At 45.5% G+C, this 117,030-nt stretch overlaps 1 protein-coding gene across 2 annotated transcripts; it reads right to left on the bottom strand.

Moving 5' to 3' along the window:
• Positions 1-8,927: 8,927 nt before the first annotated feature.
• LOC130030128 (ubiquinol-cytochrome-c reductase complex assembly factor 1) lies at positions 8,928-110,615 on the bottom strand. 2 transcript variants are annotated; one of them, XM_056121325.1, is made up of 10 exons: positions 110,462-110,615; positions 101,173-101,277; positions 89,454-89,549; positions 87,518-87,625; positions 77,758-77,830; positions 70,924-70,981; positions 54,217-54,325; positions 17,511-17,588; positions 13,530-13,643; positions 8,928-10,344 (listed from the first exon to the last, which is right to left on the bottom strand). In XM_056121325.1, the coding sequence occupies exons 1-10, from the start codon at positions 110,483-110,485 to the stop codon at positions 10,210-10,212; spliced, it is 900 nt and encodes a 299-aa protein (XP_055977300.1). In that variant the 5' UTR covers positions 110,486-110,615; the 3' UTR covers positions 8,928-10,209. The 2 variants fall into 2 exon arrangements, with proteins under 2 accessions (XP_055977300.1, XP_055977301.1); XM_056121326.1 differs by lacking the exon at positions 89,454-89,549.
• Between the last annotated feature and the right edge of the window lie 6,415 nt (positions 110,616-117,030).

Below are 117,030 nucleotides of genomic sequence, written 5' to 3'. Positions count from 1 at the left end.
TCTGTGCTCTAGCCCTTGGAGCAAGGCCTTCCTGGGCCCCTCTCAGTGATGTGAACATCCACATCTAGGCCCAGAGCTGCAGCTTAAAGGGTGGGATGACACCCTTTGTGTGCAGGAGGCCTGGCTGGGTTTGATCTCGGCAACTCATAGTCCTCCAAGCACCATCAGAGTGACCCCCAAGAGCAGAGCCAGAAGTAGCTCCAAGCATCACTGGGTGCCCACCCTCTGGCTACCCCACTCACCACCCACCACCCACACTCAAAACTGAAATACCAGTGTTTCCCAAAGTGGTGATATTACCCCTGCCCCTGTCCCCACTGTACTGATTGGGGGCTGACACAAACCTTGGATGCAACTGGGGGGCCACTTGTTGGCTTAGAGAAGATGGAGAGCCCTGACCAATCTGCTTCCCCTGAGAAGGGGGTGGTAGGTCAAACAAGTTTGGGGTCCTCTGAACTGTCTCTTCATAAACAGCTCCCCTTCCTTCACTGTCCCCAGCACTGGTAGCCTCCATTCCGCCTTCTGAGGGTCTAATCACTCCTCCTGCAGGTAGAATCTCTGTACAGGTCCGTGACAGCTGATTCCACTTAGTACATTGTCCTTGAGACCCATTCTAGTAACCTGTGACCAAACTTTGTACAAGAGTTTCATTTTTTAATGTTACTTTACGTTTGGGTCTCCCAAGCAGCACCACACCCTCAGGTCCTCTCACTGAACCACTGGCAGGATAGGACGGGATGGCCAAGCGCCCCTTGGGAGACCTGTATGCAATATAGCATACCTGGCATATAAAATAGTGGCATTTTTTTCCATGCTCACATTTGCATCATAATTCTGTGTACCTTCATTTAACTTTTGGTTTGGGGTCAACACCATGCTTGGGGAATCCTCCTGGTGGTTCTCAGGAGACCACTTGGGCCAGGGCTGGAGTCTGGGGCTCCTATCTGCAAGACCTGTGCTCTAGTCCGGTAAGGGAGCTCTCAGCCCCCCAGACTCCACTTTCACCATTTTTATTTTGGGAGTCACATCTAGCAATGCTCAGAGATTATTCCAGGCTCTGCACTTAGTAATCACTCCTGGTGGTGCTTGGAGGATCATATGGGATGTCAGGGATTGAACTCACATCAGCTACATGCAAGGCAAATGCCCTACTTGCTGTACTATTGCTCCTGCCCCCAGACTCCACTTCTAAAGTAAAAAGAAAAAAAGGAACTGCTTAATATTAGTCATTTTACATCTCATCTCTGTGTACTCAGCATTACAGTACCCGCGCATGTCTGCTAGGGGTCGACTTGGCTCGATCCACATGTATCCGTCTGCTTTGCATCTGCATGTTTGTCCTCCTATGTGGGTGTCTGGGTGCAGATGTACTTGTGTGCATTTTGGGGGCCTGGGCATCAGTGACTGTCCTTTGACCCTAACTCTGGATTGTGGTCTGCCTGTGCGGATCAGTGGCTGGGAAGCCTGATTTAAAGGGAAACAGGCTTGGGGGAGGATCCGTGACATCTGAATAAAAGCATGTAAAGCAAATCCGGTCCCTGAAGGCGTGGAACTGGCTGTGCCTCTGTGGGCCAGGCAGGCAAAGGGCAAGTGGGGTGTGCTGGCCTTGGGGCGCACTGGGGCTGGGGGCACAGGAGGCGGGAGTCAGAGAGATTGCTCACCCAGACCCTGGGCACAGAGGCTGGGCACCGCCCCTTTAATGACTGTTATTAAGAGCAAGAACTACATTTTCCTGACCAGGTGTGTCGGGCGCCTGGCTGGCATCATTCTGCCATCTGGGGGCTACTTAGCTTTGCCTGTTGTCTACCATGGCAGCGGCACCTGGGCAGGTGGCTGTGTGAAGGTAGCAAGAGCGGTTCCAGGCTGATCCACACGGTCCCACCCTTTCATGCCCTTCTAGGTGGGGAGGAAGCCCCAGCAATGGTGTCCAGAGGAAGGAGGAGCCAAAGCACCCAGAATCGCTGCGATGGCCGTATTGCTTGTTCCTGGGCTCTCTGCGGGCCTCAAGGAGGTCACACTGCTCTGGCCAACTGCCAGCGAAGCCGCGCGGCACCACTGAGTCACAGGGGCTCGGCTATAAATGGGAGCGACACCACCTTTACTAGGTGGCGGAAGAAATGGCACCACTGCCACATCCTTACCGGTTGCAGAGCTTTTCCGGCCAGGAAGGCTGCTGGGCTTCCATGAGGGCAGGGAGGGGGATCCTCATGGTCAGCTCCGGCCTCCAGAACCAAGAGGGCATGCAACATATGTACCAACATCCCCCCCCCCGACACATGGACCCACACATCACACACAGACACACACACATATGGACAAACACGTGCACATAGTTCTACACATGCACAGACCCACAGTGCACATAGAACACATACATGCATGCACATAGAACCACACACGCACAGACCCACCCACATACATATACCCCGTGCCCACAGCCCTGCACATGCACATAGACAACCCCCCAGACCTTTATGTACATATAGGCCCACATTGCATACAAAGGCCTCCACAACCACAGATCCACACACGAGCACAGGCCCCCTCCCCACAAACCTATATGCACAAAATAGACCCACATGCACATATAACCCTCCCACAGATCTGCACATATGCACAAACCCTCCCAACAGTCCTACATGCACATATGGATCCACGTGCACACGTAGACACATGCTCATAGATTCACATATGTGCACAGACCCCTCCACAGACCTATATGCACACTTAGACCCACACGCACACATAGACCCGCACAAACACAGATTGGCACACGTGCAGGACCCACACAGATTTACATGCACACAAAGACCCACATGCACACAGATACAAATGCAGACATAGAGTCTCACACACATGCACAGCCCCCGCCCATGTATACATACACACATACCCACAATGTATATAGACCCGTATGCACACACATGCACACACATGTTCCTATACCCGCCTAAGGGCCCACGGGGAATGTGGATTTGTGCAGAAGGGCAGCTCTGTACACCCTGGTGTTGGGGCCTCCCCTGCCCCCATGGCCTTGTCCCATCCCCTCTGCTCCCCCACGTGGTGCAGGAAAGCTTGCTGCGTGCCTCTGTCCTCTCTGCTGTTAGAGGAAGGCAGCATTGGTCCCAGTTTCCCCAAGTGGCCAATAGCGCCCCTCACATAGTGTGTGGGGGTGCTAGAACCACAGGGGTCAATAGTAGTCATGTGTGTAATTGGGGCCCTGAGTTCTCTCAAAGGAAGCAGGTTTTGGGGCCAGAGAGGCAGTTCAACAGGCTAGGCACATGCCCTACATGCGAGAGACCATGGTCTGATCCCTGGCACCACATGGTCTCCTGAGCACCTCCCCACCAAGAAAAGATGGGTGGATTTCCAGGGGAGCACTGAGTGATCCTCTTTTCTAAAAAGGGGTGAGGGGTAGTAGGCCCCCAAAAGTTGGGAACCTCTGTGCTACATGCTAAGTTTTTAGAGAAGGTTCTGGAAGGGTGTGGGTGGGCATGTTTAGTTGGCAGGGGTGGGATCCACTTGACCAGAGAGAAAAAGCACCATCCTCCAGTCAGCTTTGTTGGCAATACTGGTGTGACCACTGTTTGATGGGTCTGTCCCCTTATTCTTTTGCTCCAAACCTGGGGGAGGAGGTATCCAGTGGTCCCAGTGCCTCTTCCATCATGGATCCAGCCAGCTCTCCCCCCCACCCGCCACATCCTGATCCTTACAGTCACTCTCATATTTAATGCCTACTTGGGACAACAGTGTGGCCTCAGACATGAGTAAGACCCAGTCTTTGCCCTGGAGGACCCATTTAGTGGGAAAGGCAGACTCAAAATAATTATAAGCCACGGCTGAAGTCTTGGGGTTCAGAACCCTTCTGGAACCCTAGAGAAACCGTGTCCCCACTCTCCAACCCCAAGCAGAGCCCAGTCCAATGGCTGGTAGCTCTTCCCTGAATTTTGGGAGGGGAAGATGCTGTTTCTGGTCCAGTTCCCAGGGTCTGGTTCCTGCTGGAAAGCCTTAAAGAAGTCCCCTGACAATCCCTCCTCTCCATCGTAGTCATGTGACTGAGGTGGCATGTGTGAGGGGCTGTCACACCCATACCCTGTAGTGCTCCCAGCGCTCACACCAGGATGAGTGCTCACACAATCAGCTGTGGTGCTCACTGAGGTTTGCACTCCTTTTATTTATTCAGTTTTTTTGGTTCACCAACCCAGCAATGCTCAGGCATTACTCCTGGCTCTGTACTCAGGAATCACTCCTGGCAGGGGGTACATACTGGCTCTGCTCAGGACTTATTCCTGCCTCTGCACTCAGGGATCCGGGAACCATATGGGGTGTCAGGGATCAAGCCCAGGTCACTGTGTGCAAGGCAAGCACCTTCCCTGCTGGGCTCAGTTGGCGCCACCATGCTACTGTACGGGTGCTCAAACCCCTGCTCGCTGGACCTCCACTCTGGCCCGTGGCTCTCCCACGTCTCCTTAGCTGTGGTGCTTGTCGGGGATCACACCCTTCTGCTGTGCTCTCACACAGTTGGCCACTGTGCAGCCCCAAGTCACTGGGTTACTGGGGAGCACAGACAACAGAGCTTCCAGGATCGCTTTAGGGACCTGGGGGACACTGGAGGGCTTGAACTTGTGACTATTCAGTGACAAGCAGGTGTGCTAAGTCCCTGTGCTTCTCTTGACCCCTTGTCTGAATCGAGCGAGTCTCACAGGCCCTTCTGTGAGTGCAGGGTAGGGCTAAATGGCTTCAAGTTGTTTTTCATGCTCACCCTTGAATTCAATCACTTTTTTGGTTTTGTTTTGGGGCCATACCCAACAGTGCTCAGGGCCTTCTCCTGGCTCTGAGCTCCGGGACCACTCCTGGAGGGCTTGGAGACCACAGAAGGAACTGCAGATTGAACCCGGGTTGGCGCACGCCCTCCCCGCTTTACTGTCACTCCGGTCCATTATGGCTTTTGAGACAACAGGTCAGTGCCTGGAGATTCCCTTCTTGACAGGCTCTTTTCCGCTCCTTAGACCTGGGTTTGGGGGGCTTAGCACTACAGGAAGGATTGAGGAAGTGCCCCTGAGAATTTGTGATGGGTGGTAAGCACCAGAGCAGGGAGAGTGGGCAGGATGGAGGCCGGGACCCGAGGCCTGCCCTGGTGGAGGCGGGTCACAGTAGCTGACAAACCCCAGATTCCCTGGGTGCTGAGACCAGCATAAGCTCAGCTTTCTTCTTCTCAGCTCTTGCCTTGGATATCCCTTGTCCCCTAATTTCCAATCTCAGGAAAAGGCCCTCTCTTCCCTGGTTCTCAAGACCAGGCTTTTCAATTTGCAGAGGGACCGAGTAATTCCTAACCCTAACAGTTTCTACCCCAGGGGCCGGAGGGATAGTACAGCGGGTTGGGCACTTGCTAGCATGCGGCTGACTGGGATTCGATCCCTGGCATCCCATACGGTTCCCTGAGCCCCGCCAGGAGTAATTCCTGAGTGCAGAGCCAGGAGTAACCTAAACATAGTTGGGTGCAGCCCCCAAAAAACAACCCCCCCAAAAAGGAATAAGAAAATGAAAGAAAAAGAAATGTACATCCTTGGTTTTGCACTTCCCCAAAAGTCTCAATTGTTCTCCCTTCCTGCCCCCTGACCTCAAACCTGGAGAGTTCCAACCTCCCCAAGGTCGATGCACTGTCTAAGTCTGTCTCTTCCTCCTGGTGGCTAGCGTTCTCTTGTCAAAGACAATGCAGCTGGGCTAGGGCACCCCATCCCTGTCCCCCTGCATCTTCCCAGCCTTTCTCTCCTAGGTGGGCTGCTGGGCCGGAAGGGCATTTCCTGGGCAGCCTCACACTCCAACTTTTCTTTCCACCCACCTAGAGCTGGCCACATGTTCAGGCCTGACAACCTTCGAGGCTCTTCAGCTTTCTAACCTTTAGGTAAGCCTGTGTCTGAGGTGTCTGAGCGATTCCATCCCTAGCAACGTTTAAAAATGAAAGAGAGAGCAGAGGTTCAGGTGCCTGCCTTGCATGCAGCCAGTGTGGGTCTCTCTCCAGCACGAATGTTCCCCTGAGCACTGCTGAATGCCTGACCCCACCCCAGCACTGGTGGGTATGGCCTACCATCCAACTCCCAACAAATGTATCTGGGCCCATGAAACTGGAAGACTTTTTTGGTGTCCTTTAACTTGTGTTGATAGTTAGGAATAGAACTCCAGCTACACACATGGTCCTTCTGCCAGAGACCCTTCCCTCGTCCCTTCTTTTATGTTTCAAGGCATCTCATTCTCCACCTAGAACTTTTCCACCCCTAGAATTAAAGGCACTGGGCTTGCACCAGAGCGATACAGTGGGGAAGGTGTTTGCCTTGGACATGGCTGACCCTGATTCTATCCCTGGCACCCTGTAGGTCTCCTGAGCACCAGTGGGAGTGATCCCTGAGCTCAATGCCAGGAGTAAGCCCTGAGCACTGCTGGGTATGCCCCTCACCCCCTCCAAAATAAAGTTACCTGAGCTGGGGTCTCAGAACCACCTGTCTGTATGTAGCGTTAACACCGGGCTTCCCGCAGCTGTGGATGTCCAATGAACTTAGTAATACCTCCCTCCTGGGACTGCCCCTAGGATGGGAGGAGATGGTGGAAATGCCAATGAGTGCCTGGCACGAGGCAGGGCTGGCAATGTGAGCCTGTGATAGGGTCCTTGCACTGAATCTGTGAAGCCCTGGCACCGTACAGGACCCCTGCACCGCTGGGAGTGATCGCCAAGGCCCAAGCCAGGCGTAGCTACTAAAGACTGCCAGGGTCACCCAAGCAACCCCACCCACCTCCGAACTGCCAAAGTGTGGCCTGGGCTTTATCCAATTTGAGGTAGCACCTAACAATTTATTTAAAACTTCTTAGGCAAAACTGAAATCTGACGGATATTGTCCACCAAAATGGTGCTTCTCATTTATAATTTCTATAATACTTCTCCAATATGGAAAGCACTTGTTTCTTGTGATGCATGTACTTCCCTGTGTTGACAAGAGGAACCATGTAACATTGTCTTCCCTGCTTCTACCTTTGGAAGCCCGAAAGTTTTTATATTCAACTGCAAACCTTGTCACTGACCTGCAGGAGGCATCATGGGACAGGAAGAGAGCAGGGGCCCTTGGGCCAGGGTGTTCTTGGCCCTTCTGACTCTAGATAACTCTCCAAGTGGGTCCTCATGCACTCTCTGGAGAAATTTAAGTGCGAGGAGGGTGGCAGGGAGAGAGCACAGGGGTTGGGGCTCATGTCTGACACGCCACCCGGGATTGGTCCCTGGCACCACAGTTCCCTGAGCATCACTGGGTATGCCCTTAGCACTGCCTCTATAGGCCTGAGCAATGAACCACTGGGTGGTTTGGTAGAGTGTCACCAGGAGTGGCTCCTGGACCCTCCGAGGACTGCTAGAGAGACCCCCAAATATATCTAATCGCTACAGAACTGCTGTGAGTTGATGATTTAGAACAAAGGGGTCACAGAGAGTGCTCGGTGGACACGTATGCTGGAAGCCAGGTCTGATCCTGGTCCTACACAGCACTGGGGGCAACCTCTGAGCGCCTAGTTGGGAGTAGGACCTGGCCTCAGGAACCATTGGGTGTGCCCAACCTCCCCCAAAATCCCAGTAAGTCAAATAAAAATTGGTTATTAGCAGTCTAGGGTTTTTTCTTTGGCTTTTTGGGTCACACCTGGTGATGCATAGGAGTTACTCCTGGCTCATTCACTCAGGAATTACTCCTGGCGGTGCTCAGGGGACCACAAGGGATGCTGGGAATTGAACCAGGGTCGGCCACGTGCAAGGCAAATGCCCTACCCGCTGTGCTATTGAGCCAGCCCCACAGTCTAGTCTTTTGAACGTGGTTATTTCCCTTTTTTTCCCTCCCCAACCTGTAGCTTATCTTTGTTTTGGGGCCATACCTGATGCAAGGGGCTAACTCCTGGCTCTGACCTCAGGATCACTCATGGTGGGGCTTGGGGGACCCTATGGGATGCTGGGATCGAAGCCCTGGGTTGGCCACGTGCAATGCCCTACCTACTGTGTTTTAATCATTCTGCAATTTTACTGTGACTCTGTAATTGGCTGTGATCCTCTCTGTAATAGAGTATAGATAAGTATTAAACTATTCCTCCTCATGTGGGCCTTCCCTCCTTTCCTTCCTGTAGAGCTGCCTCCCAGGAGCCAGGCCTCTGCAGGGGGAAGCAAACAAAAGGTGACTGACCCCATGCCCACTGCGCAGAAGCCCCAGTGCCAGGAGCGTGCTGAGTATGTGAGAGCCATGCACCTGGACAGGACAGGGCCTATGGCAGCAGAAGGGTGGGGATCTGTGCACATATGGGGTCTCTCTAGTCGAAGAGGGACAAAACACAGCGCACTCTGCAGGTGCCCCCACATAGTTCACCGTGCTCTGAGAAGTGGGTACTCACGCCGGCAGGCTGGGCCCAGAGGCAGGAGCCGTTGTGGCCTCTGCAGTGTCTGGGTTTAGCCTGATGGTGAGGGAGAGTGGTCAGGGAAGGACCTCCATGGCGAGGAAGCGGAAGCTGCCTGACAGCACAGATTGCGCCTTGGAAACAAGGCTAGGTATTAGGGGAAGCGGGTTCGAAGAGGACTTGTCTTCTGGACACACAGGACGTGGCTCTGTAGCCAGAGGGATTTATTTAGGGCCCGAGAGACACAGCCCAACGGGGATGTTGAGAAGGGGCATCAAGCTCTAGACCAGGGCTGGACCAGGGCTGGCATCTAAGATTCTGTCCCTGTCAGAGCCTGTGATTGGAAAGCAAGCCCAGTAGCTGATCTGGGGCTCTGGGCTGGGAGCTGGGGCAGGGTTGCGGCCCCGGGCAGTAAATGGGTTAAGGCTCAAATAACTTTTATATATGAATTAATGTGTAGAGTTGGGAGCCAAAATCTGTTCCATTAATTTTTCCATCCATTCCAGGAGCAGTTAGGTACACACAGTAAAGTTTATTTTGGTGCATGGTATACTTCACTCCATTAAAAATAAATTAATCAGCAAATTCCTGCCTGGCTCAGCTCTGGTTTATGTAAATAGTGCCCAGCTGTAATGAGTTACAAGGTGTTATTATCTCACACACACAGAGGAGGCTTCACTCTTGGGCTCTGCTCGCAACAAAAGCATCTTAAAGAAACGCAGAGAAGGCGGTTTGATTTGTAATGTTTTCACAGAAGTGGGATATACCTCACCCATATAGAGTTTCTTTATATGAGTCATTTTATAGCAAGTTAAATGAAGGAAGTTTTTTTGGGGGGGCAGTGTGGTTCCCCACCTCTTTTCTTCAATTTAACGTCGCCCCCACCCCCACCCCAGAGATGGCCCGTGCCGGTGCTCACGGGAGGAGGGGCAGCGCGCCAGTGCTCAGCAGAAGCTGGGCAGGCTCAGAAAGTCAGTGGGCCTGGGGCGTGCGGGACAACTAAACCAGGGAGAACATTCCCCCCCCCCCCCTAAATCTCACCTAAGGGGGAGCTGAGGAACAGAAGACAGCGTGTTCCTGCCCTAACTCAGCGGGCGAGATGACAAAGGGGCCTTTGTTCCTGCGGCCCCTCCCCACCTTCTGGTCTCGGAGGACAGGGCCTGGGCCAGATCAGTGCTGTCTCCACAGACAGGCCACGAGCAGCAGAGACCCTCCGACCCTCTCCCGCTCCTTGGCTCTGAGCCTCAGCAGATGCCAACGGCTACCTCCTCGAAGCTTCTAGAAGCCCCTGGAATGAAAAGGAGCCATGCAGAGTTCAGTCTCCGTTTCTTTTAATGGCCACGTCAGCCCCACAGCTCAGGGCCGGGAGACAGAGCACGGTCTCCTGTCTTGCTCAGCAGCATCACAAACTGCTTCCGAGCTGCAGGGCTGGGGGGTGGGGTGCTGGAGGGAGGCTGCCCCTTCTGCCCCACCCCTTCTCAGGCCCTTGGGGAAAGCTGTTGATTGCACGGTTGCGGAAGGGGACATGGGGCGGTCTGTGTGAGGGAGCTCCTGCTCGGGGATTCTTGAGGGAGAACGCCCCGGAAGAGCTAAGAGGCTCCCAGCACTGAACCCTGAAAGATCAGACCCTTGGACATACTAAGAGGAAAATCAACACAAATGGGGCCAGGTATTTGCCAGAAGCTGTTCAGAGGTCAGTTCAGACCACTTTCTGCAGGATCCTGAGCCAAACAGTCACTGCTTCCGCGGTGGTTCTTCAGAGCTAGCTGGCCGGCTACTTGGAGGGACCAGCCATCAGAGACCCTCGTCGTTGTAAGTTGGGCAGCAGGGCTTCAGGACGCTCTGAGGATTCTTCTCCACTAGAGGGCGCCATCTCACTTCCCCTGTCAGAAGCAGGTCCTCTCCGTCCATGGAGTCCAGGTACTGTATCTGCAAGAAGAAAAGCGCCCGGCAGCGCAGCTGTGACTCGGGTCAAGGAATCCACCTTTGAGAGGACACAAAGAAGCTTTGGACCATCCCAGCTGCCTGCCAGCAGGAGTCTCTGCTCTCCCAGGTTACTTCAGATCAGGAGGTTGAGAGGAGTTGTCATGAAGCTCACTGGAAGACTGGGAATTTCCCATCATGCCTCTGAATGTGCCTAGACACAGACAGACAGACAGACAGACACACACACGCATGCACATGCACACGCATACACACTCTCTCACTCCTTCCCCTCACATCTTCCTGAGAAAGCTCCTGAGCTCAAGAGACTGTGAGTCCTGTCCCACCTGACCCCGTCCAGTGCCGTTGGGGGGGAGGGGGGAATGCTTCTCACAGTGGTGCTGCCACGGTGAAGCAGTTCCCTCTGCCACTGAAGGCCCTTCTCTGAGAGGAGCAACAGTGAGTGCTCCCCAAGGGACTCTGGGAACAATGGAAGGGGCAGGGCACCACCTAAGGGCCTCCCCTGTCCTCCAGCAGCCCTGAGCACATGGTTCATGGTTGCTGACCGATGTGTGTGCCCGGCCTTGGCCCCTCCCGGATGGCCATTACGGTGGCCTCCTCCCAAGTGATCTCCTTTCTGCTTCCCCCCTCCCGCCCCCCATCAGCCTTGTTTCCGCCCGGAACTGGAGGGACCAAGTGCTAAATCCTCTGTCGCCCCACCCGACACAAGCATGGCTCCTTCTGGGCATCCTCCCTTTGTGCCTCCAGACTGTTCACACTGCACCCCCGGGCTCTGGCTCCAGTGAGCCTGGCCTAACGACCCTCCCTGGCCCAGGCTGGATTCCACTCCCCAGCGCACCCAGGATCGGAGAGAGGGCGTCTGTAACAGAGAGCAGCCGTGCGGTGGGGAGGGTGGCTGGCAATTCTGCGGGGGCAGGTGGTCTAAGGAGTGGTTAAGCGTCAGGAGATACACTGGGGTCGCCAGGGGGATTCCCCAGGGTGGTGGGCACTACCCCATGCACCTGCAAGTAGCACCGGAAAAGCAGAATAAGGAGCACTTAAGTGAACGGGGAACAACTGCACCTGAGGAGCCATTTTGGGGGTGAGAGAAGATGAGAATCCACAGGGCCATCGGCCTCTTCCAAGAGTTCTTTCTCTCCCATTGTTCCGACTGGGGCCGCAGACTCTGAACTCAGCCTGTATGTATTCCCACAGCCTGCACGGAGACCTCTCGAGCATGGTCGACATGCCCCTAAGCCCGCACCTCTTCAATGTCTTGCACTGGTCCCTAATGCTGCCGCCTGCCATCTCCTGGGCTCAAGTCAGACTCCAGTCTCTCCTTTCTTCAGACTCCCCAGTGCTGTTTCCCGGTATCACCTCACACACGGACTATTCCAGAGTTCGCCTTGTCCCCAATTGGCTTCTTGAGGACAGAACTGGGTCTTATTCATCTCTGCTTTCTCAACAGAGCACCTGCCCAAAGGCCTGCTGACAGAACTGGGTCCCCACCAAAGCTCCCAACTTCCCAGAGCACCCCATCGCCATTTTCCCATTGCCTGCCTCTCCCTGCGTCTAAGCGGGCTTCCTACGGGGGCACCGGTGTAGCAGCCCTTTCCTTCCCGAGAGAGGTGCCAGCTGTGCCCTGTGGAGGTCCCTGGCATAAGCCCACCATGGCAAATGGAAACACTGGGTTGTTTCCCAGAGACAGGGCATTCGCTGTGCCAAGTGCCACTCCGGTCTGAGGGTGAGACCAGTCAACAGTGAGTCTCAGAATTCCATGGGTGGGGCCCTGGCCACAATGCCCTCTAAGCAGCCCTGGCACAGCTGAAGAGTGGTCAAACAGCAGCTCTGGCTTCCAGCGTTCTCTCCCCACTGCCCGCCAGTACACGCGCCGGTCCTATCGCTCCCGTCCTTTCCTCAAAAGCTGGGACTTGGCTTTCCCTCTCCCAGCTGGTAGTGGCTTGAAGGTCATGGTTACAGGTGACAGGAGTGACTGGGCAGTGAGGCCCCCTCGGCACCAGGGGCCAGGCCCATGAAGCAAAGGTGTGACTCATAGGACAGCCTGATCTGATGAGCTGGCGGGGGCAGCTGAGGCCGCTAGTGACTTCATGAATCACCCAGCTTGGAACTCGCGGCCAGCTCTGCAGCCCTGCTCCCCGCGAGACCCTCTTCCTTGTCACGCCGCCCTCTCGGCTTCTCATTGGCGTTTCCCTCAGATACAGGGGCAGGGTTCAGAGGCAGCAGAGCGGTCTGGATTGTCCATGGCACTGAGTTTAACTCTGGAGTTTTCTTCTAGAATCTTTGGCATCAGGGAAACACCAGGAAGGAGCCTGAGGGGTGAAGACTGCCCAGTTGGAGGGGGGAACAGGCCCGCGTGACTGGAAGGGATGCATGGAGAGGCTGCAGAAGGGTCAGGGCATGCTGCCTAGGCTGCAGAATGGCTCCAAGTTGAGCAGGAAACAGGTATCGTGCAGCTTATAGTGGGTGCAGAAGGGGGCTGCGGTGGGTAGTGACACTGTTCCCCAAGCTCATACCTTACAGGGTTAGGTGTGTTTAGGATCAAGTACAGCGCTTGGCACATGCAGTGAAAGGTTTTGAAAGCTTGAGACAACTCAGTGCCTTTTCTCCTCCGGTCCCAGGCCGACTCCGCTGCTGACCTGATCTGATATCCCACTCCTGGGGTCCCGGACCTCAGGCCTCCACAGACCTCGGGAAGAACATCCTGTCTTTCTTCCTTTCTTTTTTCTTTTTCGTGGGCTGGAGCGATGGCACAGCAGTAGGGCGTTTGCCTTGCGCATAGCCAGCCCAGCCAAGCCGGGTTCGATTCCTCCGCTCCTCTAAGAGAGCCCGGCAAGCTACTGAGAGTATCCCGCCCGCACGGCAAAGCCTGGCAAGGTACCCATGACATATTCAATATGCCAAACACAGTAACAACCAGTCTCAAAATGGAGACGTTACTGGGCCCGCTCGAGCAAATCGATGAACGGGAGGACAGTGCAATGCTACAGTGGGCGGGGTGGGGGGAAGGCACACGTGGCCGTGCTCAAGGCTTACTCCTGGCTCTGCTCTTAGGGATCACTGCTGGTGGTGCTCAGGGGAATACAGGGGGTGCCAGGGATTGACCCGGGTTGAACGCTCTGACCCGGCACCCCCTTTCTGTTAGGCCTTGGGGGCGGGGGAGGGCAGCTCACCTGCTTCCTCACATACTCCACCAACAATTCCAGCTGGCGGGGGTCGTCACATTTCTGGTTGAAGAAGGTTCTCCAGAGTGCAGCAGCCAGCCCGTGATCGTCCGAGAGAATCCCCTGGAACAGAGCACGAGACCTTCGGTCTTTGAGGGAGTCGCAGAGCCCTGACACGAGCTGGGGCATGGCGAACGCGCCTGCAACCACACAATCAGCTCAGGAGACCCTTCCTCAGGCCAAGGAGGTGGCAAAGGACCGAACTCATGCACTGCAGCAGGAGCCCGGGCTTTGCTCCCTGGCACCTCACGGCATGGCCAGGAAGGCCCCCTCAGCACTGAGCTGGAAACAGGCAGCCCCTAAGCACCACCAGGTGTGGCCCCAAACCAAAAACAATGAGAAGAAAAAGAGGAACCTTACAGAGAGTGAGAAATGGAGCGACCAATGCAGCCTGCTGCTGGAAGGGGTCTTTTGAGAGCAACTGGTTTATTATTTTTATTTATCTATTTTCTTTTTAATGATATGTAAGTTGTTTAATTTTCTTCTTTTTTTATTACGCTATTTTTTTTTTAATTAGTCGAACACCATGAGATACAGTTGTAGACTTAGTGCTTGGGTTTCAGTTATACAATGATCGAGTACCCATCCCTCCACCAGTGCCCATTCTCCACCACCACTGATCCCAGTAGCCCTCCCATCCCCACACCCCATCCCCCCCACCCCACGCCGCCTCTGTGGCAGGGCATTCCCTTTTGCTCACTCCTTCCTTTAGGGGAGAGCACCTGGTTTAACCCCAGCATTTCATCCAAAGCAAGAGCCTGGGGCCCAGAGGGGCTGGGCTGATGCAGCATCTGATCACCCTCCCCAGCTCCATCCCGTACCCGGCCGGCCCCCCAGTTTTGAACACATTTCCCAGGCACAGAAGCGGGGGTGGCCGACCATGACTCCTGGACCAAGGATACTTGGCCTCACTGTCACATGTGGGCTGGCCGGACCACAGCAGGATGTCCCGAGCCTGCCTGTGCACGCACAGTCGTCCCTCTCAGCACTGAGGAGGGCTCTGCTGGGCAGCTAAGCTCCCACAGAGGCTAACTGGTGCCTGGGCTAGGGAGCTGGGGCCACTTTCCGGCTAGCAACTCTAAGGGGTGGGGGTGGAGGGGCCTCACTTCCTGGGTGAGGATGAGTGAATGGGAACCCGAGAAGCTTCTGTATTCAGGAGCCAGAGTTGGGAGCTTAGAGTAAATGGCCCGACTATGTCCTCGCATTGCCACTGCTAACTCAGGGACAGAGGTGGTCCCCTCAGCCTGCCTCTTAACCTTCTCCCATGGGGAAAACGCTGTCAGTCAGAGATGAGGAGTTTGCTCTGGAAGGCACCTGTGACTAGGGGTGAAACAAGAACGGAGTCAGAGTTCCCAAGGCCTATTGGATGTGAGGGCGATTTGGCAGTAAGACCTGTCATCCCACTGAGAACTAGTGTTGACTGGGCTGATCTGGCTGGGGGGGGGGGTCCCCATTCCTCCCTCATTGCTCCATGTGTCTTAGTGGGCAGGGGAGGGAGGGGGGAAGGGATTCTCTTCCTCTCTCACCATTTTGTCTGTCCCTCTGGATACAGCACACTTGGGTGAAGAGGACAGCCCTGCCAGAGATCTTTCTCCGGCCGGGGCTATATAAATAGCCGCACTGCCTGTTAGACGCCCCCTCCCCCTCCACCCACACTCAAGCTCACAAAGGGCAGCTCAGCATCTCGCGGCTGGGCACCGTCTTTGGAAAGGCCCAGTTTCTTAGGAGAAGAAGCGAGAATACTGCTCTCTGTCCTGCAGGGTTGTGAGAATGAAGAGACAAGAGCATGAAAGCCCCTGTGAGTGGTAAATCATCACACAAAGGCCCAGGATCACTTCTCGGCCGTGATGCTATGGGCTGGCCTGTGGGCATTGCAGTCCATGAGGTCTTGGCCTCAGGCCTCCTGCCAGGAAGAGCCATGTCCGGGATAGGGTGCTGACAGTGTGACGGAAAAACATTTCACCTGTTCCAAATGCTACCCGCTAACCCCCTTACAACTCCACAGCTACGAGCGCATCCTGGCACAATGGCTGAGTCAGGAAAACCAGTTTCTTCCGGCACATGGCACAGAAAACCAAGGACAAGCTCGGGCACATCACCATTCTCCCAGCTCTTTGCTAACACAACAGCCTGCCTGGGAAGTGCCCTGGGCGCACACCCCAGTGCTGCTGGCAGCCACCCACATGGGCTACCCGGGAAGAAAAGGGAGTGGGAGGCAGGGGCACGCGGAAAGGGAGCTCCGGCAGCGGGTGAGGGGCTGGGGCAGGGCAACTCCATAAACTGCAGGGCCGATGCTGGCTGTGATGAGTGTGAAAACCTGCCTCGGCTCCAGCCTCTCCGCGGCCTCCCACAGCGGGTGCCCCAGGACTGCAGGTGCCAAGAGAAGAGAGATCACCCGCCTCATCTGAAAGATAAGGACGCTGAGCTCAGAGGTTATCTCACTAATTGGTAGTGGGACTGGGACCAGAATGCACCGGGGAGGCCAGGGGATGGTACCCCACCGACCACAGCGAGGCCTCATGCATGCAGAGCAGGGGAACAAGAAGAAACGGTAACTGAATCAGTGCGCCCTATTCTAGCTGCAAGAAGGGATGGTGACTGAATCAGCACGCCCCATTCCAGCTGCCTTCTACTCAACTGTCAGCAAGTCAAGAAAAAACCAAAAACAAGAGACTAGTCCAAAAGAGCAAAAACCTTCAAAGGAAGAAAGCCCAGAAAGGGAACAAAGGTGCCCGAGACCGAAATCTCAGGCCGCATAAACATTTCCCCAGTCTCTGAAGGGCTGTGTTTGTTTCCGCTCATTATACGAAAAACAAACAAACAAAGCCAACACTCCCCCCCACTCCCCCCAACACCAGCAAGCTTCCTGCAGGAAGTTGTGACATCTGGTGTAAAGTGACTGAGAGGAAGCCAAAGGGGCTGCGGTCTGGCCCGCCCTCGAGGGATCCTGTCTAGGTTGGACTCAGACGGGGCACCATGAGGTTTGCGTGCTGAACCCAGGGTGGTGTGGCCACGCAATCTGAGCTCAGAGGAGCCGGGCCAGCCAGAGCCAGTGCAGACACAGTGGCATGAGGAGACAGTGGGTGTGCTTGGTGCACAGCAACGCCCCTCTCTCAAGTCTCAGCATCTGCAACCCCTTCCTGTCTGGAAGTGTCGCTCTATCGAGAGATCCGTCTGCTCCCTTGTACACGGTCTGTCTCCAGGAGAGGGTGAGAGCCGGGGGAAGCAACAGACCACATGGGTTTCACCCAACAATGTACTTCCTGTGTAGAGCACATGGTAGGCTCTGAATAATCATCAGTTAAGGGTTCTTTGGTGGTGGGAAGGTGCAGTGATCTTGTACATCAAAACCATCCACTGGGCCAGAGCTCATAGCTCATGGGCTCCTTGGGGACAGTTTCATGAATTTTGAAAGTGACTACCTATTGTGCCCAGGGGATGTGGGCACGGGCCTGGGTGTCCTCTTCCTCCACAGCATGACCAGGCCCTGGCACCACTGCTGGGTGCAGCCCCTGTCCCAGCAAAGTGAGTATGTCTTATTTTACAATTAAGCATCCAAAGTGTGATTTTTCGGGAAGACCATGCTGTTGACACATGTGCTGTGTGTCTCTCTGGGGCACCTGAGGTGAGACAGTGACTGATCTGCCTTTGTCCCTCCAGCCAGCACCCCACAGGCACTCAATAAACGCAAGTTAATTGTATGATTTAACCGTATTACTTACACACTGCTCTCTTCCCCAAGCAATCGGCAAACTGCTGGGCACGCTTGCCGGAGTTGCCAAGGCAATAAAGACGAGGAAATAAACACTCAGCCCCAGTGGCAGGAGCGCGTAGCCCCCACGGCTCCCCCTGAGGCTCTCATGGAAAACCTTTATTATTTGGGGGGGGGGGGGCACTATTCCACCTAAGGCTTGATAAAAGTGCTCTTACCTCATCATATCCCAAGATTGCTGCATAGAAGTTATTTGTCATAAGGATCATGTTCTTCTTCAGGACATAGGAATTAACCTAGACAAACAAAATGGTAGAAACAAAAGTATGAAAGAAAGAAAGAAAAAAAAAACCAAGTTTTGATTTTTGGGTCTGACCCACTGTATTAATCTTATAATGGTACCCAAGAGAGGGTGCCAGGGGATCAAACCACCAGGCCACCCCCACACTTCCCTGATCTGTCAGAACTCCCCACAACCTGAGAGCTGCTTTGAGGTGTTGATCTCAAAGACCATGAAGCAGTTAATTCCATTTAAGGAAATGACTTTGTGTTAGATCCAATGAACACAAAATAGAAGATGCACAATCTAGTATGGGCAAAGAGCCGCGTAAAGCTCATTATGCCGCAGGGTGCTGCCTTGGTGTTCTTCTACAATGGTGAGCAAAGCTGGTGAAGTGGAGGCCCAGGGGGTCATCCCAGGCACCGCAGGAGAAAAACCAAGCGAACAAAACAAAACCAAAACACCTTCAAAGTGTTAAGTAACAAAGGAAACTTAGAAGATGGATGGTACCTGTTTGGGAAGGTGGGGAAGCATTCTCAGAGGAGTGAGACAGGAAGGAGAAGTGCAGAGAGGGCATTAGGCAGGGCAAGGGGGGAAATGTCAGAACAATGCGAAGACACGCTGGGGCTGGGAGCAGGGCAGAACGGCCCCCAGGACCGTGGAAAGAGTCTGTCCCGGGGAGGGCACTGGGGAGCCTTGGAGGGGAGAGCAGACTGGGCCGGACTGCCCCAAAAGGGCATTTTAAAATGTAATTCCAGTAGAACCTCTCTCAGGGAAAGGTCAGGAGGACCTTCAACATGACAAATCTTCAGTAAAACAAAATTTTGGTCGCCAGAAATATAACCTCCAGGAATCTGATTGAGGGCAGGGGCCATAGTTTATTTCCTTCTGAAACTCCAACAGAAAGTCTGGAGGCTTATAATGTGTATTAGGTAGTAGTGGCTTTAATATTTATTTACTTTGCTTTTTGGGTCACACTGACAATGCTCTGGGGTTACTCCAGGCTCTCCACTCAGGACTTACTCCTGGTGGTGCTCGGGGGACCATATGGGATGATGGGGATTGAACCCAGGTCGGCCGCATGCAAGGCAAACACCCTACCCACAATATTATTGCTCTAGCCCTGGCTTTAATATTTAAATACAGGTTTGAGTACAACCAAAAGTCATTTGAAACTTTCAATGGAGGGTAAGATTTGTGCCTGTCCTGCTCAGTCACCACCATGCCCACTGTTATGGCCACCTTTGACCGAGTACCTGTTATGGGTCAGGTACTAGACATCACCCACACCCTGCTGAGAGGGGTTGATGTGAGCTGGTCATGGCTGAGCAGACACAGAAAACAGAGAAGAGCTAATTCCCTCTCTGATGCATAGATAGGCCTACTAGTCAGACGTGTTCTTACCTGCTCCAGGGCTCTCCCTTCAATCTAACTGTTCTCTAAATTGCACTGTTCTCCCATTGTTCATTGATTTGCTCGAGCAGGCACCAGTAACGTTTCTATTGTGAGACTTGTTGTTACTATTTTTGGCATATCGAATACAACACGGGGAGCTTGCTAGGCTCTGCCGTGCGGGCAGGATACTCTCGGTAGCTTGCCGGGCTCTCCGAGAGGAATGGAGGAATCGAAGCTGGGTTGGCCACATATAAGGCAAATGCCCTACCTGCTGTGCCATCGCTCTTTAACCAAGAAAAATCAGAACCATAAACATTCAATGTCGGGTGTCAAAGGCAGTAACCTGCCGGGCAGACAGGGCATCTTGTTTTATTTCAGGCCACATCTGGCAGTGCTCTGAGCTTCCTCCTGGTGATGCTCACAGGACCAGGTAGTGTGTGGATGCTGGGGATCAAACCTAGGCCTCCAGCATGCAAAGCACCCTTGATCCACATCCCCTGTCCAGGCAGAGCGAGTTTCTGTGTTGCGGCAAACCAGTAAGCTTTAAAGCTGGAAGGCTTCTCAGAGATCACCTGCCTCAATCCCTTGAGAAAATAGGAAATTGAGTTTCTGAAAAGGACTTGTCCAAGATCATACATGCAGTTAGTGCTAGAGGCTGGAAACAAGCTGATTTCTGAAAGAAGAATGTTAGTGCTCCACCACGAGTTGGGCATTTCCAGAGATCACTGACAAATTAACTGACAAATCTCTGTTTATGCTTTCCAGCATGTCTTTTTATGCACAAACATACTTTCTCCTCTTAGGGTGCACCTACATACTGGCTTGCAATTGCCCAGAAAGAATGCAGAGCAGGTGTTGAATTTCTTTCTCCTCCTCCCCTCCCTCCCTCCTTCCTTCCCTTCCTCTTTCCTTCCTTCCTTCCTTTCTTCCATTCTTCCTTCCTTCATCACTCAGGTCTGTGCTCAGGGCTGACTCCTGGCTCTGCACTCAGGGATCACTGCGGCTGGGCCCAAGGGACCATATGGGATACTGGGGATCAAAATCTGGGTCAGCTGCCTGCAAGGCAAGGGCTCTACCCACTAGACTATCACTCCGACCCCTAGAACCTGTTAGCCAGGCTGCTTCTACTTGAGTCACAAGTTAGTCTAACTCGAGTGACCCACATGCTGCTTTTTCCCTCACCTCTGGTGGAGAGAGGGCAAAGTGCCACAGCGAGGAATGGCTTTCAGATATCATCACCCAGGCTGGATTAGATCATGCAAAGGGCCCTTCCTGGAACAGGGTGGACGCTCAATCAGTGAAGACACATGATCCTCAGGCAACAGGTGAGGGTAACTGAGAACAGCTTCCCAAACTACTGGACTCATCCCACTCGGCCCTTCTAGGCAGTCCAGAAGTCAGAGGGAGCTGGATATGCCCTGTGGTGAGCCTCTGGTGGGATGTCATTGCCTCACTTGAGCTTTCGTTTGCTGGTTTGCAGATTCTGTGTCTCCAGTGCCTGATCATTCCCTAGGGCACGCACCCTGCCCATGAGTACACAAATGGACAAACCAGATGAGAAACCCGTCCCAGGGAGCACTGGGCTAGTCCCTTATTAAACTCTTCTCCTCTCCATAATGCTTTGCTTCTTACAAAGACCCAAACACACCAGCACCACCTCGGAAAGGTTCCTTTATATCAGTTACTCATATTTTCCCATTTATTTCAGCTATTAAAATTCATGCAGATATTTTATAAGCCATCAGGATTTGGTGACTGGTATTACTGAATGTTTAATAATAAACTAAACAGAAGAAATCAGAGGGTTAAATGATGACTGCAATTCCTGTAATGACTTAATTAAATTTTTATTGAGTACATAAACTATGATGTCATTTCTAGCCAACCATATACCTGCTTTCCCAGCATGCCACAGGGTGGGAGCACGGGGAAGGAGGCGAGGCTAAATGAACAGCGAGTTTCAGCTCAAGTGGGGAGGGGAGCAAGGCTCATGGAACACACTCAATAAATTATCCCTTCATTTTTAAACAAAGTGCATGAGTTATAATATATTTGCCATGCACTTTTTATGACATAATAAAAATGTTACCTTAAGGGTTACTTAACACATGCTACAAATGTTATAGCAGAGGCAGGCACAAGGGGCAAAGAAAACAAACACGAGCAGGCCAGGGACGGGTCTTGGAGTTTATGTCCCCGGGGAACAGCGTAGTATATTAAAAAAGAGAACCCAAGAAACAGTGTGGGGGACAAGAGTTCAGGGTTACTAATAAGCAGATTAATGAATGAGACAACCAACAGGGAACACCAAGTGATAATGAATCTTGCAGGGCACATGTGTAATTAATGTATTCTGGAGGAGGAACATTCGCTTTAAAAGGATGCCCGTTCATATGAGGCCGATTCGCAGCCTTCTTTCCCTTTTTCACTGGGGTTGCTCTTAAAGACTCCTCTCTGGATGCCTAATATAGGAACCAGATTGTGAGGATGGAGGGACCAGCAGGCAATCAAGTTGCCCTTCTGAGCATGTCAAAGTTCTTTGTGACTAGTTCTTGGTAATTTTTCCTGCCTCACCTTCTTCCCACTCCCTTACTTTGATCTATTCTTCAGCCAGAGGAAACTATGTTCGGATTTCATCAACATGTCAAGTTCTGTTGAAGTTCTTGAGCACACTACCACTGGAAATTCTCCTCCCTTCTTTATCCACTAGCAGGCCGACCCCTTATCTTTACAGATGAGATCGTCTAGAAAGCCTCCTCTCTCCCCCGTCTACAGGTGCCACCGTGGTGCCTTGGGTCCAGGAGCGATCTCATCATTCACGGCTGACCACAGGCCAACAACTATGCTGAGAACTTTACACGTATAAGCTCACTTCATTTTTCTCAAAGACTTAAAGAAGGGTATCGGTCCTCCCCCCAGTTCAGTCAAAGAAACTGAATGTCTGGGGAGGTGAGGGCAGGAACAGTTGTACAATACAGAGCAGTGTGACTGGTGCTTATGTATACTGGAGCAAAGGCCACAGGTAATACGACTGTCCCTTCATGTTCCTCCACGTCAGGTATTTGTAGAGACAGGGCTGAGAAGTGCTAACATGGTGCTGAGGAAATATCACCGAGAGCTGCCCAATTCCGAGGGTAGCTAGAGATGGGTTGCCAGATGAGTCAAGAGTGGCTTTTATGGTGGCTTATATATCAGACAACCCTGGTACAACTAAGCCCCACTCAGGGGGAACACTGGGGGAAGGGGGCAACTCTGGTACTGAAGGGAGAACGGAAAAGGCTGGACATTTTGAGAACTGAAGCATTAATGAATATATCAAATTCATCACAAGGCTGCAATGCAGTACAAAAGATTACAGGTCACATTTAATTGCCTTTCAAGTAGTCAGTAATGTCACTAGCTAGATGTTTGCAGTATTAACACCAAGGGTGACAGTTACTGTGCTGGAACAGGCTCATGAGCACTGATCCCTGTCAGCCTATTTAATGTTAGAAATGTGCTCACTGCTCACTGTGGAATATTATGAGATATACTGAAACGGGGGGCAGGGGAAGAAGAGGGAGGGAGGGAGGAAGGGGGGACGGGGGGGGAGAGAGAGAGAGAGAGAGAGAGAGCAAATGCACTTTTGCTTTGTTTTTTGTTGTGTTGTTTTGGGGACCACACTCGGCCCTGATGGTGTTCAGGGAATGATATGGGATGCTGGGGATCAACCTTGGGTTGGCTGTGTGCAAGGTAAGTGCCCTACCTGTTGTACTATCGCTCCAGCCTCAAGACTATGCCTCAAGACTATGTAAAGATCTCTGGATCTTTTAGCAAGGGTCACAAAATATAACACAAAAATCTTTCTAACCATACATGTCTGTGTGGTAAAACACATGCATGTATATGAGAGAGGTTCAGAGAAAACTGTGTAATGACAAGAACAGAGAAAAGCAAAATAAATAAAACAAACAGAAAGCTGGGCAGTTTCGAGGCCAGAGATATAGCACAATAGGTAGGATGCTTGTCTTATATGAGGCTTGACCACTTGATCACTTGACATCCATTACTCATCAATTTGCTTGAGTGGGCACCAGTAACATCTCCATTCGTCCGTGTCACATGCTAGTGTAGCCCAATGGCGTATGCTTGTTCTAGGAACATGAAGGGCCTCAAACCAATCATTCAGGGTCTTAACAAAGAAGTCTGACCATCTCATAGGTGGGTGGCCAGGAGATCTTTTGACGTCTCATGTAATCCAGCAGTCGTCTCTAAATTTCATTACGTGTCCAGCCCATCTGATTTTTGATGCCTTGGCAAACGAGACAGCGTCCCTGATTTTTGATCGTCGACAGAGGTCGGAACTCCGGATTCTTTCTCTCATTTGAATGAAGTGTGATACTCCATGCATATCTCTTTCGATTGCTCTTTGAAGAACTGAAGAGTGTTCTCATCCTGTTTTTGTAAGGCCCAGGTATCTGAGGCATAAGTTAATGCAGGATCTACAGTGAAATCAAAGAGATGTGCCCGGAGTCGGAGGTTCTTCGTCCTCTTAGCTATTTCTTCGACACTCTTTAAGGCGTTCTAAGCTGCTCTCTTCCTCCTGTGCAACTCAGGTGCCAAGTCATTTGTCATGTTAACTTCTCGACCTAGGTACACTTAACTGTTGCATTCGGAGATGTTCGTTCCATTTAGAGTGAATGGAACATTAGGACCGAGATCGTTTCTCATAAATAATGTCTTCGTGAGATTCAGCTGTAGTCCGACCTTTCCACACTCATGGTCGAAGTCGGCCAGCATTTGTGCCGCTTGGCTACTATTTTGTGTTATGAGAACAATGTCATCAGCAAAGTGGAGGTGGCGTAGTTGCCGACCATCTATCTTCACTCCCATTCCTTCCCATTCTAGTCGTCGCATGATGTTCTCAAGGGTGGCATTAAAGAGTTTCAGTGAAATGGTATTACCCTGCCGAACCCCTTTCTTGATATGGATGATCACTTCCTTGTAGAATGGTGAGATCCTAGTAGTGAATCCGCAATACAGCTCATGGAGAATCCTGATGTATTGCGTTTGAATGACCTTTTTGGCTAGGGCTTTCACGACCACTTCAGTTTCAACAGAATCAAAGGACTTGTTTAAATCAATGAACATTAGACAGAGCGGCATCTTGAACTCCCCAGAAACCTCAATGAGCTTGGTTATCATGTGGATATGGTCGATTGTGTTGAATCCTTTTTGGAAACCTGTCTTGCTCGCATGGTTGTCCTTCATCTAGTGTTCTGACAATCCTATTCAGGATGACTTGAGTGAACAGCTTGCAGACAACAGACAACAGGCAGATCGGCTGATAGTTGCCGATGTCGTGGATGTCTCCCTTCTTGTACAGTAGTACAGTCTTGCTGGTTTTCTATTGGGATGGAACCTTGAGTTCAGACAGCGTGTGAAGAGGTGAGCCAGTGTATTGATGAGTACTGATGGCAGGTTCTTCAGGTGTTCGGGTCTGACCTTGTCTGGGTCAGGTGCTGTTTGCTTCTTTACCGACAAAATGGCGTGTCGGATTTCGGAAGGGGGAATGTTGGGAACAACATATCCATCCTACGGAATTTGGTATGTGGGCAGGTGGAGGTGGCTATTGAAGAGAAGTCTGAGTAGAAGTCATGGATGATATTAATCTTCTCCATCGCTGTTCTGGAAGATGTGATAGATCCATCAGGACATTGGAGGGCAGTCATCTTGGTCTTGTAGTTGGCAAAGGACAGGCGGGCACTGCAAATGCTTTTCCCGGCTTCTGCTGCATCTGTCAGCACTGCTGCTCTTCTCTCTTTGAGGTTTTCCTTTATTGCTTCTCTGCACTGCTTTGCAAGCTCAGACGTTCGCTTGCGGTTGCCTGAGGCTTGCACCAAGCCATGTTGGCCAATGAGCTCAAGAGTTTTTGAAGACAGGTGTCTTTTTGTGGCTATCTCTCTCTCTCTCAGCATTCCTCGCACAATCATGGAGGTGCTGAACCAGTTGATCATACTCCTCGTCAATGTTGTCAACGACAGCATCTTCCCATGTTGCTGCAATAGTGCCAAAGAGCTCCCAGTTGGTGGTCGTTCTGGGAGTTCTCTTCTTAAACTTTGCAGCCTTTCTCCCTGCTCTGTGAAGTAGAATTTTGCATGAAGGAGATGATGGTCCGATCCCGTTTGGAATTTTGGGACAACGGGGACATCGATCAGGCAAAACTGTCGATTGAATATGATGTGGTCAATTTCATTGTGGAACTGTCCACTGGGAGACTCCCATGTCCAACGTTTAGATTCGGCCTTCTGGAACTGTGAGTTACCATCGATGGTCTTGGTCAACATGATGAACTTAGACAGTCTCTCACCCTGTTCGTTCCATTCTAGGCCATGGGTCCCAATGTAGAGTTTTTTGGCTGATCTTCTCGGTCCGATCTTGGCATTAAAATCACCGACAATGATCTTGTAGAAGGTGTGGTCTTCTTTATAGAACTTCTCCAGCTCCATGTAGAACTTCTCAATTTCTCCATCATAATTGGATGTTGGTGCATAGACAACGAAGATGGAAACTGCCGGCAGACAATCTATTCAAGTGTAATCATCTGATTCGGGTTGTTAGGCATTCGAATGAATCAATGCTCATGGCCAAGTGCGTGTTGATAAGGACACCAACATCACCAATGCCTCTTTTGTCACTTGTTACGATGAACAGTTCTTCTCCAGTGTCGAAAACAGTGTGATGTGATTGATGCCTTCTCATCTCGGTCAGATCCATGATGTTGTACTTGATCTTTCACACTTGTACCATCAGGTCCTTGATGGATGCATCCGATGCCAGCGTACGTGCATTGAAAGTACAGTCAATTTTGTTCTTCTTCATTCTGGCAGTCTAGTTCGGCCTTGAGATTTTATCCACTTCTCCTTCCTCATCCTTCTTTTTTTTTCCCCCTTCCTCATCCTTCTTAACGCTGCCATATTGGTGACTCTTTCAGGGTTGGAGAATGAGACCCATTATATTTACTGGTTTAGGCTCTGCTGTGCGGGAGGGATATTCTCGGTGGCTTGCCACACTCTCCGAGAGGGATAAAGGCTTTTAGGGCGGCCTCTAATTGCCATTGCAGGTGTTCCCACCATTCAAACCATATTTGAACCATATCAAATATGAGGCTAATAAGCGTTTAATCCCCAGCATCTCATATGGTCCCCTGAGTGATTCCTGAGTGTAGAATCAGGAATAATTTCTGAATATTGCCGGGTGTGCCCCCAAAACTCGGTTGGTTGGTTCTCCCGTTGTTCATCGATTTGCTCGAGCAGGCCCAGTAACGTCTTCATCGTGAGACTTGTTGTTACTGTGTTTGGCACAGTTGGGAAGTTTCTTTTTCCTTTTAAAGAAATGATGTGGACACTTGAGTAGAGCAAGTTCAGCTGTAATGAAAGGCTGACCTAGGGAAAGCATGCGATAATCCCTACATCTCATTTTAGTAAATCACCTCACACTTCCAATGCACGTGAGATGTTTGCTATGCTGAAATGTCTAAATAAATAAATAAATAACTCCAAGCCTAACACCTTATTTATTCTGAAAAATCCCATTTTGCTACTTGGGATCTTCCTTTTCAAAATGTGCATGGCCTGAAGTGTCCAGAAAAGCAGAAAAGACAAGTGTTCCTGTCTGGCAGCAGGACAGCAGAAGCAGCAGCCTTGCTTTCTCATGGTCAAGTCCAGGAGCCTGACTCCTCTGGTTTGGAGAACAGTAAAGCAAGAAACAACTATCCTGGAAAACTACAATCATTTACCCACTTGATAAGGCATAGGGAATGCATCAGTCTGTCTGAAAATCACCTTGGAAAGAAGCCGATAAGATGCTGTAAGGTCACGAGAGGACCTAACTCCCATGGCAACTTAATGTTTCTTCTCTGTTAGCACATACTGATAAAAGGAACATAATAATAACTACAATATACTCTCATTTCTGATTTAAGCATATGTATTTTCCTTTTTTGGTTGGGAGAGTGGTTGGGTCACACCTTGTGGTATTCAGGAGATACTCCTTGCTCTGTGCTTAGGAATATCTTCTGGTGGTACTTGGGACCGTATGGTGCTGGCGAACAAACCAGGGTCAGTTTCATGCAAGGCAAGTACCTTCACCACTGTATTATCTCTCCGCATTTCTGAAACTTTTTTTCACCGTATCACACCTCACAAGTCTCATGCTTAGTCCAGTTAGATCAATATTGGTTTGAAAAAGATGCTATTTTAACAACGGCACTGATGGGACAAAATCCTAAAGGAAACAATAACCAGGGTCTATACTTAAAATGTCTATTAATGATCATAACAGTAGTGTTGGCCGTAACGGTGACCACACACACATTACGTCTGATTTGACAGCACTACCATGTGTATCATTTTATTTCAGTGTGAAAACCACAACCTTACCCTACAGGCTTTCACAGCATAACTGCTCCTATTGTCATAATTTTATAAACAAGAAAATAGAAGCACAAATTAAGGGACTGGCTCCAAGGTCACACTCAGCTTGTAAGTGACAGTACTAGGAATTATTTATTTTGGCTGGAGCAATAGCACAGCAGGTAGGGCGTTTGCCTTGCATGCAGCCGACCTGGCCGACCTGGTCGACCTGGGTTCGAATCCTCCACCCCTCTCGGAGAGCCCAGCAAGCTACCGAGAGTATCTCGCCCACACAGCAAAGCCTGGCAAGCTACCCATGATGTATTCGATATACCAAACACAGTAACAACAAGTCTCACAATGGAGATGTTACTGGGCCCACTCAAGCAAATTGATGAACAACAGGAGGACAGTGACAGTGACAATGACCTCAGGGGATACACCTGCTGCAGTGCTCAGGGGGCATCTTTATATCAGGTCTTTCTGATGCTGATAAGTCAGATTTAAAAAATCATCATACATGCAGAAAGTTATAACTGCTAATTTCTGAAACTGGCAAATAAAAGTAAACTGGAAATGATTCTCTCTGTCTCTCTCTGTCTCTGTCTCTCTCTGTCTCTCTCTGTCTCTCTCTCTCTCTCTTTCTCTCTAATCTCTAATGAAAATACAAAGTGGCCAACTGAGTTTCTATCTCACTGGCCACTCTAAGATGGTAACAGCCATTCAACTTTCTTAAGTAAACAGGTTAGCACTAACCTAAGTGCCAGTGCACATAAATTTTTGCCAGACTATGTCTTATTTGTTGTTAAGACACAAAAACTGGAAGGTGAAAACAGTTAATTTTTGGTTTGGGGCACTGATCAAACCCAAGCCTCCAGCATGCAAAAGCATGCAGAGCCCTTTGAGCTATCTTTCCAGCCTAAAAACAGTTTATTAGCATTCACTAACAGCCAATAATCAAGGTAGAACCAATCAGTAAGACAACCACCTGAAGTGAAAGCAAAGAATAATTCCATTCACACCGATTAGTATGGAGTATGGCTACATTTTAAAAAAGAGCAAAATAGCCCAGCGGTGGAGAGGTTGTAGAAACATTAGAACACTTATGCATTACTGATAGGAATGTAAAATGGTACAGCCACCATGGAAATAGTTTGGAGATTTCTCAAAAGGCTAAACATAGAACAGCCTGTGACCCGGTAAATACACTCCTAAGTATATATCCTCAAAAACTGAAGCTGGACTGGAACAAATTGTTTGTATACCAATGTGGTGTATGATGATACTCTTCACACTAGCCAAAAGATGGTGATAATCTATATGATGAATAAATAATGTGTGTACATAATATACAAAAGAATGTTCAGTCACAAAAGGAATAATTTTTTTTTTTTTGGCTTTTTGGGTCACACCGGCAATGCTCAGGAGATACTCCTAGCTCTGCACTCTGAAATTACTGCTAGTGGTGCTTAGGGGGTCATAATGGATGCCAGGGACCAAAACTGGGTCAGCCGTACGCAAGGCAAATGCCCTTTTCGCTGTACTATTGCTCTTTCTTCCCTCTGCAGTACTGCTCTGGAATGAAATTTTTATGCTACAATAATGCTGAACCTGGAAAGTAATTATTCCTAATGATAAATATTGTATGTTTCACTCCTCTGAGATACCTTGGATGTGGTGGTGATGCTTTTTGGTTTGGGGCCAAACCTAGTGGTATTCCGGAGCAATTCTTGGCTCAGTGTTCAGGGGTTACTCCAGGTACCTTGGAAAAGCAAATTCACAGAGGCAGAGAATAGAAGACAAGCTACTGGGGTCTGGAGAGAGAGGAAGTTGGGGAGTTGTTATGTAATTTATTGAGGATGACGAAAAACTGTTGATGAGTACAGGTAAGTGGTGGTGGACTGAATAATCACTGTAACTGTCCTCCCGTTGTTCATCAATTTGCTCGAGCGGGCCCAGTAACGTCTCCATTGGAGACTTTGTTGTTACTGTGTTCAGCATATCAAATACATCACGGGGAGCTTTCCAGGCTCTGCCCTGTGGGTGAGATACTCTCGGTAGCTTGCCGGGCTCTCCGAGAGGGACGGGGGAATCGAACTCGGGTCGGCCATGTTGGCTGCGTGCAAGGCAAACGCCCTACCGCGGTGCTATTGCTCCTGTGATAATATTTATTTTGTTTGTTTTTGTTTCTGGGCCACACCTAGCAGAGCTCAGGGATCATTCTTGGTAGGGTTCAGAAGACCATGGTGGAGTGCCTGGGACTGAACCCAGATTAGCTGCATGCAAGGCAAGTGCCCTACTCACCGAGTGTTATCTCTCTGGCCCTTGTGAATGTATTTAATACCATTTAATTGTACTTAATATTATGTAATGTCTATTTTGCTACAATAAAAGAAAAGATAATTGCCATTACAAATGGTTCTTCTCGGACAGGTATTTCAATCTGTGACTCAACCAAGTGCATATATTTAAAGCCTCACATATGATACTTATCCCATTCTGAATAGTAGCATCATAATAAAATAATTTATGTCCTCACTAAATCAAAAGCTATCTACGTACAGAATTCTATATTATACATGTTCAAAAAGCATATGTTGAGTGCCTAATGTATTCCTAGCCTTGCTGTACATACCAAAAGATTAAATAAAAGTTCATAATCTTGTGTAAAAGATACAGCCCCTACAAATAATTATAATGCTGATGTAAATACCATGTAAATGGCCTCACAACTAATCTCAGAAGAGATGCCAAGCCAATGAAACTCACAAGTACACTGGTCTTGGAACTGAAAACCGTGGGGCCTCCTCAGGAGCGGAGCTGCAGGCCAAGAATCAAGAATCATCCCAATTCCATAGATCCTGGGGCACCTAGAACATGACACCTCCAAATTCTATAATACCAACAGCTCAGCAGGAGCACAACAAATTAGATGGGAAAGTAGCATAGAAGCCCACTAAGTTCAGTAAGTGAAAACTATAACACAGAAGGCTCCACCTAAGTAACAAACAGCTCAGTACGTCCTCAGACAATGAGTTAAATCAGGCCAAAATTATTTAGTGCCTGCAAAGGGGCAGGATTGTGTGTGTTGGGTGGGAGGGGGGCGGGGAGGGATCTGAGGACAATGGTGGAAGGAAGGTCACAATGATGGTGGGATTGGTGCTGGAATATTAAATGCCTGAAACAGCTGTGTTATGAACAACTTTGTAAACCACAATGTTTAAATAAAGTTAAAAATAATCATTGCAGGGGCTGGAGTACAGCAGGTAGGGCATTTGCCTTGCAAGCAGCCAACCCAGGTTCGATCCCTGCATCCCATATGGTCCCTCAAGCACTGCCAGGAATAGTTCCTAAGTGCAGAGCCAGGAGTAGCCCCTGAGCATTGCTGGGTGTAACCCAAAGGAAAAAATAAAAGCATTATAATGCGGAGCACACTATGTAAGAGTGGCAGTGATAAGACTGGGGGCTTCAAAGCATCAGAAATAAGATGACACTATGCTCAGTATTACAGGGTAGCAGAGACAAGGACTTTTCAAACAGAAAGTATGATAAATATGAAGCTAAAGAGTGTCTAGTCTAAAAAATACATAACATATAACCTAGAGCTCATGATGGGAAGAGCAGAGCTGAAGGCTGTGTTCACCAGTAATGGGCTCCCAACATGGTGTGAAGGAGAGTCAAGAAAGGATCTAACCTCGAGTCACACAGACAGATACATTTTCAAATCACCCTGGAAGTAAAGACCAGGGCCAGAGCAATAGTACAGTGGGTTGGGCACTTGCCATGAGCAAAGCCAACCCTGGATTCTATGCCTAGCACCACAAATGGTCCCCCGAGCCCTGCCAGGTTCCTGAGCACAGAGTCAGGAGTAAGCCCTGAGCACCGCCATGTGTGTGACCCCCCGCCCCCCAAAACAAACAGAATGAATTAAAGACCACATTGTTGCAGGGAGAGAGAGAGGCAAGAACACCAGACCCTGCTGATGTGAGAGCTGGTGAGAGGCCGAGTTTGTGTTAAAGGACAAAAGGAAAACAGACGAAAGGATGTTTCCAAGTGAGATGCTGACAGCGGTATCAAGAGGACTGGACCAGCAAATGGAGGCGGAGGAGGGTGACTTGCATATCAGACATCCCTGAGGCCAGCTGAGGAACACAACAGTGACATGTAATCGTAATCTGATGACTTTCTGACCCTGGCAGCACCAAGCATAGACAACCAGCCTTGTAGGATTTCAGCAATCACTGTGCCCTCAATGTCTCCTATGTGGTGGTAATGGAAAATCTTACTTGGACAAGATGTAATATGAGCAAGATGTGTATTTAGCTTGAGCCCGGCAGGCGTCTAGTGGAGCAAGAGGACAGCACACTGGGCCCAGGGGCCTTACGCCCCTTTCCTAGTCATTTAGTCACTCTGTCAGTGGAGGGAATGCCCTCTGGGACTCTGCATACTACCTGCAGCCTGGAGTTCTGATTCCTGAGAGCAAGGAGATGCTAACATCACCATGGGTACCCAGACACTTGCCAGTCCAAATTATACCCCATTATACCCAGTGATGAAGACAGCAAAGCTACAGGCAAAATTATACCTTTTAAATAATTTTACATTAAGTTTGGGCTCTCCAAGCTGGGAAGAGTAGAAAATGGCACGATATTTTATTCCATCAATACCAGACATTTTAAATGTACACCTGGGATAAATGCCAAACCAATGGAAATGGATGATTAAGGAGTTAGTAAATTCTGTGCTAACTGAGCCTGGGCAATCACTTGTCCTGGGTGCGCATCCAAAATCTAGCACCTGACCCACCTTGTGATTTCAGCAGTCCTGCCTCTCCTTCAATACCAGACAGCAAAAGAGGTGAGCCATGCGAATGAACTGAATCACATATGCCAACTGGACCTCCACTGAGAAAAGGAGAAACCAAAGTCTGTGCACAACACAGTTATAAGGCAGACACTTCAACTGCCCTCCTCCGGTCAGAGGATACTGCCTCTAACTCCTCTTTCCTCATTGCTTACCATTCAGAACCACACAATTCCCTGGATATGGCCCCTGTTGATCATCTAGGAGAGTATTTCCTACTATAGAGATGGCTCACAACAAAGTCTCAGAAAAGTCAGGTGACTTGTTCAATTGTCACTCAGTCCTTAGATGGTCAAAATCTGACTCCTATTCCAATATATTATTTTCAATAGTTAAAAAATTTTTTTCAAATTGACTCATGGTGAAATATACAGTTACAAAGTTGTTCAAGATTGAGTTTCAGTCATACAACGTTCCAACACTGGTCCCTTCACCAGTGTACATCTCCCACCACCGATGTCCTCAGTTTCCCTCCTGCAAGCCTCCCAAAACAACAAAAAAAACCCAAAATACTTTGAAGAATTGCCTTTTTCCTTTATGCATTATTCTCCAAAATTAAAATCAGTACTAAAGTTAGTACTTGCAAATATCCATCGATATACCTACCTTCCAGGTACTGTTTATTCAGAGTCTTAGATTTAAACCCTCGAGATCCTAGGAGGTCAGATGAGTACTGTAGCTATTTAATTTTCAGGGAGGAAACTGAGGCACAGAGATTAAGGACTGTGCTCATGTCACCAGGCCAAGATGATAACAAAGCCCAAATAGTTGGCTTTCGCGCCCAAGTAATCAAAGGCTCTGTCTGTGAGACTGGAAAGAAAGGGGGCTATCTACCCAGCCCCCTCCTCCAACTGAGAAGAGGGCCTGGCAGTCTCTGTGCCCGAAATGGGCACTTCGAGTCTCCTTCCTGTCCTGCCACCATGGGGGCAGGGTTGCCCAGAGCCAGTTTCTCTAGCAAGTTTACAGCCACAAAGAAAACCCAGATGAACTCCTATCTTTGGGGCTTATCTATTTAGTTTGGAACTTAACCTAGAAAAGACAACCTCATGAATCTGCTTGGCAAAAGCTAGACGCTAAATCCTATCAAATCACTCCTCTCTAGCACACTCTCTCCAGCAACAGCAGCCAGGGATTAGCACACTGTGAGGGACAAAAACGTTCTGTGAATATATAAATGAATCCTTGACAGAGCCACACAAATTAATAATGCTGCTGGAAGTAGAGGGCGAAAAAAATCAATGATGCCTTCATCCTTCAAATATTTAGTGTGAAGCATGCACCAAGCCCTGCTCCAGGAGCTAAGGCTACATACATCACTGAACAACAGACAGTTCCTGGATGGCTATTTACATTCTAGGACAGAGTGAAGGGAATACCAGGCGCAAAATCAAATCTATAGAATGTTAAGTGGCAACTTAGTGTTGTGGCTCTAATCCCACCACCAGATCCCGAAGCGGAGCCCAACAGCGCTGCAGGTAGATGGAGAGGTTGGGAGTCTGCAGTGGCTCCAAGCTGGCCAGCCTTCAGCTGAGGGTAGAAGTGCTCAGGGCCAGAGGTAGGGCCATTTCTAGAGGCGTCACTATAAATCCCTGGAAGTCAGGACCATGTTTGGGTACACCGTAGTCCCCACAAAGTGCCTGGCACATGGCAAGCACCAAAGCAAACATTTTATGCCCGTGTGGAGTGTCTGGGTCAGTGTGCAAGGCAGACTGGAGGCCTGGTGCCTCCATATACATTGCTCTGTTCTGCGTCACGCACTGTCAGCTGAGAGTGGGTTGTGGGAGAGCTGAGAAAAGCCATCAAGAAAATATTACTCCAAATATACCTTGCCCATATATCCAGAACATATGCCCCCATACTTAAGGCCAACTTTTTTTTGGGGGGGATGAGGTGGGGTTGGGCCACACCCAGCGGTGCTCAACGGGCTATTCCTGGCTCTTGGCTTGGGGGACTGTGCAGCCCTAGAGATCAAAGCAGGGGCAGAGCAGAAGCAGTCGCAAGCAAAGTGTCTTACCTCTTAGACTATCTCTTGCTCCATGTCAATTTTTGGTAAAGCAAGAAGTTTTTATTGAAACTTATTTAGAAAGATGCGAGAGAAAGAAAGAGCAAGTATGTGTTCGAGAGAGAACACAGGCTTCTCTAGAGTGAAAATAGGCAAGCAAAGAAATATAAAGACAAGCAAGCAAGATACACAGTCAAGTGGGAAGCCGGGCCTGAAGAGCAGGGCAACCCACGCCAAGTTTCTAAAGAGTTCTCTTTACTTCACTGTCGCCTTCTTTTTTGGAATCTCTTGCAATGCAACAAAACTGCTTGAGAGAGCGAATCAAGAAGCATTTCCTTTGTACGAGTAATGTTCCGTGTTCTGTGCTTAGGCCCTGAGGAGCTTATTCATGGGTACCCTTGACCATGGCACTTTAAAAATTTACAATGATAGGGTCAAGGAGAAGGTGCAAAGGCGAGGAGCACCTGCTTTGTTTGTAGGAATCCTGGATTTGCTCCCTGGCAATGTATAGTCCCCTGAATACCTCTGGCTATGACACCCCTTCAAAATAAATTCTTAATAATACAGGCAGTACAAGACACAAATGTAAATCTGTAGGTTAGGGAAGCTGAAAGGAAGTCAGTAGAATATGGATAGAGATAGGAAGAAAAGTTGCGCAGGCAGAAAAGATAATAAAATGATACTGAAAGATCAAGGATGTAGTTTAAGTGTAAATCACATGCTGTGCATGTATGAGACATCCTAGCTTCGATCTCTAGCACAACAGCCCTCACCCACCTCTATTAGGTGAGGCCCTGTAACAAGTCTCTCTCTCTCTCTCTCTCTCTCTCTCACACACACACACACACACACACACACACACACACACACACGCGCGCGCGCGCGCGCGCACGCACACACAGAGTGGAGGAGCTGGGGACCTAGCTCAAAGGGCAAGCACATATTTTACATGCAGGAGCTCTGAGTTTGATTCCTAGCACCACATGCGCCAACACTCCTCCCCCAACCCCCCCCCCACCCAGTGCCACTGGAAGTGACTCCCATACTTTACTGGGTGTGGACCCAAATCAACAAAACAAACTGATGGTGAATCAGTATCCCTGAGGTCAGGTTAAAAGGAATGATAAACGCGAGGTGCTCCCAGGCACCAGGAAGCTGTTGTGGATTTCTATAATGAGTATTTGCCATACACGGTTTAGAAAGATAAGCCAGACTGTAGGAAAGAAAACTTACAGGATAAATTTGAGGTGAAAGGTTGAAAAGTAGGAGAACCAAGAAGCAACTGGGAGTGAATTCTGGAGAGAGATTGGAGCTGAGCATCAGTATGACAACTTAGAAATGGCCCTTGAAAATCATCTCAGGGTAGGTAAGATAGAGAAGGGGCCAGTATGACAATAATAGCTGGAAATTATCAAGCTGAACAAGTACTGAGTGTTAAAAAAAAACCTTTCAGGATCTGTATTGCAAACCACAATGCCCAAAAGGGGACGGGGGGGGTGGGGGGGTGGAGAGAGAGAAACTGGGGACACTGGTGGAGGGATAGAACACTGTATGACTGAAACCTAATCATGAAACAGCTTTGTAAGGGTCTATCTCACAGGGATTCAATACAAATTTTTTTGAAAAAAGGATCATCACCTCAGAGGCCAGATAGTAGAGCAGTAGGGTGCTTGACCTGCACGCATCCAACCCGGGTTCAATCACAGCACCCCATATGGTCCCTCAAGCACCTCCAGGACTGATTACTGAGTGCAAGGCCAGAAGTAAGCTCTGAGCACTGCGGAGGGTCTCTCTCTCTCTCTCTCTCTCTCTCTCTCTCTCTCTCTCTCTCTCTCTCTCTCACACACACACACACGCACACACACACACACACACACAATAATCTCATTCTGCTGGTTAATGGCAACCAAGTATAATTCCCTGTTTTTCAGGGAGAAGTCTGTATTCTCCCATCTCTCTCTTGTCTGGCAGGTGACTCAGCTGGGGTGCAGAGCAGATGAGAAACACCAGGTTTTGACAGAGAAGAGGAGGTATAGCCATAAGCATCTGCACTGAAGTACCAAAGACAGAGGAGTTCATTTGATATCTGGAAAATGTTAGCAAAAGGGCATGCAGGGGGACTGGAATGATAGTACAGTGTGACGGGCACTTGCCTTGAGCACATATGACTCAAGTTCAATCCCCGGTATTCCATAAGGCACTGCCAGGTATGGCGCCAAAACGTAATTTTTTTTAAAAAGGCGGGGGTGGGGGGAGGGGGATGTACTTGGAATGAAAAGATTAGAGTGGGAGATACTTAGAGCCACACAAATGCTTAAAGGGAATTATCTACCTCCCTGCAAAATATGCACTAGCCACAGCCTTCTAATTCTTAAACCTAGCAGCTGAACTGCCCAAGGCCCAGGAAAGGGGCAACACATAGTTTATATACCTTCTATTATTTGGATAGAAATCTCTCTCTTGGGAGCTCAAAGGGTCAAAAGTTCAAAACCAAAAGTATGTCTTTATAAATGAGAGTAAAGAAGCATTACAGCATATGGTTATTTAAAACAAACAAACAAGGAAAGCCTTAGTGAGCAGAGCAGAGAAGGAGGTGTTAGAAAACTCACTCCAAGTAATTTATTTGCTGGGAACCACAAAGGGCTTTCCCAAGAACAGCAAAAACACCATTAATTTCTCAGGCCCCTCCTTTCAAAGAGCTCCAAACACTTCAGACCTGGTGTTTAAATTGTCCTCCAAGGCTCCAAAATAAGGGGTTACTATTCCCCCAGGTTCAGGTGGCAAAGCTGAAACACTCATGCCTGCTCTGCCTGGGCTTCCTAATGCTTCAACCCATCTTGAAGGGGTGCACGTGACCAAAGCGACGGAACACGAGAAATGACGATGAAAGAAAGATTGGATCCTCGTGCTCTAGAAAGTCAGAGGCCAGTGGAGCATGACGGATATGAACATAAATCCTTCTGAAATACAGACAGGCATGATGCGAAGACAAGTTCCAAACACGGCACCTGTTTCATCAGAGGCTAAAATGTGCCGGGCCCGGAGCCAAAGAGACAGTATTGTGGCTAAGGCGTTTGCCTTACATGCAACTCACTTGGGTTCGATCCCCGGCACCCCACATAATTTCCTGGGCCCACCAGGAGAACCAGGAGTAGGGCCTGTGTACTACTGGGTATGGCCCCCAAACAAAAAAAAAGAATAAAAATAAAATATAATGTGCCAGGCAAGGCCAAGTCTTAACTAGCATCTCTTATTGTTTGAGTCACACACTGTGTGGCTTGGCTTTGAAAGGAATAAAAGGGAGACAGTGAGAAGGTTTTCCCAGGGTCTTGAGGCCTTGCTATGACAGATCAGGGATTAGAACCCACATCTGCCTGACTCTCAATGCATGTGAGAGAAGGGAAAATGGATGTTGGCTATTGGACATTTTAGCATAAAATACCTATACCTTAAAGCTGGATGGCAGAGCCTGGGCCCTCACTTGATTGAGGGGAACAGGCTGTTGCCTCATATCAATCTGCACATGCATGTATGCCTGTCTCCATCAGAGGGCGGCTCCAGTGGGTGAAGCATTCAAAGGAAAGCACCTTTAGAGAGGTAATGTGGAGAGGGCTGACATGTCCTCAGCACTCCAGTACTGTTGGTAGCGCTGAGAGTGCAGGGTCATTGATGGGTGGGGTGCCCCAGCTGGCTCTAACAGTCATGCTTCCAGTATGTGCCCAGAGAGCTCTCCCGGAGCTTAAGAGTATCTTCTGCAGAGGATGTTGCTTTCTGTGAGAGCCCATGGGAAAGGGTCTGGCTCAGGAACAGCCATGCAGAGCTTACCTGATGGGGCCTAACTCTGCCTCTCTGGCCAAGATCCAGTTTTGCAGGCCATGGAAAGAAGTGTCAGACTGGAAAGAGAGCTCACAGGGAAGCAGGTTGCCATGCCCAGACCAGACAGGCTACAGAGAGCACAGTCAATCTGGAGAATCCCTGGGTCTTCACAAGGGCCAGGTTAATAAATGGCTCCATTTTATACAATATTTTTGGGGAGGGTCACACCCCACAGTGCTCATGGCTTACTCCCTCCTGGCTCCACACTCAGGGATCACTCCCAGCAGGATTCCATATGGGGTGGCGGAAACTGAAGCAGGGTCAGCCACGTGCACTGTGGCACTGTCCTCCCGTTGTTCATCAATTTGCTCGAGCGGGCACCAGTAACATCTCCATTGTGAGACTTGTTGTTACTGTTTTTGGCGTATCGAATATGCCACGGGGAGCTTACCAGGCTCTGCCTCCAGGAATACTTTCGGTAGCTTGCCGGGCTCTCCGAGAGGGAAGGAGGAATCAAACCCAGGGCGGCTGTGTGCAAGGCAAACGCCCTACCCGTAGTGCTATTGCTCTAGCCCCAGCCACGTGCAAGGCAAATAAATGCCTCACTCTCCGTACTACCTCTCTCCAACCCCTAAACATCTCAACTTGAAATCCACAACACCTGAGGCAAAATGGGGGCAGAAGGCTCTCGAAACTCTGGGGGCAAAGCTGAGCCTGGTGGACAGAAGTCTCGTGACAGGTTACCCTTCTCCCACTTAAAACATGGCGTCTTTCTGTAACTGTTTTCAACTCTTCATTTCAACCTAAAACCACAAAAACAACAAAAACCCTTGGAGAGGCAGGTAGTTCTGTGTATTATTAACTCGTTTAACACAAGTGACTTTGTTCCTATTGGGAAGTTTGTTTGTTTTACCGACTTCCCTCGACTTCCCCAAAAAAGGTTCAAGTTGGCTTACAACAAAAGGCATGTAGTATGGCCAAAAATGCAAGATTTCAAGTCTGTCATCTCTGGGCTTATGATTTCCTTCGGCGGCTACAGCCAAGTCTTTAACTTTCCTGCCACTCAGTTCTCCTTGGCTGTGAAATGGAGACATCATCATCTCTACTGCAGAGAAACTGCGAGGATTAAATGAGATGGGATCTGTAAGAGGCCGGCACAGAGTCTGGCCTGTCGTCTGCACCTCCATGGAAACAAAAGAAAAGGGGCTGATAAATAATAAATATCAAAATATCTAAATAAGGAAAGCTCTGTATTATCTGGCAGCCTTAGCAAGGGGAGGCAAAATTGTTACACCATTTCCTTGTTAAATAAGGGAAACGTAAACTCGTCAAGACAGAGAAGGTTCTTAATTCTAAATGCAGAGAGAGATTCATAAACACATAAGTGAGCATGCGCGTGCACGCACACATACATACGCATGCACACACACACCACACACACACACACACACACACACACACACACACCACGCACCACGCACACTCCACTTTTCTCTCCCTCCAGCAGGAACAGGGCAAACAGCTCTCTGTGTTCGCACACACACACAACACACACACACACACATACACACACACACACCATGCACACTCCACTTTTCTCTCTCTCTAGCAGGAACAGGGCAAACAGCTCTCCAGAGCCTGCTGCCCCGACACCACACTCCGGCTGCATGCAATGAAGGACTCCAACAGTTAAAAGATTTTTGTGCCAATATTTTAAGAGTGCAGAAGGTTCCAAATTACATGTAAAATAAACAATGCCAGACTGTGAAAACTCTTGGCTGCAACGTTCTCTGATGTTAACAAGAGTTTCTTTATTACTGTAACCTTTCAGAAGTGAATAAAAATTATTTCTCTGCCCTAGTTTTGCCCTCCAGTAAAAGGGAAGAGAACAGTGACCATGGAAAGAGCTGTACAATGACCTCTCAGGCAGGCTAGGAGGCTGGAAAGGGAGCAGTTTAAAACACAAAGCCTTCCATATAAGTTTCAAGTCAAGGCTAAAAATTTAGCTCAGTGCCGTGCTGATCATACTGTAAAAATTTAGGTTCTTAATTTTGTATGTAAGTAAAATCCTTAGGGGGATGACAGAGCATTTGCAAGAGCCCAGATTAAGTTGGTGCTCTGGAGAAGAACCAAATCTCAACCCAGGTTTCTTAACCATTCAGTGACACTCCTTATGCAGAAACGGAGTCTAAAGTAGGCTTTTAAAAAATGAGAAGAGGCTAGGAATATGGCTTGGGGGCCAAACACTTGCCTAGGATGTACAAGGCTCCAAGTTCCATCCCTGGCATTCCATGAGCCTCTGGAGCACCACCGGGGATGGCGGGCGAGTGATCCAACAGGGTGCAGGACTTGGACGAAAAATAACCCACACAAGGCTACTTTGCAGAGTCCGAAGCCTGTAAATATCACAGAGGATCCCTGAATGGAGATACTCTGGATACAGTCTGTCTTCAGAATTGTAGAAGAGAAAGAATGATGTTACCAAGTAAAGGCAAACATGCTCTGTCTCTCAAATCACTAACTTTTCCCACATTCTACCTCTGCCTAGAACGTTCTCCTTTTCCAACAAGCCTAAATATCATCCACTCCAACATTTTCCTCTGTGGATTTTCTCAGTAATTGAAAAATATTACAATCTGGGGGCGGAGCCATAGTACAGCAGGTGGAACCTTTGCCTTGCCTGCGGCTGTCCCAGGCTCAATCCCCAGGATCCCATATGGTCCCTTGAGCAATTCCAGGACTGATTCTTGAGTGCAGGGCCAGGAGTAACCCCTGAGCACAGCCAGGTGTGGCCCAAACATAAAAAAAAAAAAATTATTATCATTATAATTTTTAAAATACTACAGTCTTTAATGATTTTTTTGTTTTTTGTTTTGTTTTGTTTTGGGCTGTGCTCAGGATTGACTTCTGGCTCAGCACTCAGCGATGACTCTACTCAGGGTGCTGGGGGATTGAATCCAGATTGGTCTCATGTATGGAAAGTGCCTTATTCGTGGAATTCTCCCTCCAGATCCTTAACTATACATTAATGCCTCGTGTATAAAATAGGGAATTTATACACCTATGTGTACCTGTCTCATTTCCATCTAGATAGAAGAGTCTGGGACATCCCTTTGTCATCTTTGTAGCTCCAGTGCCTAACAGAGAACCCAGCGGCTAGTAGGCCTTGACAAAATGGATGGGTAGAAGGGTAAAACCTTGTTGTGTCTGGGAATAGAAATCAGACAGAGAATGATGAACTGCTAAAACAACAGAACACAAGCTCTGGGAACTAACACAAGGCTAGCTTTTCAGACATTCACAGAGTTACAGAATGTTAAGTCTGGAAGAAAATTTAGAAATCATCTAGCTCTCCTCCCCAGAGAGGTGAGGTGATTTCACTCAAGCTCACTCAAAGATGGCCTCACTGGCCAAACTCCTTCCATTATACCACACACCATCCCTTCTCTTTGCTGTTGAAAATGAGGGAGGTAAACTTTTATTTGGCAGCAAGATGGAAAATGTGATTAAGACGACATATTGTGAGAATATCATTTCATTATAAATAAACAATGAATTTTATACAAAGAATTCAAATAATGACTGAAACCCAACCATAAACAACTTTGAAACTATCATGGTGATTCAGTAAAAATAATTTTTAAAAAATAGAATTTAAATAACAAGAAATATATCTACACTGCTAAAAAATAAAAACAATGAAAGAAAAGAAAACAACAACAAAAGAAACTAAACATAGAGGGAAAAAAACCCTGAAAGTAACTGGATGGCCCAGCATTCCACTCGGAGGCACAGCCCCAAGAGATATACAAATGTACATCCATTACGTCCACACAAAAACTTGTACACGAGGCAGAGTGGATAGGCAGGATCCTACAAATAGATATGGAAGGATATTGAGCACTTCAGTGGAGGGAATGGTGAGATTAACGTTGTATCCTTAAAACTAACAAACATTTACACTCTTATAAACCAACACTATCTCAACATAGGAAATAAAACGTTTGGAAATGGACGTTCACAGTGGCATTATTATAACCCTCCCCCCAAGGGAAAATAATCAAAATGTCCATCATCTGATGAATGGATAATAAAATACAACAGAGTATCTGTAAAGAATATGTGCAACTACTGAAACATGTGTGGATGGTCCCTGAAAACATGCTACATGGTAGGCCAGAGAAACAGCACAGTAGGTAAGATGCCTGCCTTGCATCCTACTCAGATGGTCCCACAGCCCTGCCAGGAGTGATCCCTGAGCACAGAGACAGGAGTAAATTCTGAGCACAGCTGAGTGTGGCCACCAGAGCAAAAGGAAGGAAGGGCCAGATGTTCAACGCAGGGTCTAAAGATGTAATGTTGCTTTAGAATGAAACAATATTTTAATTAAAAATCTTAGCCATAATGCTAGTTTAGGCTTTCAGTAATCACCTTTTTTGTATTCCTTTTTAGGTCACCCCCAGTGATGCTCAGGGGTTACTCCTGGTTCTGTCTCTACTCAGGAATTACTCCTGGCAGTCCTTGGGAGACCATATGGGATGCCGGGGATTGAACTCGGATCAGCCGCGTGTAAGGCAAATGCCTACCTGCGGTACTTCTTTTCATGCAGTATGGAGTAGTGATTAAGAGTGTGGCCCGAGGGACCAGAGCAACAGTACTTGGGCATTTGCTTACTGGTTCGATCCCCGGCATCTAGTATGGTTTCCCAAGCACTGGCCAGGAGTAATTCCTGAGTGCAGAGCCAGAAGTAACCTCTGAGCATTGCTGGGTGTGACCAAAAAAAACAAACAAAAAAATTTTTAAAGAGCATGGGCCCTTAGCGTATGATAAGTTTGGGTTCTATCAGGGCTGAATGACGGTCTCCCAGAGGTATCCACGTCCCAATTCCTGCAACTTGGGAATGCAAAAAATGTCAAAGAAGGCCTTTGCAGCTGTGTTTAGTTACAAATCTCCAGATGTGGAGATTATCTGGTGGCTTTCACATATATCCTTTGAAGAGAGAGGCAGAGGACAGCTAGACCTAGAAAGGAGGGGTGATGGCAAAATGACCAAAGGGAAGGAAATGGCCACAAGCCAAGGAATGCCAAAGGCCACCAAAACCAGAAGGGGAAGGAACAGATAGAGCACAAAAGGAGGCCTTTCTAACCCCTTGATTTCCCAGTGAGGCTGAGTTAGAGCCTCCTGAACCATGAAAGAGAAAAAGTTGTTATTTTAAGTCACCAAGTTTGTGGTAAACTGCTATAGCAGCGCCCAAAAACTAATCCACTAACCTCTAAGTCTTAACTTTTTCATCTGTAAGATATAAACAGCTAACAGGGAAGGCTGCTGTAAGATGTAAAATCCAAACGGTGCTTAAAATAAGACAAGGTAAAAGAAGAAGGGTTCAATAAATGTTAACTTCTGCTGGTGAGGTCTATTTTGAAATCAGGCCGAGTTTACTCCCCGTTTACCTTTCACTCACCAATCCTGACCCTGCTCCTCAGAGCAGGGAGCAGGGAGAGCAGAGAGTCTCATCAGGAGACTTGACTCTGCTCTTCAGCTGGTTTCTAATTTAAAGGCCCCCAGCTCTCCCACAACTGTTTCTTTGCCAGTTACATGACAGGGTCAGACGAGGGCAGCAGCTCTCCAATGGGTGGGTTTGTTAAATGGACAGCTGGGCCCCACCTCCATGTTGCTGATTCAGCATATCCAGGCTGGGGTCCTAATGTTGCATTTCTAATAAGTTTCCAAGTGATGGTTTGGTGCTTTTTATTTGGGGGGGGGGGGTACAAGGGAAGAAACTCCCCAGCAGTGCTCAGGAGACCACTGTACCACAGGGTTATACCTGAGCCACCATGGGAATATTTGGGGGCTTTGAGGGCTGTAGCTGGCAATGTTCGGGAGCATGTGGTACCAGGAGATGGGACCAGGGACTGATCACAGGCAAGGTATGAGCCTTAATCCCTGAGCTAACTCTGGCTCTGTCCCAGGCAATGTTTAGGCTGCTAGCAAGATTCATGTTTTGAGAATCTCTGGATTGGGTATTTCGAGGTTCCTTTCCAGTTTTTAAAAGTCTGTGATTCCCCAGGAACCAAAAAGATAGTGCTCAGGTAATATTCACTGCTTTATTAGGTTAACACAGCCTTAAAATGAAGTTCTTTTCCTAAGGCGGGGGATGAGGGCGTGTATGAGGGCAACTATGAGGTACGTGGTCAAGCCTGGTAACTCTGAACTCGCAGAATGAAAAATGTAAAGCAGAGGGGGAAACAGGAAGAGGTTGTCCCTTAGCCAAGATGCCGGCCCCATTTTAATTCAACTTAATCCCACCTTTCTGCCTTTTCACCAGCCCCTTCCCCCTCGTGCACTCCTCTTGAAAGGCATCTAGGTGTCTCTTAAATTCATTTATTGGCTTTGCCACGTATGGCATAATAGTGCCTTTGTCGGGGTCCGGGCCCAGGGCCTCTGAGCACAGCATTCAGTCTCAGTGTTCCTACACTCTTAAAACACACACACACACACACACACACACACACACACACACACACACACCCAAGGAGCCTGAAAAATCATTGTAAAAGCAACTACACTAATTCAGAGGATTGCGGAGACATTCAGACTCTAAATGCTGGAAAAAGAAACAAATTCAGAACATTGTTAGCATTCTCATCTGTCTTCCCCCACCTTAAATCTCAATCAGATCAGCTGAATAGGAAACCTCTGCCCGACTGGATTAGAAATTTTCAGTAAAAGGGGCCTCAGGCATGGGACTGCCTGAAGAAGTGGAATGCCTCTGGATTCCAGAAAAGCTCTTTTCTTGAACTGTGCAAGTCTTGTTACTAAGTTAGGAAAGGAAGCTGCCATATCCTACATGGAATGGGGAATCAGCATATGCTCCTTTTCATCCTCACTCTGCGGTTATCAGAAATATTCTGGGGGAAAAGTTTTCAAAATAATACACACCTGAGCCCCTTCAGATTGAAAACTACTAAAGGGCAGGATCCTGCAGCATTCAGATCTAACATGATGAAGTTCATCTGTTCTGTAAAGCTGACTGAAAGTGAAAATGAGAGAGCCAAGTAAGGCAGGGCGGAGAGGAAAAAAACCCTTTTTTTTGAGGGAGTGGTATTTAGAAAAATTGAATCCAGGTGTAGTAAGATATTCATTAACTGAATATTATTTGGGAGTGTTGGCCAGATAATCAACAGCAGTAAGTACTGAGGTTCACCCAACAAATACCGAAGGTCTGGGTAGGATGACAGAGCACCTGGGTTCCTTATCCCATTTAATGGGCATTATCTACACGAACCTACAGCAAGTCCTAACCCAAGAACTCATGCCAAGTGCTTCAGGGAAAGAGAAGGGCGTGGTCAAGTAGCCCCACATACTTAGGGGAAAGCTGGCAACAGCTCCTTGGAGGAGGGAGTTTCCAACTGTGTCTGATGGTGCCAGGAGCAGAGGAGATGGAGGGAAGATCGCTTCAGACGGAGGGAACAGACACAAAAACTCAGGAACATAAAAGAGCATGGCATGGTTTGACAACAAAGTCTTGCACAAGAAGCCCCGTGTCTGGGTAGATGCGCACACTCAGAAGTGTTCGTGTGGAGTTTGTTAGAAATTACATTTGAAATGCAGGCTAAAGTCAGAGTGTGAAAATCTTTCCCCCCAATTTTTCATTTCAAATAATTGCAAACACAATCCCCACCCCCAATGAAGAGTGGTTATACAACAGAAAATACACACAATCTTCAGATATACAATTGTTAATATTTTGTGACACCTGCTTTATTTCTATGCAGACACACGCCCTCTTTTTCTTTTTGCTAAATTATTTGGAGGTACAGAGCTCAAAATATTCCACTCATAAATACTTCGGGCATGTGTCTTCTAAGGATAAAGGTACTCTCCTAATTACAAAGGGTTCTCTCTCTGCCACTGTGAAGCTGTTTGAATTTTGTCCTATATTTGAGAGAGCTCTCAAAGGTTTCTAGAGAGATGAGGGATGTAATCATCAGGCAGGATTTAAAAAAGAAAACCTCAGGCAGTTAGTTACATGGTGGGGAAAGCTTAAGATCTGGTTAGAAGGCCCCGGGCAAAAAAGAAACAAGAGAAACAAGAAAGATGAGAATAGACTTGAGGCGGGGGCACAGAGGAGCTGAGAGAAAAGCAAGTGGTAGTTTGGGCAGAAAACTGGCAAGGCAACTGGCTGCCAGGGATAAGGCAGGAACTGAGGATGACTGAGAATTCTAGTTTGGGGAACGGAATTGTTGGTGATGGTATCAGAAGATAGACAGGACACAGGAAGAACAGGTTCATGGTCCTATTTATCCTGTCTTTGCCTGAGATTTATGTAGGAGGAGTATTAATGACCCCCAAGAGGCAGGTGTGGAAAATGTGCCTGGTGCACAAAGCTCTAAGCCAGTGTTTATTTCTCAGCGAGGGGCTACACAGCCCTTTCTGGGCCCCCAGCTTACTCCTAAGAGGGCTGTAGGTAAAAATTACGTAAGTGGGGAGGCCAAGGCATAAGAGGAGTGGGCGTGCAAACTAAGGACACAGGGCCCTGGTGAGAGGAAGGCGGAGAAACACTGCTCTAAGTACTAATATTATTAACTAAGTACTAATATTATTAACATGCAAAGGATGTCAAAGGGGACAAGGCACTCAGAGACATCAGAGGCAAAAAGAACTGTGATGAGTCGAAGAGGTAAACAGATCTGAAATGCTGAGCTGCCTCATAGGCGGACTTACAGAAAGGTAACATGGGAAGGCAGAAGTATTAGTTCACTGAGACAAATCAGGGCTTTGAAAAAAATTAGGCACTATCTTTCCTTCTTTCTTATTTAGTTTTTGGGCTACACTTAGCAGTGCTCAGGGGCTTTTCCTGGCTCTGGTGCTTCGGGGTTGGGGAACCATGCAATGTTGGGGATTGAACCCAGGTCTCTCACGCATGCGCTCAGCCTGCTGAACCAGCTCTGTGGCACCGACTCTCTTCCTCCTTCAGAAATCCTACGAGGAAAACTGAAAGTAACAAAAGGGGATCAGGAGATGAGGGATGACTCTGTGCTAAAAGTGCAAGCACCACAGTGCAAGTACATGTGTGAGCCACTACATGAGGAAGATCCTGAGGCGCGAGGAGCTCGCGTGAAGGGAGGGGAGGGGACAGAGATGGGAATGGGTTCCAGAGACCAAAAGAGAAATTTCAGAAAAAACAAAGTTGCTGTAACTCTTACATTTTTTTCTAACACTTTTTGCAGATCTAAAGCGTTGGTTAAGTAATACAAAATAAATTATTTTGGTTCTGCTTTGGGGCAGGAATTGGGGTTGGGGATGGAAACATCCAAAATATGGTGTTAGGAAGGTGTAATGGTGAGATTGCTGAATATTAAATGTAATCAAATATTGAACAACTTTATAAAAACACAATAATTTTTTAAAAAGTGCTTGTTAGCTTAGAAAAATAAAATACTTGGGGCCAGAGCAATAGTACAGTGTACAGGGTACTTGCCTGGCATGTAGCTAACTCAGGTTTAATTCTTAGCATCCCAAATGGTTTCCTGAGCACCACCAGAAGAAATCCCTGAGCACAGAGTCAGGAGTAAGTCTCAAGCACCATTGGGTGTGACCCAAAAACCACTGTAGCACTGTTCTCCCGTTGTTCATCGATTTGCTCGAGCGGGCCCAGTAACGTCTCCATTGTGAGACTTGTTGTTACTGTGCTTGGCATATTGAATACATCACGGGTAGCTTGCCAGGCTTTGCTGTGCAGGCGAAATACTCTCGGTAGCTTGCTGGGCTCTCTGAGAGGGGCGGAGGAATCGAACCCGGGTCGGCCGCGTGCAAGGCAAACGCCTTACCTGCTGTGCTATTGCTCCAGACCACCCAAAAACCAAAAGAAGAAAAAAAGAAAAAAATACTTGTATATTATCTTTTAATAAAACAACTCCCTTAGAAAATGAAAAAAAAATAGAAAAAGGAAAACTGAGGGTAGCAGAAACAAGTTTTCTTACAAGTGTTCCTCAACAGAAAACAAATATTCTCAGGTGAAAAGGCTACCTCCTCATCCACTTTTCCCATTACTAACTCTGAGTTTCTAGTACTGTCTTATTGTTCACTTACGGGTATCCATTCAGCCATGGTGATACTCTGGAGAGTATAAATGTAAGGTCTGCTTGGGACAGAATAGCAGCAGGCAGATGAAATAGTGACATTTACAGAATCAAAGCTCATCCTTTCCCCAGCGCGGAAGACAGGACTTATAGCCCACCTGGGGATAGGAAGCCACCAGGCTGCATTTTATGCTTCCTCACACCCATCCCCTACAGATAACAGGCCAGACCAAGCATACCGGTCCCACTGGTCTTTGTTCCCTTCTCTCCCTTTGCCTGCCCAAGACAACTGAAAAGCCCCTTGGTCTCTCCCAGGGCATATCCCAGCCTCACCCGAAGTTCATAAAGTTCCATTCAGGAGCGCACCCCAATAAACTTATCCTATTTCCTTTACTTCATTCGTCTCTGTCCCTCTGTCTGCACTGGACAGGGTTCCCAAATCAACCAATAAAGAGGAATGAATACATGTGATCTTATCCCCGCCCCGCCAGGGATTTACCTGGAAGGCAGTGAACAAGCATAAATGATGAGGCAGAGAAAACAATGCAAGCTAAGAGGAGGAGGGAACATATACATTTATTATGGTAATTCTAGCAAGGAGGAACTTGCATTTTTTAGTGAGGCGTGGAGGGAAATGAAGGTATCCCTCCACGGGGCTGATGTATCAGGGCAGCCTAAATATGTGTACAGCAGGAGGAAAGACCCAAGACATTTGGCCTGGCTGGAGCGAAGGGTATGTGAAGCAAAGATGGAATGTGAATGCTCAGTGAGTGTTACTGCCAGGCACATACATACGGAGCATTCACATATTTAAGGTTCAAGAAGGTGTAGGGGAAACGAATTTGGAAAAGTAGTCGGGGGTGTGATCACAGAGGACCTTGTAAAAGAAAATGTTGGTTCTGGAAAGCAAAGTTGAATTTTGCAAAGGAGTCCAGGTTAGCCCACAGCTCTTCCTCCTTTTCCCCGGCCTCTGTACCATCCCATCAAGCAGCTCTCTTACAAGAAAGAGCAGAACGTAAGGTGACAGGAGGTTTGTTCCTCTTCAGGAACTGCGAGCAAAAAGTGATCTGAAATCCTGTTGAGGCAACCAGGCATGCTCCACTGATAAAGATAACCTTGTCAAGCACTGAACTCTGACCTCCCCTCCTAGCCTTGGAAAGTTTAAACCTGCTCATTGTAAGCCACAAGGTGGAGACGTCTGGCAGGGCAGAACCAAGAGGAAGTCGTTTGGCCAGTTTAAGGTTACCATTAACACTTTGAGTCACTGCCTTGAGCTAATTTTTATGTTTTGTTTTTTAAGTTTGGTTGAAATGCTACAAATGGAAAAATTAAGTAAAGCCCCCCTGTTCAGCCACAAGACTGGACACACCTGGTTGCAAACCCAGCAAAAGAAACTTACTTCATTAGTAGGCGGAGAGTGAAATTTACATCTGAACCGGCCTGCACCAGGAGAAAGTGCTGAGGCCAGAGGCCTCTGTCTGTTTTTACAGCTGTGTCAAGGCTTAGTTCCCTCACACTCAGAAGTGAGGCAAGGACCCAAGGAAAAATGGTCTCCAATCTCTTCAACTGCAACTCACAAAGGATTTTAAAACTAGTTAATGAAACAAAACAAGACCAGATGACGTGACATAATGAACTTTATTTAAATCTCCATGTTTTGCTAATTTATTTTGCTCAGAACACTCTCAATTACTGGTGTCTTTTGTAACCTCAAATTCGATACTCACTTTTTATACCAGTTTCACTGATGATACATCAGTCAGTCTTTTATCTTTCACAATAGTTGGGCTCCTAAAAAGCTGATTTTAAAAAAGCTACCTTTCCCCTCTTTGATATGGTGCTGAGGACTGAACCTAGATCTCCCACATGCAAAGTCTGTGCTTAGCTCTTTGAGTGATCTATCTGGCCCTAAATTCTTTTAAATGTGGTTTCCTAAAGATGTGCAGAGGAGATGCCAAGTAACACAGATATGCAAATTACCAACTCACACCTAAGATATTCAAAGCAGAAAAGAACCCTAGAAACCATGTAACAACCTGCCAGGACAGACAGAGCTCTGCTTCCTGCTACTTTTCTTCCGTCACCAGTCCTTAACTTTCCTATTTCTTTAAGCTGTCCACCCACAAAAGACTAAGAATCCCAGAAGTGGTTTTCATTATATTGCTTGTATATAGAGTATCAGTTTGTACTATGAGTTTGTAAAGAGAGAATAATCAAGTCACTTATTTTAAAAAAGTTATACTAACTTCCCAATTCCTCCAAATCTCATCATTATGATTACATGATGGGCTGGAGTGATAGCACTGCGGTAGGGCGCAGCCAGCCTGGCAGAAGCCAGGTTCGATTCCTCCGCCCCTCTCGGACAGCCCGGCAAGAGTATCTCGCCCGGGTGGCAAAGCCTGGCAAGTTACCCGTGACATATTCAATATGCCAAACACAGTAATAACAAGTCTCAAAATGGAGACGTTACTAGGCCTGCTCGAGCAAATCGATGAACAACGGGAGGGCAGTGACAGTGACATGATTATATGATGATAATAACATTATTACATTAAGTCATCACCTTTAATTTAATCTTTATGACCAAACTGGAGCTTGATCTCTTCACAATGGCAAATTTAAGGATCTGTACGTGGTGAACACTATGAGCCATTTAAATTCTTACTATTAAAGTATAACCCCATTTAAATTTAAATTTTTACTATTTAAATTATTACCATTTAAATTTGGTAGGTTACATTAGGGCTGGAGCGATAGCAGGGCTGGAGCGATAGCACAGCGGGTAAGGCGTTAGCCTTAGAAGCGGCCAACATGGCCGACCCGAGTTCGATTCCTCCGCCCCTCTCGGAGAGCCCGGCAAGCTACCGAGAGTATTCGATATGCCAGACACAGTAACAACAAAGTCTCCAATGGAGACGTTACTGGGCCCGCTCGAGCAAATCGACGATCAACGGGAGGGCCTTTACCTTTACCTTTTTAGGTTACATTGCTTTGTCCTTCTTCCACAAGGAGCTTAGGTTTATCTGGTTACACCCATCACAGTGCTCCTGAGGCACTTCCATTACTGTTTATCTGTAAACAGTCTTCCCTATGCTCTCCTCCCCACCCAGTTAATCAGCTTTCCCCCTAATCAGACTCTTAATTTGTAAGGTCAGATTCCTCAGAAATCTATGATTTTATATGTATGAGTGAAATATTGCCTTTCTCCTCTCCTTATGCCTTATGAACAGTTTACTTTAAGGCAATATTCTTTTTGTATAGATACAGGAAGGCCATTAACATTATGCTCTGTAACTTAGGATTTGATTGGCTTTGAATATTATTCACTCCCAGGCATCTGCTTTCTCAACCTAAGCCTCAGTTGCCCTTAGTTCCTAACACTCCAAAAGCAGGGTCCCGACGAGGGACTGAATGGACACAGGGCAAGCGGTGAGCTACCCTGGCATCGAAATGGGCCAGGCCAAGGTGCCACGATTCTTAACTATAAGTTAAGAGTTTGATCATAGACAAATGCTGTCATAATCCAAAAGTAACGACGAGACTAGGATCCTGCTAGGGATGGGAAAGACTATCTGGCCTGAGCACTGCAGTCTGAGATCGAGATGGCCCTAGGAGGGCAATTCTATAAGTTTAAGGTATTTCTTACTGTATCCATACAAAATTATTTATATTATATATGCTTATATGTTTGCTAGACAAGGAGAGGAGAAACACATCCAGGAGAATCCGCTCTAGGGTTGATTAATCTGATAATGAGGATCTGTCCTAGGAGTGGATGTCCCCAGGGAAAGAGGGAAAGAATTCTACCCCTATTGATTGTGACCACACCTATATGTAATGATTACCCCAACCCCTCATGCTTTTGGATTTAACTAGACTGGAAGAGTGGGCTGGGGGGTGAGAAGGAATCAGAAGGGGATCAGAAGGAAGAGAAAGAGGGATCAGAATCCAGACTCCAGAGAAGGAGGATGAAGGGGGATGGAGAAGGAGAATGAAGTAGCTTGGGGGAGGAAGAAGCAGAGCAGAGGCAGAGAAGGGAGACTGGTATGGATGGAGAGAGGATCGGAATAAACTGCGACTAATACCAACCAGCTTAACTTCGTTTCCTTCCTTTGCCTGCCCATCGCCATCGACCTCCCCGGGGTGGGGGAAGAAGGGTGAGACTACCGAACGCGGGCGGCGGGAGAGATAGAGCCACCGCCGCTGTGTGCCGTGCCCCCTTTTTTGAGTTTACACAAAATTCTTTAAATGCTTTGAATTAAAAAAATTAAATGGTTTAAATTTAAACCATTTAAATTCTTACTATTAAAGTATAACCCACTCTGCCCTATTAGGGCTGTTTGGCATCACCTGGAAATTTTTTAGAAATGCACACTCTGGGGCTAGAGAGTGTATAGGGTAGGATGCTTGTTTTGCATGGAGAAGATTTGGGTTAGATCCCTGGCACCACATATATGTGACACCTGAGCCCTACGAGGAGTGATGCCTGAGCACAACCAGGTATGGCCCAAAAACAACAACAACACACACACACACACTCTGGCCCCACCCCAAATCTGCTAAATCAGAATGTGCATTTTAACAAGAATCCCAAGTGAACTGGAGGCACATTAATATTTGAGAAACACTGATCTAACACACTTCCCTATAGGACAGTGTGATATTGAGAACAAAATGGTGAATGAGGAGGTTTTCAGTAGTTAGGGGAGGCGTTTGGTAGCTAATTTCTGCAGGACTGCACTGTTATGCACCTAGATCACAAGCAAGTAAGTCAAAAATGACTGATCTGGGACCACACTTTCATTAGGCAGCCATACTTTCAATGATTTAATTTCAAAGGCTAAAATTCTACACATAAACACATGCTATAGACAATAAGTCAGAAACTAACACACACACTTTTTTTCTATAGAAAAAAGTCCTAAACGATACACCAAAGTGATAACAGTGGTTGCTTCTTAGGAAGAATTAAGTGACTTAGATTGAGACTGATGATTAATTTCAATCATAATTAAAATGTTTACAATTAAAAAACACAGGACGATAGTAACAGAAAAAAGTATAAAGGCGTGGGGATGTGGTTCAACAATAGAGTGTTTGCCTTACACTGGTGAGAACCTGGGTTCCATCCCAGGTATCACAAAATAACAAAAACAAAAAGAGGGAGTGGAGCCATAGTACAATGGGTAGGGCATTTGCTTTGCAAGCAGTCAACCTGGGTTCAAATCCAAGAATCCCATTTGTACCCTGAGCACTGCCAGGAATAATTTCTAAGTCAGGACCAGGAGTGACCCCCGAGCATCACTGGATATTTTTAATTTAAAATATAAAACTAAAATATCCAGTAAAAAAGGGCCAAGATTGCAAAATGATATGTATAGTAACCATTTTGGTTAGCTTAAAAGAATATCCATCTGTACATTTGCATTTATATAAAAACAATTAAAAGGTAAAGATCTGGGCCACACCCAACAGTATCCAAGGGTTATTCCTGGTTATATGCTCAGGGATAACTCCTACTGAAGCTCGGGGGACCACATATGGCACAGGGACTCAAACCAAGGTCAGCTGCATGCAAGCCAAGTATCTTAATCCCTATATTATTTCTCTGGTCTCCAGGAACTGTTTTCCCTTTTTTTTTTTTTTTTTTTGCTGAGCCAAGAACTGAACCCAGGGACTCACACATGAAAAGGCAAGTGATCTATTATTATTTTTTTTTTTTTTTTTTTTTTTTTTGCTTTTTGGGTCATACCTGGCGATGCACAGGGGTTACTCCTGGCTCTGCGCTCAGGAATTACCCCTGGCGGTGCTCAGGGGACCATGAGATGCTGGGAATTGAACTCGGGTCGGCCGCGTGCAAGGCAAACGCCCTACCGGCTGTGCTATTGCTCCAGCCCAAGTGATCTATTATTGCTGAGCAACATTCCTGGCCAGGGTGATTTATACTAAATTATATCTGACATATGCACACTTCACAAAAATAAGAAAACAAGCCCATTCTAAAACATGAAAAAACTCAAGTCAAGCAATCCCATTTCCAATTCCATTTTGGAAATCGGCATTTCCAAAGACCAGTGGAAATCATTCACTTACCCCCATGACTCTGCCACGCTGCTCAACATCCTCCCACATAAAATGAACTATGATCCGACACATGTACTTCCCACTCCGGCCTTCCTGCTTCATTCGGACTAGACACATCCTGGTGAGGGGAAGACAACAGAGTCAATATTGTTTGCATTTTTCACATTGCCCGTCACATATTTTCACTCAAATTTTGCTCATCTAAATGACTTCAGTAAGGGGCACAGAATCAAAACTGGGGAAGTGGCCTTAAAAAAATATATATATATATATGTATATATGTTGGGGAATAACAATAGATGTAGTAAAGATTACAAGTCTTTACTGTCCAGATTAATAACATTTCTTATATATTACATACAACCACTTAAAAGCATAATTTAGATTAGGATAAAGAGTAAAGTAGTGACTTTTTTTTTTTTTGCAAGGGATGAGGGAAGGTTTGAAGACACACCAGGTTGTGCTCAGGACTCTACTCAGGAATCATTTCTGGTGGGGCTCAAGGGACCATATGTGGTTCTGGGGATCAAACCTGGGTTGGGCACATGTAAGGCAAGAGTCCTACCTACCTACTGTACTATCTCTCCAGCCCCATGTCTTTTTTTTTTTAACTCACCAGGGTTTTGGTAGGCAACTCATAAACATCAGCTAAATGAATAAAGGATCCCAAGACCAATTTCAGGGCTCTTTCAGCTATGCCTCAGAGCCACAAAGGCTCTCTGCTTACAACCTCACATAAGGGGCCCAGGGTCCAGAGAGGTTGTACAGAGGTAAGGTGCTTGCCTTGCACTTAGCCGACGCAAATTTAATCCCTGGCGCCATATATGTCTCCCAAACCCTACTAGGAGTGACCCCTGAGCACAGAGCCAGGAGTAAGTCATGAGCACAGCTGGATGCAGCTCTAAAACAAACACAAAGACTCTGCATAAGAATATAGTAATATACTACACTTAATTAATTTGTATCTTACTTTATATAGCAATATAAACAACTTTCCAAGCGAGTTCACAATCTCTTTCTTATGACCTTATTTATTCCTAATCTCTCATTAATTAGCTATAAGCAGCTACAATAGACCTACTCACCTAAAAGTTAATTCTGGCTAAAATTTATCAAAACTGATCTACACTGACAAGTTTATGGGTATCTACCATAGTACACAAAAACTCTAATCAGAAAAGACATTTGTGTTCCTATGTTCACTGCAGAACTCTTTACAATAGCCAAAATCTGAAAACCAGCCAAGTGTCCAAAACAGATGACTGGATAAAGAAACTAGGGTACATTTCCACAATGGAATACTACTCTCTGGCTATAAGAAAAGATGAAATCATGCAATTTAATGCTATATGGACTGAATTAGAGAGTATCATGCTGCGTGAAGTCAGCCAGAAGGAGACAGATATAGAATGATCTCTCTCATATGTGGGATATAAAGAAAAATAGGAGGATAACAAAAGGCCAAAAACAACAGAATCTAAGAACTGGTGTATAAAACTGAGCTCACCATAGCAGTGAGATGTGGGGGTGTGATGAGGGAGGTGGGCAGGGAGGGGGCAAGTCTGAGGGGGAGGGAGGATGCTGAAACAATGGTAAAGCGAAAGAAGACACTGGGGGGGACATGGTATTGGAATGTTGTATTCACTAACGCTATCATTGACAGTGTTGTAAATGATAAATTTGTTATAAATCAGGGTGACTAAAATTTTAAAACATTAAACTGATAAGCCTAGCTCCACACACAAGTAATCCTACCTATTAAAATCTATTAACAATGGCATGGCACAATGGAATGATTCCAGTACGACCTGTCTCAACATCTCTGTTAATGACGAGGAAAGAGAAAAGAAAACAGTTATCAAACTTGCAGATGACAAGAAGCTGGGCAGGAGGAGAAATATGCTGGATGACCTAACAGTGAACTGAAAACACTTCAACAAGTAGTTTCAATGGCTGAATCTAACAATGAATTTGAATAAGGTTAAGTCTAAGGCCCTACATTAAAAGAATAACTGTAGGTGAGATGGGTGAGATATAGCTGTGATAAAGCCTGACAGGTTTAAGTTGCACACGTTCCTTCAAAGGTAAAGGAAGACAAAGTTGTCCCGACACCAGTTAATGTTATGCCAAATACTGCAGCAAAAATATAGTACCTTCAACGTGTAAAGTAAGTGGTTTGTTCTAATCAGCATAGACCGGACTATACTTGAAATACTCTCCATAGTTTATGAACATTATATTTTAAAAGACAAAAAGACAAAAGGAGAGAGCTGACCCAGGAGAAAATAAAATAATTGCTTTAAACATTATAGAAAATTGATTAACTTAAACTTAAAAAATTTAATAATAAAAAAGTTTATTTTTCAACCTGAAAAAAAAAAGAAAAAGAAAATTGATTAACCATTCAAGACTTAGAGTTGGGGGTAGGAGGTTGCAGAGAGATATCACAGTGCATCAGGTGCTTTGCCTTGCATGTGGCTGATCTGCCAGCAACGCTTATAGTCCCCCAACCTCCCCGGGAATGATCCCTGAGCACAGAGCTAGGAGTAATCCCTGAGCACCACAAGTTGCACCCACCACACTGCCCCCCCAATAAAAAAAAAAAAGAAAAAACAGAATCAGAACCAGTGGGTGAGCCAAAAGGAAGAAAGATTGCTCAACATTAAATATATAAAACAAAAACTTTCTAACAGGGATACCCAAAGATTTAAATGATGGAATGTATATTGTCAAAACATAGAGAATGTACCAATTTTATTTATTTATTTATTTATTTTTTGCTTTTTGGGTCACACCTGGCAATGCACAGGGGTTACTCCTGGCTCTGCACTCAGGAGTTACTCCTGGCGGTGCTCAGGGGACCATATGGGATGCTGGGAATAGAACCCAGGTCGGCCGTGTGCAAGGCAAAGACCTACCCGCTGTGCTATCTCTCCAGCCCCGAGAATGTACCAATTTTAAAGGATAAATTATGTGTAAACTCAGCTATCTAACAGTTAACTATCTAATCTCTAATGTTTGAATCTTGGGATTTGCTGATACTGAGATTCTAAACCTGTAACCTCTGAACTCAGAGCTCCTAAATAACACTTTAGGAGCCAGAGTGATAGTATAGTGAGCTTGTACATGGCCACCCCGGGATCGAAACCCAGTACCACATATGGTCCCCCGAGTACTGTCAAAAGTGATACCTAAGCACAGAGCCAGGATGAAGCCCTGAGAACAGTTGGGCATGGTCCAAAACAAAACAACGCTTTATGTTATAAAAACAGGTCATGGAAAAAGATATACAGGGCATATTCCAAGGCAGAAACAAATTGGGGGAAAAATGTTTAGCAGTCCTTTTCCCCACACCATTTTTCTTAGTTAATCAAATCACTTAGGCCAGTCTCACCTGAAAAGTAGCGGCATGTTTTGATGCCTAAGTGTCGTCCAAGGCCAATTCATCAACAGCAAAAGTGAGGTCATGGAATTCTTCATTTATTTGAAAATTCTGCAGTTTGTTAATACACCTGCCCTCTGAGGTTTAAAAGGCACAGATTTTTCTCAGACCATAAACTTACTAACTATATGAACATAGGGTGAAGTGTTTTTTGTTTCATAACACAGTTTGTTTTACAGCCCTTACAGATAACAGTTGGTTCAAATGGTCACCTCAGCAGAAATGACAACCACTGAAGCAAACTGAAAGACTTTCAAAATGCTGACAGACACCTGATCCACTTAACGAGCATAAACTGAGTTCCAATTATCTAAGGATAATTGAATAAGTTGAATGTTATGGAGAGTAGAGAGATGGCAAAAAAGAACCTAGTTTCCAAGGAGCAATTAGTCTCTTAGGAAAAATTAAATATGCCATATAGAAATAGCTTTAAGAGGGGCTGTGGAGTGTACAGCGGGTAGGGTTCTTCCCATATATGAGGTCGACCCACTCAGGTTCAACCCCCAGTACCTCATATGGTCTCCCAAACATTGTCATAAATGATCCCTGGATGCAGAGCCAGGAGTAAGCCCTGAGCACTGCCAGGTATGGCCCAAAAAAAAACAAAACAATAAAGGAAATAGCCCTAAGAGAAAATGTGGTTAGGTATCCTAAGAAAAGCACAAAATGAATGGAATTCATTACTTATGGCTGAGTGGGATCAGAGAAAGCTTCATAGAAATGAAACACTGTACCTGCATACTGGAAAGATGAGCTGAAGCTGGACAAAGACGAAATTAAGGCCAAAAAGAACTTTGAAATACCATAAAAAAGTTGGATCTTTATTCATGAAACAAAAGAAAAAGTAAAAAATTTAGAGAAAGATTAGCACCTTGGTATTGAGAGTAGGTTAGTTCCGAGAAGTTAGCCCTTTTTTCTCAAACCTGCTATTAAAAATAATGTCACAGGGGCTAGGGAGATAGTATAGCTGGCAGGCTTTGCACAAAGCCAACCTGGGTTTGATCCCTAGCACCCTATATGGTCCCCCAAGCCCTCCAGGGGTGATCCCTGAGTACAGACAGGTGTGGCCAAAAAACAAAAACAACATTAATAACAACAAAAATTAACACCACTAGATCAGAGAGACAGTTAAATTGGCTGAGTGGAACCTTAACATATAGAAGGTATGGGTTTGATCCCAGGCATAATATTTTGCCCCCAAACCCCCAAGCACTTCTAGGAGTGATCCTCAAACACAGAGCTGAGGTAACCCTTGCGCATCACCCCAAAACAAAAACAAAATACTGTCACTGGCCAGAGGATAGCTCAATGGGCTGAATGCATGTCTTCCATGGAGAAGGCCGGAACTCAATTCCCAACACTGCATGGTCCCTAGAGTTCCAGCAGGAATGACAGGCCCCCCCCCCCTCTATTAACCCCCAGGGACTTCCAGGGCTGGCCAAAAATTTAATATTACCAGGGCTAGAATGAAAAATTTGGTGAATTTACTTTAGCAAAAATACAATGTTCAAGATAGTCTGATTCAGAAATAAAAACTAACGTGTGCACCTGCCTTTTGAGAGAGGTGTGTCATAACCTATATCTAATTCTGCTGATATTAAGAGTTTTTAGGAAAATATAGATTAAACCTCTTAATTTAAGGCAGGGTAATTTCTAATTACCTCCAAAACACTATACCTATTCAACTCAATAGAAAATTTATGTAAAAACATTTTCAAATATAAAGCTTTACAGTAAAGTTCATCACACATAGCAAAAGATAAAAAATTCAACAAGAAGCCTTAGTCTTTCTCATTAACATGAAGTACACCGCAGAGTCCCATAAGTTCTACTGGGGAAAGATTCTGGTGGCTTGGAGGCTAGAGAGATAGCATGTAGGGCAATTGCCTTGCATGCAGCTGACCCAGGTTCAATTAGCAGCACCCCACGAGCAGCACCAGGGATGAGCTAGGTTGGTACAAATCTCCTCCTGCCCCCCCCCAGGGGGGAAAAAAAGATTTTGGGAGCCAGAGCTATACTAAACCTTTCTAAGAGTGATCCTTGAACGAAGATGCCCTAAAAACCAGCAGGTGTGGCTCCAAATTAAAAAAAAAAAATCCACAGGATTTCTTCAGCACCACATTCAGCCAACCAAAAACTCCACTAAAGAGGAACAGAAAGTAGCTCAGGAGTACTAACAAGCAGCTCACTAGCACCACATGGTCCCCTGAGAATCACTGGGTGCAGCCCCATAGGCCCTTGAGCACAACTGGGGCGACACCCGGCAATGCAGGGTTCTTGCAGCATCACATCCTCGAACCTCAAACTGACCCTCAGCCTGGCTGGCTGAGAATCACCCAAAGTGACTGACCAATGGGTACCCAGAGCACTACTTGGGAGCACCCCCAGTTAAAAAGTAAAACTCTAGTAGAGGGGAGGCAAAGACAGTTCAAAGGGCTTGAGTATATGTGTTGCATATGCGAGATTCCATTTGATCCTGACCCCACATCTCTCCTAACACTGCTGGGGATAGTCTTGGGGTCCCCGACCACTCCTGGACCTGAGCAGCACACCACATTCAACCAGCTAGCTGGTTTGGCTGAATATCACCGAAGTGGCCCCCAGTGCCTACCCACCAGCACTGCTAGAGGTCCCCCTGAAAAAAACTAAGTTTTACTCTGAATGTATGAATCAAATTCCCTAGGTAGCTAAGGAGAGAAAAGTAGCCCTGCTGTGAAAAACTTTTGTGTTTGTCCTCATCAGGGAAAAATCAGTTGGAAACTACTGTCCACATCATAGTTGCCTGGAATATCTAAACTGTAGCTGAAGGAACATTCTTAGCCCCCTCATCTTGATGCCTATACATTCAGTCTGCTCTTTTATTTTTATTTACTTTCCAAACACAGAGCTGGGAGCAGTCCTTGAGCACCGTTTGGTGTGGCCTCAAAACAAAAAAATAAGCAAAATGATTAAAACTTCTGAATCATTCAGAAATGTTTATAGCATGACAGATGGTTAAAGGAAAATGAGTGAAACAAGTTCAAAAAGGCAAACAAGGGGGCCCGAGCAACAGTACAGAGGGTAGGGCATATACCCTCTGTACCCACATGGCCAACCGAGGCTCGGTCCTCAGCACCTCATGATACCCCCAAATACTGCCAGGAATGATTCCTGAGTGCTGAGCCAGGAGTAACCCCTGAGCACCGTCAGGTCTGACACCAAAACAAACCCCCCAAAAAGCATAATTAAAACATAAATTTAAGAGTATTGGTACCCACTGCAAACCTGTAGTAGTCATAGGTTTTGACCACACAGCAACATTCTGAACGTTTTGGAACGCAAACTATTCCACAACAATCAAATTTTTTGTTTATTTTGGGGCCATACCAGGCTGTGCTCAAGGCTCATTCCTAGCAGTGCTCAGGGGACCATATGTAGTGCCAGGGATCAAATCAGGGTTTACTGTGTGCAAACAACCTTATCTACTATACTTTGTCTGCAGTCCCACAAATACATTTAAACAAAAGACTAGATCATCTTCAACGTGTATGAAAAATGCTTAAATGTGAAAAATCAAATTATATTTTGCTATTAATTTACCTTCATAATTTCAGAGCTCTGGAACCAGGAATACAGTATGGGAAGTAAGGTGTTTGCCTTGCATGCTGTCAACCCCAGTTAGAATCCCTGGCCCACATAAGGTCCCATGAGCACTGCCAGGGTCCCGCAGGAGCACAGAGCAGGAACAGTTCCTGAACACCAATGGTGTGGCCCAAACTCCCCACCTCCCACAGTCAAAATTTGCTCAGAGTTCTTTTCTGGGGGAAATCAAATTCCATGCTAAAACGTAATGAAAATTGCTCTTCAGAACACAAAATATTCAGGGGTGGGAGGAATAGCTTCCCATGGAAGGAGTGAAGTAATTTGCATGGGGGAGGCTTAAAGTTAGGTCTCTGGCACCACATAGCCTCCAAAGGCCATTGGGTGAGGCTCTGACAGTCCCCAGGCACTACATTGCGAGGACCGAACACCAAACCAGACCGGGTCAATAAGTATCCCCATAGATGTCAAAGCAATATGGTACTGGAATAAGAGCAGGCACTCAGACCAATGGAATGAAAATGAGAGCCAAGAAATAAACCCGCAGGTATAGGGACAATTAATTATAATAAGGAGTCAAAGGATAAAACTAATATAAGAAATGCTTCTTCAACAAATAGCATGGGAAAAAACCTGTTTAGTTACATGCAAAAAAAAAAAACAACATGCGAAAACTCAAAATGGATTAGACATGGGGCCCATGATAGTACAGTGAGTATGGTGCTGATCTGACACGCCATATAGCCCCTGAGCCCACCAGGAATGATTCCTGAGCAAGAGCTGTGAGGACACCCTGAGCACCACAAAGTGTGACCACCCCCTCCAAAAAAAAATGATAAATAAAGATTAAATTAGACTTAGAAGTTAAATGCAAATCCAGAAAAGTATCTGAGAAAACATAGGCTATAAGTTTTCATGATATTAGTTTCAATGGTGTTGTTAATTCAACTTCATTAGCAAGGAAAACTAAAGCCAAAATAAACAACTGGGATTACATCAAACTGAAAGTATACAGTGAAAGAAGCTATCAACTAAACAAAACAAAATCCTACTGAATATGAAAACATATTCACATACAATACCATACATCTGACATAAGTTTAATATTCGAGACATATATGGGAAACAACAAAACAACCCCATCAAAAAATACGAAGAGGTGCTGGATCAATAGTACACATAGGGCGCTTGCGTGTGCAGGTTGTGGACAACCTGGGTTCGATCCCTAGCATCCCACATGGTCCCTCAAACACTACCAGGAGTAACTCCTGAGTGCAGAGCCAGGAGTAACCCCTAAGTACTGCCAGTATGGCTCAAGCTCACTGATAGAGCAGTGTAGCTCTCTGGCAGAGCATTTGACTTGTATGTATAAGGTTCTAAGTTCAATCCCCAGCACTGCAACATACAAACACATGTAAAAGTTTGGGGCTGGAGCTACAGCACAGCAGTTAGGGTGTTTGCCTTGCATGCAGCTGACCTGGGTTTGATCCCCGGCATCCCATATGGTCTCCAGAGCACCACCAGGAGTAATTTCCGAGCGCAGAGCCAGGAGTAACCTGAATGACCTGAGTGTTGCTGGGTATGACCTAAAAAGCCAAAACAAACAAACAAAAACCGGAACCATCCAAACAAAAATTTTATTTAAAAATAAATTGGACTTATAAAAAATAGAAAGAGCTGAATAAAAACTTCTTCAGAGAAGATACACAGATGGTTTATAGGCAAATGAAAAACTGCTCCCCACTACTTATTATCAGTGAAATGCAAATACAAATGACAGTAAGATATCACCTCCCATCTTCGAGAATGGCCTATATCAAACAGACTAGAAACAAGTGCAGTTGGGATGTGGGAAAAAAAAGAACTCTCATGACTGTGGGTGGGAATGTAAACTCATTCAGTATCTATAGAAAAATGTGAAGGTATATCCAAATATTAAAAACAGAAAAACCTAGACAATTCAGCAACTCCATACCTATTCAAAGAACACAAAAGCACTAAGAAAAAAAATGTATATGTATATATACATATGATCTATGTTCTATGTTCATTATAGCAAAGCTTACAATAACCAAAATCTAGGAGCTGGAGCGATAGTACAGTGGGTAAGGCAACTGCCTTGAAAGCAGCTGACCCAAGTTCAATCCCCAGCCATCCCATAATGGTTCCCAGAGTACTGCCAGGAGTGATTCCTGAGTACAGATCCAGGAATAACCCTTGAGCATCTCCAGGTTTGGCAAAAACAAAACAAACAAACAAACAAATAAAAAACCCAACAGACAAGATCCAGAAAAAAATCCAAGTGATCAAAAACAATGAGTGGATACAGAAGCTGTGAAACAGGATCAGGGAGAGAGCTCAAAAGGTTAGAGCAAATGTTTGGCATGCACGGGGTCCCAGGTCTGATCACCAACACATTATGGCTTCCCACGCACTGCCAGGTGTAGTCCTGATGGTTCCCAGCACCATTGGAGAGGCACCTCCAATATATAAAGAAATTTTGGTATATACGAAACACATACACATACAATATGAAACAGTTACAAGAAACGATGAAATCTTGCTTTTGGCTGAAACATGAATGGAAGTAGAGGTTATCAAGCTGGGCAAAATAAGTCAGAAGAAAAAAAGACAAATACTCAGAGGTGGTATATAAAGAAACAAAGCAAGGGAACAAAGTTCAGTGTGAACTCTAAGGACAGAACTGTGGTTACCAAGGAGGGCAGTGGAGCAGATGGGAATGGTGATGGGTGATAAAGTCAATTTTCAACAGTGATAGCTGGATACTGGTGGCACTTGGGTGATGGATGTGGTAACACTGTGCCCATGAAATTTACGAATGTTTACATACTTATAAACCAATGTTACCTTATTTTAAAGAAAAAGTTTGGAGAAAATGAAATAAAATAGATAATCTAGTAGTAACAATGATTCTTGGGAGCCGGAATACAGCTGAAGGCCTAAAGCACCCGCCTTGCTATTGTGAGGCCTTGACATCAATCTCTGGTGCCACCCACATTAACTGAGTGAGATCCTAGAAACTCTGCTGCTTGAACCTGGCAATTCTCCTGCCTGTGATCCTGATGCCACAGATTTTGGGTTAAGTATGTGTGAGCACCGTAACTAAAAGATGTGACACCTGGCCAACATTCGAACTACAAAGATGCAGCAGGAGTTGCCAGAAAGAGCATCCCTGAACGTGGAGGAGCTCTACGAGTAAGAGTGCAACTAAGAGAGCACATGTACCAGCATCCCTGAAAGGGAAGAGAGACTCCTGGTGAGCAGCCCGGCCAAGTATGTGAGCACCACAACCTGACATATAGTCCCGATGAGCTCTACAACCAAATGTCAAGCGCCAAAACCAAGCCCGTGTTCAACAGCAATCAAGGAAGGAGAAGCAGGGAAAGAAAAATGTTTCAAAAGTTTCTTGGATTAAATTTATTAGCCACTGATGAATAGTTATTTACTAAGCACCTATACTTAGTATTTACTAAGTACAATCCATCTGTTTAGGAGCAATTTCAGTCATTCCTCCCAAGTTTAATGAAGTTCTTAAACCCACAATTTATTATTGCGGTTTTAAAATTTCACAGCACTTCCAGTGGCTCGTAAATAATACTGATCTCGTTTACATATAAGGAAAGCCACATAATCCAGCTCGCAAAGTAAAAGGGAAAAAGGGAGTGTTCAGTCCGAGTCTGAGAGCTCCGATACCTCTAAAAGGCAAGCACGGATTCCAGGGGAAAGGGAAGATTCATTCATTGACTGAGAGTCTCAGAAAAGAAAAGGGCTCAGATGCAAATCCTGCCTACAGCAAACAAGAACAAAGATTCCTGTCATTTACTGAGACCGTTCATGAGACGTGTCACCATAAGAGGGTATCTGCAGTCACTACAAACTGGTCTAAGTGTCCCTGTTGCACAGAAAAGTAACCGTCACTCTGAGCAGATGGTATACTCTGAGGCTGCACAGTGGTGGAGAGGTGCTGGAATGAAGCTTGAGCTGCCCACCCCTCTTGTCCCCCAAGCTAGTGTCTCCCTGGCAGTGTCACTGTTGGTTGTCTCCACCATTCTGGGAAAGGACAGCACCCAAAAGCCTCTTTCTCCTAGCCTAGAAGAGATTCAATGACAGCATCCTCAGAGTTCAAAGGAACAAGAGTTTCCTGGCAGTGCTTCCTCTCCTGGGCCTAAAGTGGGGCATGGGGGTTGTAGGAGTCTGGTTATTCCTGGTGCCTCCCTCCTGCCTTGGCAGCTCTCAGCATCCTGTCTCGTTTGTTCTGAGCCTTCACAACAATGCCAGTTGTGTTCTGGCTTTGTTTCCTCCCTCGTGGGAGTTTATTAGCTATGCAGAGGGGATCTGATTTTTACTGCTGGGGAGACTCGTGGGCACTAGTACAGGTTTGTCACTCTCCCTGATAGGAAGGAATCCCACAGGGAACTTGCACCTACTGATTTCCCGTACTCGGCCACCAGCTGAGGCCAAGAAAGCAGCGCCTCCGTGGCCACAGCCGAGCCTCAGCAGTGTGCAGATGAATGAGTTTATTTACTTGGGAGCTGGCAAGCTGACCCTTTCCTGAGGCTATGGACATGGCTATCTGTAGGTGGTTTCCTGAACTCCTTCCCCATGCAGCCCAGCCTTCATGTGGGGAGTACGAGGGCCACAGAGCTGTCTGTGGGCAATAGACAAGTGGGGTGAGGCACTTCCTGAAGCCATCTCACCTGACACTAAGTGTCTCCCAAGAGCTGTAACAGGCCCCACTGCCTGCCTGGTAGGTGAGCTATCAGGAAGCCGCTCCCGAGTCACAGATCATAGGGTCCTTAGGTCGGTGATATGCCGCACACGATCAAGCTGTGTGTGTGTGCGTGGCAGGAGAAGGGAGGAAGGATGTACACACTCCAGGCTCACCATATATAGGAAGTCTGAGCTGCTGGAATCCGGTGAGAGCTCGAAAGCCCTCTGGCTATTCCCAAACTGTAACAAGGTTTGCGCGGGCTCTGGCCCAGACTGCAAGTGCCAGTCGGCCAGTTCTCTGGCCTCAGAGGGGAAGCAGCCGGTTTGCCAACCCCTTCCCACCTCCACTCCTGACTTCCTTCTCTTCTTTTCCAGAGACTTCTTGCCCTAAGCCAGCGTCTCCCAAAGTGGGAGATATCAGCCCCCTCCTTCTGGGGACCTGGGGACACTTTTCTCTGTTCATTTTAAAAAAGTAGATTTTCCAGGGTGGCAGTACGTGATTTGCTTTACTGATAGAAGGGTGATAAGTAAAAAGCATTTGGGAAGCCTCTGCCCTAGCTTGTTCCTTTGTTTCTCCATCTTGAACAATGTGGCTCTGTGATAAAGAGTTCTATTCCTGGCCCCAAGAATAAGAGAGGAGAGCAAGTAGAGCGAGTACAGCATTAAGGTACTTGCCTTGCATGCTGTTGACACTGGTTTGATTCCCAACACTGGTTATATTTGGTGGCTCTGTATACTGTCCCCTAAACACAGAACCAGGAATAAGCTCTGGGCACCACTAGGTAAGGCAAAAACAAAAACAAAAACAAAAACAAAACCCACAAACAAATAAAAAACAAGTAACAAAATGCTTTCCCTTCATCCAGTTTCTCCTCCTGATGATCAGGACATTTGCCTTTCCCACTTGGAACAACATAAAAAGTACTTACTAGGGGCAGGGAGATAGCTCCAAAACTGGGGTGCGTATCTTTCAGGCATACATCCCTGAGTTCAGTCCTAATGAGGAGCATTAGATACCCCCCAGCACAGACTAGCCAAACTAAATATCACTTGGGAGTGGGCTCCAGGGCCACTGAGCACTGCTCGGGAGGTTCCCCAAATTAAAAAAAAAAAAGGTATTTACAAGTATTTTTACCTTGCTAGTAACAGCTCTAACGCCCAAGCCCCCTGCACGGCATAGCCTGGCAAGCTACCCGTGACGTACTCGATATGCCAAACACAGTAACAAGAAGTCTCAAAATGGTGACGTTTCTGGGCCTGCTCAAGCAAAAATCAATGAATAATGGGAGGACAGTGTTTGACAGTGTTTGTTTGATTTTTTAAAACATTAGATAGGGGCTGGAGAAATAGTACAGTGGGTAGGGTCCATAACAAGGGACTTGTACCTTGCTGGTCCGGGTTCATTTCCTGGCAGCCCATATGGTCCCCAGAGCACCACCAGGAAAATACCTGAGTACAGAGCCAGGAGTAACCCCTGAGCATTGCCAGGTGTGACCCCATAACAAAAATTTTTTGTAAAAAATCAGATAAGATGGGTATATTCTAGGTCACAATATGAAAAATCCACTTGTTACTAAAAATCAAGTTTGAGTGATGGAGGTGCCTGGTACCTGGTGATGGAGGGAGTGAGGGAAAAGTCAGAGCACCCCCCGTTTCCTTTGGATGCACCTGCATGGATTAAGTGCCGCCCATGACAAGGCTGAGAGGAGGGGCCACGTCTATCAAGTCCTTGAGGGGATGCCAGAGAGCCCAGACAGTGGCCACAGTCAACACTAATCTCACTCAGCAGACAAAGAACACAGTCAGAGCACCTGCCAGCCCACATGGAAAACCACGGAGAGGGGACCTCCAGGGACTGGGGGTGGGGGCTCCTAGTCCTAAGTCCTAACAATACAGAAAAATTGTGGAACTAGCAAAAGCAGAGCCGATTAGAGAAACATAAACACCTCTCCAGGGAACTTGTGGGATGAAAGAAATCCTGCCCCTATTCTGAGACTTAGCAGAGAGCCATCACCCTGGGGAACTCCAACAAGCTTTCAAGAAAGTCCACTGTCAGAATATTGTTTATTAGGATTTTGTGTAGTTTGGGGAGGGGTGAGGGTGAGCTGTACTTTCTACTTTTATGACTGTTTCTAAGCCTCTCTTCGCTACTGCCAACAGGAAGCATTTCAATCTTCTATATCTCTAGGAAGTTTAATGATGGGCCTTATTATTGAATGTAGTTATCCTTCAATTACAAGACCACCAAAAAAAAAAAGAAAAAGAAAAAATAGGAGGAAGGGAGTTATGGAGGTGACTCAAAAAGTTGACAAGCATGCTTTACATGAAGCAGCCCCAGGCCTGATCACCCACCAGTAACCTGAGCACCATTGGGACAGATCCCCAAAGCACTAAGCCAGGAGCAGGAGTAGACCCTGAGCACCAGAACCCCAAAACCAAAAGGAAAAAAAATTCTTTTTAAACCAGTCACACAAACAGCAAACCAAAAAACCAAAATGAGGAAAGAGTTTTTCACTGACTTGAAGTGGATCCATTCTTCTCCCAATACCTTCTACCCCTTAGAAAACAGGTTCCCCAATGCTTTCCTTTCTTTTTTTATCCCCTCCTCCACCCCACCCCCATTTTGAGGTCATTCCCAGAGGTGCTCAAGGCTTACTCCTGGCTCTACACTCAGGGATCACTCCTGAAGGTGCTCAGGGGGCCGTATGGAGTACCCAGGATTGAATCCGGGTCAGTCACTTTCGAGGCAAGTATCCTACCTGCTGTACTATCACTCCAGCCCCACCCAATGCTTTTTGGAAATCCCAGCATCACTAGGCACTAAACCGCTTTCCCAGAGCGCTTCCCCCACAGTCCTCCACAGATCTGCTCTGGTGCTTCAGAGAGCTGACTGCTGTCAAATACTCCATGTTCTATAGGTTTTATGTCTTGCTCCTGATATCCCCCAAAACTTAAGATGTTCCTCCTATGCCGACAGAAATTTGCTCATCTGTCACTGTGCACCTCGATGAAACCTTTCCCACAGAGCCCTAGTTTATCCACCGCTTGCCCCAAATCCAAATGTTCTCCCTCCACCACCAAATCTGGATGAGATCATGCCTCCTCGCAACCACAGTACCTCCTTGTGCCTTGGGCAGAGCACTTCATTGCCACGCATTATAAGCAACTATATTTTATATCTGCTTCCCACTAGAGTTTCTTGAAAGTTTAGTAAACTATAGCGTTCTCGCCAATGCCCACATCATCCTCTCCATCTCAGTACATTTTCAGCGAGTTTGCAAATTCAAACTCAAAGGCCAATTGACTCATTCCATCAAAGCCTGCAGATCCCGAGAACTAAGGAAGAAAGGGGGAGGGGAAAACAAGAGCAGATCTGAAGCAGACCTCTGCCGCTCCCCGCCAATCCCCCACCACTTTTCTGATGGTGGTACCCACTACGCCTCTGAGAAATTAAACCAACCTTGGAAAAGAAGACTCAGCAGGCACGTTTGGAAACGGTGGCTAACTTAAAAGAACTATAAGTAGTTTCAAGGTTCGCCCAGCTGCTATTAGTCAGGTACTGACCTTGGGATGTGGTCACAGGGATTATATATTTTATTTTGCCATCCACTCCCTCTAACACTCTGATACCTTGAGCTCCAGGGGCAATAAGGAGTCTTTCATACAGGCTCTGAATATTATCTTTGAGCTCCTTTGGGAACAGTCTAGCCTCCTCTGACCCTCCCACCTTGCCAGTGAGTAATTCTACAGTACATCTGCAGTCCTCTCCTTTTGAAAAAGTAGTTTTCCTCTCTGTAGACCCAACTCCCCAGCTCCCCTTCCTGAACCGTTCCTATCCTTTCCCATCCAGACAGAAGGCAGTCTGCCCTCTCAGTTGCCTGAACAGAGGATACAGCACATTTCAACAAGCAGGAGGAGCGAGCACAGGTCCTGAGAGTCGTGCTACCTCTGTGATCCCATAAGCATCACTCGTGCATATTACAGAACCATTTCCCATGTCTGATCTTCCCGACTAGACTGTGAGCATCCTGAGCACTCTCTCTGACTCCCAGCAAACTTCCCAGGATGTGTGACCTCAAGAATCGACTCACTTATTAAAAAGTAACACGATACATGGACACTCCATAGGCCCCAACCTCGGTGACCCTGTGAGTTCAGAAGAAGAAACATTTCAGAGGCGATCAAAACCAAAGTCTTTATAGAGCAGTCAGTCGTGTGATGCAAAGCTCAGCTAAAGGCAGTCTCAAACAAGGGTTCTTTTGACAGGCCAGCCATTCCCCCGGCCCCGGTTCCTCAGATACTCAGTATGGTCAAAGTAGTAAACTTAGTTCTCCGGAATTTACTTTCCCAAGATCTGGCAGTTCGACCAGCCCCCACCTCAACGTCTCTCCTATATCCTTGTGACCTTTAATACTGGGTAACATTAGATGAAAAATGGATTTTTTTTGGCTACTTATTTTGCAGCTGAAGAAAAAATATACTGTTTAAGGTGTTAAATATTTTTACATGAAGCAAACCTGGCATGAATCTAACCTGTATGCACATTTTCGAGGTAAATGTCAGTGCTATAATTTGTTATAGGTTTCTGATGACCAGCAATGAAAATGACCACTGATTCTCACAATTCAAACCACTTTTACGTAAATGTGAACTTTCCTAAAACAGCCAAGGGAGAGAACTTTCCATCCAACCTCACAGAGTCTCCTAGAGATACTGATAGCACTGTTCGCTGGGTTAGGTGTACTTTCAGAACATTCTACAAATACTAGTTTCCTTCTGGGACTATACTTTGACCTTTAATAAAACTGTGCTTCAAGACACTGGTTATTAAAATGAAAGGAACAATTTTATGTCTGAACAGCTACCACTGCATATAATCAGCTTTACTAAAGGCTGTATCTTAACAAGTAGGCACTGTTAAAGTAAAAACGATGATGATGACCTCACTTACATTGCTCACTTACCAGACATGAAGTAGAGTTATAAGAAACCATGAATTAAATGTATCAGGCATCTGACACCCTAGAAAAATAACAATCAAGTATAAATATGTGAAGGTTTAGCACAAAAATATTGAATAAAGAAATTGGTAGAAATTTATTCAACTAAGAAATGTCCATTCATATGCTTTTATGATGCCATCAGAGAGAGAGAGAGAGAGTGCGGGTGAGTGGGCAAGATCATGACTAAAAGAGCACAGACCAACAATAGCCTTCCAGCTCAGCCCCATTAACGCTGTCTTGGGGCTTAGGCAAATCACTTTTCTCTGGGTCTCAGCTTTCTCACTTCATATGGCATAGCCTAGATAGGGGCTGCTTAAACTTTTTCTACTTGTGGCTCCTTGTTGCATGAGAAATTTTCACATTACCCCAGATATATAAAATTGTTTACTGATAATAAACTATAAACTTATTTTAAAATTGTTGTGAAATCCTACACACACACACACACACACACACACACACACACTCAGTTATACAAGCCCACAGCGGGATTGCAATCCAGTTTAAGAAGCTCAGGCCGCTAAAAAGATACAATGGGGGATAAGGCGCTTGTGTTGCACATGGCCGACCCGGGTTCAATCTCCATCATCCATATGGCCCCCGAGTACCACCAGGAGCGATTCCTGAGTGCAAAGCCAGGAGTAACCCCTGATTATTGCCAGATGTGGCCAACATTGTTTTAGAAAGATATGAAAAAAGAATAAGGAATAGGAGCTGGGGCATAAATGATCTCTTTGGTTCCTCCCAATTTCTTTGTGATTCTTTGTTCAATTCTTTGTTCTCAATTTCTTCTGAAATCTGAGCAAACAACACTTTGCCTGCCCGCTGAAATATAAGCCCTGCGGAGAAGTATAACTTCATCTAATCTTTTATTGCTCCTTTTTCATTTTGTATTTCCTCTCCCCCATCTCTGTTGTTCAATAAACACACATGACACACACATGGGTGTTGGTGCTCACACTCTTTACAGTGCTCGCCAGGGATTGCACACTTTAGTCAGAGTGCTCATGCAGTATTCATTAGAGGCCCTTTTTTTTTTTTAATTCCCACTCCGTTGTTGTTATGTTGCAATGTCCAGGAGCTGCACACAGGGCTGGCTGACTGATATGCTCGCATATCGCTTCAGCTGAGGGGGTGAGTGCCTGGGTGCCATGAGGGGTTCCACTCTAGTTGAGGCACGCAAGTTCAGATTGTGGCACTTGCTGGGCATTGCAGCAATGCTCACAAGTGTGCTTGCAGAAGTCACACTTCCTGGCACACTTCCAAAACCTCTTCAGTTTTGGTGATCACCAGGGGTTACACCCCTGTACATGGTACTCACACAGACCTGGCAGTGGTGCAGCTAGAAACGGCTTGAAGCACTGCAGAGCTGCCGGACTCAAACAGCAGTCACCAGGGCTGTATATGGGGCACTGGGGATTGAACTCATGACCAAACACTTGCAAGGCAGAGACTTAAGCCCCTGTGCCATTCCTTCAGGCTCCTACACACTATTTGGGGGGTGGGGGAGAAGTGAGGTTGTTTTTGGGGGGAGGGAGCTACATCTGATAATGCTCAGGGGTTACTGCTGGCTCTGCACTCAGGAATCATTCCTGGCAGTGCTTAGGGGACCATATGGGATAGCAGGGATCAAACTCAGGTCAGTCACATGCAAGGCAAGTGCCCTACCTGCTGTACTATTGCTCTGGCCCCTCCTGCACTTTTAATTAACTGGAATGCTCGCACATACTTGGTGTGGTGAGCTAGAATCGACACTTAGTTGTGGCACAAGAGATCCCCAATAGCAGTGTCACTGGAATTGGACTCAGTAGATGGGAACAGAGAAGGGTATCTAATTTATGCCTCATGTCCATAAAGCAGTCACTCTCCCAACTGAGATGAGCCCAGACCTTCCCATCTTCTTTCTTTAAGATGACCCAGTGTGTGACCGACAGAGGTGCTCGGACTGACTCATCCAAAAGAAATTTTCAGGAGAAAGAAGTAAGGCTCTAGGGAGCTGAGACTAAACAAAACAGACCAAAGCTTGTAAAAGGTCATTCGTCACCCCGAGGAATGACAAAAATCAGCCAGGCTTCTTGTTGGTTTAAGGTAACAAAAATTACCTCATTGTTTAAGTCATCCAAATCTTTCCATTCTTAGATCACAAAAAAATACCTCTGATTGAATGAGGGGGTGCCCCATGGAATGTGCCCTCCTTATAATTGGACAAGGGAAAAAGGTGAAGCAACATGATGAACAAAGTAAGAAAAGCAGGGGCTGAAGAGATAGGCAAAGGATGTAGGGCTTAAGGTGTTCGCCTTGCATACAGCCAACCCTGGTTCAGTCCCTGGTACCACATGATTCCCCCAAGCACCACCAAGAGTGAGAGATCCTTAAGCACAGCCAGGTGTGGCCCAAAAAAAACAGAAAGAAAATCAGAGGGAAATCTGAACCCTTAGAGTCAAGGTATTTTCTGTCTTGGTGCAATCAATGGTGTGCATAATGCACTAAGTGGTAGCAATCAGGAGCCACTAGAAAGGAAAGGTCAGGCAGGCCTCCGGTGAGGAATGCTTACACCAGCATCCATGCACTTCACTTTGGGCTTTCTATGCACCAAGCATTGTAACAGGTGTTTGACAGGCATTAACTCAATGAATTCTTCCAACAGGCCTACGGAGTAGGAATAGATACTATCTCCAACTGACAAGTGGGAAAACAAACTTTTTAGATGAAGACAATTGCCTAAAGAAATGAGATGCCTGGAATCAAATTCAGATCTACTTGATTTAACAATCTGTTCGGTGTCAAGATTGAACCCAGGGCCTCACACATTCAGGGCAAGTGCTCTGCCGCTGAGCTATGTCCCCAGTCCTGAACACGCTGTTCTTAATCATTACTGTAATTGCCTCTCTAATATTAATATTAAAAAGGAACACTAATTCATACCAGGTTTACTGCTAGTCATGTTAATTATCTCACTTAATCTCACTTTGATACTAAAGGGAGGAATCATAATCCTGATTTCAGAGTTGAGTAAACAAGCTCAAAAAGGCCAAGTAACTTGCGGGCAGTCACAATGTTAGTAAGCTAGTAGCAGGGCTGGGGTTCGAGTCCAGGTCTGTCATGAAGAGACACCAAAATACTCCGGTGAGCTTACTGGGAGGTGCCCAGCAGCTGTCAAATGGACTTCCTCTTGGAGTCCAGCAGGAGGGAGGTGAAGGCTGGTCTGGCCAGCTCTGAAGCTATTAAATCACATGCCATCTGAGTGTGGGCCAACCACCCTCCACCTAAAACAAGAATAGCCATGAGAAACTGCAAGCCCAGATCTGAAGCTGGGTCTTTTTTGGATGCTAGAACAAAACATTAAAAAGAAAAGTTTTCTTGGAAGTCCGTCTTTCAATCTGGAAAATGAACGTTGGCTGCTTCTAAAGGACAATCTGTTCAGTTGCTACCTCTACATCAAAGCTTCTCAGCAGCCTCTAGGAGCCTTTCCAATTTTCTCAAAAAGGGAATCAGTTCTTGGGCTGGGAAGCACAGACAGACAGGCCAGCAGCTGGAGTAAGGTCACAATTTTCCCTTCCGGGGGTTGGTTTAGGGCTGAGGTTGGGAAAAGAGCTAGCAGATGACTGATTCCCTATACCTCCTGGGGTCAGAAGACCACTGAATATTTGACTGCAAGAAAGGCAAAAGCACAGTAGCTTATGGGGATGAAGAGATTACCTAATTACCAAGTACCATCAGGAGTGATGCCTGAGTACAGAGCCAGGAGTAAGCCATGAGCACAGCCAGCTGTGGCCCCAAAACAAAAACAAACCCCAAAACTGCAATTTCTTGTTTACATCAGTGAAATGTGTTTGAACACTTCAAAGTTTAATTGTGCTCAAATATACACTCATTGTGTTATTTTCTGAGACTAGGCACTTCCTTGACATAAAGCTGGATAAAATTTAATAATTCACTACTGTTAGAGAATGTCAGTGTTCACAATGCTATTCATTTTAATGCAGGCTCTGGAGTAGGTTGCCTGATTCAGAACTTTGAATCTACCTCTTCTCACTATAAAGTTATTAAGCTTCTTGGTGTCTTGGTTTTCTTCTCTGCAAAGATGGGGCGAAGAGGCAAGAGACAAGAGGGGCTAAGGGGCCAGAGAGATAGTACAGCAGATAAGGTGCTTGCCTTGCACACAGCTAACCCAGATTTGATACTTGGCACCCCATATGGTCTCCATAGCACTAACAAGTGAGATCCCTGAGTCCAAAGCCAGAAGTGGTGTAGCCCAAATTCCCCACTCAAAAAAAACTTGAGTAAGAACTACATTCTGATTCAATTATAGACACTCCTTGTTATCTATCCCAAGAACACAAAAATATTCAAAAAGTTGTATGTACACCCATGTCTATAGCAGTGCTATTTAAAATACTGGTTTTTAAATTTCAAAATCTGAAGAGCCTAGCAATAGAAGAGAATAAAGAAACTAGGATAAAAAATTTAAAAATTAAAAAAAAATACAAACAGAAAGAATTTTGGTAAGATTGGAGATCTAGCTTAATGGCACTGGCCTTGCATGTGTAATATCGTGCTCAATTTCCACCCCAGCACCAGACTCCCCTCAGAGCAATATACTTAGAGTAGCGCCAAGGTACCACCACCTGTGGTTCCTCTCCCCAAGACAGATGTGTTAAAAATAAAAGATGCCATATATTTACACAATGGAATACTAGCCAGCTATAAGATGAAAGCTTATCTTTTGCTACAACTTGGATATAACTAAAGAATGTTCTGTTCACAAGGGCCAGGAATATTGCCCCATAGTTGGAAGCCTGTCCCATGAGCTGGGGGAGAAGGCAGCTGGAACAGAGAAGGGATCACTAAGACAATGATGGTTGGAGGAATCATTAGGGATGGGAGGTGTGTGCTGAAAATAGATAAAGGAACCAAACATGATAGTCTCTCAGTATCTGTACTGAAAACCATAATGCCCAAAAGTAGAGAGAGAATATGGGGGAAACTGTCTGCCATGGAGGCAGGGGGAGGGTTGGAAAGGGGGAGATACTGGTGACATTGGTGGTAGAGAATGTGCACTGGTAAAGGGATGAGTATTTGATCACTGTATGTTGAAACTCAAACAAAAAAGCTTGTAACTGTATCTCATGGTGATTAAATATAAAAATAAATAAAATTAAAAATATATAAAGAATGTTCTCTTGAGTGAAATGAGTCAAAGTGAGGACAAATACCAGATAGATCTTACTCATATGTGTCATATCAAGAAGCGCAGCAAGGAAATAGAAAATGATCATTGAAAATACACTCAGACTCTGTTAATAGAACTGAGTTTACTGAGGGCATGCTTGGGAAGCAGGGTAAAGAGAGACTTGGGAGAGAGTGGACTAGAATGGACCTATTGACAGTGGGGGAGGGGCAATAACACACCAATACTGAGTATGGTGTAGTCAACACTATAAGGTGAAAATAGAAATATTAATACTTTTGTAAACCTAATATATATAAAACATACTATATATGTATAATATTATATACATATACTCATATGTATAACATATTACATATGTGTGTATATATACCTCAAAATATAAATATATGTGTATGTGTATAGATATATATAGAGAGAGATATATAATACCTCAAAAATTTTGGTAGCTAACCAGTACTCCAAGAAGGTACACAAATGACACAAATTTATTCCACAAATGATATCAGAACATCCTGGAAATAACAGCAGACCGCTGAGGCATCTTACCAGTCTGAATCCCCAATATGTTGGTCTTAGGCCTCTGAACATTTTAGACTCTGAAATGACAGAGTTTCTATAACTTTGATATTTCATAATGGTGAGTGTTCAAGAGGCTGATAAATACTGTTGTGAGAAAATTCATATAACCTTCATAAAGTAACACTGGTGGTCTCTTTTATTTGTCAAAGGGGAAAGCATGAATGCAGTCCCCCACTACCTCCAAATTACAGTTGATTTTCCACATCTGGGGAAAATACAGTAAAATTCTCCACATTTAGGAAAGTCACAGAGGCCAGGACATCTGGAGTGAAGCCTTGCCCAGGAGAACCACTTGTGGTCATGGTATCTGCCCAAGCAGGTGAAAATGCCACACTTTTTGCTGGGGGAGGAACTAAGAATGACGCTGGTCAGACACCTGAGCTCTCCATACTTTTGAAAAACTACTGTTAGGAATAAGTCCTAAAACCAAAAATTGGAAGTATCAAATGTTGGGGCTAGAAAGAAAATATAACATGCTGAGTACATGTGGTGCACGCAGGAGGCGGGGGCTTATTCTCTGTTACCACAGGACTTCCCCAAGCACGACCAGTCTGGGTTCAATCCCCTGGCATCCCATATGGTCCCCTGGGCACTGCAAGGAGTAATTCCTGAGCACAGAGCTAGGAGTAACTCATGAGCATCTTCAGGTATGGCCCCAAAAGGAAAATAAATCAATCTCTGAGTCAGGAAATGGGTCATTAGCTGAAGCGCCTGCTCTTCATGTAGTCGATCAAAAGTTTAATCCCCATATGGTCTCCCACATTGTTGAAAATGATCCTGATAGCTCTGCCATGTAAGCCTGGCAGCTCCACCTTTAGTGATGTGCAATGCTCTGACTGACTTCCAGACACACAACAGCCATGTGTGACCATAACCACAACTAAAGGGTGCAAATGCCCAGCAATTAATTACCACAACTATGTGTACGATCTCTGTTCCATGCAACATTAACAACAAAAAAAGTGAAAGGTGAAGAAATAAATCAAAACCAAAACCAAAAGGGAAAAAAATCAGTAACTTACTTAAAAAGAATTCCTCGAAGTCGGTTTTCTCCACACAGCTAGTATACATGCGCAAGGCGGCGATTTTAATCTTCTAAGACAAAGAAATAAAAAACTCAGGACATGACCAAGTGAATGTGCTGATGCCATTCAATGTAGATGTAGGACCTTATATTTCAACTGGAAGGAAGGGTCCAAACTCTTTCTAATCAAATTTGTTACCTGTCAAAACACACAGATTTCTAAAGCTAGTGATGTCTACTAAGCTTATCACGGAAGAGGGAAGGATAGGAGGAGGAGGAACACTTTGGTGGAGAATGTGGTATAGGAACATTGTATTGTGAAACCGTGTCATTATCATATTTTAAATCACGGTTTTTAAAATATTTTAATTTAAAAAAATAAAAATTTAGAGGCTGGAGTGACAGTACAGCTGGTAGGGCATTTGCCTTGCACGTGGCCGACCTGGGTTTGATTCCCAGCATCCCATATGTCTCCCGAACACCGCCAGGAGTAACCCCTGTGCATCACTGGGTGTGACCCAAAAAATAAAAAAAAATTTAAAATTTGGAGGCTGGAGTGATTGTACACTGGGTAGGGGGCTTGCTTAGCATGTAGCAGACCGGGACTCGATCCCTTATACCACATGATTCCCCCAAGCCTCCCAGGAGTGATCCCTCAGCACAGAGCCAGGAGTAAGCCTTGAGCATTGCTGTGTATCACCAAAAAAAAATTTTTTAACTAAATTTTTAAAAATTAGAAATTTTTAAAAGCTAACAATTCAGAAAACAAAATTTTCTTATTTCAGGAATTCAACATAAACTTTCAAAAGATATTTCCCAATAATATCTTTCCTTTGTGATTGATCTTTCCTTTAATTCAATTTGTGATTTGTGATTGATCTTTCCTTTAATTCAAACCCATTTCACCATATGTGAGCCTCTGTACAACAGTTTAGTATTATCTTCATTAAACTCTTTCATCCCAAACCCCTTCTATTAAAAATCATTAATTCTTTTGTCCTAAATCAAACAACAAAAATTTCAGTCCTTGTGTTTGTTTTTTGTTGTTTTATGGTAAACCCAGGTAAAGGCCCTCCCGTTGATCATCGATTTGCTCGAGCGGGCCCAGTAACGTCTCCATTGGAGACTTTGTTGTTACTGTGTTTGGCATATTGAATACTCTTGGCAGCTTGCCAGGCTCTCCAAGAGGGGCAGAGGAATCGAACTCAGGTCAGCCATGGTGGCCGCTTGTAAGGCAAACGCCCTACCCGCTGTGCTGGAGCAATAGCACAGCGGGTAGGGCGTTTGCCTTGCACGCCTTGCACGCGGCCAACATGGCCGACCCGAGTTCGATTCCTCTGCCCCTCTCGGAGAGCCCGGCAAGCTACCGAGAGTATTCGATATGCCAGATACAGTAACAACAACTTCTCCAATGGAGACGTTACTGGGCCCGCTCGAGCAAATCGATGATCAACGGGAGGGCCTTTACCTTACCTTTTATGGTAAACCCAATGGAGCTCAGAGGCTACTCCAGCTCCAGGTCAGGGTTTGCTCCTAGCAAGACTCAGGAACTGTGGGGGGGGGTATGGTGCCACCAGCAGGTCAATCTGTACCTGTGAGGTGAGTATATCAGCAGTCTGATGGCGCCTTCAGACTTCCAGATACCCCAAAATTGCTGCTGTGCCTTTGGCCAGACCCCAAACTTGGGGCAAAGTTTACAAAGAAAGTAAACGGCCAAAAGTTAGGTATGTGGGAGACACACCCACAAACCATTTCAGCTCAGCTATATAATTGGAGGCAAGGCCTCTCTGGTTCCTGATCGAACTGCTTAATGGCCATGATCCCAGAGACTCAGAAACAAATCTGGAAACCCAATGGCTTTTGGCAGAAATGCGTCCAGACCCCGCAGTAGGTTACTGTCACCGGGCCACCCCAGGAGGGAAAGGGTGCTGTCCCTCCACCTGCTCCCCCAAGGCAGCTCAGTGGCCGCCATCCTCCAGAGGCCATTGGACAGTCAGGTTTGGGCTCGCAGTGATGAAACACACGGGGCCTCATGGGATGGGAGTGGAGCGGCCCTTTCCTCCCCACCCCAACGAGACCCCAAGTCGCACCCCCATGAAGGGCCTTTCTGGCTCCTGATCAAGCTGCTTAACGGACATGATCCAAGAGAATCAGGAACAAATCTGGAACCCAGCAGGTTTTGGCAGAAATCCCTCCAGATTTAAGTGTTAAAATTTCGGAATTTCAAAATCGTGCGGCCCCTGCTGCAGCCACGCGACATCATATGTTATTCATAACCAGTAATAGAAAACAAATTGTCTACTGTTGCCTTTTCAGCAGATCTGAGTGTTGGGGCAAAATCCAAAATAATAATGGTGGGTCTGGTGTCAAAATATTGAATGGGATCAAAGTAGAGAGAGAGTAATGTGGAAATCATCTGCCCCACAGGTAGGAGGAGGGTGTGGGATGGGGATATACTGGGGTTTTTGGTGGTGGAGAATGGGCACTGGTGAAGGTACGGGTGTTTCATTGTCTGACCGAGACTCACACCCAAAAGCTTTGTGACTGCTCTCACGGTGATTTAATAAATAAAAATAGAAAAAATAGGGGGAAAAAAGTAAGGTGGAGTTCATGCCCAATTCAATCAGCTAATCAGTGGCTGAATAAATAGCAGTACTCCTACATTAAAAAAAAAAGACTCAGAAACTGTGCAGCACTGGGGATCAGACCAGGGTCTCTGACATGCAAAGCCTGCACATTAGTCCTCTGAGCTATTTCCATAGCTCAATTGTATCTTTTTACCCCTCCCACTAAGGGAGAAGGTAATTTTTTCCTGTATTTTCTAAATTTTATAGCTTGATTAATAATAAATAAAATAAAGGCCCTCCCGTTGGTCACCGATTTGCTCGAGCGGCCCAGTAACGTCTCCATTGGAGACTTTGTTGTTACTGTGTCTGGCATATCGAATGCGTCACGGGGATCTTGCCAGGCTCTGCCGTGCGGGCGAGATACTCTCGGTAGCTTGCCAGGCTCTGCTGTGCGGGCGAGATACTCTCGGTAGCTTGCCGGGCTCTCGAGAGGGGCGGAGGAATCGAACTCGGGTTGGCCATGTTGGCCGCTTGTAAGGCGAACGCCCTACCGCTGTGCTATCGCTCCTAGGAGTGGGGCCACAATAGGTGGTACTCAAGAAATACCTGGGCTGGAGTGATAGCACAGCAGGTAGGGCCTTTGCCTTGCACGCGGCCAACCCGGGTTCAATTCCCAGCATCCTATATGGTCCCCTGAGCACCGCCAGGAGTAATTCCTGAGTGCAGAGCCAGGAGTAACCCCTGTGTATCGCCAAGTGTGACCCAAGAAGAAGAAAATAAAAAGAAATACCCCCACAGTGCTAAGGGGCATGCAGTGCCAAGGATCAAACCCAGACCTCATGCATACAAGTTTGTGCGCTACTGATCTATCACTCCAAACCCAGGAAACTGTTGTAAAATATAACTCCTAAAAATTTTTATGTGTGTGTGTGTGTTTTTTAATTTGGGGGTAACAACCACCTGTGCTCACGGATCATGCCTAGCAGTACTTAGGGTACTAGGGATCAAACTTGGGTCAGATGTGTGCAAGGCAAATGCCCTACCAACAATACTATCACTCCAAACAGAATTCTAAAAAATTTAAATATAGAAGGATCTGCCTTTTACTGTCCCCAAAATTTATAAGAATTCTTAGAATCTTAATCTGTGTAGTGGTTCAATTTATTTACAAGCTATATATTTAAATTTGTCTATTTTACTGTACTATGTTATATGTTAATAAAAATGCATACAAATAATTTAAATTGAATTGTAGATTTTAAGATTTTAATGATTTTTTATATATTTTTAAGGATACAATGAAATAAAGCAGTACATTAAAAAAGGCTTTTAGAAACTTTTTTTAATGGCAGGTTCAAATATGAACAGAATACAGACATAAAAATACAAACTCAAATACACATAGACTAAAAATATAGGCACGGACTGAGAATCAAATAGCAACTGAAGGTAAAGGTAAAGGTAAAGGCCCTCCCGTTGTTCGTCAATTTGCTCGAGCGGCCCCAGTAACGTCTCCATTGGAGACTTTATTGTTACTGTGTTTGGCATATCAAATACGTCACGGGGAGCTTGCCAGGCTCTGCCGTGCAGGCGAGATACTCTTGGTAGCTTGCCGGGCTCTCTGAGAGGGGCGGAGGAATCGAACTCGGGTCGGCCATGTTGGCTGCGTGCAAGGCAAACGCCCTACTGCTGTGCTATCGCTCCAGCCCTGTGCTATCGCTCCAGCCCTCGAGCAACTGAAGAACAATCAATATAGAACTATAGTTGAGCTATGTTATTAAAGGTCACCAGGATATCCAATACTACAGAATGTTCATATTTTTCAATTCTCCCCAGTGTCAAAAGAAGTGTCTCATTGGTATTGGAATATTATATGGTGGAAACACAATCCTAACATCTTTGTAACTTTGCAATTCACGATGATTCAACCATTGCATATATATTTTTTTTTCTTATTTTTTTTTTTTTTGGGTTACACCTGGAGATGTTCAGGGGTTACTCCTAGCTCAGGAATTACTCCTGGCAGTGCTCAGTGGGCCATATGAAATGCTGGGAATTGAACCTGTGTTGGCTGCATGCAAGGCAAATAAATGCCTTACCCACAACATAATACTATCGCTCCAGCCCCAACTATTTCTTTTTTTTAAATAAAACTGTCTCTGATGGGCAGAAATACTCAGGATGAATTAAGGAAGGATTATGTCAGATTTTACATACATGTATTTTTTTTAAGTTGCTAATGTGAGACTTAGTACGTGTTCCAGACTTTAAGTCAGCAAAATCAAACACTTAACAAGTGGAAATCAGATATACCTATATGGAGAGTAATTTAACAAAAGAAGCCCATATTTTTATTGTGTTTTGTCCTGTTTTAGGGCCACACCCAGAGATGATCAGGGGTTACTCCTGGCTCTGCATACAGAAATTTCTCCTGACAGTGTTCAGGGGATCATATGTGATGCCAGGGATTGAACCTGGGTCAGTTGCATGAAAGGCAAGTGCCCTACTAGCTGTATTATCTATCTAGTATCATCTATCCAGCCCCAGAAGCCCCCCCTTTTTTTTTGCTTTTTTTTGGGGGGGTCACACCCGGCAATGCACGGGGGTTATTCCTGGCTCATGCACTCAGGAATTACTCCTGGAGGTGCTCAGGGGACCATATGGAATGCTGGGAATTGAACTCGGATCAGCCACATGCAAGGCAAACGCCCTACCCGCTAGAAGCCCATGTTTTTAAAATACAAAATAAAATTAAGGGCCTGGAGAAATAGTGCCACAAAACAGGGTGCTTGACTTTCACATGTCAAACCCAGGTTTGATCCCTGACATCCCTTATGATCTCCCCACACTATCAGGAGTGATTCCTGAGTGCAGAGCCAGGAGTAATTCCCTGAGCATTGTTGGGTGTGCCCTTAAAACCAATAAATAAATACAAAAACTTTCAAAATTAAAAAAAATCAAATTTAGGGTCAGAGAAATAGTACAATGGGTAGGGCACTTGCCTTTGCACACGGCTGACCCAGTTCAGTCCCCACCACCCAATAAAGGGTTTCTGAGCACTGCCAGGACTGATTCCTGAGTAGAGAGCCAGAAGTAAGCCATTTCAAGCCACATACCTTCTGTGTGTGTGTGTGTGTGTGTGTGTGTGTATGTGTGTGTGTGTCAGTCAGACCTCTACCAGGGTCCCTCCTGCTCAACCCTACCCTGTTGGAAGATTCCTACTGAAGACCGGTTCTCAGTTTCTATTGCCTTTAGGCATTTGCTAGAAGCCCAAATTTAAACAAAAATTCATGATTAGGCTCTAGAAAAAGGGCTGGGTCACAGGCATATGCTTCACATGCACTGGTCTCAGTGTTCTATGCCACCACCCAGCACTATCCAGATAAGAGTCCTGAAGGATCTCCAAGGAGCCCTGCATGCGGCCCTGGTAGTCCTCTGAGCACTGCTTGGGAGTTCCCCTTGAAAGACACACATACACACACACACACACACACAGTAGAAAAACACAATATAAAACCAAGGAGAAAGAATGATCTGATAAAGGTAAGAGCAGAAACCAATAAAAATTAAAATAGAAAAATCAAAGAATCCAAAGTTGGTTCTTTGGAGTATTAATAAAATTGACAGAAACTATAATCAGATCAATTACAAAAACAAAACAAAAGAATGGAGACAAAAGGATATTACATTCTAAAGATAATAAAGGATACTGAAAGAAACTCAGAACAACTTGAGGCCACTGTCACACTGTCACTGTCCTCCAGTTGTTCATCGATTTGCTCGAGCGGGCCCAGGAACCTCTCTCCATTGTGACAATTGTTACTGTGTTTGGCATATTGAATACGTCACAGGTAGCTTGCCAGTCTTTGCCGTGCGGGCGAGATACTCTCGGTAGCTTGCTGGGTTCTCCGAGAGGGGCTAAGGAATAGAACTTGGGTCGGCCATGTCAGCCGCGTGCAAGGCAAATGCCCTACTCACTCTGCTATCACTCCAGCCCAAAAAAGATGAAACAGACAACTCCTGGAAAGACAGAAACTCCTAAACCTCACTAGAATAAATGAACAACATGAATAACACTGTGCCTATTAAAGAAACTGAATCTGAGGTTAAAACTCTCTCATGGGTCTGGGGCTACTTCTGACTCTGTGCACAGGAGTCACTCCTGAAAATGCTTGGAGGTACTAGAGATTCAAACCAGAGTCAGTTGCATGCAAGGCAAGCACCTTACCTCCTGTCTCCCTCTGGCCTTCTACTATGCCAGACATGTAGAAGACCCAGTTTTGATTGCCAGCACTGCATCGTCTCCCAAACACAGTTTGGGAGGCCCCCAAAATAAAGAATTACTTGTAAAACATTCACTTTGCAATGTTCACAAACCCCAAATCAATATACTGCACACTTGAAACTAAAATAATACATTAAAATAGTTTCAATTTTTTCAAAATATTTTCAAGGACTACTGATATCAACTGTGTTTGGCATATGAAATACATCACGGGTAGCTTGCCAGGCTTTGCCGTGCAGGCAAACACAGTAACAACAAAGTCTCACAATGGAGACGTTGCTGGGCCCGCTCAAGAAAATCAATGAACAACGGGAAGATAGTGACAGTGACTGCTATCAACAAACCATCAATCTGAAGTGATAGAGAAAAAGAAAAATTCAAGTTTTAAACACAGATTCATCTCTGAAGTCAAAGCTCCGTATTATCCTTTTCTTCCTTAAATTTTATTTGTGTCACCATGATTTACAACACTGTCAATGATAGGGTTTCATAGTTCCAACACCACAATCCCCACCAAAGCATCCATTTCCATCCGCCATTGTCTCAGGATCCCAACCCCCTACCCCCCTAATCCTCCCCCACCATCCCAAGTCACTAAAACCCCATTCCCTTCTTGTTGTTATTCTTACTTAGGAAGAAAACAGTAACTCATTAAGAGAAGACATTTGCAAGAAATAGAAATATATTTATTATTCTCACCCAAAAAAGAGGCAAAAGTAACTTTAATGATATCACTAGTAATTATATAATCATTCCGAGGGACTACATAACCCTTAAAATCACAAAAACATCATTATTATCTAGCATGTATATTTTCAGTATCCTCTTAGAAGCAAAATGTTTACAGAATTCACTTTTCATAATTCATGTAAAAGAGATTATAGATTAAATCCCTCGCATCACACACATACCAAAAGAAAAAGAAAAAAAAACCTCAGAGACTATTGAGAACTCTATTTATTGCAATGAAAATTGTTAAAAAGAGAACTATATATTATTTTTTAAAAAAATGAAATGAAAGGGATGTGAAGAGATAGCTCAAAAGCTTAGTGCGCATATTCTGCATGCTGGAGACCTGAGTTCAAACCCAGCACCATAACATCTCCCATGCACTGCTGGGAGTGATCCCAAATACAAAGACAGGAGTAATGAACGCTGCCTGGTAAATTAAGCAAAAGAAACTGAAATTGAAATTTGAATTTAATTTGCTAAAATGGTGTGACTGGTATTACTTTGCTCATTTTGTGACAAAAGTCTAAGAAAGTTTCTCTACTGCTTTTATATTAGCTTGTTATGATTAATGGGCCAGAGCAATAGCACAGCGGGTAGGGCGTTTGCCTTGCACACAGCCAGTCCAGGTTCAATTCCTCCGCCCTTCTCAGAGAGCCTGGCAAGCTACCGAGAGTACCCTGCCCGCACGGCAAAGCCTGGCAAACTCCCCGTGACATATTTGATATGCCAAAAACAGTAACAACAAGTCTCACAATTTGTTGTGAGACGTTACTGGTGCCCACTCCAGCAAACTGATGAATAACAGGAGGACAGTGTTACAGTGCTACAGTGCTATGATTAATATTAATCATATGTATTTAGTCTCATCCAACTTTATAGTAACCTTAAAACACTAAAAAGCACTTCTGTCGTATGGTAGAGAGAAATGGTCGTACTAGGAGATAACCTGGCTGAGAAAAACTGAACAGTTAGTGTTTTATTATTTCAAGTGATTAGGGGCACCATTTGGGGGTGGGGGGTTCTATGTTTGTTTTTGTTTTGTCCAGACCCAGCAATGCTTAAAGGTAACTCCTGGCTTCCTGGCTCTGTGCTCAGGAATCACTTCTGGCAGGGCTTGAGGGACTGTGTTGGGTGCCAGGGATCAAACCCAGGTCGGTGACATGCAAGGCAAACACCCTACCCACTGTACTGTCTCTCCAACTCCTAGCAGCACTGTTTAAAAGACCTGGTAGAAGAATGCGCCTGCTGCAAGGAAGACCTTCATTCACTTAGTGCAACTGCCAAATCATAGGCCACAAGTTGACTAGAAATGGCAGCTATTCCTCCATGATAGAATCTACAAGTCACAGAGTTGATTAGCTAATTTGAAATATGAGTAAAACTTCAGAGTCATTATGAAGACCTAGTATAAAAACCTAGTAAAAAACACATAAATTAATCAGAGTAATATTTCCATTTTTTTGTTTGGCTTTTTGTTGGCGGACCACACCCAGCTGTGGTGCTCAGGGCTCACTCCTGAGGGAGTTGGGGAATCAAATAGTATTTCCATAAGAATACTGCCCATTAGTTGGGCACTGGTGGAGGGATGGGTGCTTGATCATTGTATAACTGAAACCCAAGCACAAAATCTTTTAAGTCCACAACTGTACCTCATGGTGTTTCACTAATAATATATATATATATATATAGAGAGAGAGAGAGAGATAAAACCTATCCCAAAAAATAAATAAATAAAAGGTCTATTGCTAGAATTTTGGGAAAAAAAATTTCCCTAGAAGAAAGTGCGTGAAAATATATACACTTTCTCTACACTTGTCCCAAGTAAAAAAAAAAAAAATACTGCTCATTAGAACATTTGCCCAATTAATTCCAAAGAACTAATCTCTAGGGCAGATCATGCACCAAGAGACTAGAAAGTGCTTAACTGGCTTGCCTACTACCAAGACACTCACGTTAAAGGACGATAGAATGTAATTCAATTTCACAAAAAGTACAGATCTGGATTGGAAAAAGGAAGCAGAGACAACACTCGAATCTCTCAAAATAACATATATTGAAGCTCTCAAAACAATGTGTGCATATCACAAAAGCAAACAAAAAGCTTTTAAAAATCTCCTATGATCAGAAAGCATCAAGTGAAAAAAAGAGAGATGAGAAGAACTTAAAGATCTTACCCATTTGCTGTACTTCAAAGGTCCTGTGAACCCCATGGCTTCTATTATCTTCGTGAGGGTGCCAACCTTCTCCTCAACAGGTTGTCGCGAATCTTTGGTGGAAGAAAGCTATTTATCAAAAAGGAAAGCACTCAAATTAGTTAGAAAAGAAAATTTAAGGATATGCTCGTAGGGAATATGGCACAAGTGGTAGAATACATATGCAATATGTAAGACACCCCGAATTAGATCCATGGACTGTATGCAGGCCCTCACACTCAGGGGTGAGGGGCGTGACTTTGGTGGCAACTCCCCCACCCCTGGTTTTAGCTCAGGAAAAGAGAAAATAGTGTCTCCCCACCCAAGCCCACCTGCTGCCAGGCCTGAGTACCACCCTGTAGGATCTGAGCATACTACCCACACTCCCCTCCCCCATCCCCATTGCTAGGTGTGGCACCTATAAAGCAAAACAAATTGTTTTAAAATATTTCCATTATAAAAACAGTATTATAAGTGAGGAGATGGGGAAAAAAGAACCCCCAGTGACTATTTGTGGGAATGTAAACAATGGTTTAGACTCTATGGAAAACAAGATGATTTCTCAAAAATTTTAAAAAATAAAACTACCACATGAGACAGAGCAATTCTGCTCCTAAGAACACAAAAATACAAATCCAAAAAGATATGCATACTTATGCTCAGTGCAGCGCTATTTATAAAAGCCACGATCTGGAAACGAAGACCGCAGACAGCTCGACAGGCTGGCACATGCTCCTGCACTGCATGGTTGCCTGGTCCCCCATATCCCACAGACAGGGACCCTCTAGTCACTCAGGGAGTGGCTCCTGAGCACTGCTAGGTGAAAATCTAGAAACAACCCAGGGGCCCAACAACAGATGAATGGATAAAGAAATTCTGCTGTATTTACTCAATGGAATACTACTCAGCTACAAGAAAAAAAATGCAATCATTCTTTTTGCTGAACCATGGTTGAAACTGGAGGTGTCATGCTGAGCAAATAAGTCAGAAGAAAAAAATACTAATAATAGATGATCTCACCAGATGTGGTACAGAAAGAAACAGAGAGCAAGAACAGACAAAGAGCCATGAAAACAAACCTCAGACTCTAACAACAGAACTGAGGTTACCTAAGGTAGGGGGAAGTGGACAAGAAAGGTTCTAGAGACCGTGGTAGAGAAAGAAATACTGGCACTTTGGTGATATGTGTGGTAACACTGTACCCCTAAAACAAACATTTACAGTCTTGTAAACCAATGTTACCTCAGTAAATTAAAAATAATTCAAATAATAGTATACTAAAATTCAAAAGCAAATGTGTGGGACTAGGGATGCAGCTCAGCAGTAGAATATATATTCCTATCTAGGAGGCCACAGGTTCCGGCCCCACAAAAACAACAACAAACACTAGAGGTTTGGGGAGAGCCAAAAGGTCTATAACTCCCTGGTCCCCAGGATGCCAGGAGCAGCCCTGTGCATTAACCTCGGAACGAGCTCTCCAACCAGGAACTACACTGAATTTAAAAGCTTTTACATTGCAAAAGGAACAATGGCTAAAATTAAAGGACACCCTACCGACTAGGAGAACTATTTGCTCACTACACACCTGACACAGGGCTAATATCCAAGAGTTATAAAGAACCCACAAAACTTAAAACCAACCCATCAAAAGACGAAGAGAGGGTCAGAGAGATAGAACAGTGGGCAGGGCACTTGCCTCACATGCAGCCAACCAGAAGTCAATCTCTGGCACCCTGTATGGTCCCCCAAGCCCCACCAGGAGTGATCCCTGAGCACAGAGCAAGGAGTAACTCCTGAGCACTTCCAGGTGTGGCCCAAACACCCCCACCCTCACTCCCTGCACCAAGCCAAAAAAGGAAAAAAAGAATGCCTTTAGAAAGCACTCTGTAAACACATGGAAAACACTAGTAATCCTCACCTTCTTTGTGGTGTGATACTTCCTACTCATCTTCATGTCTAATCCAGGAAACTGTTCTGGTCCACCACATGGTAAGGACAGGCTCATCTGGGGCCACTAGGAAAAGAAAAGTATATATATATATATATGTATATATATATATATACACAACTATTCAATATTGCACACACATATGTACATATATATATACATATGTGTGTGTGCAATATTGAATAGTTGCTGAGAACTTCTTCAAAATGAAACTATAAAATCTTGCTGACCTTATTTAACTCAGTTACTAGTTATGTACTCAACAAGAAGATCCAAGATGTGCACCAAGAATAGTGTCCACAGGGTCCGAGCCATAGTATAACAGGGAAGGTGCTTGCTCTGCTTGCAGTTGACAACCGGCACCTATATGGTCCCCCAAGCACCACCAGAAGTGATCCCTGAGCACAGAGCCAGGAGGGAGTAATCTCTGAGCACAGCAGTGTGTGATCCACCCTCCACCCCAGTCCCTCCAAAAAGAATAGTTTTAGATCCCAGAAAGTGTGCAGGAAGTCCAGAGAACTCCCCTCTAGCCCCATCCCACAGGCACAACCGTCCAGGTGATAAACACTCCCAACCAGAATGGCACAAGTGCAACCACTGAGGAGCCTATATGGATACATCATCAGCACCCAAAATCCTTCTTTACATTAGAGATTGTTCTTTTTACCAACATGAATAAACACGTAAATATGTATGCTCCTATATAAAAACATAAGTGCATACAGCCACTCCAGAAAGGAATATTTTTAAATTATTTTTTATTATATTATATGAAAGTATTATATAAAAAGTATTCTCGTACAGGAGAATAAGCTCAAAGGGCTAGAGCACATTTTGCACTCAGGAAACCAGGATTAAATCCCCGGCACTTGGCATGGTCCCTCAGGCACTGCCATAAGCAGCCCCTACCACACTGCCAGAGTCACCTTCGAGTACCAGCAGGTGCAACCTGGAAATAAAAATCAAAGTTATTTTGCTAGATTAGTAGATTTGTGGATGAGTTTAAGAATCTAATGCCCAGGCTAGAGAGATAGCTCAAACGTCTGAGTATACGTGTTGCACGTATAAAAACAAAAGGATCTAGTTTCCAAACTCTCAGTAATCTCACAGTACCTTCCCAATAAAAGGAAGGTGGAGAGCAATGCTGCTTTTCTCCAAAAGAGGCAAAACATGAAACAAAAAAATCATGTTTTCCTTTAATCCTAAGGAAGGAAAAATAGAATTTCTAATTGTGCTAAGCTACTATTTACTCTTCTTCCCACACAAGGATACTTAAACATTAGTCAGAATTGTGGTCAGTCCCAAGGACACGAATACTTCAATTCATAGGTATCAAGCAGGCTTTGTAAAACACAGACTAAACACAGAGCACCTTCCCATTACATCACATATATCAGTATAATGGCCCATCCAGAACATAACCAAGAACTTTTTATCTTTTTTTATGGCTTGAGGGTCACATCTGGTGATGTTCAGGGGCTACTCCCAGCTCAGTGCTCAGGGGGTATGGCTGATAGTGCTCTGGTGACCATGAGATCCAACGTTTAAATGTGGGCCTCTGCTTGTAAAGCACACACTCCACCCTCTGAGCTGTCTCTCTGCCAGGAAGCACTATCAAAGACTTGTGCTTGAGGTAAAGTTCTTCCACCAGATTATTATATTGCCCACAGCTGCAGATGTAAGCAACGGACACCTTCTGTGACTGTCTTATTACTTGCAAATTTGTGTCTGACCATTATTTATGAGCTAACATTTAACACTATATTGAAATGAAACACCTAGGGACCAAGGACATCGAACTAGTTTCTCGTATCTATACTTGTCTATAAACACAACATTTACCTTTTTGGATTATCCACTTTTGCCCTTGAAGCCCTACAAAAGATTCCCTTCATCTTAAAGACATCTTTTTTTTTTCTCTTGGGGCCAAAGAGACGGGCTGAGTACCAGCTTCGCATGCAGGAGGCCCCAGGTCTCCTCAGTGCTGCATATTCCCTTCAGTACCACCACGAGCAATTCCTAAGGATCCTCAGCACTGCTGCATATGGTTTTTTAAAAAGAGCAGCATTTCCTTTCTTTATGTATCAATGAATACCTTTGTAACTGAAATCTCTGATTTCAAAAATGCCTTCTCTAGCCACTTTGTCTAAAAATAGTATAACAAGTAAGACCCTTGCCTTACACAGTTGGTTCAAGCCCCAGCACCCCATATGGTTTCTCAAGTCCTGTCAGGAGTGATTCCTGAGTGACGAGTACACCCTGAGTACAGCCAGATGTGCTCCCAACAAAAACAAACAAAAAAATTTGTTGTCCCACTATTCTTTTAATATAGCAGTGGCCTGACAACTTCAGTCATTATACTACTCATTAAATGTATATTTATATATTTGATTATTTTCTATTAACAAAAACACCCATGAAGGATGGAACTATGTATATCGTAAGAATCTAATATAGTGATTTACACATAGGGAAAAGTAAGTATTTGATCCAGAGATATAGTAAAGGAGGGTTAACCAACCCTGGTTCAAATCCTGGGCATTAATAATGCCTCCTGAGCACTGCCTAAAATCACTCCTGAGCAGAGCCAGGAACAGTCTCTGAGCATGGCAGGCTGTGGCACAACAACCTACACCCCCCAAAAAAGAAATTCAAATATTTGTTAAGTGAACAAACTCAGGCACCTGTATGGTTATTTCTTATTATTTCCTTTCTGTCCTTATCCACACAAATACCATATTCATGTACTTCATCCAACCTCTAAAAAACAGTACTTCATCCAACCTCTAAAAAACAGTATATAGTTATGATGTCAGCATTTTAAGATTCATAATTTATGGAGGAGTAAGAAAACTCACTGAACAAGGAACAGGACCAAATATAACAGACTGAAATGCTTAAGGGGGGAGGGGCTGGAGAGATAGTGTAGTGGTTAAGGTGCTTGCCTTGCTCATAGCCAATGTGGATTTGAGCCCCAGCACTACATGTGGTCCCCTGAGACTGCCAGGAGTGATCCCTGAGTCCAGAGCCAAGAGGAGGCCCTGAGCACAGCTAGGTGTGATCCAAAAGAACAATTAATTAAATGCTCAAGAGGGGAGGGCAGAGAGATAATTCAGCAAGTAAGGTATTTGCCTTGTACACAGCTGACCCGGGTTCGATTCCAGGCAGTCCATATGGTACCCTGAGTACTGCCAAGAGTAATTCCTGAGTACAGAACCCAGAGTAACCTCTGAGCATCTCTTGAGTATAACCCAAAACAACCCCCCAAAAATGCTGAAGTAAGTCCTAAACACTGCCAGGTGTGGCCCCAAAACCAAATGAAAACAAAACCAACTGTTTAAAGGGAGTTGGAGAGATAGTACAGCAGGTAAGACATGACCCCAAAACTGGTTCAATCTCCAGCACTGGATATGATCCCCTGAGCACAACCAGGAGTAATTCCTAAATGCAGAACCATGGGCAAGCCCTGAACACTGTCGGGTGAGGCCCCAAAACAGATTAAATAAATGCTTAAAGACCATCTACTACCAGAGACCCAAAAATTGTTAACAAGAATGTGGAACAACTAGAATTCTCATACATTGCTGGTAAAAGTGTAAAATTGTACACTTGTAAAATAGTAATAAAAGTACAAGAATGTTTACAAAACCACCATTAATAAAAACCTAAACTATAAGCTGCTCAAATACTTATCAACAGAAAATGGATAAATGAATAAATCATGTTATCTTCATATAATAATGAGAATGAATTAACTATTAAAACATGGAACATGAGCAAAATTTCTGAAAGAAACCTGAATTATAAACCCAATAATGAAAAAAATTCTTAGAAACCCAAATGTGTGAAAGTATTCAAAGTGTCATGCTTAAGCACAGTGAGAGGCAAGACTAAGAGGAGATTGAGCTAGCTTGTGCCGGTCTATTTCTTGATCTCAATTACCTTCACTACGTAACCATTCTTGGGCTACATGCTATGGCTAATGGCTTTTGTGTTATTTTCATTCAATACTTCAATAAAAAGTATAAAATGTGAAAGCATCAAAAATGTGGAAATTTGGGTTGGAGAGATACTCTTCTTCTTGTCCCACTACCAGTGTTTCTTAACCTTTTTCCAACTGTGGCTCCCTTCCGACTTTATTTTCTTCCTGTAGTCCCACCTGTCTTACCTGGCCTCAATCTCTTGAATCCCCTTAGACTCCCCACTTATGTCATTTTTATCTGTAGCCCCATTGGAGTGTCCTGGGGATACACCTGGAGGCCCATTTGGCCCATTGGGTGTAACACACTTCAATATCATTCCCTACCTCTGTCTTCTTACTTTTTCTGTCCTGCCTACTGGGTTTTTTTTTTTTTTTGATGGTGGTGGTGGTCTTACAGTCAAATGCAGAGACTCACTATACACAAGGCACATGCATTACCACTGAACCCTCAGCCATGTCCCCAGTACCAAAGTTTATTTTCTTTATCTTGTTTTTTTTTTTTTTGTTGATGTTCAGTGGTGCTTGGGGGTCACTTCTGTCAGTGGTTGGGGGATTATGCAATACTAGGGAGTGTACTTGGGCATCTTGGATGCAAAGCTTGTGTTTAGCCTATTGAATGATCTCTCTGGTCCTCTTCCCCCACCCCCACCCACCCAGAGATAGAACCCAGAATCTCACATGTGCAGGGGAAGTGCTCTACTACTGAGCTATATCCACAGCCCCTGCAGACTTCTTCAGGATTCACTGTGAAGTATTTTTTCCCCCTTCTCAGTGAAGTAAAATGGTTTTATTGAAAGAAATTTACCTAGAAAAATGTAAGGGACGAGGAGAGAGAGATATGTGCTTAAGAGAGAACATGGGCTTCTCCGGAGTGGTAAAAGCTATTGTGGAATTTTTTTTCTGATGACTTATTTTCAATTTCCAAATTTTTTTTTCCCCTTAATTTTTTGGGTCATACTTGGTGATACTCAGTGATTGCTCTTGACTCTGCCCTCAGAAATTATACCATATGAGATGCCAGGGATCAAACCCAGGTCAGCTGCATGCAAGGCAAATGCCCTTCCTGCTGGACTATCTCTCCAACCCAAATTTCCACATTTTTGATGCTTTCACATTTTATACTTTTTATTGAGTTAGAGCTGCTGTTCTACCTTATAAATTTAATTTTTTTTTTTTTTTTGCTTTTTGGGTCACACCTGGCGATGCACAGGGGTTACTCCTGACTCTACACTCAGGAGTTACTCCTGGCGGTGCTCAGGGGACCATATGAGATGCTGGGAATCGAACCCGGATCGGCCGCATGTAAGGCAAACGCCCTACCCGCTGTGCTATCGCTCCAGCCCCCTATAAATTTAATTTTTAAGAACCAAATAGAATAATGTATGTGGAGAGATGTGTAAAACACAATGCATAATACAAATGTAATGATCCATCTAGACAACACTAAGAATAAATTCTTTAACAGTCAGCATCACTTTAAGAGAAATACATGATTTCTTGTTTATTTACTTATCTATTATTTACAAATGGGCTGGAGCGATAGCACAGCGGGTAGGGCATTTGCCTTGCATGTGGCCGACATGGTCGACCCGAGTTCGATTCCTCCGTCCCTCTCGGAGAGCCCAGCAAGCTACCGGGAGTATCTTGCCCGCACGGCAAAGGCTGGCAAGCTACCCGTGACGTATTCAATATGCCAAATACAGTAACAACCAGCTACTGGGCCTGCTCGAGAAAATCGATGAACAACTGGAAGACAGTGACAGTGACAGTGCCAGTGACATTATTTACAAATAGATTCTGAGAGTGAGGAGATGTCCTTGGTTTGAAAGAGAGAAGAAAAAGTGAGAAGGGAAAAGGGGGAGAAAGAAGAACCACAACCGGAAAAAATTTTTAAAAATGAAGAAAGAAGGGAAGGACACAAATAATTCATGAAATACCATGGATGCAAGTATCTAGTCCTGATCATTTTAGCAAAACTATAAGCTCTACCAGGGCACAATTTATATTATAATTTCTTTCATTTTCGGTCCCAATGTTCAACACTATTCTGGGCATGGAGTCAGCACTCAATAAAAACTAGGTGGATTTCCTTTTTATGTTTCTCTCTCTCTTTTTTTTTCAATAGGACAATTTGGAGAAGGTCCAAAAAAGAACCACAAGAATGATCAAAGAGATGAATAAAAGGTCCTAGTGAAAAGGTTAAACTTAATCGAGACTGTTTAGCTTGGAGCAAAGGCAACTGAAAAACCAAGGAGTAACTTAGAATAACAACACTTGAGCTGGAAGAAATCACAGAGACCTTCTAAGTCCAAATGTTTCATTCCACAGATGAGGAAACTAAGTTTCAGGGAGAGGTTGCAACTTGCTTAAGGTAGTTTTAGGAAAAAAATTTTCTTTTCGAAGTCTAACTTTATATCATAAGAAAAAATTTTACCCAAGCAGAATGAACATAAATAGCAACAACAACAACAACAACAACAATAGCAATTATAAGGACTGAAGAAACAGTACAGCAGGTAGGGTGCTTGCCCTGCACATAGTAAACTTGAGTTTGAGCCTGGACAACCAAGCACTGCCAGGAGTGATCCCAAGTGTGCCTCTCCCAAAAACAATACCCCTCCATAACAAAACAAAAAAAGCAATTCAACATATTAAAATCTCCTACATGCTCAGTATTTAAGTAGTAGTTTTATCTCCCAACAACCTCAAAAAGTAGATACTATTTTGTCCATCTTAGAAATGAGGACACTAAGATTCAAATTCATTATGCAATCAAAATTAAATTCAGAGTTATATTCTATCCCCTTAAGAAGGATAAATTCAGATGCTCTCTCATCAGTGGTATACAGAGCAAAAAAAAAAAAACAGGGGTGGAGAGGGAAGATAATATCAAATTGTGAAAAATGCTTTAGAAACAGATTATCTATGGGACAAAGAAGCAAAGTAGAGGTAAAGACAGTGGTGGAGGGTCTTGAGCACTTTGGTGCTAGTGAAGGTGCAGGAACTTTGTACATCAAAATCATACATGTGTACCGGAGAGACAATACAGGTGTAATGCATTTGTCTTGCGTATAGCTGCGTAAGGCTGACCCTGGTCTGTCTGGTCCCTGGTACCCTACCTCTAGATATGACCGAAAAACCTCCAAAAAATTAAAATTTAAAAAAGAAATAATAAACACTAACACTATTATAACATGTTACCTATACTAAAATAAAAACTAAAAACATAATAACTCTAAGGCTAGAGAGAGTATACAGCATGTCAAAGCACTTGTCTAGCAGGTGGCCAACTGAGATTCAATCCCCAGCACTGCATACAGTGCCCTGAGCACTGCCAAGAATGATTCCTAAGGGGCTAGAGCGATAGCACAGTGGGTAGGGCATTTGCCTTGCACGTGGACAACCCGGCTTCAATTCCCATCAACCCATATGGTCCCCCAAGCACTGCCAGGAGTAATTTCTGAGTGCATGAGCCAGGAGTAACCCCTGTGCAATGCCAGGTGTGACCTGAAAAAAAAAAAAAGAATGATTCCTAAACACCCAGGAGTAAGCCATCAGCACAACTAGGCAAGGTCCAAAAAGCAAAAAAATTTTTTAAAATTTAACTCTTTCAAGGTGCTTTCAAAAACCTGAGCAGAGTTCATTTCATTAACATTGGTTCATGTTTCCCTAGCACTCAAATGTTAATTTTAATTTTTACTTTTTCAAGGTGCTAGAAATCACACACCTTGGATTTTATACATAGGGCATGCACACACCACTGAGTTACATCCCCAGTCTGATTTCTAAATATCCTAAATATCATTCTTCGATAAAAGGGACCAGGGCTCCTGAGAGAAACTGTTGAAGGTAGGACCAGAACAAAGAAAATATAGTACAAACCTGATATAACTTATGGGTGCTAGGACAGGAGTGTTAAAAAGAAATGGCAGTGCTATGGATATGAAGGAAGGGAGGGAGGAGGGGTGGGAGGAAAGGAGTAAGGAAGAAAGGGAAGAAGGGAGGAAGGAAGGGAGAGAGGAAAGAAAGGAAGGGAGGGAGGAAAGAAAGGAAGGGAGGGAGGAAAGAAAGGAAGGGAGGGAGGAAAGAAAGGAAGGGAGGGAGGAAAGGAGGAAGGAAGAGAGGGAGGAAGGGACAAAAGTTGGAAGCCCAGCAATACTACATTCAAGCTCAATACTATGAGGCAACATCACTGGGATCCCCAACACTAGAAAAAATTGGCACACCACAACTTAGTCTGCAAGCACAACTAAAGTATGCAAGCCCTGGAGAGCACCACAGTCCAAGTGTACAAGCACTATAATGAAGAGTGTGACCCCTGGGGAGCAGCACAATCATAGTATGGCCAAGCACCACAGCTAAAGTATGTAAGCCGCCAGCAAGCAGCACAACTGAAATGCAGGAACTTGCAGCCAAGGATATAACCCCGGCCATCACAACAACCAACAAAAGTCAAGAGAAGAAGCACTGATTAGTTTGTTAATATCATCTGTAAAAATTTCAAAAGATAGGGGTATAGTGACGCCAGCAGGTCAATCTGTACCTGTGAGGTGAGTGCATCAGCAGCCTGATGGCACCATCAGACTTTCAGACACCCCAAAATTGCTGCTGTGCCTTTGGCCTGACCCCAAAAACTTGGGGCAAAGTTTACAAAGAAAATAAACGGCCAAAAGTTAGGTATGTGAGAGACACACCCACAAACCACCTCCAGCTCAGCTATATAATTGGAGGCATGGCCTCTCTGGTTCCTGATCGAACTGCTTCACGGCCATGATCCCAGAGACTCAGAAATGAATCTTGGAACCCAAAGGCTTTTGGCAGAAATGCATCCTGTTCCTGTAGTAGGTTACTGGCGCTGGGCCACTCCAGGTGGGAATAGGTTTCGTGCCTTGGCCTGTTTGTTCCCCCTGCTGGCCCAGTGACCGCCATCCTCCAGAGGCCACTGGACAGTCAGGTTTGGGCCTGCAGTGGCAAGACACAAGGAGCCTCACCAGATGGGGGTGGAACCAGCCCTTTCCTCCCCATCCCAACAAGACCCAGAGTCACAGTCTACAAACGGCCTCTCTGGCTCCTGATCAAGCTGATTAACGGCCATGATCCCAGAGACTCAGAAACAAAAATTTCGAAACCCAGCGGCTTTAGGCAGAAATGCATATGGACCGCATACAAGGTGGCCGCCACCTCAGAGCTTATTAGAAAGCCAGGTATGAGCCGGCAGTGACGGGGCAACTGCAGTCTCATGGGAAGGGGGGCGGTACCGGCTCATCCTTCACGCCCTACTGAGGTCACAAGTTGCTCTCCGGGACGGCCATGGCTCCAGAGGCAAAAGGACTTAATCCAGAGGTCGGCAGCTTGCGGCAAAAAAGTGAATGGACCATGCTTTAAACAACGGAACCATGCCTCCCTGGGAGGGCAAGGGTATTGCTCCCTTCTGCCTTTTTCCCCCCCAGCAGCAAGGTGGCCGCCACCTCAGAGCTTATAGGAAAGCCAGGTATGAGTCGGTGGTGACAGGGCAACTGTAGTCTCATTGGAAGAGGGATGGTACCGGCTCATCCTTCACGCCCTACCGAGGTCACGAGTTGCCCCCCACAAGCAGCTCTCCAGCACGGCCATGGCTCAGAGGCAAAAGGACTTAATCCAGAGCCCGGCAGCTTATGGCAGAAAAGTGAATGGACCATGCGTTAAACAACGGAACCATGCCTCCCCAGGAGGGAAAGGGTGTTGCTCCCTTCCGCCTCCCCCCCCAGCCCCAGGAAGGTGGCCGCTGCCTCAGAGCTTATTTGAAAGCCAGGTAAGAGCCGGCGGTGACGGTGCAACTGCAGTCTCATGGGAAGGGGACGGTATCGGCTCGTCCTTCACGCCCTACCGAGGTCATGAGTTGCCCCCCACGAGCGGCTCTCCAGCACAGCCATAACACCAGACACACAGAAACCAATCTCGTAATTATCTGGCTCTTTGCAGAAATCCAAAATTGTGTGGCTGCTGTCGTGGCCAAGCAACATTATATGAGTCTCATAACCAGCTATAGAAAACAAAGTATTTCCCAATGCCTTTTCAGCAATTCTGATTGTTGGGGGGCGGAATTCTACACAATAATGGTGCATCTTTTGTCAAAATAATGAATGTAATCAATGTAGAGAAGAGTTAAGTAGAAATCATCTGCCTCACAGGCATTGGGAGGGGTGGGAGGGGGGCATATGGCGGGGGTAGTTCTTGTTGATGAAAAGTGAGTACTGGTGAAGGGAAAGGTGTTTGATCATTGCATGACCGAGACTTAAACCTGAAAGCTTTGTAACTTTTCCCACAGTGATTCAATAAATAAATATAAGAAGGGGGAAAAAACAATTTCAAAAGAGTGGATAGGATATTTGACTTGCATTCAGCTGACCCAGGTTTGATCCCCAGCATCCCCTACCATCCATCTAGCATTGCCAAAAGTATTCCCGAGGGGCTGAAGCAATAGCACAGTGGGTAGGGTGTTTGCCTAGCACAAGGCAGATCCGGGTTCGATTCCCATCATCCCATATGGTCCCCCGAGCACCGCCAGGAGTAATTCCTGAGTGCAGAGCCAGGAGTAACCCCTGTGCATTGCCAGGTGTGACCCAAAAAGAAAACAAACAAACGAAAGTGTTCCTGAGTACAGAGCCACAAGCAGCCCCTAAGCATTGTCAGGTTTGGTCCAACCCCCTCCCCCGCCAAAAAAAAATTCAAAAGGAAATTACCATTATGAAAACTACACAGTAATGACTATTGTAGTCAAGAATTAACAAATAGAGCAGCCAGAACAATAGTAGAGTCCTTGCTTTGCACATAGCTGACATCCAGATTCAATACCCAACATCCCATATGGTCCCTAGAGCCTCACAAGGAATGATCCTTGAACACAGAGCCAAAGTCCTGAGTACCTCCAGGTATAGCCCAAACATAGAAAGAAAGAAAGAAAGAAAGAAAGAAAGAAAGAAAGAAAGAAAGAAAGGGAGGGAGGAAGGAAAGGAGGAAGGAGAGAGAGAAAAAAAGAAAGAGAGAAAGAGAGAAGAGAGGAGGGGAGAGGAGGGGAAAGGAGGGGAAGGGAGGGGAGGGGAGGGGAGAGGAGGGGAGGGGAGGGAGAGGAGAAGAGAGAAAAATATCTCACCTCGGTGCTAGAGAAATAGTAGGTAATGTGGAGCCAGGAGTAAGCCCTGAACACTGTCTGTTGTGGCCCAAAAAACAAACAAAAAACCCTCACCTCAAGTAAGAGTGGTACTTGAGGCTAGAGAGACAGTACAGGAGTAAGGCAGTTGCCTTGCATGCAGTCAACCCCAGTTCAATCCCCACTGGGGCACTGCCAAGGGTCATTCTTGAGTAAAGAGCCAGGAGTAGACCCTGAGCACCGCCGGGTGTGGTCCAAAATCCAAAGTTAGTGGCATGAAGTGGTTATGAAAAAAAAAAAGAAGTTACCTCTGAGATGAGTAAGTGGAAACACTCCCAACAGTAAAAACCATCAGACTGTAGCCTGGTCACCTCGGCTAAGTGCCACTGGAGGGTATTTAGAAGCAACGCCCTAGACACCATAATGCAGGAATCAGCTCTGAGCTGGCACCACAAGACCCAGAAGTAGTCTCATGAGGTTTTTCCATCACACAGTTTGGGTGGCTAATCTATAAATACCTGACATTTGCACATAAACACTGAGATTTTCATACCAAGCAAAGGAACAACAAACCTTACCTGAGGAGTGGCAGACAGAGCTCTGCCCCACTGCCCTTGTGTGGGAGATGCGGGGACGAATCGGCTGCATACTGGAAACCACTGGGAGATGCTTGTTCCATTCCTCTAAAGAAAGAAAATTAATAATCTGTGAAGAATCCTTATCAGTCCCCATATCAACGAGCACACTGAACTTTAGAAATACCCCCAGAACCGGACACATAACTTCCAAAATAAGGCCCCAGATCCAACTTCACTGCATCATCTCTCCTTGCTTACGATGCATGGGCGACTCCTGGTCCAGACTAAAACTATAGTAACCGTGACACACACAAGGGGCACGGGCTCCAGAGAGGGCCGACAAGGCACACTTGAAGTATTTTGTTATTTGAGCTGATGATGCTTTTTCCATAAACACAGACTTATCTGTGCTACACTAACTTTCTTTATAGTTATTGGGACTGGAATTATAGTCCAGGCCTTGGGGTGACTAGGGCCAGGGGCCCAGACAATGGCACGGTGGCTAAAAGGCACCTGCCTTACCAGTGGCATAAAGTGGTTATGAAATTTAATCCCCACTGTCCTTCGCAATGGCTCTGGGGTACAGCCATGTGTGCAAGAAGCTCTAAGTACCTGTGTGACCACTAAAATAAAAGGCAACCCCATAAACATAGGTGCAAGCACTGCAACCAAAATGTACAGTCCTTGGCCAGTAACATGGTCAAGTGACCTTCAGTGAACACAACAGCAGCAACAGAAAAGCAAGAAAAGGAAGAAAAGATTAGGGCACTCTAGAAAAAATTTCAGGTGGATGAAACACACTTGGGTAACGAATTTCTGAGACGGGAAGATGGGAAAGATTGCTCGAAGGACTAGAGCACATACCTCGCCTATAGGAGGTCCCAAGTTTGATCCCTCATGCTGTGTGGACCACCAGAAAACTGCCAGTGGTGGCTGGGAAAATTCAAAATATTGGTGGTGGCGTGAAGGTGTAATGGTGGTGGGACTGGTGTTGGAATATTGAATGTAATCAATTATTGTGAACAACTTTATAGAAATAAAATAGAACTAAAAAAACAACACTGCCAGGTGGCACCCAGCAGTACCTCATCACCAGCCCAAGCCAAGAGCCGGGAAGACCATCAGCAGGAGCCGCCCCTCCAGTCCACCCCCCTAAAAAGGATGAAATGGCGGTTGAATTGATAGCTGACGCTTCCCTTTGACATAGCTGAACTCAGAAAGGATTCAGGGGCAGGAGAGAGCTCAAGGGACTGGAGTAGGTGCCTCACACACAAGGTCCTGGTCTGATCCCAACACTGTTTGGCCCCATAGTCACTACTGGGAGTAGCCCTAGTGGCCCCCAGCACTACGTGGGTCAAGCAGCAACACAATGTGGCCTGTCAACACACCCTGGGGCCCCTGAAGTGATTAAGAGGCTCCCCATGACTCCTGCCTTCTCCCCACCCCCATCCTCAGCCTCCCCAGAAAAGAAACAAAGGACTCTGGGCAAAAGTCCTCTGGGCAAACACCGGTAATAGTTCTGAGCACTTACTATGTATGTGCTCGCTCTTTTCCAGAAACCGTATGACTCAATGAAACCTTACAGTCAGGGCCAGGGACCTATCGGGAGACCCAAGTTCAAACCCTGGCCGATCCCCCTCTCCCCTCACCGCCACCTTAGCACTGAAGACTCCCAAGTACTGCCAAGGTGGCTCTGGTGGTCCCTGACAAGGACAAGCAGCAGCACAGCCTGGGGCCCTAACACAAAACCACCACTAGCCCATTTAGACAAGTATCACCAAGAGGGCCCTGAGCCCTCTGAGCACTGCTTGGGAGATTGCCACCCGCAAACAAAAAACAAAAAACAAAAAAACAGAATCTGCAACTGATCTAGGTATATTATAATTATTCCACTATTCCACTCACATGGAAAAAAGAAGGACCAGAGCAGTAGGATCATGGGTAGGTGCTTGCCTTTCATGCAGCCAACCCAGGTTTGTCCCTAGCACCACATATGAGGAAGGATCCCTGAGCACAGGGCCAGAAGTAAGCCTGAGCACCACCACATGTTATTAGAGTAAAGAATAAAGAAAGAATAGAAGAAACTGAGGGGGCCAGGAAGAGAGCTCAAAGGGCTAGAGAGCATTCGTTGCAGGCAGGAGCCTGGGGTTCAAACCCCAAGCACTGATCTGGAAGTAGCCCCTGAACATCTCCATGTAACCAAAGACAACCACCACCAAAAGAAAAAAAAAAAGCAGCAGCAGCTGCAGAGGTATGGTTAAATTAAGTAACCATTTCCCAAGGCCGCAAAGTTAATAGACAATAGGGCTACTATTTGAATTTACATCCAACTATAGGATCCATGCTTATTTACGGCAGAAAGAGCCACACATGTGATCAGCCACGTGGGTACAAGCAGCACATGGGCTCAGGCAGCATAAGGGCCACACATATGTAAATGTACAGAAAAGGAGCATGTGGCTCTCTTTTCTTCTGTGGCCATCGCTGAAGTGGTAAGTGGTAACAGCCAAAACGAATGTCAATTCCTTTGTGACTTCTGACCAGAGCAAAAAACATAAAAGGCATTTTGATGTACCTTCCCACATTAGCAGAAAGATTATGTCTTCCAGGGCTAGAGCAATAGTATGGAATGAAGGGCGCTTGTCTTGCATGCAGCTGACCCAGGTCCACTCCCAGGCATCCTACATGTTCCCCTGAGCCCCACCACGAGTGACCCCTCAGGGCAGAGTAGGGAGTTCTGAAACCACCAGGTGTGGCCCAAAACCCAACAAAAGAAAACAAGAACATATAAAGACATTATTGTCACTAAATGATCTGGGAGATAGGAGATGGTTCAAAGGGCCTGAGACCATATGCTTTGCATATGGAAATCCCAGATTCAATCCCTCAGGGCACCAATGATCCCCCAAGTACTACAGATATGGTCCCTAAACAGCATTGGGTGTACTACCCAAAAAATTAATATGTATTTTTTTAAATCTATGTAAGATCCTCATATTCTCATTCCCTGACAAATAGTCACAGCAGCAAGAAACATTTTCTTAAAATATTGTTTGCGGGGCTGGAGCGACAGCACAGCAGGTAGGGTGTTTGCCTTGCACGCGGCCGACCCGGGTTCGATTCCCAGCATCCCATATGGTCCCCTGAGCATCGCCAGGAGTAATTCCTGAGTGCAAAACCAGGAGTAACCCCTGTGCATTGCCGGGTGTGACCCAAAAAGCAAAAAATATATATATTGTTTGGAACCTGCAATTCTCTTTCTCAAAAGCTTGTAATGGCACCAAGTACTCAGTTAGTCAAACTTCAACAACTGGTCTTTACTAATGGAAATTTCCTCTAGACTCAACAGTACACTTTTATACCCTCTCTTGTAGTCTTCATTCAGAAAATTCAAAAGCTGACTCAGTGTTGTTGGTTTGGGGGTCACCATTCCTTTCTGCAAGAGTTAATCCTCTTCATTCCTATCGTATCAGAGCTCACCTGCTTTAAGAAATCTCTCAGGAGGATGATATAACTCTGCAGTAGAGCACCTGCCTCACAGGTGAGGGGAAAGGAGTAGGGAACAGGACAAGGGAAGGAAGGAGAAGGGAGGAGAAAAGGGGAAGAAGGAAGGGGAAAGGGCAAAGGAAAGACTCTGAACTTTAGGTTCTGACTCTAGTGACTCTACTTGGCCCTTTTTCCTTCCTGCTTCTCCCAAAACTTCATATATTTATATACCTATCTATCCATTTTATATATATGTATGTTATCATATATCTATCTGTGAAAGTGTTGATCTCCCTCTTGTAGGTACTAATATTTGCTCCTACAGAAAATATCAGGTTAGGTTCCTGCTACACTTTGGTCATAGTAACATCTTATTTAACATATGCTGTTGATACATTCACATTGAACTAACAGCACCACAAGTCACTCATGAATGAATCTCTAGTAACAAATTCTCTTACTAAGGGACATGACAGCTTTAGCACTTAGTAACAGTACATTGCACATTTTAGCACCACATTTAAAAGCCATTTAGAAGCAGGAAAGAGAGTACAGAGGGTAAGGTGCCTGTTTTGCATGCAACATACCAGGGTTTCATCCCCAGTACCACATCTGGTCCCCAAGTACTGCCAGGAATGATCCCTGAGCACTGAGCCAGGAGTAAACCCTGGACACTGCTGGTTGTGGCCCCAAAGCAAAACAAGTCTTCCCCCCCAAAAATAGTCATTTCAAAAGAAAACAGAAATCACCCAAAACAAAACACAAATATGTGGGGAGGGAAGGCACTCAATAGATGGTCAAAAGATATTTGTTCATAGAAGCACTTTTTTCACTCAGGCTGGAAACATGCACATTAGCCCTCAAACTGATGAGAAGTCAGGTTCCTATCCTAGAAATGAGTTAATAAAAAAGCGAAAATATGCATAATCCCTGTGGTAGCAGGTGGAATGTAAAGTAACACATGGAGGGGGGTGTTAGTTTGGTTTGGGGGGCCACACCTCGCTCAGGGGACCATGCAGTGCTAGAGACCAAACTGAGATTTCCTGCATGCAGGTGCACTCAGCCCACTGAGCTATCTCCCTGTCCCCTGATAAAGGTTCTGAGTAATATAGAGGTAAATAAACACACATAAAGTCATCTCTCAGCATATACAAGGGATTCCTTTTAGAGCAACAGAGAGCAAAATCTATAGATACTCAACTCCTTTACTGGCCTATTATTTGTAGATAACCTACACATTCTATTTCAAGTCATCTCTAGATAACTTATGATACTCGGTAAAATGTAAACAGTATAAAAATAACTTGTCATACTGCTTGGAGAATAATGACAAGTATAAAAAATGTTCAGCACAAACACAATCATCATTAGGTCTAACTACACTACACATTTTCCACTATTTCCCATTTGCCACAGTTAAGTGAATCACTAAATATGGAGATGGCAGGTTGACAGCATGTGTTTATGTTTATCTATACACATATATATATATTTCCTAATGCCCTGATAGGGCCCAGAGCAATGAAATCCCTGTAGCAATGACTCCAGGTAGTTCCCAGAATTGATTTCCAAATAGCAATATTCATCCAAAGGAACTAACTGACAAAATATTCAGAATGCTGGGGGAAAAGAAATCTGTCAAACAAAAATTCTATATAAAGCGGAGCTGGAGTGATACACAACAGGCAGGGCATTTGCCTTGCACGTGGCCGACCCAGGTTCAATTCCCAGCATCTCATATGGTCCCCTGAGCACCGCCAGGGATAATTCCTGAGTGCAGAGCCAGGAGTAAACCCTGTGCATCACCAGGTGTGACCCAAAAAGCAAAAAAAAAAAAAAAAAAAAAAAAAAATTCTATATAAACCAAAACTATTATTCGAAAGTGGAAGGAAAATGAAAACTTTCTAGATAAACAAAAACTCAATGTCAAAGTAAATCGACTTTACAGCAAATATAACGGGAGATCTTCAAGAGGAAATGAGACCTGTGACAGTACAATAACTCAAATCCACATGTAGAAATTAAGCACACTGATACAGACACCTAGGTAAAGAAGCTTACTACTAAGATAAATTAATAAACGTCTAAATATGTTTTTGTGACTTTATTCTTAATTTTAAATGACAACTACATAAAGCAACTGTTAATGGACACACAATATAAATATATAATGTGAATAACAATAAAAGCATAAAGAAGAAAAAAGCTATAAAAAATAAATATTTTTCCATAATATTGGAATCAAGTTGGTGTTAATCCAATCCAGATTATTATGAAAATGTTAATATCATAATCTTCCACGGAAAATGCTAAAATTAAAATTAAATCTTATACCATACACAAAAATTAACTCAAAATGGAATCTCTTTAGACAAAATTATAAGGAAAAAGTTTCATCTGAATTTGGCAATGATTTCTTGGCTTTAAGAACCAAAAGCACATATAACACAAGTTGGACTTCATCAACAGTGAAAACTTCAATACATCAAAGAATACTATGGCCAGGAAGATATCTCAAAGGGCTAGAGCAGATACTTTGCATGTGGGAGGCACCAGATTCAATCCCTGAACCTAAGGTTCCCCAACAATACCCAAGCAGCACTGGCATGGTCCACAAACCAAAAAGAAAAAAAAAAGAATATTATCAACAAGTAAAAATGAAACAGATAGAATGAGATAAAATATTTTAAAATCATACCTAGAATATATAGAAGCTTCTACCAAAAAAAAAAAAACCCAATTTGATCAAAAAACAGGCAAAGTACTCAGATGCTTCTCCAAATACATACAAATGGCCAAAAAAGCACGAGATGTTCAACACCACCAACCAATGAAAATAATGCAAGTCAAAACTACCAATAAACTGGCCACTCTGGGGCAAGAATGTGGCCAAGTAGAGCGCCTGTCTTACATGTGCTTGGCCCTGGATTCGATGGCCAATAAACACACACAAATTATGAAAAGCAAAACTGGCAAAGATATAGAAAAATCAGAACTGCTATGCTTTGTTGATGAGAACATAAAATAATATAATTGTTATGGGCTGGAGCGATAGCACAGCGGGTAGGAAATTTTCCTTACACACGGCCAACCTGGGTTCAATTCCTCTGTCCCTCTCGGAGAGCCCAGCAAGCTACCAAGAGTATCCCGCCCGCACGGCAGAGCCTGGCAAGCTGCTCGTGGCATATTCGATATGCCAAAAACAGTAACAACAAGTCTCACAATGGAGACGTTACTGGTGCCTGCTCGAGCAAATCCATGAACAACGGGAGGACAATGCTACAGTGCTACAATTGTTGTATTGGTCTATGATCCAGTAATTCCAATTATGGGTATATACTCAAAGGGACTGAAATATTTCTAACATGTAATATTTCCATCCCTATGGAACAGCTAAAATCTGCAAGTGTCCATCAGCAGATATATGGATAAACTAAAGCAATATATAGTGTTTTATATATAAAGTAGCAGTGAAGTATTATTCAGCCTTTAAGGACTAGAGAAAGCACAAAGGGATGCATAAGCCCTGAGTTCAGTCCCTAGTACCACGCATTGTCGCCCCAAGAGCCCTACCACCAAGCCTGGGAAGCCCCCAAGTACTGCTGCATATGACTCAACACACATACACGCGCGCACACACACACACACACACACACACACACACACACACAGAGTAAAGGAATAAGTTGCCACAAGCAACAGAATCTAAGGAACTGAGCTTACCTAAGCAGTGAGATGTGGGGGCTGGAGTGGGATGGTGAGGTAGGGATGAGGGAGGGACTCTGAAACAAATGTGGAGGGGAAAGGGTACTCTGGTGGTGGGTGTGATGTTGGGATGCTGTATGGATGAAACCCTACCACTGACAGTATTATAACATTGTAAATCATGATGACTAAAATAAAATAAAATATAACAAAAAAGAAGTCACTAAAGAATCACAATATAAAGCGATTTTCCTCTAATATTGATTTTTACCTACAAAGAGGAATAGGAAAGAACAGGCAAAGAAAAATTCAACTACTACAGAATAGCACTACAGAATAGCACTCAAGCGGGCACCAGTAACTTCTCACAACAAATTGTGAGACTTGTTGTTACTGTTTTTGGCATATCAGATACATCACGGGTAGCCTGCCAGGCTCTGCCGTGTGGGCGAGATACTCTCAGTAGCTTGTCCTGCTCTCCAAGAGGGGCGGAGGAATCAAACCCAGATCGGCTGCATGCAAGGCAAACACCTTACCTACTGTGCTATCGCTCCAGCCCTACTACAGAAAAGTAACAAGAAATTAATTTACAACAGTCCACATGGTCAGGAACAAAAGAGAAATCAAAGTGTTCATTTCAGGTCTATGTTTCAAATATACCACCTTAAAAATCCAAAAAGAAAGGGGTGGGGTGGGGGAAATTTCACTTGCCATTTTTCCAGCAGTCATCAAATCTGAATCAATTTTGACCCTGACATCAACAATTACTTCGCCAAGCAAATCTTTCTGTAGGCAAATGGCACTATTCTTCAAACAAATATTTATTTAGAGCAACAGAGATCATTGAACTTTGCCAGGTTGGCAAAAAATCAAAAAAAATGGGGTCGGATATAATACAGGGATTACAACGCTTGCTTGCCTTGGATAAGGCTGACCATGGCTGACAATTCTGGGCACCACCTATGGTTCCCTGCACACCACCAGGGAATACAGAGCCAGGAATACAGCAGGGTGTGGCCCAAACACAACCATCCCCAATAAAAAATACAAAAAGTAAAACTGCAGCCCTCGTACGCCATATATTAAGACTCCAGAAATGAAATAGCTGGTAAGATGCCTCAAAGGGGCTAGTGGGCAAGCTTTGTATACAAGAGTCCCAGGTTCTGGTTCAATCCTGAGCACCACTGGAGTGATCACCAACAAAAATAAAAGTGAGAAACACAAGTGCAAAATTACAACCGAAAAGGTCACCAGACGCAGGAATAGATCTGTCAGCTCTGTAAAGAAATGTCCTTGACCCAGTTTTCTGAATGCTTGCTAAAATAACAGACTCTCGCATTATTCTACCATTAGAAGCTAAATTCTATGTCCTCCTAACCTTTTTACTGCGGTCATTCGCTTTCCCCTTTAGTTCCTAGAGGTCAGCATCTGCTAAAAGGATCAAGACCCAGACCGAATGACAAGAAATGCAATGGTGTGGCCGTGGGTGGCTTCTTTCCTTCCTTCTTTCAAACTGTATGGAACCCCAGTGACGTGTCAGGCAACGTGGAAACGATGGCCATTCCCCTCTTCGCTCTGCTAATCCAGCACAGTAAATCTACTAAACCGTGCAGTCAAGAACCAGCCCAGAGAATGCTCGGATCCGAAGGGACAGCCGACGAAAGTCCTAGCGTTCCACGCAGGGACCCGTGACAGAACAAGAATTAGAACCCAGATCTCCCCAAATTAAATCAGTACCCCACCAGGAGGTCGGGAAGCAGGTGATGACCGACCGAGGACAAGCAAACTGGCCTCCGCTGTGCCCAGCATCACTCATCACTCTCCCTGTCCTCGGAATCGAAGGGGAGAACAGCTAAACAGGGGTGGGGGGGAGGGGGAAAGTAGGGAGGGGGCGGCTGAAGGGGGATGAATGTCTGGAGACTCTGCCTCAGTTTCCCCCCTCCAGCCCTCTCATACACTCCTCCCTGCAGGCAGGGAGCCGGACGGCCACGCGAAGGCACAGACTCCCCCCTCCGCGACCTCCCTGCAGTTCCCCCCGCTCCGTGACTCCAATCCCGGGCGCCGGGGGCGGCCGTTAGGAAGTAACTCCTTCACTCACAAGGACTCGCACCAGCAACGCCATGTTTCTCAAAAACCATTTCCGGGTGAAAGGTGGATTTCCGGATTCTCGGCCGCCCCGACCTTTCCCCGGCGTGTCTCTTCGCCCGGCGGGTGCCCGGCAACGGCAGCGCAGGCGCACTGAGGCCACAGCGCGCGGGCGCGCGGCGCCTTCCCTCCCGTGCACGAGCCTGCCGGCCGCGGGCGCGCGCCTCGCCGCTCCCGCTCTGCTCCACCACGTCACAGGGCACCGACGTCGCCCGACCACAGCCGCCCCCCGGGACCCGCGTCTCGCAGGGCGTTCCTCTGCCCTTAACCTCGCCCGACCCCTGAGGGGCAACCCGTCAGAACCCCTCCATCCCCAACCCTACCCCAAGAGGATCCCCACTCTTCAATGGGAGTTGAAAAGCGCCAGACCTGGGGGCAACCACTGAAAGGCTCCCTCAGAAGATCCTGAGAGAAGAGGAACATGAGAGGAACCCAGGGGAAGAAGGGAGTCACATGTCCACGGGAGGCCTGAGGAGAGCAACGTTTAGGGTGCCTAGCTGAAGGATGCTTAATTGAAATATCTCTGTATTGGTAGAAAATGGCTCTAAAGAGGAAGAGTCGAGGGCACGAGCTGTTTCCTGAGTGGTGGGAGAGAATGGCCCCCACCCGAGAACTCTTCCAGTAGAGCTGATGTTCCTGGGATGAACTGGAGACAGGGCGTTGCACTTCTCATTCAGCCGACGAACACCCCATAGAATGTTCTCTGTGAACTCCACACAAGACAGCTGTGGATATTGGCTTCCTTAAGTTCATTCATAGGCTGGTAGGAGAGGCATGGAAAAGTCTAGAACATGAATGGCAGGGGTGAAGTATGTAAAACAATGGTAAGTGCTGCGAAGGAAGCAGCAAGAGCTAAAGCAGGATGACAGTGGCCAAAAAAAAAAAAATCTAGAGAAAGGATAGGCCTGGTAGGGAGTTTGCCTTGCATGTGGCCAACCTGGGTGCAATTCCCAGCATCCCATATGGTACCCCCAGCACCACCAGGGGTAATTCTTTAGCGCAGAGTCAGGAGTAACCCCTGAGCATCACTGGATGTGACCAAAAAAAAAAAAAAGGATAGGCACTGTGGTTTATAATACCATTAAGGATGAGGTTTTATGCATAACACATTCCAGCACCACACCCTCCACCAGAATGTCTACTTCCCTTCACCATTGTCCCAGCATATGCTGACCCTGTCTTCCCCCATTTTCCCCTCTGTGGTAAGTTTCCTACTAAAGATCAGGCATGAAGACTGTAGACTGCTGTCAGGTAAAAATGAAGTGGCTTGTTAGTTGAGCTGCAAAGAACAGGAGCAGGCCTTGAAAAGTGACATCACACTGGCTAATCCATCAGCACATTTGAGGTGGGTGAATTCCAAGACAAGAATTCTGAACTGGGAAAGAAAGGAGGTTTATTTCAAAAATCCAGAGACCAAGAGTGGTCTTGAAATTAAATCTTAATTATTTAAAGAGATAATTTGGAGAGCTGGGTAGAGGTTAAATTATGCAAGAAGTTATAGGTGAAGTCTGAATTTTATTCTAAATATAGTAGGAAGCCATTAGAGAATATTATGCTGGAAGAACTAACTGATTCTAGTTGTAAGAAGTTGACTTTGGAACTGGGGAGTTGGCCTAAAGAGCTGAAGTGCATGCTTTGCATGCAGGAGTTTGGGATTCAATCCCTAGAACCACATAGTCGCTGAAGCACAGCCAAGAAGCAGTCCCTGAGTACAAGTGGGTATGACCAGAAAATAAAAATTAAAGTTTACTTTGATTGCTACTGTAGAATTAATCAGAAAGTTAAATAAAAATGGCAGGCCAATTACTGCTAAAGTTTTGCTACAAGTGATAGTTGTAGATAAATTTAGTTTGGCGGGGGAGGGGGGGAAGCTGGAGGAATAGTACAGGACATAAAGCATGTGCTGATCCTGATTCCATCCCCAGCATGACATATGGTTCCCTAAGTATTATCAGTGTTAACTCCTGAGTACAGAGCCTGGAATAGTCCAAGAGTATGGCCCCTCCCCAATAATAAATAAATAAATCTAGTTTGGGTTTTAAAAAAAAAATTAAGATTTCCTTCCTCAGTCTTCCAGATAAAAGATTTTACAAGCCAAAATGAAGACGCTTTCTGCACACAGGTGGGCAGTTTACCTGTGTCATATTATAAAACAACAATGTGATCCTACACAATTATAGGTGGTATCACAGATTAAAGAGGAATGGGAATCATTTTTTTTTTCTTTTTGAGTCACACCCAGCAATGCACAGGGGTTACTCCTGGCTCATGCACTCAGGAATTACTCCTGGCAGTGCTCAGAGGACCATATGGGATGCTGGGAATAGAACCTGGGTCAGCCGCGTGAAAGACAAATGCCCTACCTGCTGTGCTATCGCTCCAGCCCCAGAATTGGAATCATTCTTAATCAGATTCAGATATGCATCTCAAAACCAGGGGCCAGAGTGATAGTATAGCGGGCAGGGTGTCTGCCTCACATGTGGGTGACCAGGGTTCAATCCCCGGTGGACATCCCATATGTTTCCAGGAGTACTGCCAGTCAGGAGTAATTCCTAAGTGCAGAACCAGGTGTAACCCCTCCATATCACCTAGTGTGACCAAAAAAGCCCCCCAACAAAAAATAAAATAAAATCAGATCAGTTTTAATCGATTCAAGAAGCAAATGTAATACAAAGACACTACATATGAGACCAAGTAAATAATTCACACAAGAGATGATAAGAAGTTGGCATCTATAGAGAAGACTGATGTTTTTTTCTGACTTATTTTCTCTGTGAACTAGGAGAAGAGCTTCTCTGCAGAAGACTGCAGATGCTATGGGATTGTCAGAAAAGACAAAGTTTCAAATTGAACAGAATGAAAGACAAAATTAAACAGAATCTAGTTGAACTTGAATCCTCTGCTTATTAAATTTTAATTGATTAATAAATTTTAAATTAACAGTGATATAGCTGTACATTTTCTTTTCTAAAAATTAACACCTTGAATCCCAGCCCCTTCTCTCTGAAAGTTAATATCCTCCCAGATATTTTTTTATATTTTTACCTCACTATGAAAGAAAATGCGACATTCTGGTTTGTGTGGGTTTTCTTTTCTTTTCAATTCATTAACAACCTGATTGTATTTTGTTGCTTCCTAGTTTTCATGCAACAGTCCTTTCCTACTTCCCTTCTCTTGGGTATTGCTGGGAAGGGGCAGTCTAAACCCAGGTGCTTGGTTGTAATCCTTGGATAATTGGTTGCGTCTATGTGAAGGTTTTTTACTCTTTAGCTGCAATGCTCCCAGAAGTTATACATTTGGCTGTGGTACTTACCAGAGTACATGCTGTGTGTTGTGCTGCCAGATTGCTAGGCTTACACTAGACATTTGGGACACTGACAAGGATCACACACTTTTTATCATTGGCGTTTTATGGTTTTACTTTCAGTTTTCATTTTTGAGCCACACTTTGTGGTGCTTAGGGGCCATTCCCAGCTGGATCAGTCACTCTAGGCAGTACTGAGGGGACTGTGGGTGCCAGGGATCAAACCAAGACCACATACATTCAAATTATGTGTTCAGTCCATTGAGCCATCTCCCCCGTCTGCAGGGATTAAACTCTTGACCACTTACCTGTAAGGCAGGTGTTCTACCCTGAGCCATCTCTGAGAATATCTAGTCTTTTAAATAGTCTATGTTTGGGACAGGAAAGATAGTCCAGGAGTAGGCTGGAGAGAGTACAGTTGGTAAGCACCTTGAATGTAGTAGGTTTATGGTACAGTCATTTGTGGTTGAAGAACCAGTGGATTTTTCTTTTAATAGCTTTTCTAACATGGGAAATAGTTGGGAGACAGTTTCTCGTGTTTTTGTTCTTTTTTTTTTTTTTTGTGGGGCGAAGGTAAAGGGTTGGGCCATTCATGGAAGTTCTCAAAGGCAACTCCTAGCTCTGTGCTCAAGGGTTTCTTCTGGTGGTAATTGAGTTTCTCCATGTAGTGTCTGAGCAAGTCCCAGTTTACAACATGTAAAGCATATAATCAGTTCTTTGAATTGTCTCCAACTTTTTGTTCTCATGACAAATGTTTCCATGAATATTGTTGTACATTTAATAACAATTTTAGGGCTGGAGCAAAAGTACAGAAAATAAGGCACTTGACTTGCAGGTAGGCCACAACCGTGGTTTGAATACCTGGCATGGAACATGATTCCCTGAGTACCACCAGGGGTGACTTCTGAGCATAGAGCCAGGAATTGCCCCTGACCACCACTGGGTATGACCCAACCTCCACCCCAAAATCAATATATGTATGTCTACTCATTGAGTTTACTAATAATCTAATTCTATCCTTCTCTCATTTTTTTTTGAGGAAGAGCTTAGAGCCACACCGAGTAGTGTTCAGTAGCTAGGTCTGGGTCAATGTTCCTGGGTTTTTTTTCTGGTAGTTCTTGGGGGATCAGGTAGTATGGTTGGAAACCCCAGTTCTCCAACATGAAAAGCATGCATTCAACCCAATGAGCAATCTTTTTATCCCTTCTCCCTCTCTTAGTACATACATTTCACCAGAGTTGATAGGATGATCTTTTTTTTTTGGGGGGGGGGAAGGCACGCTCAGTGGTGCTGGGGCTTCTCCTGACTCCTTGCTGTGGGGTCGCTCCAGGCTATGGATTCTAAGTTTTTTTTTTCTTTTTAGGGTCACACCCGATGATGCACAGGGATTACTCCTGGATCTGCACTCAGGAATCACTCCTGACAGTGCTCAGGGGACCATATGGGATGCTGGGGATTGAACCCGGGTCGGCTGTGTGCAAGGCAAATGCCCTACTCACTGTGCTATCGCTCCAGCCCCAGGATGCTCTTTTTTAAGGATAAATATTTGGGGGCTGGAGTAATAGTACAACAGGCAGGACGCTTTCTATCCACACAGTCAACCTGGTTCCAATCCCTAGCAACCCATATATCCCCCAAGCGCACCAGGAGAGATTTCTGAGCACAGATCCAGGAGTAGATCCTGAGCACCACTGGGTATGACTCAAAAACAAACAACCAAAAAAAGAATAAATATTTGGGGCCAGGGGATAGTTTAATGGGGTGGAGCACATGCTTTTGCACACAGACCTGGGTTCAACCCCCAGCAACACCTGCTCTCCTAAACACCACTGGGAGCAAACCCTGAGCACTGAACTGATTAGCACTACTAGGTGAATCCCAAAATTAAAAAATAGTTTTTTTCTTAATATGGCATATATATGAAAGCCAGCCATTCATATGACCTTCAGTTGAAGAAGCCCTTCTGATACCTTGCACACAGCCAACCTAGATTCAATTCCTGGCAACCTATATACTGCTTTCCTTAAATTTTAATTGATTAGTAATCAATTAAATTAATCCTCTTCCACCAATTCTCCTCTTCTTCTCTTCTTCCTTTTCCTCTTCTTCCTATTCTTCTTCTTCTTCTCCCCCCTCTCCCTCCTCCTCCTCTTGAACTCCACCAAGAGTGATCCCTGAGCACAGAGACAGGAGAAAGCATTGTAGGGTGTGGTCCAAAAGCAAACCATATATTAATCTGCAATTGGCTTGAGGAACTTTATAGCAGCTCATCCATGACATAGGGGTTATTATAGCTACCTCCCAAATGATTATAAAGAATAAATCGTTACAAGGAATAAATGAGATAAAAATGAAAACATCCTGCACATGCCTGGCATCAGGCACAGCCCCCAACCCGACAACACTTAGTCCTGCAGGTCTATCTGCTCCCCGGCATGTCAGACTCAGCCTTCCCTGCTCTGCACCTCCCTTCTGCCTACAGAGAAGAAGAATGAGCTCTGAACAACAAAGCTTTTCAGGATTGTGTGTCCCATGCACTGGAAAAGCTGATTGTCTGGTCTATGACTCCGAGACACTGGAAAACAGACAAGGTGAAGACCTGGCATTCGAGCACTGAGAACTTCACTTCTTTCCTCCCAAGTGGACCTTCACTTTTTCCTGCCCAGAACTGCATGCTTGGCAATTCCTCCTCAGGAGCTAACAGCACTGTATTTCCCCAATAGAGATACTGTCCAGACCAGCAAAGTGATTTGGCCAGGACTAGGGTCCAAGTCAGGAGTCTTTGCACAAACAGTCCAGGAAAGGTCTGTAGTTACTTCTCTGTGTGTCAGCTCCTTTATCTGCAAAAATGAGGGCTACTCCTCTTTGTCATCCTGTGTCTTAGGACCACTAGAAGCACAATAATGATAACATCACTTTTTTTTCAATTATATGGGGGTGGGGGAAGAGGCACACCTGCCTGTGTTCAGGGATTACTCTTGGATTTGCACTCAGGAATCACTCCTGGAGGGCTTGGGGAACCATATGGGAATCGATCCCAGGTTGACCGCGTATAAGGCAAGTGCCATACCAGCTGTACTATTGCACTGGCCCAAAGAACATGGTTGTGATTTTGTTAGTTTTGTTTGGGGGCCAAACAGAGCAGTGCTCAGGCCTTACTTTGTCTCTGCACTCAGGGATCACTCCTGGCATACTCAGGAGATCATACAGGATACTGG

The sequence above is a fragment of the Sorex fumeus genome, unplaced genomic scaffold (genome assembly GCF_029834395.1).
Source record: "Sorex fumeus unplaced genomic scaffold, SorFum_2.1 ptg000044l, whole genome shotgun sequence".
Lineage (NCBI taxonomy): Eukaryota > Metazoa > Chordata > Mammalia > Eulipotyphla > Soricidae > Sorex > Sorex fumeus.
Note: the sequence above shows the minus strand (reverse complement) of the source record. Positions and strands in the feature narration are given on the sequence as shown.

Excerpts from the sequence above, each read along its gene's own strand:
- LOC130030128 (XM_056121325.1), bottom strand. The coding sequence starts at position 110,485 with ATGGCGTTGCTGGTGCGAGTCCTT. Across the intron at positions 89,550-101,172 it reads CTCTGTCTGCCACTCCTCAG|TGGCCCCAGATGAGCCTGTC; the intron begins GTAAGGTTTGTT and ends TTCTTTTCCTAG. Across the intron at positions 17,589-54,216 it reads AGCGTGGCAGAGTCATGGGG|GTTAATTCCTATGTCCTGAA; the intron begins GTAAGTGAATGA and ends TTGTTTGTCTAG.